This window comes from Ranitomeya variabilis, chromosome 5 (genome assembly GCF_051348905.1).
Source record: "Ranitomeya variabilis isolate aRanVar5 chromosome 5, aRanVar5.hap1, whole genome shotgun sequence".
NCBI lineage: Eukaryota > Metazoa > Chordata > Amphibia > Anura > Dendrobatidae > Ranitomeya > Ranitomeya variabilis.
This window is the reverse complement of record NC_135236.1, coordinates 167,660,928-167,805,106: the sequence shown is the minus strand read 5'-3', so window position 1 is coordinate 167,805,106 and position 144,179 is coordinate 167,660,928. Positions and strand designations below refer to the sequence as shown.

The 144,179-nt window shown below is 44.5% G+C and overlaps 2 long non-coding RNA genes across 2 annotated transcripts in view; both read left to right on the top strand.

Moving 5' to 3' along the window:
- Positions 1 to 7,798, top strand: part of LOC143773502 (uncharacterized) — an 8,567-nt gene extending 769 nt beyond the window's left edge. Inside the window, exons 2-3 of the long non-coding RNA XR_013215204.1 lie at positions 531 to 631; positions 7,628 to 7,798. This is a non-coding gene — a long non-coding RNA (uncharacterized LOC143773502). The remainder of the gene's footprint in view (positions 1 to 530; positions 632 to 7,627) is intronic.
- A 17,520-nt stretch (positions 7,799 to 25,318) lies between these two features.
- Positions 25,319 to 98,855, top strand: LOC143773501 (uncharacterized). The gene is made up of 4 exons (XR_013215203.1): positions 25,319 to 25,447; positions 25,625 to 25,689; positions 33,380 to 33,531; positions 98,471 to 98,855. It is a non-coding gene; the product is annotated as an uncharacterized LOC143773501 (long non-coding RNA).
- The last annotated feature ends 45,324 nt before the right edge of the window (positions 98,856 to 144,179 follow it).

Below are 144,179 nucleotides of genomic sequence, written 5' to 3'. Positions count from 1 at the left end.
GTGACTGCTTAGCGGTCATGTGGGCGGAAGTGCCTGATGACGCTGTGGATGACTCGGGCTCTGGGATGGCGGTCGGAGCATGCGCCGCAACAAGGCGGTGACTTGATGACGTGCAGCGTTTTTAGCAAAACCTAATTGGACAGACACGGTATTTAAACTAGTCAGTGATATGATGATGCCACTCCCCCGGAAGAAGGCTGTTGTAGCCGAAACGTGCGTAGAGGCTCTGGCACCGATCGGACTTGAGGTAACTTGAATATGTCTATATGCTCTTTTTAAGCGTATGCCATGTAGGTGTGATCACTTTTTGGGAATAGTACTAGTGGACCTTTGGGTGGAATAGATAATTATACCTTGGTGGCACACTATATGGTAATAAGGACAATGTATGTATATACCTCAGGCTGATGGTGTTTTTTGTATTGGTACACATCATCTATTGTGTCTTCGGTCTTCCTTTTTAAATTTTGTCAATAAAGTTGTGTATTTTTGGTACAATTATGGTCTGAAGTCGTACTTTTTGTTTATAGGTTTATAGTACTGAATCCCTTAAACCTGTGGACCCTCCATCACCTGAATCCCCTCTGCTGTATGGTATTTTAGAAGTTACAATAGATATCACTCATGAAATGTAAGTGAAATCTTTGACATTGTAATATACCTATATTTCTCTGCTGTATTTGTCACTCATGAATTGTGGTATGTGTTAAAGGTGTCCACTGAGACTCTTTCTCCTGAAGCCCACAAAGGTCTGTCTGTGCATGTGTGTGTATGTTTATACATGTGTGTATATGCATGTGTGTTTATGCATTTCTATGTAGGTATATGTGTATGTTTATCTATGTGTGTGTGTGTGTGTGTGTATCTACGTGCATATCAGTGTAGAGTTGAGCGACTTTTACTTTTTTCGGATCGAGTCAGGTTTCGCGAAACCCGACTTTGTCAAAAGTCGGGTCAGATGAAATCTGACGATTATTACGTAAAGTCGGGGGCCGACTGAAACACGAAACCCAATGCAAGTCAATGGGGAATCAAAGTCAGCAGAGAGTGGAGGACAGGAAAACACCTTCAGTGCCCATTTTAATGCCAAAAACATCAATTCTTATTACTGAAGCTTGTCAATCTTAATTTACTTTATAATAATAGTTATAGGCATTGAAAACTGGGGGTCATTTGGCTAAAGTTGTGGGGGGGTAGGGCTGGCTCAAGTTTTTCGTGGGCCCAGGAAATGCGGAATACGTCACGGCGGTGGAGCAGAGAGAGGTAAGTATTTCAACTTTGGAAGTGCTGTGATCCTGAGCAGCAAGCAGTGGGGGCCCACTCATTGGCATTGGCACTGGCACAGGGCCCCTCATAGTACGGCGGTGTGTTTGACGGCGGGTGGCGCCTCCCACCGGCAGAGACACTTTTGCGTACTATGAGGGGTCCTGTGCCAGTGACGTCCCCAACGAGTATGCCCCCCCACCTGATGAAGGAACCTGCAGTTTCATCTGCACCTTCCTCTTTGTCCCCGTGTAAGGAGGTATAGTATGCGGGAAGGGGAACCTGACTTTCAGCAGGGTCAGATTCTGGCTGTGTAGAGTGCAAGGAAAATGTAGTGGTCTGGGTCAATGTACCAGCAGACTCATCTAGCAGTGGCTGGGCAATGGGCAGGATGAGGAGGAAACACAGATATAGGCCCAAATAATAAAGTGGGCTAAATGCAGTTCAAAATTGGTAACAGGACTAAACTGGCGGCGTTGCTTTGTTCAGCGGAGGACAATTGTAAGGAGTGGCTGACACAGTGAGTAGGCCCAAATAAGTAAGTAGGCTAAAAGCAGTTCAAAATTGGTAACAGGACTAACCAGGCGGCATTGCTTTGTTCAGCGGAGGACAACTGTAATGAGAGGCTGACACAGTGAGTAGGCCCAAATAAGTAAGTAGGCTTAATGCAGTTCAAAATTGGCAACAGGACTAAACTGGCGGCGTTGCTTTGTTCAGCGTGGGACAATTGTAAGGAGTGGCTGACACAGTGAGTAGGCCCAAATAAGTAAGTAGGCTAAATGCAGTTCAAAATTGGTAACAGGACTAAACTGGCGGCTTTGCTTTGTTCAGCGGAGGACAATTGTAAGGAGTGGCTGACACAGAGAATAGGCCCAAATAAGTAAGTAGGCTAAAAGTAGTTCAAATGTGGTAACAGGACTAACCAGGTGGCATTTCTTTGTTCAGCGGAGGACAACTGTAATGAGAGGCTGACACAGTGAGTAAGCCCAAATAAGTGAGTAGGCTTAATGCAGTTCAAAATTGGTAACACGACTAAACTGGCGGCGTTGCTTTGTTCAGCGGAGGACAATTGTAAGGAGTGGCTGACACAGTGAGTAGGCCCAAATAAGTAAGTAGGCTAAAAGCAGTTCAAATATGGTAACAGAACTAACCAGGCGGCATTGCTTTGTTCAGCGGAGGACAACTGTAATGAGAGGCTGACACAGTGAGTAGGCCCAAATAAGTAATTAGGCTAAAAGCAGTTCAAAATTGGTAAGAGGACTAAACTGGCGGCGTTGCTTTGTTCAGCGGAAGACAATTGTAAGGAGTGGCTGACACAGTGAGTAGGCCCAAATAAGCAAGTAGGCTAAAAGCAGTTCAAAATTGGCAACAGGACTAAACTGGCGGCGTTGCTTTGTTCAGCGTGGGACAATTGTAAGGAGTGGCTGACACAGTGAGTAGGCCCAAATAAGTAAGTAGGCTAAATGCAGTTCAAAATTGGTAACAGGACTAAACTGGCGGCTTTGCTTTGTTCAGCGGAGGACAATTGTAAGGAGTGGCTGACACAGTGAGTAGGCCCAAATAAGTAAGTAGGCTAAATGCAGTTCAAAATTGGTAACAGGACTAAACTGGCGGCTTTGCTTTGTTCAGCGGAGGACAATTGTAAGGAGTGGCTGACACAGAGAGTAGGCCCAAATAAGTAAGTGGGCTAAAAGTAGTTAAAATGTGGTAACAGGACTAACCAGGTGGCATTTCTTTGTTCAGCAGAGGACAACTGTAATGAGAGGCTGACACAGTGAGTAAGCCCAAATAAGTGAGTAGGCTTAATGCAGTTCAAAATTGGTAACACGACTAAACTGGCGGCGTTGCTTTGTTCAGCGGAGGACAATTGTAAGGAGTGGCTGACACAGTGAGTAGGCCCAAATAAGTAAGTAGGCTAAAAGCAGTTCAAATATGGTAACAGAACTAACCAGGCGGCATTGCTTTGTTCAGCGGAGGACAACTGTAATGAGAGGCTGACACAGTGAGTAGGCCCAAATAAGTAATTAGGCTAAAAGCAGTTCAAAATTGGTAAGAGGACTAAACTGGCGGCGTTGCTTTGTTCAGCGGAAGACAATTGTAAGGAGTGGCTGACACAGTGAGTAGGCCCAAATAAGCAAGTAGGCTAAAAGCAGTTCAAAATTGGTAGGAGGACTAAACTGGCGGCATTGCTTTGTTCAGCGGAGGACAATTGTAAGGAGTGGCTGACACAGTGAGTAGGCCCTAATAATAAAGTAAGCTAAATGTCTGCCAAAATTTATTTCAGAAATAACCAGGTGGCATAGCTAGGTACAGGGGTGGGCTCCTCTGCTGAGTAGCAGACAGTGGTAGTAGGCGCAACGTATTAACTGGTCTAAATGGAGGCCAGGGCCCCTGTTTATTTTAACTATCATCTATCATTTCAACAAATTTGTATTGGCAGTGCCATTGAAGGATTTAACAGCACAGACTACATAGTGGTGGAGCAGGGAGAGGTAAGTATTGCAAGTGGTAGAGCACTGTTCGAGCTGGGGGGAACACTCTCTCGTGGGCTGCGGTACTGGCACAGGGCCCCTCATATTACGACAGTGTGTCTGACATTGGTTGTGCATCACCACCGTCAGAGACACTTCATTGTACTATGAGGGACCCTGTGCCAGTGCCGTCACCCAAGAGTGGGCACATCCACCTGTCCATGCAAACGGCACTCGCACGGGTGCTTGCACCAGGTGGTGACCGCGGCCCTGTGGGGGGAGTCAGCCCATTTAGGGAGGTATATAAATGGCCTATGGTGGACATTCAGCAGCTGCAAATGGAGGAATTGGAGAAGTCAGTAAGAGGAGGCCAAAAGCAAGACATTTTTCAGGCAAGTTACTTGTCAGCAGGGGAAGGTGGGGCCAAATAATTTGAAATCCATGATTGGTTCATTTTAATGAAGATTAGATCATCAACATTTCGGGTAGCCAGACGTGTCCTTTTTTTGGTCAGTATTGAACCAGCAGCACTGAATACTCTTTCTGATAGCACACTAGCAGCAGGGCATGCGAGCTCCTGTAATGCATATTCTGCCAATTCAAGCCAGGTGTCTATTTTAGATGCCCAGTAATCAAAGGGGAATGACGTGTGAGGGAGAATATCGATAAGGGCGGAAAAGTAGTTCGTAACCATACTGGAAAAATGCTGTCTCCTGTCACTTTGAATCGATGCAGCAGTACCTGTCGTGTCAGCGGTAGTTGCGAAATCACTCCACAACCTGGTCATAAAACCCCTCTGTCCAATGCCACTTCAGATTTGTACACCTCTAACACCTCTGCCATGTTGCCCCCTATGGCTCGTGTGAGAACCATTACCGCCGCTGTGTGCTGGGAATGCCTGAATCAAACGGTCTACAAGAGTTGCTTGTTTGGTAGCCAATATTTGCTCAAGGTTCTCATGTGGCATGATATTTTGTAATTTTCCTTTATATCGTGGATCCAGGAGGCAGGCCAACCAGTAATCGTCATCGGTCATCATTTTGATAATGCGGGGGTCCCTGTTTAGGATACACAAGGCATACTCAGCCATGTGGGCCAATGTTCCAGGTGTCAATTCACTGCTTGTGCTTGGTTGAGGAGCACTTTCTTGAAAATCAACATCACTTGTGTCCCGCAAAAACCCTGTACCTGACCTTGCAAAGCCACCAGTTTCTATTGCCCACTGAGAAGCATCCTCCTCCCATAAATATTCATCCCCATCATCCTCTTCCTCCTCCTCTTCGTCCGCCACCTCGTCCAGGAGAGTTCACTGAGCCGACAATGGCTGACTGTCATCAAGGCTTCCCTCCTCCTCGGCTGCAGATGCCTGCTCCTTAATGTGCATCAAATTTTGCATCAGCAGACGCATTAGTGGGATGCTCATGCTTATGATGGCGTCGTCTGCACTTACCAGCTGTGTGCATTCCTCAAAACACTGAAGGACTTGACAGAGGTCTTGTAGCTTCGACCACTGCACACCAGTCAACTCCATGTCTGCCATTCAAGTGCCTGCCCGTGTATGTGTATCCTCCCACAAATAAATTACAGCACGCCTCTGTTCGCACACCCTCTGAAGCATGTGCAGTGTGGAGTTCCACCTTGTTGCAACGTCGTTTATTAGGCGGTGCTGGGGAAGATTCAGCGATCGCTGATGGTTCAGCATACGGCTGGAGTGTACAGGCGACTGGCGGATGTGCGAGCAAAGTCTTCGCACCTTCAGGAGAAGGGCTGGTAACCCCGGATAATTTTTCAGGAAGCACTGCACCACCAGGTTCAAGGTGTGAGCCAGGCAAGGTATGTGTTTCAGTTCTGAAAGGGCTATGGCAGCCATAAAATTCCTTCCGTTATCACTGAAGACCTTGCCTGCCTCAAGATGTACACTGCCCAGCCATGACTGAGTTTGTTGCTGCAAGTACTCAGCCAGTACGTCCGCGGTGTGTCTGTTGTCGCCCAAACACTTCATTTGTAACACAGCCTGCTGACGCTTACCACTAGCTGTTCGATAATGGGACACCTCATGTGCAACACTGGCAGCTGCGGATGGAGTGGTTGTGCGACTGCGCTCTGTGGACGAGCTTTCGCTTATGGAGGAGGAGGAGGAGGGGTGTCGAACACCTACAGCCAATAGTTTCCTAGACCGTGGGCTAAGCAGAACTGTACCACTATGGCTGTCCCCAGTGGACCCTGCATCCACCACATTAAGCCAGTGCGCCGTAATGGACACGTAACGTCCCTGGCCATGCCTACTGGTCCATGCATCTGTTGTGAGGTGCACCTTTCCACTGACTGATTGCCTCAGTGCATGGATAATGCGGTCTTTGACATGCTGGTGGAGGGCTTGGATGGCTTTTCTCGCAAAGAAGTACCGACTAGGTAGGTCATAGCGTGGTACCGACACAGGTGCCGGCAACCATTAGCTACTAAGTAAGTGCACTTACTGTTATATATACCTGACATGATCAGAAGGTTCTTACTTCCCCTGACGAAGCTATCGAGAGTAGCGATACGCGTTGGGAGCCAGTGGGCTCAGCTATTCTCAGTGAGTATAACTATTCATCTCATTTTATGTGCTATGTGTGAAATTGAATAACATTTATGTGCATGACCCGGTTGGGGGGCACCCTCCGCAGTGATACCTAGTTTCTATAGCATTACCTAGCATTCTATTCTCATTACTATTGTTATATTGCTACTAGTCTATACCAGATAGTAAAGTATATTCTACATTGGTAGGCGGGGGAGAACCACACCTGGGTCGTGCAAATAGTGGCACAATAATATCAATGCACAAGTTTTATCAGTAAGTCATTATAACTCACTAGAATATTCTAAGGGATTATTGTACCCCTTATGTTTTGAGCCTGCTTTCTCTATGTCTTCATATACAGAGGATATTGATCATGCATGTCTGGGTGTTTTTTCCACATGCTTTTAAATGTTTTTATATCTTGTTTTCTGCACACTTGTTAGTCTCAATAAAGCATTATATATTTATATAAATGGGTCATGAGTGCACTTTTCTTGCGCCGCTTTCTTCTTCTCATGCCTGGATATGCTTTTGGCGCATTGGTAGCACCGATCCTTTATTCATGATTACACAGTAGTGGTGCCCGTTTAATTTGCATGTGTTCTTACAAGTCTGTCTTTTCCCAGGGTCTGGGTTCTGAGCGGTGGCACACTCAATATTTATTGCTATATGGTCTTATTATATTGGTATTATAATCATTCTTTTTATTTAGTTTAGTATACAATGGCTTTTGACCTTAATGCTCGTGAGGCTATGTGGAACAGCCGGAGTGGAGACACATTTTTTGAAACAGGGAAGGAAAATTCGGATTTTGATATACTTACCAGAGAGCTCACAGATACACATAAATCCATCACTAAGGTTTGGTGGAATGTGCGATGTTTGGAACAATATTTAAAGTTGTCTATTTTTCCTAGGGGGCTTAGAGTGCAAATTTTCCCAGCCTGGAAAGTAACTCCATCCTTTAAAAATACATGGGAAGCAGGACTAGCGCAGTGCTCTAGAATTATTATCAATCTTTTATTACAGCATGATAATGAACTATTGTTGACACTCAAATCTAAAATTAAAAGTCTAGAGGCACAACTGGTGAGCTATGACCCTATGACACAGGTGCAGCCCTTCCAGCAGAAACTTAAGGATACTATAACTAAATTTGAGCAGGAGATTGCGGAGGGCAAAAAGAAAAAACTCCAACGTGACAAACAGGATTATGAGAGAGGAATGGCTTTCAGGTGGAAACACTCCGGCAATAGGAGACTTGCCCCGATCCCAAATTCAGTCAGTAGTGGAGCACAAGCAGAACATAGTTTGAGTGATTTTTTAGCGTCGGATACAAGCGACACGGACGGAGGACAAGGAGAGGGAAGCGAAAAACGAAATACCAGACAATAACGCCACTATCCAACACAGGGACAGAGGAAGGGCGGCAGGCGCCAGAAATAGTGGACAATCGGCTGCAGATCATCAATTTATCTATGCACATACTCACAGAATCGGAAAGGTCAGTGCTTCAAAGGGGTCTTACTTTTTCCCCAATGCTGATAACAGATAAATTGACCTTTATCAAAGATCTGTACCTTTTTTGCAGAAAAATCATTCTAAGGGCACTTCATCATAAACCTGGACTCCTACCAGATTCGGTAGACACTGTGGATAGGTGTGTGTTTTCTGATCTCTTGGACCTTCTCAATGAAAATGATACGCCTACAGGTAGGATGAAATTTCCTTATAGATTGCCCTCTACTACAACTCCGCCCTTGTCATTAGTACCCTCTGTTAAAACCTTTTTTGAGGTGGTAAAATCGGGGATACAAAAACTGTCCCTGAATAAATTTAAAGATTAAAATGTATCTAAAAGTGAAAGGAGGGCCCTTACTGACTTAAAGATCAATAAAGATTTTTTAATAAAAGAAGCAGATAAGGGGGGCAATGTGGTCTTATGGCCAACGGATATGTATCTCAGAGAAGTGCGAAGACAATTGGGAGACACCAGAAATTATGTCAAATTGCCATCTGACCCTACACTCATTTTTAATAAAAAATTGGAACAATTATTGGAAGTGGCTTTTTCAGAGGGAATAATACGGAAACAAGAAAAGGACTACATATTCATCAAGAAACCAGTGGTCCCTACTTTTTATCTTGTACCGAAAGTACATAAGGACTTAATTTGCCCCCAGGGTAGACCCATAGTGTCGGGTATTGGCGGCCTTGGTGAGAGGGCCTGTGTCTACATAGATTTCTATTTGCAACCATTGGTACAGAATTTGACATCCTATATTAGAGATTCAGCTCAGCTAATTGAAAAACTGGAAGGCATTCAACTACCGGATGAAGCCCTGCTGGTAACAGCAGATGTGTCTTCATTGTATACCAGCATAGCACATGCAGATGGCCTAAGGGCGGTGGAGTATTTTCTGGGACAAAAGCAGCCTGTGGATCTTCCTCACAATGCCTTCCTCCTGGTCCTTCTTAATTTTGTATTAACACATAATTATTTTGTTTTTGATTTTTCATATTATCGGCAGGTATCAGGTACCGCGATGGGTGCCCGCTGTGCTCCTTCATTCGCCAACCTATTTATGGGTTGGTGGGAGGAGCCCAGTGTGTACCCGTCGCGGGCCTTCAGGGAAAATGTTTTGCATTGGTTTCGATTTATTGATGACATTTTTTTCATTTGGACGGGCACAGAGGAGGGGTGTGAGAAATTTCTACAGATGCTAAATGATAATCCATTCAATATCCGCCTGACTCACCAATTGTCTTTGTCTACAGTTGAATTCCTGGACCTTAAGCTTTCTCGCCAGGAAGACACTATCTACACAGATCTTTTCCGCAAGGAAACGGCTGCAAATGGACTTCTAGATTTTCACAGTTTCCACCCATTTTATCTGAAAAGGAACCTACCTGTGGGACAATTTTATAGGATCTGACGGAACTGTACTCGGTCTAGTGATTTCCGGTGTCAGGCTAATTCTCTTTCCAAAAGTTTGCAAGCCAGAGGATATCCAAGATCCATAGTCTCGGGAGCTTATCAATGTACCAAATCAATTCCGAGAGAAAACCTATTAAAATCTAATATCAAGAGACAGGATGATAATTTAAGATTCATCACTACATATCATAACCATTGGAACTCTGTTGCAGCTTTATTTCATCAGCATTGGGACGTATTAAAAACTGACCTGAAAGTGTCAGATCTTTTACCTGAAAAACCTTTGTTGAAGGCCAGACGAGCACCGAATCTTCAGGACTCTTTATCTAGGAGTCACTTTGTAAGGCCAACTGTGAGGGTGGGTAGGGGACTCACCCTAAAGGGCATGCACCCGTGTGGAGACTGCAACATATGCCCCTTTGTAAGTAAAGGTACCTCTTTCACTAATCCAGGAGACCAAGTTGTGTATATGTTAAAGGATTATATGAACTGTAGATCGGTGAATCTAGTCTATGCCATTACATGCTCTTGCCCGATGATATATGTGGGACAGACCTCACAAGAGCTGCGCAGACGGATCCAGCAACATATTTCTAATATAAGGTTGGCAAGGCAGGATTTGGCTAAAGGCAAAAATATCTCCACGGTGGCAATGCATTTTTTAAAGATTCATTCCAGTAATACTCGTGGTTTACAGGTATTAGGTCTACAGAAGGTCCCCAATAATTTACGGAAATCTGATCGACAGGGTGAACTGCTTAGATTAGAGTCACGTTGGATATATCAGCTTGGTTCAGTGTCACCGGGCGGCCTTAATGAGGACTTACTCTATACGGGTTTTCTTTTACCTTAGAGTCTAGAGTGGCAATGGCATCAGAGGTTTGGAAAACATGTGACCGCTCATGGCTGGGAAGGATACCAGCAGCTTGTGGTCTTTATATTCAGGGATAGAGTAGTTGGGTTCTTGATGGTGTCGAGATTAGGAGTAATAGCCGATTGTCCATATATGTTGGAAAAATTTTAGCCAAACTATTCGGAGAATTTAGGATTGATATCTGCAGCTTATTGCCTTTGTATCCAGTGAGATACTAGTTTAAATATTGGTGATGGGGGGTCCATTTGGTTCACATTGAGATGGAGTAGCCTGGATAGGGATACAATCTGTAGTTCCTGGACGGGGAAATTTTGGTTTATATATGGATTGCTAGGCCTATAGGATTCCTGATTGGAATTAGTCCCCTAGCAGAATAAACAGTAATCGGACAATAGGAATAGGATACAACATTGTTCCCACTATGGGTGTTCAGGCTTTGGTTTTATATAGAGCATTCGGCATTTGGATAGCCACGCAGCAATAATTAAACACAAGGTGTACTCACATTAGAATACCAGGGTTCGGTGTGAGCGTGGTACCTTATAGTAACAGAAAGCTTTACGTGGTCCTCTCAGTCACTATGTATAAATTTCTGCTGGGCTCAGCAGCGGGAGGATTGAGCCGCTGCAATATTAGGGCGGCAGACTAGATGTCGCTATGGAGTGGATTTGTATATTGGAGCTCAGCGCATGCGCCGTTGCTTATCGGTAGCAGCCAGGAACTTTAGTGCCCGGATAGAGGTATTTTATACATAGCGCATGTGCCAGAGTATCTGGATAGGCGCGCATATAGAACAGGCAGCATGGGGGCACAGCGCAGATGCAGACAGTGATGCAACAGCCTAGGCGGGACGGACCAAGGGGGACGGTACTAGAGGGCGTATTCAGCTCTCAGGGAGTGCTCTCAAGGATATGACTGATGGGGCCACATAGACCGGCGCAAGCGCTGTTACTTCTTCCGACAGAGACCAGAGTCAGTGATGCAACAGCCTAGGTGGGACGGACCAAGGGGGACGGTACTAGAGGGCGTATCCAGCTCTCAGGGTGTGCTCTCTTGGATATGACTGACAGGGTCATATAGACTGGCGCAAGCGCTCTTACCTCTTCCAACAGAGACCAGAGTTCTTTGGGATGCATTGCGGTGCTTGGCAAACTGCGGTACTGGAGTCCTACAATTTCCCTACTCTTAATGTGTATTTACAGTGATACAAACATGTAGTTCCACAGCTTATGGTTTGCCGGACACAGGTGCCAGCAACCATTAGCTACTAAGTAAGTGCACTTACTGTTATATATACCTGACATGATCAGAAGGTTCTTACTTCCCCTGACGAAGCTACCGAGAGTAGCGATACGCGTTGGGAGCCAGTGGGCTCAGCTATTCTCAGTGAGTATAACTATTCATCTCATTTTATGTGCTATGTGTGAAATTGAATAACATTTATGTGCATGACCCGGTTGGGGGGCACCCTCCGCAGTGATACCTAGTTTCTATAGCATTACCTAGCATTCTATTCTCATTACTATTGTTATATTGCTACTAGTCTATACCAGATAGTAAAGTATATTCTACATTGGTAGGCGGAGGAGAACCACACATGGGTCATGCAAATAGTGGCACAATAATATCAATGCACAAGTTTTATCAGTAAGTCATTATAACTCACTAGAATATTCTAAGGGATTATTGTACCCCTTATGTTTTGAGCCTGCTTTCTCTATTTCTTCATATACAGAGGATATTGATCATGCATGTCTGGGTGTTTTTTTCCACATGCTTTTAAATGTTTTTATATATTGTTTTCTGCACACTTGTTAGTCTCAATAAAGCATTATATATTTATATAAATGGGTCATGAGTAGTGTTGAGCGATACCTTCCGATACTCAAAGGTATCGGATGGTATCGGCCGATGTCCAAAAAATATCAGATATCGCCGATACCGATACCCGATACCAATGCAAGTCAATGGGACACAAGTATCGGAAGGTATCCTGGATGGTTCCCAGGGTCTGAAGGAGAGGAAACTCTCCTTCAGGCCCCGGGATCCATATTCATGTAAAAAATAAAGAATTAAAATAAAAAATATGGATATACTCACCCGTCCGGCGGCCCCTGGACCTTACCGATGTAACCGGCAGCCTCCGTTCCTAAGAATGAGGAGTTTAGGACCTTCGATGACGTCGCGGCTTGTGACTGGTCGCATGACCGCTCATGTGACCGCTCACACGACCAATCACAAGCCGCGACGTCATCGCAGGTCCTAAACTCCTGGGAACCATACACTGGGAACTTCCGATTCTGATTTCCGATATCACAAAAATATCAGAACTCGGTATCGGAATTCCAATACAGCAAATATTGCGGTATCGGAATGCTCAACACTAGTCATGAGTGCACTTTTCTTGCGCTGCTCTCTTCTTCTCTTGTGTGGTACTGCGTAGGCCATCAGGTCTTTGAAACGCCCCGCCCTTCACCATGCTGTGATTTTAATTACATCCAAACACAGTTGGTTCTAACCTCCTCTATAAATACAGGCTTTACCATTTCATTAGCCATAGGTAAGTGTTCACACTAGGCAGACAGGTTAGTTACCCATTCGATCTGAGATTACTTTGACGTTTGGTGAATGGGCTCACAACATTTGGCCAAATTTTGTGCTAAAAATCTCATGTGTTTTTTCATAAATTTCACAAGCCATTATGCTGTTCACATTTCATGTATTGCACATTTCCTTGCTTTAGCACAATAAACTTGAGTGCAGCCATTATCTATTTGCTATGTAAGACTTTTTGGTTATGCACCAGTTCAGACTAGATGGCTGTTCAGTCAGTTTTTCTATATTTACTATGAACCCAAACTCAGGCCCAGTGTATTTTACAATGCAATGTGAGTGGAGGCAAGTGGCTGGCTGATATACGACAAACTAAGAGGACTGAGGTATATCCACTTTGTGCGAATTTGAATCTCACTTTTTTTGGGGGGAGACTGAACCAAAACTCAGGCACAGTGTATAAAACAACACAATGTGAGTGGCAGCAAGTGGCTGGCTGATATACGACAAACTAAGAGGACTGAGGTATATCCACTTTGTGAGAATTTGAATCTCACTTTTTTTGAGGGGAGACTGAACCCAAACTCAGGCCCAGTGTATTTTACAACGCAATGTGAGTGGAGGCAAGTGGCTGGCTGATATACGACAAACTAAGAGGACTGAGGTATATCCACTTTGTGAGAATTTGAATCTCACTTTTTTTGGGGGGAGACTGAACCAAAACTCAGGCACAGTGTATAAAACAACACAATGTGAGTGGCAGCAAGTGGCTGGCTGATATACGACAAACTAAGAGGACTGAGGTATATCCACTTTGTGAGAATTTGAATCTCACTTTTTTTGGGGGAAGACTGAACCCAAACTCAGGCCCAGTGTATTTTACAACGCAATGTGAGTGGCAGCAAGTGGCTGGCTGATACAACACAAACTAAGAGGACTGAGGTATATCCACTTTGTGAGAATTTGAATCTCACTTTTTTTGGGGGGAGACTGAACCCAAACTCAAATAGATAATGGCTGCACTCAAGTTTATTGTGCTAAAGCAAGGAAATGTGCAATACATGAAATGTGAACAGCATAATGGCTTGTGAAATTTATGAAAAAACACATGAGATTTTTAGCACAAAATTTGGCCAAATGTTGTGAGCCCATTCACCAAACGTCAAGGTAATCTCAGATCGAATGGGTAACTAACCTGTCTGCCTAGTGTGAACACTTACCTATGGCTAATAAAATGGTAAAGCCTGTATTTATAGAGGAGGTTAGAACCAACTGTGTTTGGATGTAATTAAAATCACAGCATGGTGAAGGGCGGGGCGTTCAAGTCAGAAAAAGCAATACATAGTAAATATAGAAAAACTGACTGAACAGCCATCTAGTCTGAACTGGTGCATAACCAAAAAGTCTTACACAGCAAATAGATAATGGCTGCACTCAAGTTTATTGTGCTAAAGCAAGGAAATGTGCAATACATGAAATGTGAACAGCATAATGGCTTGTGAAATTTATGAAAAAACACATGAGATTTTTAGCACAAAATTTGGCCAAATGTTGTGAGCCCATTCACCAAACATCAAGGTAATCTCAGATCGAATGGGTAACTAACCTGTCTGCCTAGTGTGAACACTTACATATGGCTAATAAAATGGTAAAGCCTGTATTTATAGAGGAGGTTAGAACCAACTGTGTTTGGATGTAGTTAAAATCACAGCATGGTGAAGGGCGGGGCGTTCAAGTCAGAAAAAGCAATACATAGTAAATATAGAAAAACTGACTGAACAGCCATCTAGTCTGAACTGGTGCATAACCAAAAAGTCTTACATAGCAAATAGATAATGGCTGCACTCAAGTTTATTGTGCTAAAGCAAGGAAATGTGCAATACATGAAATGTGAACAGCATAATGGCTTGTGAAATTTATGAAAAAACACATGAGATTTTTAGCACAAAATTTGGCCAAATGTTGTGAGCCCATTCACCAAACGTCAAGGTAATCTCAGATCGAATGGGTAACTAACCTGTCTGCCTAGTGTGAACACTTACCTATGGCTAATAAAATGGTAAAGCCTGTATTTATAGAGGAGGTTAGAACCAACTGTGTTTGGATGTAATTGGGCTCACAACATTTGGCCAAATTTTGTGCTAAAAATCTCATGTGTTTTTTCATAAATTTCACAAGCCATTATGCTGTTCACATTTCATGTATTGCACATTTCCTTGCTTTAGCACAATAAACTTGAGTGCAGCCATTATCTATTTGCTATGTAAGACTTTTTGGTTATGCACCAGTTCAGACTAGATGGCTGTTCAGTCAGTTTTTCTATATTTACTATGAACCCAAACTCAGGCCCAGTGTATTTTACAATGCAATGTGAGTGGCAGCAAGAGGCTGGCTGATACACGACAAACTAAGAGGACTGAGGTATATCCACTTTGTGAGAATTTGAATCTCACTTTTTTTGGGGGGAGACTGAACCCAAACTCAGGCCATGTGTATTTTACAACGCAATGTGAGTGGCAGCAAGTGGCTGGCTGATATACGACAAACTAAGAGGACTGAGGTATATCCACTTTGTGAGAATTTGAATCTCACTTTTTTTGGGGGGGAGACTGAACCCAAAGTCAGGCCCAGTGTATTTTACAACGCAATGTGAGTGGCAGCAAGTGGCTGGCTGATACACGACAAAGTAACAGGACTGAAATATATCCACTTTGTGAGAATTTGAATCTCACTTTTTTTTGGGGGGAGACTGAACCCAAACTCAGGCCCAGTATATTTTACAACGCAATGTGAGTGCCATCAAGTGGCTGGAAGATATATGAAAAAATACAAGGACTGTAGTACAATTTCAATCTCCCTACAATGATCTCAGGACAAGTATGGCAGCAATGAAAAGGACTGCTGCACACAAAAGTGTGGACAAATAAACAAGATAACTGTGCAGAAAGGAGCAACAGGATTTTTGCTTTTAAAAAAGCAGTTGGTTTGCACAGCAGCGTGCAAACAGCAATGCAGCTATCAGGGAGCCTTATAAGGCAGCCTAATAAGCTACAGAGCTGATGCACAAAGATATAGACTCCACTGTCCCTGCAAAAAAAGGTGGTGTTGGACAGTGGAAATCGCTACAGCACAAGCAGTTTGGGGGTTAATCTTCCCTCCCTAACTATGTCCCTTCTTCTGACGAAGCTGCAGCAACCTCTCCCTATGCTAAGATCGGCAGAAGTAAGATGGCGGTCGGCGTGCACGCCCCTTTATAGCCCCTGTGATGCCGCAGAAAGCAAGCCAATCACTGTCATGCCCTTCTCTAAGATGGTGGGGACCGAGACCTATGTCATCACACGGCCCACACTCTGCGTCCTCCTTCATTAGCTGAGAAATGGCGCTGAATGCGTCATACGAAACGCGACTTTGGCGCGATGATCGCCGACCTCATGGCCGATCCCACACTAGGATCGTGACGGGTTTCATGAAGCCCGACTTTGCCGAAAGTCGGTGATTTTTGAATTTGTCCGATCCATTTCGCTCAACCCTACTGCTGAGTGCTGCGCTCAGCTGTTTCCATCAGTTCCATAGACACTGAATAGAGCAGAAGTCAAGCATGCGCCCCTACAATCCATTTATGGCTGAGCTGCAGAGTCCTGTTCTCAGTCCCCCAAAAGTCAGTAAGTTATCCCTTATCAATGGGATTGGGGATAACTTGATTTATTAAGGGAATAATCCTTTCATCAGATACCAGATGGTATAGATACCAGACATATTTAATATAATATATACATAGTTGGGCTCAGCAGATCCGAATTCTAATGGAGATACATATCTCTAGCTGAGTAAAAGAATATAAATCTATATAGTTTCAGAGCCCAAATAAAACTTTTGCTGTGGTGCCTCTATATACTCCCCTGCTCAAGGGGTCTCATGGCCCTCATTGTAAGCGGCATGCCGGGCAGGGATAGGGGCCCAGACATATTTCTTGCCCAGGGGCCACAAGCTGTCAGTGTCCACCCCTGGATAAAGTTACTGGTATGCAACAAATGCTAGTGAAATGCACCAAATTGTGGTGGAACTGTTTGTTCCTGGAAAAATATATTTCCAGAAAATTGCTACACAGAGAATTGTGTGTTCAAGTGATTCCGTACTTTCCAGTTGATAACGAGAAACTTATAACCAAATGTAAGGAGGCGTGTAACTGTTCTCACACACTGATGCAATTACTTATAGATCTTAACTCGAAAACGAATCTGGACAAAGAACTAGATGAAACTAGATGAATCGCAGACTAATCATTAAACAGAGTGTCCAGCGAATAAAATACACTCGTTTGAAATTCAGATGGAAAAAATGTGATACATGTGTCAAAAAAATTAATTAAATAAAATCGGTTAAACTTAAAAGGGAGCAAAGAGACTTTCAAGAAAAATCAGTCATTGGAGGAAATCTGCTTCTCATCCTCCTTCATTTCATCGGACACCATCTAGCACTTCTATTACATCCTTGAGTGACCAGTCCGGCATCTCTTCAGCTACTATGACTACTCAATCAATTTTCTTATTTTTCTCCTTTTTTTAATTTTTTTCTTGATTTTATAATTCATTTCATATTGTATTCTTATTTGTTCACCCATTCCCTTTGTTAGCCCAAAACATACAATAAGTTATCACATTTTTTCCATCCTTTGCTTCCCTATAATTCCCTTTATTAATGTTCTTCTTTCTCTTTTCCAACTGAGAAATTCATGCCGTTTGGATTGCTTCTCTTCTTTGGCCCATTCATATACTTACTCCATAGGCTGCGCTACTATAGGTTGCACTTCCGGTGACGGACCAAGACTTGCGTTCCAGCACTGCATTCCACCATCGCTTCACTTCCGGTTTCCGGCTTCCGGTTCCACGCACCGACATACACACTATTTTCTTTATAAAGTGCGCCTTATGACAGTTCACACAGCGCTTTCCAGCAGGGAATTTTCCCATTTTCATTGCGTGACACACGGGCCATCTGTTCCTTATCTAGCAACTGTCTTCTTAAAGTTTCTCCTAATACATTATACTGTACTACATTGGGGCTGCCCACCTCTTATATACATCATGGTAAGCACATTCCTTCTCTCTCTTTATTTATATTACCATTCATGGCCACTACCACTTTATTCATTTATTAATTTTTTTTTTTGGGGGGGCAGCACGGTGGCGCAGTGGTTAGCACTGCAGCCTTGCAGCGCTGGAGTCCTAGGTTCCAATCCCACCCAGGACAACATCTGCAAAGAGTTTGTATGTTCTCTCCGTGTTTGTGTGGGTTTCCTCTGGGTACTCCGGTTTCCTCCCACATTCCAAAGACATACTGATAGGGAATTTAGATTGTGAGCCCCATCGGGGACAGCGATGATAATGTGTGCAAACTGTAAAGTGCTGCAGAATATGTTAGCTGTCATGAATCCCCAATGGCTAGGGATAGCACAGGACAAGCAAAGTACAAATAAATAACGGACGAGCTCTAGGGTGATGGAACCTGGGCTGACCGCTGCCCTACGCCTGACAAACGCAACTAGAGATAGCCAGGGAGCGTGCCTACGTTGGTTCTAGATGCCACGCACCAGCCTAAGAGCTAACTAGTACTGCAGAGAAAATAAGACCTCACTTGCCTCCAGAGGAATGAACCCCAAAAGATATAGTTGCCCCCTCACATGTATTGACGGTGAAATGAGAGGAAGGCACACACATAGAGATGATATATATAGCTTTAGCAAATTGAGGCCCGCTGTAAACTAGAAAGCAGAAAGATACAAAAGGGGACTGAGCGGTCAGCAAAAAACCCTAATCAAAAAAACCATCCTGAGATTACAAGAACCCATGTGCCAACTCATGGCACATGGGGAGAACCTCAGTCCACTAGAGCTACCAGCTAGCATAGAGACATAATAAGCAAGCTGGACAAAAAACCAAACAACTGAAAATCAGCACTTAGCTTATCCTGAAAGATCTGGGAGCAGGTAGGCAGGAACCAAACAGAGCACATCTGAATACATTGATAGCCGGCAAGGGAATGACAGAAAGGCCAGGTAAAATAGGAAACACCCAGCCTCTGATGGACAGGTGGAAACCAAAGGCCGCAACCCACCAAAGTCACCCAGTACCAGCAGCAACCACCAGAGGGAGCTCACAAACAGAATCCACAACAGTACCCCCCCCTTGAGGAGGGGTCACCGAACCCTCACGAGAACCCCCAGGGCGATCAGGGTGAGCTCTATGGAAGGCGCGGACCAAATCAGTCGCATGAACATCGGAGGCGACCACCCAGGAATTATCCTCCTGACCATAACCCTTCCACTTAACCAAATACTGGAGTTTGCGTCTGGAAACACGAGAATCCAAGATCTTCTCAACAACATACTTCAATTCTCCCTCCACCAGCACCGGAGCAGGAGGCTCAACCGAAGGAACAACGGGCACCTCATACCTCCGCAACAACGACCGATGGAACACATTATGAATAGCAAACGATGCTGGGAGATCCAAACGAAAAGATACAGGGTTAAGAATCTCCGAGATCCTATAAGGACCGATGAACCGAGGCTTGAACTTAGGAGAAGAGACCTTCATAGGGACAAAACGAGAAGACAACCACACCAAATCCCCAACAAGAAGTCGGGGACCCACGCGGCGACGGCGATTAGCAAACTGCTGAGTCTTCTCCTGAGATAACTTCAAATTGTCCACCACCTGATTCCAAATCTGATGTAGCCTGTCCACCACCACGTCCACTCCAGGACAATCCGAAGACTCCACCTGACCAGAGGAAAAACGAGGATGAAACCCCAAATTACAAAAAAAGGAGAGACCAACGTGGCAGAACTAGCCCGATTATTAAGAGCAAATTCGGCCAGTGGCAAAAAAGCAACCCAGTCATCTTGATCAGCAGAAACAAAACACCTCAAATAAGTTTCCAAGGTCTGATTAGTTCGCTCCGTCTGGCCATTCGTCTGAGGATGGAATGCAGACGAAAAAGACAAATCAATGCCCATCTTGGCACAAAACGTCCGCCAAAATCTAGACACAAACTGGGATCCCCTGTCAGAAACGATATTCTCCGGAATCCCATGCAAACGAACCACGTTCTGAAAAAATAAAGGGACCAACTCAGAGGAGGAGGGCAACTTAGGCAAGGGCACCAAATGAACCATCTTAGAAAAGCGGTCACACACAACCCAGATAACGGACATTTTCTGTGAAACCGGGAGATCAGAAATAAAATCCATGGAAATGTGCGTCCAAGGCCTCTTCGGGATGGGCAAGGATAACAACAACCCACTGGCCCGAGAACAGCAAGGCTTAGCTCGAGCACACACTTCACAAGACTGCACAAAGGTACGCACATCCCTAGACAAGGAAGGCCACCAAAAAGACCTGGCCACCAAGTCTCTAGTACCAAATATTCCAGGATGACCAGCCAACACAGAAGAATGGACCTCGGAGATGACTCTACTGGTCCAATCTTCCGGGACAAACAGTCTTTCTGGTGGACAACGATCCGGTTTATCCACCTGAAACTCCTGCAATGCACGTCGCAAGTCTGGGGATACGGCGGACAATATTACCCCATCCCTAAGGATACCAGTAGGCCCAGAGTCTCCAGGAGAGTCAGGCACAAAACTCCTGGAAAGAGCATCTGCCTTCACATTCTTTGAACCTGGCAGGTATGAAACCACAAAATTGAAACGAGAAAAAAACAACGACCAACGAGCCTGTCTAGGATTCAAACGCCTGGCAGACTCAAGGTAAATGAGATTCTTGTGATCAGTCAAGACCACCACACGATGTTTAGCACCCTCAAGCCAATGACGCCACTCCTCAAATGCCCACTTCATGGCCAAAAGCTCCCGATTACCCACATCATAATTGCGCTCGGCGGGCGAGAATTTTCTAGAGAAGAATGCACATGGCTTCATCACCGAGCCATTAGAACTTCTCTGTGACAAAACCGCCCCCGCTCCAATCTCGGAAGCATCAACCTCAACCTGAAAAGGAAGTGAAACATCTGGTTGACACAACACAGGAGCAGAAGAAAACCGGCGCTTAAGTTCCTGAAAGGCCTCCACAGCCGCAGGAGACCAATCAGCAACATCAGCACCCTTTTTAGTCAAATCAGTCAAAGGTTTAACAATACTGGAAAAATTAGCAATGAACCGACGATAAAAATTAGCAAACCCCAAGAACTTCTGAAGGCTCTTAACAGATGTAGGTTGTGTCCAGTCACAAATAGCCTGAACCTTGACGGGATCCATCTCAATAGTAGAAGGAGAAAAAATGTACCCCAAAAAAGAAATCTTCTGGACTCCAAAGAGACACTTTGAGCCCTTCACAAACAGAGAATTGGCCCGCAGAACCTGAAACACCTTCCTGACCTGTAGAACATGAGACTCCCAGTCATCAGAAAACACCAAAATATCATCCAAATACACAATCATAAACTTATCCAGATATTCACGGAAAATATTGTGCATAAAGGACTGAAAGACTGACGGAGCATTGGAGAGTCCAAAAGGCATTACCAAATACTCAAAATGGCCCTCAGGCGTATTAAATGCGGTTTTCCACTCATCACCCTGTTTTATCCGCACCAGATTATACGCACCGCGAAGATCTATCTTAGTGAACCACCTAGCCCCCTTAATGCGAGCAAACAAATCAGTTAATAATGGCAATGGATACTGATATTTGACTGTAATCTTATTCAGAAGGCGATAATCTATACAAGGCCTCAGGGAACCATCTTTTTTTGCCACGAAAAAAAAACCTGCTCCCAGAGGGGACGAAGATGGACGAATATGTCCCTTTTCCAAGGACTCCTTAATATAATTCCGCATAGCAGTATGCTCTGGCAGTGACAGATTAAATAAACGACCCTTAGGGAACTTACTGCCAGGAATCAATTCTATAGCACAGTCACACTCTCTATGAGGAGGGAGCGAATTGAGCTTAGGCTCCTCAAAAACATCCCTATAGTCAGACAAAAACGCAGGGATCTCAGAAGGAGTAGATGAAGCGATTGAAATCGGAGGTGCATCACCATGAACCCCCTGACATCCCCAGCTTAACACAGACATTGTTTTCCAGTCCAGGACAGGATTATGAGTTTGTAACCATGGCAGACCAAGCACTAGTACATCATGTAAATTATACAGTACAAGGAAGCGAATCACCTCCTGATGAACGGGAGTCATGCGCATGGTCACTTGTGTCCAGTACTGCGGTTTATTCATAGCCAATGGTGTAGAGTCAATTCCCTTCAGAGGAATAGGAACTTCCAGAGGCTCCAGACTAAAACCGCAGCGTTTAGCAAATGACCAATCCATAAGACTCAGGGCAGCGCTCGAATCCACATAGGCATCGACGGAAATGGAAGACAGTGAAAAAATCAGAGTCACAGACAAAATGAACTTAGGCTGCAGAGTACCAATGGCAAAAGATTTATCAACCCTTTTTGTGCGTTTAGAGCATGCTGATATAACATGAGCTGAATCACCACAATAAAAACACAATCCATTTTTCCGCCTATAATTTTGCCGTTCACTTCTGGACTGAATTCTATCACATTGCATAGTCTCAGGTGCCTGTTCAGAAGACACCGCCAACTGGTGCACGGGTTTGCGCTCCCGTAAACGCCGATCAATCTGAATGGCCATAGCCATAGACTCATTCAGACCTGTAGGCGTAGGGAACCCCACCATAATATCCTTAATGGCCTCAGAAAGACCATTTCTGAAGTTTGCAGCCAGGGCGCACTCATTCCACTGAGTAAGCACCGACCATTTCCGAAATTTTTGACAATATATTTCCGCTTCATCATGCCCCTGAGAGAGGGCTAATAAAGCTTTTTCAGCCTGAATCTCCAGGTTAGGTTCCTCATAGAGCAATCCCAATGCCAGAAAAAATGCATCCACACTGAGCAATGCAGGATCCCCTGGTGCCAATGCAAATGCCCAATTCTGAGGGTCGCCCCGCAGGAAAGATATTACAATCTTGACCTGTTGAGCAGGGTCTCCAGAGGAGCGAGATTTTAAAGAAAGAAACAATTTACAATTGTTCCTGAAATTCAGGAAGGTAGATCTATCTCCAGAAAAGAACTCTGGAATAGGAATTCTAGGTTCAGACATGGGAGTGTGAACAACAAAATCCTGTATGTTTTGAACTTTTGCCGCGAGATTACTCAGGCTGGAAGCCAAACTCTGGACATCCATGTTAAACAGCTAAGATCAGAGCCATTCAAGGGTTAAGAGGAGGTAAGAAGCAGCTAGACAGCAATTAAGGGCTAGGCAGCAAAACTCTGAAGGGAAAAAAAAAAAAAAAAAAATTTCCCTTAAACACTTCTATTTCTCCTGCTTCAGCCCAAAATATTAACACTTTGTGGGCCGGCTATACTGTCATGAATCCCCAATGGCTAGGGATAGCACAGGACAAGCAAAGTACAAATAAATAACGGACGAGCTCTAGGGTGATGGAACCTGGGCTGACCGCTGCCCTACGCCTGACAAACGCAACTAGAGATAGCCAGGGAGCGTGCCTACGTTGGTTCTAGACGCCACGCACCAGCCTAAGAGCTAACTAGTACTGCAGAGAAAATAAGACCTCACTTGCCTCCAGAGGAATGAACCCCAAAAGATATAGTTGCCCCCTCACATGTATTGACGGTGAAATGAGAGGAAGGCACACACATAGAGATGATATATATAGCTTTAGCAAATTGAGGCCCGCTGTAAACTAGAAAGCAGAAAGATACAAAAGGGGACTGAGCGGTCAGCAAAAAACCCTAATCAAAAAAACCATCCTGAGATTACAAGAACCCATGTGCCAACTCATGGCACATGGGGAGAACCTCAGTCCACTAGAGCTACCAGCTAGCATAGAGACATAATAAGCAAGCTGGACAAAAAACCAAACAACTGAAAATCAGCACTTAGCTTATCCTGAAAGATCTGGGAGCAGGTAGGCAGGAACCAAACAGAGCACATCTGAATACATTGATAGCCGGCAAGGGAATGACAGAAAGGCCAGGTAAAATAGGAAACACCCAGCCTCTGATGGACAGGTGGAAACCAAAGGCCGCAACCCACCAAAGTCACCCAGTACCAGCAGCAACCACCAGAGGGAGCCCACAAACAGAATCCACAACAGTTAGCGCTATATAAAAATAAAGATTATTTATTTTCATATTTTTTCTTATTTATTTTATTTTTTATTATTTTTTTATTATTCTTTTTTTCATTTTTTTTTATTTTTTCTTATATAGTCTCCAAAAATGTACACTTACAGTTGTACTAATCTATTCTGGTTATTACTTATATTAGTATACTTCCATACCTCTAGGTGCTCTATTCATGAATTTATATAAACTGATTTGTATTGTTTTATATTGTTCTATATTGTTTTTGTCCAAATCACTTTGACATTTTTTATATGTACATTTCTTGTGAATGTGACCCAATCTACATCGCTGCTTCTGTGATTTTCAATTTTTCGCAATCATTTTGACCAATTGGGTTTAATTATATTTATATATTGTTTTGTCTCTTTGCTTAAGGGTACCGTCTCACTATACGATTTACCAACGATCACGACCTGCGATACGACCTGGCCGTGATCATTGGTAAGTCGTTGTGTGGTCGCTGGGGAGCTGTCACACAGACCGCTCTCCAGCGACCAACGATGCCGAGGTTCGCTGGTAACCAGGGTAAACATCGGGTTACTAAGCGCAGGGCCGCGCTTAGTAACCCGATGTTTACCGTGGTTACCAGCGTAAAAGTAAAAAAAAACAAACAGTACATACTGACCATCTGATGTCCGTCAGGTCCCTTGCCGTCTGCTTCCTGCTCTGACTGAGTGCAGCCGTACAGTGAGAGCAGAGCGCAGCAGTGACGTCACCGCTGTGATCTGCTCTCACTTTCCGGCCGGCAGACAGACAGAGCGGGAAGCAGACGGCAAGGGACCTGACGGACATCAGATGGTGAGTATGTACGGTTTGGTTTTTTTTACTTTTACGCTGGTAACCAGGGTAAACATCGGGTTACTAAGCGCAGCCCTGCGCTTAGTAACCCGATGTTTACCCTGGTTACCAGCGAACGCATCACTGGATCGCTCTCACACACAACGATCCAGCGATGACAGCGGGAGATCCAGCGACGAAAGAAAGTTTCAAACGATGTGCTACGACGTACGATTCTCAGCAGGGTGTCTGATCGCAGTAGCGTGTCAGACACTGCGAGATCGTAACGATATCGCTAGAACGTCACGAATCGTGCCGTCATAGCGATAAAAATGCCACTGTGTGACGGTACCCTAATCCTAGTCTGAGGAAGGTCTGATTGTAAGACCCAATTGTTACCATCCACCTCTTGTGTCTCCCCTTTTCCTCATAGATTGTAAGCTTGCGAGCAGCAGGGCCCTCATTCCTCCTGGTATCTGTTTTGAACTGTGATTTCTGTTATGCTGTAATGTCTGTTGTCTGTATAAGTCCCCTCTATAAGTTGTAAAGCGCTGCGGAATATGTTGGCGCTATATAAATAAAATTATTATTATTAATTATTATTAACGTCACACAAGATATTGGGATTACCTATGTGTAATAAATTTTTCTGCAATAATCTTTTAAGAGTGACAGATTTTTTATATTCTTGTGACTACTCAGTCAGGGGCAATATTTAAAAGGAAAAGGGATTATAATTATCTAATTATCACCCCTGCAAACGTCGACAATACAGATCACCTGAACAGAAAAGAAACGACAATAAGGTAATTAACTTAAGTACACACATTTTATCCCTTATAGATATGGCCCTACTGGTGAAAGGATTGTCATTTTCCTCAGTATCTAAATTTGACACTTCTACCACCAATAAAGATATTCACAATTTCTGATTTTCAAAAAACAGTTTTTTGCAGACAATTTACATGCTCTATTCCCCACAGAGGAAGAACAACTGGTTTACAGATATTAGAAGATCTTTCCATCAAACACAATACATCCGAAGCAGGTAAGATACCAAGTTACATTTGGTCATGCTCCAAGAAATCCCCCTTCTTCCCTTCCTGCTCAAATGTAGATTTATTTGTCCAAATTGACGCCAAAGACTTCCTACAGATTCCCCAACACATGCATGGTAAGTTATCTACAGGGGAACATGTACTTCTCCTTTTATTTACAAAATTTATCTGAGGTAGTGCTGAAGCCAGCAGACAAGGGGGTGATATCGTCATTTGGACAAAGCCAATGTACAAAAAAGAAGCATTATGCCAATTCAGAAACAAAATATGCAATAGAAAACTTACATTCAACCCCTTGCCTGCATTTGTATCACAATTACAGATTATTCTCCAATCGGGAAATAATGTTATTACAAAGCAACTGGTTTCCGCACTGTAGATCATTGAGCCTACTATTCCTACTCTGAATCTCCTCCCAAAGATCCATAAGAACATCAGTACACCACCGTGGACACTAATCATTACAGAGAGGGGTAATGGAGCATATAAATCATTAGACTTATTCTAAACTTCAACCTTTAGTTGAATGCCTTCCATCTTTCATCACATACATGGGGAAGTCCTGAAAAAGTTAAGGGTCTCCATTTGGCAATGATACCTTAATCGGGGACATCGAGTCCCTGTACGACAACATGAAATAAACTGATGGTTTGTAGGCTGCTAAATTGTTTTTAGACATGTCCATTCTACCATTTAATAATAATTCCCTCATTTCCAAATTTTCTGAGTTTCTAAAATGGTGTCACTTGTGGGGGGTTTCCACTGTTTAGGCACATCAGGGTCTCTCCAAACGCGACTTTCCAAGTCCTCCTATGCACCCAAACAGTTGTGTTCCTCCACATATTGGGTATCTGAGCACTGAGGAGAAATTGCACAACAAATGGTATGGAGCAATTTCTCCTGTTACCCTTATGAAAATGCAAAATTTGGAGCTAAAAAAGATTTATCTGGCAAAAATTTGTTGTTTTTTTTTCACGGCTTAACGTCATGAACTTCTGTGAAGCACCTGTGGGTTCAAGGTGCTCAATACACATCTAGATAATTTCCCTAAGGGGTCTAGTTTCAAAAATGTTGTCACTTGTTGGGGGTTTCCACTGTTTAGGCACATCAGGGGCTCTCCAAACGCAACATGGCATCCGCTAATTATTCCAGTAAATTATACATTCAAAAAGTGAAATGGAGCTTCTTCCCTTGCGAGCCCTGCCACGTGCCCAAACAGTACATTTCCCCCACATATGGGGTATCGGCATGCTCAGGAGAAATTGCACAACAGATTGTATGGTCCATTTTCTACTGTTACCCTTGTGAAAGTAAAAACAAAATAGGTGTAAAGGAAAATGTTTGTGAAAGAAAAGTAAATGTTTAATTTTTCCTTCCACATTCCAAAAATTCCTGTGAAGCACCTGAAGGATTAATAAACTTCTTGAATGTGGTTTTGAGTACCTTGAGGGGTGCAGTTTTTAGAATGGTGTCACTTTTGGGTATTTTCTGACATATAGGCCCCTCAAAGTCACTTCAAATGTGAGGTGGTCCCAAAAAAAATGGTTTTGCAAATTTTGTTGTAAAAATGAGAAGTCGCTGGTCAAGTTTTAACCCTTATAACTTCCTAACTAAAAAAAATTTTGTTTCAAAAATTGTGCTGATGTACAGTAGACATGTGGGAATTGTTATTTATTAACTATTTTGTGCAATATGACTCTCTGATTTAAGGGCATAAAAATTAAAAGTTTGAAAATTGTGAAATTTTCTCCGAATTTCCATGTTTTTCACAAATAATCGCAAGTCATATTAAAGAAATGTTACCACTATCATGAAGTACAATATGTCAAGAGAAAACAATCTCAGAATCACTGGGATCTCTTGAAGTGTTCTAGAGTTATCAGCACATAAATAAAAAAACGGCTTAAAAAGCCATAGCCAGCTCACCAAACCAGACCTGCAGGTACGGAGCACGGGAGTTCGTCCTGACCCAGATGTCCTAGCAGCAGTAAATCCAATAGAAAGTAGATACTCCAGCTCCGATAAAATTGAAGTCTTTATTAATCCAAAATGGTTAAAACATAGTCCTTACAGTTGGTGGACCAAACAGGTGTATGTTAATTATGGCAACGCGTTTCGACCTAGATCGGTCTTACTCATGCCTCTATCACAATACATATGAGAGCTAAATATATATAGTGTTTGTGAATAAAGTTCCGCCCTCTTTACATCACATGATTTCAAACATAAGGTCCTGCAAACATATATATACATTCAATATACAAATTAAAAAAAATAACACTAAACAATTAGCAATAGTGATACAATATTTTGTTTCGTTTGTTTAAGCCTTTGGGAAAGCGAGTATTTAAATTATAAATCCAAAATGCCTCCCTTGTGAGTAGGCGTCTCTTAATATCTCCTCCTCGACTCGGCGGATAGATTTTTTCAATGCCATGCACTTTGAGAGATGAAATATCCCCATTATGTATCGTAAAAAAATGTTTAGCAGCCATTGATACATTTCTATTAGTAGTATTGCACATATTGACATCTCTAAGGTGCTCCGTTATGCGTGTTTTTAATTTACGCGATGTGCAGCCCACATAGGGAATCTGACATATGGTGCAGTCTATTTTATAAACTACATTTTTCGTATGACAATTGGTAAAGCTATTAATGTTATAACTTTTAGTTTTATCAGAATTCCAAAATTCATTTCCCAGTTGCGCATGGGCAGATGTGCTACATGCTGCGGTACCGCATCTATAAAAACCCTTACAGTCTAGCCAGGTATTAGACCTAGATCTAGTATGGGTCTGTGGTGAATTCGGGGCAATTATGTCACCAATTATTTGTGTCCTCCTTGCAACTATATTTACTCCATCCTGTAGTAGATGGAGCAATGTATCGTCTTCATAAAGGATAGGTAATCTTTTATTAATAATTTTTCTAATCAACTTAAATTGGGGGGAAAATTGTAAACACAGATGTAAATTATTTGCATATTTTTTATTTTCATTCTTATTATTTGCGCAAATGTTGATTCTGCTCGGGACTAATAAGTCTTCTCTTTGTTTTTTCCCCACTATATTGATGGCTCAATTTATTGTCCAGTTCGGATAGTTTCTGGCTTTAAATTTATTTTTCATTTCATGAAATTCTTTCAATTTATCCTCTTCTTTGCTACAGTTTCTTTTTAACCTAGTAAACTCTCCTACTGGTATAGATTTTATTGTATGGGCTGGGTGACTACTATCAGCATGTAAAATTGTATTGCCACTAATTGGTTTTATATGAGTTCGACTAGTGATTTTTTCACCAACGGTACCACTCAGTTCTAAGTCTAAAAAGGAAATAGATTTTTTATCCTGAACATATGTAAATTTTATGCCAAATCTATTGGAATTAATGTATTCCACAAATCCCGGTATGGCAGACACATCACCCCCCCAAATAATGAGGGTATCATCTATGTATCTGCCATACCAGGAGATGTGGTCAACATATGGATTTTCAACAGAGTAAATAAATTCTTGTTCCCAATACGCCATTGTCAAATTAGCCAGAGACGGCGAGTACTTCGCCCCCATTGGTACTCCCGACTTCTGAGCATATACTTCACCATCAAATGAAAAAATGTTGTGTTTCATTAGAAAAAATGTTACTTTTAATAAGAAGTCTATTAGATCTTGAGAATATTGACCATAGTCTTTTAAATGAAATTCTAGCGCTTTCATGGCTATGTCATGAGGTATGCTTGTGTATAATGAGACTACGTCACAACTCAACCAAATATGGTTTTTTTCCCATTTTCGATTTTTAAAAATTCTCAGAATTTCTCTAGAGTCTTTAACATATCCTGGCATTTTTCTTACCATAGGTTGTAATAATGAGTCTACCCATTCACATAGGTGTTCTGACATAGAACCTATACCTGATATTATCGGTCGCATAGCTGGTAAACCTGTACTTTTGTGCACCTTGGGGAGACCGTACATAATGGGCATTTTTGGGGCTTCTACATATAGGTATTCAGCTTGTTTTTTATTAATGGTTGCTAAAAATACACCCTCTTCAATCACTTTCATAATTTTCTCATTATATTCTTTAGTTGGATTCTTTTTCAATTTTTCATAGGTAGCACTATCAGATAAGAGTTCATACATTTTATCCTTATAATCACTTTCATTCAGAATGACTATTAAACCACCCTTATCACTCCTCTTAATAATAATATTCTTTAGAGATTTTAATTCATTAAGTGATTTCCAATGCCGATGTGATAAATTTTTTCTTTTTTTATTTTTGTTTAGACTACATTCCAAATCCTTTAGATCCTTCTCAACAAGTTCTTGAAATTTGTCCATACAATTTACTCTGGTTTGTATGGGATAGAAGTATGGATTTTTGGTCTTCAGATTTTTTGATATATTTGTGGACCCTTCCGTTATTTCTGTTTGATTTTCCTTAGATAGTTTCATTAGACAGTTCAAAGTGACCTGTTCTTTGAAACCTAGATTTTCAAATTCATTTATTTCCATATCATAATCTTGATTTGCTGTTGTTTCATCTGAAAAAAAATGTTTTTTTTAAGTCAGATTTCTTACAAATTTGTTGATATCAAGAATGGTCATAAACAAATTAAAATCAGCATCTGGCACAAAATTAAGTCCCAAAGCCAATACTTCTAGTTGGTCCTGTGTCAAACTTTGAGAGGATAAATTAACCACATTGCTTTTTTTTACTGCTTGTATTTCTTTTTGTTGCGAGTCGTTACTCCCGGGGGATTTCTTATGTTTTCTCCCGGCTCGTCTCTTACGTTTTTTGACGTCTTTCCAAGTTTTTTCTATTTTCCAGTGTATAATTTGGTATAGATGTATCCGAAGTACTAGCATTTGTATCAGATGAATCAAGTTCTGTAGACGGGAAATTCACCTGAGGTCTGGTATTGGATTTGTAACGAGCATGGCTATTTTTTAAGATGGATTTGGGAGATTTGCGATTCCTTTCCCATCAACTCCAATCATACACACTGTCTGTGGAATAATCATTGAAATCTCTCTCAAATTTACGTCTTTTGCGGTTCATTATGTCATCTTCCAATGTGCAGACATTGCCTCTCACTTTCTCCAAAGATGACTCATAATGTGGTAATAATTTATATTCTTCCAAAGTGTTTTTTATTTTCTCCACATTTTCTTGAGCTTTCTTTAGCTTAATTTCCTCACTTTTTATTATAAGTCTCATTAGGTTCAGGGAGCAATTAGTTAGGATCTGATTCCACTCTTTTTTTAAATCATCTGAATAGAATGTAGTGGAGATTTTTTTGATCCTAAGACCTCTTGGAACCATTTCTTTAGCCACATAGTTTTGTAAAGTGGTAAGGTTCCACCATACTCTCATTTCAGTTTTCATAAGTCTTTCAGATTCATTCAGGTGTGAGGTGAAATCACCACTCCCTGCTGGGAAATGAATTTTGGAATTCTGATAAAACTAAAAGTTATAACATTAATAGCTTTATCAATTGTCATACGAAAAATGTAGTTTATAAAATAGACTGCACCATATGTCAGATTTCCTATGTGGGCTGCACATCGCGTAAATTAAAAACACGCATAACGGAGCACCTTAGAGATGTCAATATGTGCAATACTACTAATAGAAATGTATCAATGGCTGCTAAACATTTTTTTACGATACATAATGGGGATATTTCATCTCTCAAAGTGCATGGCATTAAAAAAATCTATCCGCCGAGTCGAGGAGGAGATATTAAGAGACGCCTACTCACAAGGGAGGCGTTTTGGATTTATAATTTAAATACTCGCTTTCCCAAAGGCTTAAACAAACGAAACAAAATATTGTATCACTATTGCTAATTGTTTAGTGTTATTTTTTTAATTTGTATATTGAATGTATATACACTCACTGGCCACTTTATTAGGTACACCTGTCCAACTTCTTGTTAACACTTAATTTCTAATCAGCCAATCACATGGCGGCAACTCAGTGCATTTAGGCATGTAGACATGGTCAAGACAATCTCCTGCAGTTCAAACCGAGCATCAGTATGGGGAAGAAAGGTGATTTGAGTGCCTTTGAACGTGGCATGGTTGTTGGTGCCAGAAGGGCTGGTCTGAGTATTTCAGAAACTGCTGATCTACTGGGATTTTCACGCACAACCATCTCTAGGGTTTACAGAGAATGGCCCGAAAAAGAAAAAAAATCCAGTGAGCGGCAGTTCTGTGGGCGGAAATGCCTTGTTGATGCCAGAGGTCAGAGGAGAATAGGCAGACTGGTTCGAGCTGATAGAAAGGCAACAGTGACTCAAATCGCCACCCGTTACAACCAAGGTAGGCCTAAGAGCATCTCTGAACGCACAGTGCGTCGAACTTTGAGGCAGATGGGCTACAGCAGCAGAAGACCACACCGGGTACCACTCCTTTCAGCTAAGAACAGGAAACTGAGGCTACAATTTGCACAAGCTCATCGAAATTGGACAGTAGAAGATTGGAAAAACGTTGCTTGGTCTGATGAGTCTCGATTTCTGCTGCGACATTCGGATGGTAGGGTCAGAATTTGGCGTAAACAACATGAAAGCATGGATCCATCCTGCCTTGTATGGAGCATCTTTGGGATGTGCAGCCGACAAATCTGCGGCAACTGTGTGATGCCATCATGTCAATATGGACCAAAATCTCTGAGGAATGCTTCCAGCACCTTGTTGAATCTATGCCACGAAGAATTGAGGCAGTTCTGAAGGCAAAAGGGGTCCAACCCGTTACTAGCATGGTGTACCTAATAAAGTGGCCGGTGAGTGTATATGTTTGCAGGACCTTATGTTTGAAATCATGTGATGTAAAGAGGGCGGAACTTTATTCACAAACACTATATATATATAGCTCTCATATGTATTGTGATAGAGGCATGAGTAAGACCGATCTAGGTCGAAACGCGTTGCCATAATTAACATACACCTGTTTGGTCCACCAACTGTAAGGACTATGTTTTAACCATTTTGGATTAATAAAGACTTCAATTTTATCGGAGCTGGAGTATCTACTTTCTATTGGATTTGCTGTTCTAGAGTTATGACCTCATAAATTGACAGTGGTCAGAATTGTAAAAATTTGCCTGGTCAGGAAGGTGACAACAGGCTTCGGGGCGAATGTGTTAAGCTCTAAAGAAAAGGTATAGATGCTTCTTTGACCCCGTCAACGCCAACCTGTTCCTTGTGCTGTGGGAGAGGAACCTCTTCTTGTCAGATCAACAGGCATCGATGAACCACATTCTACTTTTGGCACGGTACATCGATAATATTTTTTTATCTTGCACGGATCTCAATAATCCCTATATGAATTTATGACGTTGTAACAACAATGATCCCAATATCCTTATCACATATCAGTGTGACCAAGCTAACATTGAATGCCTTGATGTCACTTTAGAAAGAGATTGCAATAATATGGTACATTTTTAGAAAATCTACTTCAAGGAAAATGTTTTACATGCCTCCTCCTCATGCTATAGATTCATGATACAATCTCTCTCGACAGGACAATTCCTCTGTCTTTGCAGAATTTGTTCTACGGAGTCTGATTTTGAGAAGCAAGCATGCGATCTAAAACAAAGGTTCTATGAATGCTGATATACACTGATGAGCAAAATGATAAAAATGTTTTGACTTTTGACTTTCAGGCTCCATATTTCATCATCCACTATTGCTTTGACCATGAGACTACCATCATTTTAGAGACAATCATCTTTGGGAACATGTAGAAGAGACCTGGAATCAGATTTCTGTCAACACATGCTTAAATCTGATCGAGAACATGTCCAGAAGGATTCAGGTAGTGTTGAAAAACAACGTTTGTGTGGAAACATGGGGGAGTCACCAAACATGTCTAGGTTATTTTTTATCGAATTGGTAAAACAAAATTCCAAACTATGCTACAAAAAAAATTGCGCAATTTTCCGATACCCGTAGCGTCTCCATTTTTCTTGATCTGGGGTTGGGTGAGGGCTTATTTTTTGTGTGCTGAGCTGACGTTTTTAATGATACCATTTTGGTGCAGATAAGTTCTTTTGATTGCCTGTTATAGCATTTTAATGCAATGTCACGGCGACCAAAAAAACGTAATTCTGGCATTTTGATTTATTTTCTCACTACACCATTTAGCAATCAGGTTAATCCTTTTTTTATTGATAGATTGGGCGATTATGAACACGGTGATACCAAATATGTGTATATTTGAATTTTTTTTGTTTTATTTTGAATGGGGCAAAAGGGGGTGATTTAAACTTTTATATTTTTTTTATTTGTTTCATATTTTTTAAAACTTTTTTTTTACTTTTGCCATGCTTCAATAGCCTCCATGGGAGGCTAGAAGTTGGCACAACTCAATCGGCTCTGCTACATAGGAGTGATGCCCAGATTGCTCCTATGTAGCTGAATTACTGCATTGCTTGAGTGCCCACCACAGGGTGGCGCTCACAGCAATGCAGCATCAAAAACCATAGAGGTCTTCAATAGACCTCTGATTGTCATGCCGACTCATTGCTGATCCCCGATCACGTGATGGGGGTCAGCGATGTGCTCATTTCCGGCCTGATGGACAGAAGCGCTAGTTAAATGCCGCTGTCAGCGATTAACAGAGGCATACTGTATAACTAGTTAATAGTGGCGGGTGGATTGTGAATTTACCTGCCACTATTGCGGGCACATGTCAGCTGTTCAAAACAGCTGACATGTCCCGGCTTTGATGCGGACTCACCGTCGGAGCCCGCATCAAAGCGGGAGTTCTGACCTCGGACGTACTATCCCGTCCGAGGTCAGAAAGGGGTTAATGCTGTGTTGTTGCATTGCTCCACAATTTTAATTATTCAGAGGTGATAGTCTTCCCAATCATCCTTCTCCACTTATCGGGACAGTCCATCAGCATGCCTTTAAGCACAAAGACGAATATCAGAGGTCTCACCTTCATTTGAACAAAACTATGTGTATCATCCAGTTTCCTCAGAGCATATTACATGTCTTTCTTAGAAATAATTCCACACATAATTGACGATAACTGACTCATATCCATTGCATCCACAAACGGAATCCTCCACATCTTGAGGAACCTGGATTAAATCCGATCAAATGTCAGTGGCCTGATATTCAATCTGTTGAAGCTGGCACAGCACCTGTAGTTGCCGTTTTTTGTTGTGGTTATACATCCACTCTGGTCCTCTTCCTAAGGAAGAGTTAGTGTGGTTGGACATAGTGCCATCTGAAACCAGCTGTGTATGCCTCACCTATGATTTGCTGAGTCTGTCTATAGGCCTACTTGATTGTGGAGCCCTTGGACGATGTCTACGAACCAGCTCTCCCTGATCCACTGAGCTGAGTACTATCCCACTACTGACACCAAATGTGGTCAGTGGGTGCTCTAGTCCGCTGGCTCAAGACTGCATGGGCCAGGGCTCATTCCACTGAACGCCCGCTCTCCTTATCACGTGGGCATAATACTACTCAGATAACACAGTGAGGGTAAAGCAGAGTGGCAATACTTTATTGAACACCCAATCAGACAATAACATATAGAACAGTCCCAGCAAAATACCCAAGATGGAGCAAAATTATAGTCTCAACCTTCCGCTGACTTGTCGGGATTACAGCAGCTGCAACTTTGGCAGTTCCAGGGCCGACTACCCCCGCCAGTGACACCCTGATTTTGGCCAGCACCCACAAAGAGAAGGTAACGACAAGCATAGGAAACTGACAGTCCATTGAGGTACATGGCCAGTTGGCCAGAGGGTCACAACCTGGCTTCTCTAAACATCTCCATGGAGCCAGGTGACTGGTCAGTCCCAATCCTAGCTTCCCAAAATATATCCATGTGGCTTAGGTGACCGCTGGGTCAAAATCTTGGCTTCCCAAATGTATCCATGGGTTCAGTGTTGGTCAATGGAGCAGATATGCATTCTTCCATCCAGGACCAGGGTCCCCTAAGCTAACATCCTGTGGAATGTCAAATCTGAGTCCCTCTTGATGAAGCCATGTTGCCCTGGTAGAATGTTCCTTTAAGGAGTCATAGTGTCATGGCTTTGGTTCTCTTGATTCCTCTTGCAGAATGATAGAGATCCCTTTATATACCCACATCTGTGCCTCAGGTCATCATCCACAGGTTAGAGGGGAGGTGGGATGAGTTTAACCCCTTTACCCACCCAAGGCTGTTTGCACCTTCATTAGAGATGAACTTGTTCGGAAAATGTTCACCAATCTCAAGTTCAACACGAACATTACACATTCGGATTCGTGTTCAGATTCCCGAGAATTTATTCTCAAAATTAGCCAAAGGTCAATAAATCATCGAGTTTTCACCAATGCTTTTGTTAGGACTTTGGCTAGGATAGTGGTGCTGTATGATGAGCCAGGCATGTGTGTAATGAGTTTGGGAGATGTCAGAGTAGTGGTGAACTTTATTTTTTTTCTTAACTTTTTGTGTGGAGATTCCAGCAGCCAATCAAGGCGCAGAAACCATCCTCAACATCCAGACACAAGGGCTTCTGTCATTGGCTGCCAAAGTCACATGTCCCTCTCCATATAAAAAGTGGACATGTTGTTTTTCTGCAATTTTGTCACTGTAACAGGTCAGATAGGCTGCTCCTGCTGCTGCAAGTAGTCAAATAATTAGCTAGGCGGTTTATTGTCAGCTAGTTCCGCTAGATAGGATTTTGTGTCAGATCGACCTTCCAGCATCTAAATCACTTGTGCTAATAGTGTGGTGTAGCCAGAAGTCGACATTTGAGAATCTAAATAGCTTGTGCTAATAGTGTGGTACAGCCAAGAGTCCACATTTCAGAATCTAAATCGTTTGTGCTAATAGTGTGGTGCAGCAAGGAGTCCACATTTCAGAATTTTAATCCTTAATCCTTTCTGCTAATAGTGTGGTGCAGTCCACATCTCAGAATCTAAATTGTTTGTACTAATAGTGTGGTGCAGCCAGGAGTCCACATTTCAGAATCTAAATAGTTTGTGCTAATAGTGTGATCCAGCCAGGCGTACACATTTCAGAATCTAAATTGTGTCTGCTAATAGTGTTTTTCCAGACACTGTACTTGCTGTGTACTTCCAGTAGGAAGCTCTAATGAAGAACACTGGCTTGTCCCTACCAAAGACAACTGACAACTTCAGTTATTGGGCAGTCTACTCGACTCCCTTTCTTTGGCAGCTGCACCGGGGTATGCCTTGGAAATGAGGGTCAGAAAGAGCATGTGCTCCAGTGGATGGCAAGCACTGCATAAAGTGGCCTTTCCATCTCTTCCTCCACCTTAACATCACACACAGTACAGTCGTCAGAGGTGGCAACCAAATTACACTTGCTTACCCCCAGCGTCACAACTTTCCAACCGCCCAACTGACTCAGAGTACAAATAGTATAATATGTGCAGCATGGATGCATGGAACAGGGTCTGGGACAGGGTTTGAACCAGCATTTGTACCTTAAACATTGATCAGTAATAGGTGGATGAGTGACAGTTGTAGGCCTGGTGCTCTTTGAGCCCTGCCAAATTCAGGCAACACATATGAAGGTAACCCAACTTGAAGTCCAAACATTTTGAAAAATTAGGGGAAGACACCAGGAAATTTGAATATTTCCCAGAGGAGCACTGCAGCTTAAAAGTCTCCTTATCTCGGCATGCTTGAAATGCCACTCTCTAAAAAGAGAAACCTTACCCAGGGGATTCAGGTATCTCAGTCTCATTACTATCACCTCTACTCCTGGGGGTTAATATCTGGTCATGAGGGACTGGATTCTGCTTGGACCCTACCTCGTCTTAATTTAAACTTAAATTAAAAATTATAAATGCTGGCCCAGACCCTGATAACTCATGTATGGTCCATGGCTGACTACTGCTGCACCATTATCAAATTTCTACTGTGGGTGAATTGATCATCAGTCAACTACCTTTTTTAACTATCCTTAAGTTTTTCTAACATTTGTGGTCGATCAAGCTGATACTTGTGCATTTTGTGCTGCGCCCTTATCCACCAGGTCTTAATTTAAACTTAAATTAAAAGCTCTAACTGTTGGCCCAGACCCTGATACCTCATGCATGGCCCATGGCTGACTGCTGCCATTATCAAATTTCTGTGGGTCAATTAATGTAACTTTTCCTGTTGTCTGCCCCTAATTTCCTAATTTTTGGAGATATTTGGACTCCATGTTGGGTCTCCTTCATGTGTGTTGCCTGAATTTGGCAGGTCTCTAAGAGCACCAGGCCTACACCAGTTACTAATCAATGTTTCAGCTAGAAATGCTGGTCCAAGCCTTGTCCCGGGCCCTGTTTCATGCATAGACTATTTGTACTCTGGGTCAATTGATGCCACTTTTGCTGGTGCCTGCCTCTAATTTGAGGTGCTTGGGAAGCTTTTTGGTCACCCTTAAGGTGTTGTTATTGCATTTGATTTTGCCTCCCATTGAATTCAATTGACTTTGGGTATGTTAGGCGAACCGCTCGACAAACATGTTTGGAAAACATCAGGACGTTCTCTGAACCATACTAAACCTTGAATAGTTTGTTCATCTCTAGTGTCTACAACCCGCAGAAGTTGCTCAGGTAGTGCAGCTCATCCAGGATGGCACATCAGTATGAGCTGTGGCAAGAAGGGTAGCTGTGTCTTTCAGCACAGTGTCCAGAGCATGGAGAAGATACCAGGAGACAGGCCAGGACACCACAAAACGTGAAGGCGGTCATAGGAGGGCAGTAACCTAGCAGCAGGACTGCTACTTCCTCCTTTGTTCAAGGAGGAGCAGGAGGAGCAGTGCAAGAGCCCTGCAAAATGACCTCCAGCATGCCATTAACATCAATGTGTCTGCTCAAACTGTCAGAAACAGACTCCATGAGGATATGAGGGCCCGACGTACACAAGTGGGTGTTGTGCTTACAGCCAAACACCATGCAGAGCGATTGGCATTTTCCAGAGAATGCCAAGATTCAACATTGACGTCTTGTTCTCTTCACAGATGAGAGCAGGTTCACATTGAGCACATCTGACAGATGTGACAGACATGACAGAGTCTGGAGACGCCATGGAGAACATTCTGCATCCTGCAACATCCTTCAGCATGACTGGTTTGGCAGTGGCACAGTAATGGTTTGGGGAGGCATTTCTTTGAAGGGCCACACAGCCATCCATGTGCTAGCCAGAGGTACCATGACTGTCATTAAGCACGGGAATGAGATCCTCAGACCCATTGAGAGATCATATGCAGATACACTGGGCCAAGGGTTCCTTCTGATGTATGAAAATGCTAGATCTCATGTGTTTGAAGTGTGTCAGCTGCTCCTGCACAATTAAGGCATTGATGATATGGACTGGAATGCCCGTTCCCCAGACCTAAACCCAATCGAGCACATCTGCCGGACTAGATATTACCACCACATAGTAACAGAATAATACTACATACAAGGGACAAATGCCACCACACTGTGACCAGACCACATATTACCACCACATAGTGACCAAATAATACCACATACAAGGAACAAATACCGCCATAATATGATCAGACCATATATCACCATATTACCACCACATAGTGACCAAATAATACCACATACAAAGAACAAATACCACAACACCATGGCCAGACCACATATTACTACCACAAACTTACCCAATAATACCACATACAAGACACAAATACCACCCCACCATGACCAGACCACATATTACCACAACATAGTGACCGGATAATAACATACAAGGAAAAAATACCACCACACCATGACCAGACCACATATTACCACCATATAGTGACCTAATAATACCACATGCAAGGGACAAATACCACCACACCATGACAGTATTTGTGTAGTGTACAGGTAATACAGTGATCACCAGTGACATTATACACAGGATCGTTGTCTATAGTGTCAGTGTACAGGTAATACAGGGATCACCAGTGATATTATACAGTACACAGGAGCTCTGTATATAGTGTCAGTGTACAGGTAATGCAATGATCAACAGTGACATTATATACAGCAGATCAGTATATAGTGTAAATGCACAAATAATAGAGTGATCACCGTTGATATTATACACAGAAGCTCCATATTTAGTGTCACTGCACAGATAATACAGTGATCACGGGTGACATTATACAAAGGAGGTCTGTATAAAGTGTCAGTGTACAGGTAATACAGTGATCACTGGTGACATTATACACAGGAGCTCTGTATATACTGTCAGTGTACAGGTAATACAGTGATCAACAGTGACATTATACATTGAACCTCTGTATATAGCAGGGGCGGACACTGACAGCTTGGGGCCCTTGTGCAAGAAATGTCTGGGCCCCCATTCTTTTATGGCGACAAAGCTACATATATATAGTAGGGAAAAAAGTATTTAGTCAGCCACCTATTGTGCAAGTTTTCCCACTTAAAAAGATGAGAGAGGCATGTAATTGACATCATAGGTAGACCACAACTATGAGAGTCAAAATGACAAAACAAACCCAGAAAATCACCTTGTCTGATTTGGGAAGATTTATTTTACAAATTATAGTGGAGTATAAGTATTTATTGGTCATTAACAAAAGTTCATCTCAATATTTTGTTATATATCTTTTGTTTTCAATGACAGAGGTCAAATGCTTTCTGTAAGTCTTCACAAGGTTGGCACACACTGTTGGTGGTATGTTGGCCTATTCCTCCATGCAGATCTGCTCTACATCAGTGATGTTTTGGGCCTGTCGCTGGGCAACATGGACTTTCAACTCCCTCCAAATGTTTTCTATGGGGTTGAGATCTGGAGACTGGCTAGGACACTCCAGGACCTTCATATGCTTCTTATGAAGCGACTCCTTCATTGCCCTGGTGGTGTGCTTGGGATCATTATCATGCTGAAAGACACATCCACGTTTCATCTTCAATGCCCTTGGTAATGGAAGGAGGTTTGCGCTCAAAATTTGACGATACATGGCTCCATTCATTCTTTCAAGTATAGGGATCAGTCATCCTAGTCCCTTTGCAGAGAAACAGCCCCAAAGCATGATGTTTCCACCCCAGGGCCGGCATCAGCACCCATCACACCCAGGCAAGTGCCAGGGCCCTGGTGAGATGGGGGGCCCATTCACGGTATGGTACACTGAGGCTCCAAGGGGGCCCCTGCAGGCAGGGCTGGCTTTAGGGGCAGGCAGCTGCCTAGGGCCCCCGCTCCCCCAGGGGCCCTCAGCTAGAGGCACATCATGCAGCCGCTATAGGGCCCCTGTGAGGCAGAGGGGCCGGCCTGCCACCAGCGCCGTCTCCCCTGCAGCCGCAATGAACTATACCGGCATCTGCCAGTACAGTTTAAAGCAATGATGGAGGAGAGAACATCAGCTGACGCTCCCTCTCCCATCATTCCCCACTCTGCCTCTGACACTGCGGGTGTGCGATGACATCATCGCGCACACACTGTGTGCCAGGCAGTGCAGCCGCTGAGACAGGAGCAGGGAGCAGCACGGGCACGAGGAGAGGTGAGGAGTGTGTTTTTTTTTGTTTTTACTATAACATTGAGTACTGGACTGTGAGGCCATTCTGGGGGGGATGCGGGCTGTGCTATATACTATATGGCTGTGCTATATGCTATGTGGGCTGTGTTATATACTACGTGGCTGTGTTATATACTACATGGCTGTGCTATATCCCACGTGGGCTGTGTTATATACTATGTGGCTATGCTATATACTACATGGCTGTGCTATATGCTACGTGGGCTGTGTTATATACTACGTGGCTGTGTTATATACTACGTGGCTCTCAGGAGCAGAAGGACTGACTCCAGGTTTTTGAGGGCCCCATGCGAAAGAGTCTCAGTGGGCCCCCCTTTAACTGTGATGCACAGATACAGCAGAGAAATATAGGTATAGTGCAATGCCTGATTTCACTTCTTACATGAGTGATAGCTATTGTAAATTCTACAATACTATACAGCAGAGGGGCTTTATATAAGTCAACCCCTTATATAGCAATTTTTGTGACCTACTCCCTCTTCCTCAGTTACCAGTAGGCATTTTATTGTTAGCTGAACTTGCTGCAAAGAAAAAACTGCATACATTGAATTGAATGACAATTTTTTAATGGAAAACTTTTTAAAGTAAACGTTAGAAAGTATTAACGTAGAAAATTTGTAAAAGTGCAAAATGGATAGCATATAGCACAGCCACGTAGTATATAACACAGCCACGTAGTATATAACACAGCCACGTAGTATATAACACAGCCACGTAGTAAATAACACAGCCATGTAGTATATAACACAGCCCACATAGCATGTAGCCCAGCCATGTAGTATATAGCACAGCCACGTAGTATATAACACAGCCCATGTAGAATATAGCATAGCCATGTAGTATATAGCACGGCCACATAGTATATAACACAGCCATGAAGTATATAACACAGCCCACATAGCATGTAGCCCAGCCATGTAGTATATAGCACAGCCAGGTAGTATATAACCCAGCCCATGTAGCATATAGCACAGCCATGTAGTATATAGCACAGCCACGTAGTATATAACACAGCCACATAGTATATAACACAGCCCACGTAGCATATAGCACAGCCACGTAGTATATAGCACAGCCACATAATATATAGCACAGCCCATGTAGCATATAGCACAGCCATGGAGTACATAGCACAGCCACGTAGTGTATAACACAGGCCATGTAGAATATAGCATAGCCATGTAGTATATAACACAGCCACGTAGTATATAACACAGCCCACGTAGCATATAGCACAGTCATGTAGTATATAGCACAGCCACGTAGTATATAACACAGCCACATAGTATATAACACAGTCCACATAGCATATAGCACAGCCACGTAGTATATAGCACAGCAACGTAATATATAGCACAGCCCATGTAGCATATAGCACAGCCATGGAGTATATAGCACAGCCACATTGTGTATAACACAGGCCACGTAGAATATAGCATAGCCATGTAGTATATAACACAGCCACATAGTATATAACACAGCCCACGTAGGATATAGCACAGTCATGTAGTATATAGCACAGCCACGTAGTATATAACACAGCCACATAGTATATAACACAGCCCACATAGCATATAGCACAGCCACATAGTATATAGCACAGCCACGTAATATATAGCACAGCCCATGTAGCATATAGCACAGCCATGGAGTATATAGCACAGCCATGTAGTGTATAACACAGGCCACGTAGAATATAGCATAGCCATGTAGTATATAACACAGCCACGTAGCATATAACACAGCCCACATAGCATATAGCACAGCCATGTAATATATAACACAGCCACGTAGTATATAACACAGCCCACATAGCATATAGCACAGTCATGTAGTATATAGCACAGCCACGTAGTATATAACACAGCCCACATGGCATATAGCACAGCCACATAGTATATAACACAGCCACGTAGTATATAACACAGCCCACGTAGGATATAGCACAGCCATGTAGTATATAACAGCCACATAGTATATAACACCACCCACGAAGCATATAGCACAGCCATGCAGTATATAGCGCAACCCGCATCTCCCACCCAGAATAGCCTCACAGTCTAGTACCAGATGTTATAGTAACAAAAAAACACACTCCTCACCTCTCCTCCTGCCCGTGCTGCTCCCTGCTCCTGTCTCAGCGGTTGCACGGCCTAACACACAGTGAGTGCACGATGATGTTATCGCGCACCCACAGTGTCAGAGGCAGAGTGGGGAATGATGGGAGAGGGAGCATCAGCTGACGTTCTCATTGCTTTGAACTGTACTCGCAGACGCCGGTATAATTCAATGCGGTGGCGGCGGGGTAGTCGGCGCTGATGGCAGGCGGGCCCCCCTGCCTCACAGGGGCCCCATAGCGGCTTCGTGATGTGCCGCTAGCTGAGGGCGAGCGGGTGATGTGCCGCTAGTTAAGGGGAGCGGGGGCCCTAAGCAGCTGCCTGCCCATAAAGCCAGCCCTGCCTGCAAGATTTGCAAATGGAATATTTCATTCAGAGATATCTAGGATGCGGTATTTTAGTGTTCACTTTTCTTTTTTGAGCAGTGTATAATATTTTGGGAAGAGAAATCATTTTTATTAGATTGATTCTGCAAAACCTGCTACAAACCTGTTTCGGGAATGCTGAGCTTTACTTTCTTCCTCTGATTCTGCTGCCCTTTGTTTTGCTCTGTGTCAGGTTCTGCAAGTTGCCCGTCCAGGGTCACTGATATTATGTTTGGTGTGTTCCACCTTCTGTGCATACTGTGCTTTAACTCCTTCATTACCTTGGGATTTTCCGTTTTTCCGTGTTCGTTTTTCACTCCCCTCCTTCCCAGAGCTATAACTTTTTATTTTTCCGTCAATATGGCCATGTTAGGGCTTATTTTTTGCAAAACAAGTTGTACTTTTGAACAACATCATTGGTAGTATGTCGTGTACTAGAAAACGGGAAAAAAATTCCAAGTGCGGTGAAACTGCAAAAAAAGTGCAATCTCACACTGATTGATTGGTTTGTTTGCTAGGTTCACTAGATGCTAAAACTGACCAGCCATTATGATTCTCCCAATCATTACGAGTTCATAGACACCTAACATGACTAGGTTATTTTTTATCTAAGTGGTGAAAAAAAATTCCAAAGTTTGCTAAAAAACAAACAAAAAACAATTGCACCATTTTCCGATACCCATAGCATCTCCATTTTTCATGATCTGGGGTCGGTTGAGGGCTCATTTTTTGCATGCCGAACTGGCGTTTTTAATGATACCATTTCTGTGAAAATACGTTCTTTTGATCGCCAGTTATTGCATTTTAATGCAATGTCACGGCGACCACAAAAAACGTAATTCTGGTGTTTCAAATTTTTTCCCCGCTACGCTGTTTAACGATCATGTTAACGCTTTTTTTGATTGATAGATCGAGCGATTCTGAACGTGGCGATACCAAATATGTGTAGGTTTGATTTTTTTAATTGATTTATTTTCAATGGGTGAAAGGGGGGTGATTTAAACTTTTATATTTTTTTTATTTTTTTCATATTTTTAAAAACATTTTTTTTAACTTGTGCCATGCTTTTGTTTGTTTTTTTCAGCAAAGTTTTGAATTTTTTTCTTCACTTAGATAAAAAATAACCTACACATGTTTGGTGTCTATGAACTCGTAATGACGTGGAGAATCATAATATCAGGTCAGTTTTAGCATTTAGTGAAGATAGAAAAAATGCCAAACAAAAAACAAGTGTGGGATTGCACTTTTTTTGCAATTTCACCACACTTGGAATTTTTTTCCCGCTTTCTAGTACAAGACATGGTAAAACCAATGGTGTCGGTCAAAAGCACAACTTTTCCCGCAAAAAATAAGCCCTCACATCACCATATTGACAGAAAAATAAAAAAGTTATGGCTCTGGGAAGGAGGGGAGCGAAAAATGAAAACGCAAAAACGAAAAAGGGCCGCGTCCTGAAGGGGTTAATGAAAGTAAGTTGAGAGCTGCTGGTATAGGAAAGCTACTGCTATAGGCAACACATGAAAGAAACCCAACGTGGAGTGCAAACATTTCCAAAAGTTACAGGCAGACACCCCTAAATTTTGTTAGAGTAGAAATAGCATAATGTGGCTCTTACATCCCTTCCACTACAGGCAACCAACCAGATGGAGACACATCTAGGAGTCTCCACTTTTCAAAAAACTGTTAGCAACATCAGCAGCAGTAGCAACAGCAGGCACAGAAGCCATGACAAAAGTGTCACAGACTGCAATAATGCGAGATCAATGCAGCATGCTAAAAACTACACCATCACATAGTCTGCCCGGTCTGCAAAAGTCATTGGAGATCCATGATTTGTTCATCTTGATGAAAGTCAGGTGGTCTATACTTAAAGGAGAAGCCAGATCTGCTTATCCATCAGGACACCACCAGCAGCACTGAAGACACGTTGTGAGAGAACACTTGCTATTGTGCATGACAAATCCTCAAAGGTGTGACAGGTGAGTTCAGACCATTCTTCCATTTTTGAAGACCAAAATGCAAAAGGGTCCAAGCCCACCAGATGGCATTGATATTGAGCTGGAGATGCCCCTGCACTGTGATGGAAATATACTGTATATATTTCATATAGATCTCACTTGCATATATACTCATATATACTCACAGCTAATATATACACTATAATCAATTGCTTAAAATGGCTGACATAAACTGATATATGCCAGACTGTTTGGGGCTTTCCAGGCAAAAGCGGAACAACACCAGATATACTAAGTGATGAATAAATGTCTCAACTTTGTCCTAGATGCAGAAAAAGGGTGACAGTTACACTTTAGTTGCTTAATCAGCATTCATATGTGCATTAATAACAATATTCCATATACATTTAGATAACCAATAATAGAGGAGCTTGACAATATGGCAATTAACTAACCACCCCTAACCACCCCTTTCTATATGCAAATATAAAACCATGTATGTACAATAAACCATCAGTATTGGTGGAATGTTATTCTGTCGCCACAGTGTACAATGTCATTCTTAATGAGCACTCAAAATACTCAGTCTAATGGAGAATGTCCGCAGCACACACCGATAGATTTATCCAAAACAAATTTCCATAACATCTGGCACCCAAGGTGGGGCAAAGGATGAAATGCACGAAGACTCTGCTGACCGGAGAGATGGAGGTGTTGGCCATGGCCACGGCTCACAGGAAGGAGACTGCACAGCTCCATAAGTAAGGTAAGAAAATGTTGTCATCTTACGTGAAAGTTTCCTGTGCCCAGTCTGGGTCTATACCTCTTGCCAGTCAGGTGTGGTCACCACCGCATTCCCAAGTAGTGTAAAAAGTCCACACCTTAGCCAAACCCTGGGATATAAGCCAAGGTGTCTGCTGTGTGCCGTGTATGTGTTTTATGTCTGTGTAGATCCGGGAGATAGTTGGAACAGTGACTTATTTGCTTGTGGTTGCTGAGAAACAGATAACAGGAAGTCAAATTGCACAATAAGTTATCACAGATTCCTGGGCATAGGAGGGACAGGAGGTCTCAGAAGTCCAGGCTCGGATGGTGATAACTTAGAGGGATACCACAGATTCCCGTAACTGGCAAGCCAGGCAGGAGGACCGGAGCAGAGGGTAGTAGAATTCCCACCTGCCACGCAGGCAGCCTGAGCATTTGAGTGCTCTGTGCGATTGGCAGTGGCTTGTACATGTCACAAAATAATAAATTGGGCATTGATTTCTCCCGGACGTCTGTTTATCTGTTCTTATTTATGTCACGTACTGTCACTTTGAATGTAAAGTTACAATAGAAAGTGTTTTTTCTCTTCTTCACACTTCTCCTTTTGCTGTTAGCAGGGAAATAGCCCTTGTGAATCACACAGTCACATTTGTTTTTGCTCTGTTTCCTGTCTTTGCATTCTGAGATAAGTGCTAGCTACAGCATAGAAGTTTTGAGGAAGTGAACCTGAGCGGTGTCTGTGACTGCTGTGAGATACCTGTTTTTAGATACATGACTTTAGTGACTTTGGATACACCAGCATAAAAAATGGGAAGTGTTATGACCCCAGTGGACAAGGTCTCAGAGGAACGTGTAAGTCTGCAAGATACAAAAATCCAGCTCATAGGGCTGTGGTAACTGGGTTGACCAAATAGCTACTCCTAACGCCAACACTAGAAGTAGCCGGGGATCATGCCTACGGTGATCGCTAGATGACTCGCGCCAGCCGGAGAATCTAACTACCCCTAGGAGAAGAAAACAAAGACCTCTCTTGCCTCCAGAGAAAGGGACCCCAAAGCAAGATACAAGCCCCCCACAAATAATAACGGTGAGGTAAGAGGAAATGACAAACACAGAAATGAACCAGGTTCAGCAAAGAGAGGCCAGCTTACTAATAGCAGAATATAGCAAGATAACTTATCTGGTCAACAAAAACCCTATAAAAATCCACGCTGGAGATTCAAGAACCCCCGAACCGTCTAACGGTCCGGGGGGAGAACACCAGCCCCCTAGAGCTTCCAGCAAAGGTCAGGATACAGATAGGAACAAGCTGGACAAAAATACCAAACAAAACAAAAGCAAAAAGCAAAGAAGCAGACTTAGCTTGAAAAACAGGAACCAGGATCAGAGGACAAGAGCACAACAGATTAGCTCTGATTTCAACGATGCCAGGCATTGAACTGAAGGTCCAGGGAGCTTATATAGCAACGCCCCTGAACTAACGGCCCATGTGAGGATATAGGAAAAGACAGACGCTCCAGAGTCAAATCACTAATGACCACTAGAGGGAGCAAAAAGCAAAATCACAACAGTACCCCCCCCCTTAGTGAGGGGTCACCGAACCCTCACCACGACCACCAGGGCGATCAGGATGAGCGGCGTGAAAGGCACGAACTAAATCGGCCGCATGAACATCAGAGGCGACCACCCAGGAATTATCTTCTTGACCATAGCCCTTCCATTTGACCAGGTACTGAAGCCTCCGCCTGGAGAGACGAGAATCCAAGATCTTCTCCACCACGTACTCCAACTCGCCCTCAACCAACACCAGAGCAGGAGGCTCAGCAGAAGGAACCACAGGCACAACGTACCGCCGCAACAAGGACCTATGAAACACGTTGTGGATAGCAAACGACACAGGAAGATCCAGGCGAAAGGATACAGGATTAAGAATTTCCAATATCTTGTAAGGACCAATAAAACGAGGTTTAAATTTGGGAGAGGAAACCTTCATAGGAACAAAGCGGGAAGAAAGCCACACCAAATCCCCAACACGTAGTCGGGGACCCACACCGCGGCGGCGGTTGGCAAAGCGCTGAGCCCTCTCCTGTGACAACTTCAAGTTGTCCACCACAAGATTCCAGATCCGCTGCAACCTATCCACCACAGAATCCACCCCAGGGCAGTCAGAAGGTTCCACATGACCCGAAGAAAAACGAGGGTGGAAACCAGAGTTGCAGAAAAACGGCGAAACCAAGGTGGCGGAACTAGCCCGATTATTAAGGGCAAACTCAGCTAACGGCAAGAAGGTCACCCAATCGTCCTGATCAGCAGAGACAAAACACCTCAAATAAGCCTCCAAAGTCTGATTAGTTCGCTCCGTCTGTCCATTAGTCTGAGGATGGAAAGCAGACGAAAACGACAAGTCAATGCCCATCCTACTACAAAAGGATCGCCAGAATCTGGAAACGAACTGGGATCCTCTGTCTGACACAATATTCTCAGGGATGCCGTGCAAACGAACCACGTTCTGGAAAAACACAGGAACCAGATCGGAAGAGGAAGGCAGTTTAGGCAAAGGAACCAAATGGACCATCTTGGAGAAGCGATCACATATCACCCAGATAACAGACATGCCCTGAGACACCGGAAGATCAGAAATGAAATCCATGGAGATATGTGTCCAAGGTCTCTTAGGGACAGGCAAGGGCAAGAGCAACCCGCTGGCATGAGAACAGCAAGGCTTAGCTCGAGCACAAGTCCCACAGGACTGTACAAATGACCGCACATCCTTAGACAAGGAAGGCCACCAAAAGGATCTGGCCACCAGATCTCTGGTGCCAAAAATTCCTGGGTGACCTGCCAACACCGAGGAATGAACCTCGGAAATGACTCTGCTGGTCCACTTATCAGGCACAAACAGTCTGTCAGGTGGACAAGAATCAGGCCTATCAGCCTGAAATCTCTGCAACACACGTCGCAGATCTGGAGAAATAGCTGACAAGATAATACCATCCTTAAGAATACCAACAGGTTCAGCGACTCCAGGAGCATCAGGCACAAAGCTCCTGGAAAGAGCATCGGCCTTCACATTCTTTGAACCTGGTAAATACGAGACAACAAAGTCAAAACGGGAGAAAAACAATGACCAGCGGGCCTGTCTAGGATTCAGGCGTTTAGCAGACTCGAGATACATCAGATTTTTGTGATCAGTCAAGACCACCACACGATGCTTAGCACCCTCGAGCCAATGACGCCACTCCTCAAATGCCCATTTCATGGCTAACAACTCCCGATTGCCCACATCATAATTTCGCTCCGCAGGCGAAAACTTCCTAGAGAAAAAGGCGCAAGGTCTCATAACAGAGCAACCAGGGCCTCTCTGCGACAAAACGGCCCCTGCTCCAATCTCTGAAGCATCCACCTCAACTTGAAAGGGAAGCGAGACATCAGGCTGGCACAAAACAGGCGCCGAAGTAAACCGACGTTTCAACTCCTGGAAAGCCTCCACGGCAGCAGGAGCCCAATTAACCACATCGGAGCCCTTCTTGGTCATATCCGTCAAAGGTTTCACAATGCTAGAAAAGTTAGCGATAAAACGACGGTAGAAGTTAGCGAAACCCAAGAACTTCTGAAGACTCTTAACTGACGAGGGCTGAGTCCAATCAAGAATAGCTCGGACCTTGACTGGGTCCATCTCCACAGCAGAAGGGGAAAAAATGAACCCCAAAAAGGGAACCTTCTGTACACCAAAAAGACACTTTGAGCCCTTGACAAACAAAGAATTTTCACGCAAAATTTTAAAGACCATCCTGACCTGCTCCACATGCGAGTCCCAATTATCAGAAAAAAACAGAATATCATCCAGATAAACGATCAGAAATTTATCCAGATAGTTCCGGAAAATGTCATGCATAAAGGACTGAAAAACTGAAGGGGCATTAGAGAGCCCAAAAGGCATCACCAAGTACTCAAAATGACCTTCGGGCGTATTGAATGCGGTTTTCCATTCATCCCCTTGCTTAATGCGCACAAGGTTGTACGCACCACGAAGGTCTATCTTGGTAAACCACTTGGCACCTTTAATCCGGGCAAACAAGTCAGACAACAGCGGCAAAGGATACTGAAATTTGACAGTGATCTTATTTAAAAGCCGATAGTCAATACAAGGCCTCAAAGATCCGTCCTTTTTAGCCACAAAAAAGAATCCCGCACCAAGAGGGGAAGAAGACGGACGGATGTGTCCTTTCTCCAGAGACTCCTTGATATATGAACGCATAGCGGTATGTTCAGGTATCGACAGATTAAACAGTCTTCCCTTAGGAAATTTACTGCCTGGAATCAAATCTATTGCACAGTCACATTCCCTATGAGGAGGCAATGCACTGGACCTGGACTCGCTAAAGACATCCTGATAATCAGACAAGTACTCCGGAACTTCCGAAGGCGTAGAAGAAGCAATAGACACAGGCAGGGAATCCTCATGAATACCACGACAGCCCCAACTAGACACTGACATAGCCTTCCAGTCAAGGACTGGATTATGGGTCTGTAACCATGGCAGCCCCAAAACAACCAAATCATGCATTTTATGTAGAACGAGAAAACGTATCACCTCGCGGTGTTCAGGAGTCATGCACATGGTAACCTGTGTCCAATACTGCGGCTTATTTTCTGCCAATGGCGTAGCATCAATACCCCTAAGAGGGATAGGATTTTCTAATGGTTCAAGAATAAAACCACAGCGCTTAGCAAATGAGAGATCCATAAGACTCAGGGCAGCACCTGAATCTACAAACGCCATGACAGGATAAGATGACAGTGAGCAAATCAAAGTTACAGACAGAATAAACTTAGGATGCAAATTACCAACGGTGACAGGACTAACAACCTTAGATATACGTTTAGAGCATGCTGAGATAACATGTGTAGAATCACCACAGTAGTAGCACAAGCCATTCCGGCGTCTATGAATTTTCCTCTCATTTCTAGTCAGGATTCTATCACATTGCATCAAATCAGGTGTCCGTTCAGACAACACCATGAGGGAATTTGCGGTTTTTCTATCACATTGCATCACATCAGGTGTCTGTTCAGACAACAACATGAGGGAATTTGCGGTTTTGCGCTCCCGCAACCGCCGGTCAATTTGAATAGCCAGGGACATGGTATCATTCAGACCTGTGGGAATGGGAAAACCCACCATAACATTCTTAATGGCCTCAGAAAGGCCATTTCTAAAATTAGCGGCCAGTGCACACTCGTTCCAATGTGTCAGCACGGACCATTTCCGAAATTTTTGGCAATACACCTCAGCCTCGTCCTGGCCCTGAGACATAGCCAGCAAGGCTTTCTCTGCCTGAATCTCAAGATTGGGTTCCTCATAAAGTAAACCGAGCGCCAGAAAAAACGCATCAATATCAGCCAATGCCGGATCTCCTGGCGCCAACGAAAAAGCCCAATCCTGAGGGTCACCCCGTAAGAATGAAATAACAATTTTTACTTGTTGAGCAGAGTCTCCAGACGAACAAGGTTTCAGGGACAAAAATAATTTACAATTATTCCTGAAATTCCTAAACTTAAATCGGTCTCCTGAAAACAGTTCAGGAATCGGAATCTTGGGTTCAGACCTAGGATTTCTGGTAACATAATCTTGTATACCCTGCACACGAGCGGCAAGCTGGTCCACACTTGTAATCAAGGTCTGGACATTCATGTCTGCAGCAAGCTTAAGCCCCTCTGAGGTAAAGGGGAAAAGAAAAAAAAAAAAAAATGAGAGAGGGAAAAAAAAACCTCAAAATTTTCTTTCTTATAATCCCACTTCTGCAATGCATTAAACATTTAATACTGGCCTGGCATACTGTTATGACCCCAGTGGACAAGGTCTCAGAGGAACGTGTAAGTCTGCAAGATACAAAAATCCAGCTCATAGGGCTGTGGTAACTGGGTTGACCAAATAGCTACTCCTAACGCCAACACTAGAAGTAGCCGGGGATCATGCCTACGGTGATCGCTAGATGACTCGCGCCAGCCGGAGAATCTAACTACCCCTAGGAGAAGAAAACAAAGACCTCTCTTGCCTCCAGAGAAAGGGACCCCAAAGCAAGATACAAGCCCCCCACAAATAATAACGGTGAGGTAAGAGGAAATGACAAACACAGAAATGAACCAGGTTCAGCAAAGAGAGGCCAGCTTACTAATAGCAGAATATAGCAAGATAACTTATCTGGTCAACAAAAACCCTATAAAAATCCACGCTGGAGATTCAAGAACCCCCGAACCGTCTAACGGTCCGGGGGGAGAACACCAGCCCCCTAGAGCTTCCAGCAAAGGTCAGGATACAGATAGGAACAAGCTGGACAAAAATACCAAACAAAACAAAAGCAAAAAGCAAAGAAGCAGACTTAGCTTGAAAAACAGGAACCAGGATCAGAGGACAAGAGCACAACAGATTAGCTCTGATTTCAACGATGCCAGGCATTGAACTGAAGGTCCAGGGAGCTTATATAGCAATGCCCCTGAACTAACGGCCCATGTGAGGATATAGGAAAAGACAGACGCTCCAGAGTCAAATCACTAATGACCACTAGAGGGAGCAAAAAGCAAAATCACAACAGGGAAGTGTGTGTCTGACTGCCTCTGAGCACAGACAGAAGTGTTAGAAGCTGTTTCAACTTTTTACTTTTTGAAGTTTTTTTAAGTAAGAATAAGATGGGCATACAGGAGTGTTTTTTTTTACTTCCTGGAGAGAAAACTGCCCTCCAGATAGTGGCAGATCAAGAAGGTGTTAAGAATGTGAAAAATTTTAGGAGGCTCATGACGGTATGTGGGATTCATAAGAATGGCAGACTTCATGCTGCGGAATGGCATGACGTATTGAGAAAAGGAAAAAAGGTTAGTTGATGTTACATTGCTGAATGATGCTAATACATGGTATAAAGTAGCAGCAAACTTACATCATTTAGGAGGTACAGAAAGATATGTAAACAATCCAGGAAATTATTTTTATGTGGATAAGATGGGAATAGGTGTTAAGCCATCAGCGCCTCCCTCATATGGGGACAGGAGATATTGGGCATGTACAGTCTGCTCTCAACAGAACCTATTGTATAGGGAGACCTGCGCAGTATGTGACACGCCACGCCCATCCCTACAGGGAGAAGGCATCATTGTTCCAACCATGCCTCTCAGGTTGAACAGAAAGGGGAGGAACTCTCTCCTCCTCCTCCTCTGTCACTCCCCTCTCCTCCTCCTTCATTTCTATCTTCTCCTTCTCTCTCTCCTCCACTCCTCCTCTTTCTCTGCCACACCTCTCTCCTCCTCTTTCTCCTTTTTCTCCACACCTCTTTCCTCCTTCTTCACTCGCCCTCTTTCTCTCCTCCATCTTCACTCCCCCACCACACCTCTTTCCTCCTTCTCCACACCCCTCTTCTCCTCCTCTCTTCTCTCTTCACATCCCTCCTCTCCTCCTCCTTTTCCTTCACATCTTTCATCCTTCTTCACACCCCTCTTCTCCTCCCCTCCTTTTCTTTCACACCTCCCTCCTCTTTCCACTTCTTCCTCCTCTTCATTCTCCTCTTTCCTTACTAGCTGGGTCAATGCTCAATCCAAACAGCATGGTGTCCCTGTATCCAGTGCTTACAGCACAAGGCACTTTTTTATGTCCCAAGTACAGCACAGCCATTGCCAGTTATGATATCGGAAGAAGAGGGTGAGAACCTCCCTGCCCACAATACAGCAGGCAGCCCGCAGACACATCAGGCAGCAGACAGCTCAGCCCGGGGTGCAGAGGGGGAGGACAGACATCACCATCTGCTGATAATGTACAACTTCAACACCGGTCAGAGCTGCCAACATTCACACCAACATGGAACTATAATCCTGATCCACCGCAGCCTCAGGGGCGGAGACGTCCTCACACAAAAAGGCAAATTCTAAGTCTAAATATGAGCCAGTGGAGCGCCCCCACACCGCCGCAGGGCCGAGGGGTACCCGGAGCCGGGCATCTGGGTCTCAGTCCTGGGGTTGTCACGGTGGCTAGACCCGGTCCGTGGCCCTGTCTGTCAGTGGGGGACGTCCGGTGCAATAAGTGGTGTTGTACGGTGCAGTTGTGGGGTGCAGGTCGCGGTAAATAACGAGGACACCAGGTTGCAGTCTCTTTACCTCTTTACTGGAGATCTCTGAGTCCTCAGTCCAGAATACGGTTCACCAGGCTGCGCAAGTCCGGCCGGTCCAATGGCACCTCCAGAGTTCACTTCACAGGTGGAAATCGGTGCCTTCCTTCTTAGCGCTATGTGTTGTAGTCCTCCCCTGCTGTGCTTACGGAAAGTACCCCACAACCGTTGTGTCTGTTTCTTAAGTTCCCTCACAACTCGATTAAATGATGTTCTTCTAATCTTCCGTCCCTTCCTGATGTTACAGTTAGAACGGCACCCGTTTGTCGGATAGGCCTGGAGTTCTTCCGGGACCCTAGAGACGCCCCTCTCCCGCAATTGCCTCCCAAGACTTCATAGGTGATATGTGTTAGACAGCCCGCCTTAAACTGACTGTCCTGCCGCTGTTTAGAGTATTGCTTGAAGCTGAATGTTATAATACTCCCTCGGCGTTCCGGCCACCGGTAGTGCGCCTCAGTAGGGTGTTGCTTCGGTCTTACAGCACGACCCCTACTGGAATTCTCCTATTGCTTGATCTCGTTTCTCACTCAGCACAATCTATCTCGCTTCTAGTCCTTCCTTGGATCCCGCCGCTTCCCGGAGCTGGCGCGGACCCGTTACGTTCTTTTCAATGCCAAGCCTCTGTCAGGATCCCACCCCTGACAGAGACCCTACTGTCTCTTACTCCACAACACCCTCTGCCACTAGGTGTTGCTTCGTCCAATCCAGTCAGCTTTCTGATCTAACTTCCTGCCTGACCCCCAGTTTACCCACTATGGTGGGGAGTGGCCTAATGAATAGAACCCTTAGCTCCCCCCGGAGGCCCGGCTGTGAAATGTATTGGTGTCTGTGATACCTGGTCAGATGAACACCTTCAGTGCCATCGGACGCACCATGGCTCCCCATAGTGGCGGAGCCACAGTACTGCAACGACCAGGACTCTGGGGCGCTGCACTCCCCCCTGGTTAAACACAGTACTCCGGGACTGGGAAGAAAACAACAATACAAGTTAGCAAAAAGACATACAATTTTGTTGAGTGCAATGACAATAAGTATACTTGAACAGGCTTCCCTTTATGGGAGGTGAGGACACTTGAACGTTACAAACATGGCAAAAATATCATAGCAACATGCTATAATTAACTTTTCTTACCCAACCGGGTATTCTACTAAGTGCAAACATTATTGAACAATAATTTAACTTTGCCTTTAAGGACATACACTCTTTATCCACTAAAGACCTTCCTATAATCACATTATAAGGCATTTTAACTTTCTCATTCTCCTACTTTGGATCCGCAGGACCGCCTGTCCTATTGGCACCAGACCTACTGCCTCTCCATTCTGTTACAGGACCGCCCCGTTCAGCCAGGGCCTACTGCCTTTTCAACTACTATACACAGTATAGAACATAACATACTTTCAGTTTAAGAGCACTGAGCCATCTCTACATGACTCCTATGAGGACTCAGGGTTTACCTTCTATCCTAACTTTCTATCAGCATTATCAAAACATTTTCTATCGAACATGAAGCCTTCTCATTATCATTCTTCCTTTCTTGCATGCTGGACACCCCATCTATCTCTACGGGCCCACTGCATCCTTCTTCTATCTTTCACCTTTCACTTCTCAGAGCACATTATCAATATTTCTTCACATGTAACCAGTTAAACACATATAACTTTTCTCATATAAACATTATCATCATTTCCTTTGGTCAAGACATTATTGCTACTCATCTTAAGCAATATTACTATCGAAGCGTGACAAATGAACATCCCCTTTAAGAGGGGACCAAGTCTCTGTGAGGTAGCGTATCTTCTCAAGCTACCAGTCCATACTCATCAAAGGTTCCAGTGCGGTATCTTCGCAAAGAGTCCTTGTTTAAGTAAAACCAGTAGGAAAGGTATCTTCACAAAGAGTCTTTAAGTAAAACCAGTAGGAAACACCCTTAAGAAGGTGTAAACTATATACAAAAGAGTTCGGATCATGCACTGTTCATGATTCAGCAGTTTTTAAAACTTGTGCAAAACTTTTGGTAACAAAAACAAACAATAGGGATCCCGGGTCAACAAAGGGATCCCTTTAAAAGTTAACCCTAGACGGGTTCAGCAGCAAAACAGGAACAAACAGTTAAACGAAGAACTATATACATTTTTAAAGCAGTCATGCTTACTCATTCTTCGGGGAGGAAGGTGGTTTCCTCCCGGGCCTCACCAGACCAACGGGTCGTCCGGCTGGTTCAAGGGTCGGGTCCCGCCCCAACAGCGACAGGATTCCCCGCTGGGATGTTCTTTTTACCGAGGATCCGGCACGCCCCCACGGTGCATGGTAGGTCCGGGTCCCTCGCTGCTCCCCAGGACCAGGTTCTGTTGTCTTATCGGTGGGAGGTTTCTCTTCGGAAGTGGCAGCGGCGGCCTGAAGCGCAACGCACCGCTGGACGCCCCGCGCCATCCAGCCCGCTTCGCTGGTTGCCCTCCTCCACCTGGTATAAGTGACGGCATCACCCGGCTCCAGGTCACGATCAAATCTTCCACTGCAAGGCTCCACCTCTCCTCGGTCCACGTGGACTTGTAGCGGCTCCCCGATCTCCTGGATAACCCCGCGTCCGTATCGGGGGTTGAAGGAGACCACTACACCCCAGTGGGACAAGGGGGGCTCCGCAACAGTGAGTAAGTCTACCTGGGGTACCGGTTGTGGCCGGGCTCGCCATGCAGCCATCATGTGTCGCAGGTGTTCGGCTTCAGGCATGAGCTTCAAGCCTGGTGTCAGCGGCGCACTTCCAGCCGCGACCGGGTTGAGAGGATCAAGGAACATTGGAGACAAGCAGACCTCCGTGGGCTGGCCCAGCCGAGCAGTCACTCGAGCATCGGCCTCCAGGCGAGCAGCGATCCGCCGGGCCTCGGCTGCGGCCGTGCACTCTTCCGACGGCGGCCTGGGGGGTCGGCCCATCGTTGGCTCCGTAAGGGTCAGCTCCCGCAGCGGCGGCGTATCCCGAGCCACACCGGGCTGTCCAGCCTCTCTCGGAGTTCGACCATCCCCAAGCGGTGCTTCTGGTGTCGCCATCTTTATCTCCTCTCCAATGTCTTCTTCCCGCGGTCTCTTTCGTGGGCGGCCCCGTCTCCATGGTCTCCACCCTCCAAACAGGATCAGGAGGCGGACCTCAGCTGTTGACGGACACGTCCGCAGGACACAGAAATACTTAGACTGGGCGGCCATTATCTTTCGCGCTCTCCAGCTTGTCTACGCCTATTCCACGCCCCTTCTCTTCTCCTCAGCGCTGCAATGGCGGCGGTTTTGGCGCGAACTTTTGGCGGCAAGTGACAATCCACAGTCTTTGCAATAAAGTACAGTCCAAGCACAATAAATCACAGTTCCAAGGCACACATGACCTGATTCTTCAGGCTTAAGTAAATCCTGTTCGTGACGCCAAGTTTGGAGCGCCCCCACACCGCCGCAGGGCCGAGGGGTACCCGGAGCCAGGCCTCTGGGTCTCAGTCCTGGGGTTGTCACGGTGGCTAGACCCGGTCCGTGGCCCTGTCTGTCAGTGGGGGACGTCCGGTGCAATAAGTGGTGTTGTACGGTGCAGTTGTGGGGTGCAGGTCGCGGTAAATAACGAGGACACCAGGTTGCAGTCTCTTTACCTCTTTACTGGAGATCTCTGAGTCCTCAGTCCAGAATACGGTTCACCAGGCTGCGCAAGTCCGGCCGGTCCAATGGCACCTCCAGAGTTCACTTCACAGGTGGAAATCGGTGCCTTCCTTCTTAGCGCTATGTGTTGTAGTCCTCCCCTGCTGTGCTTACGGAAAGTACCCCACAACCGTTGTGTCTGTTTCTTAAGTTCCCTCACAACTCGATTAAATGATGTTCTTCTAATCTTCCGTCCCTTCCTGATGTTACAGTTAGAACGGCACCCGTTTGTCGGATAGGCCTGGAGTTCTTCCGGGACCCTAGAGACGCCCCTCTCCCGCAATTGCCTCCCAGGACTTCATAGGTGATATGTGTTAGACAGCCCGCCTTAAACTGACTGTCCTGCCGCTGTTTAGAGTATTGCTTGAAGCTGAATGTTATAATACTCCCTCGGCGTTCCGGCCACCGGTAGTGCGCCTCAGTAGGGTGTTGCTTCGGTCTTACAGCACGACCCCTACTGGAATTCTCCTATTGCTTGATCTCGTTTCTCACTCAGCACAATCTATCTCGCTTCTAGTCCTTCCTTGGATCCCGCTGCTTCCCGGAGCTGGCGCGGACCCGTTACGTTCTTTTCAATGCCAAGCCTCTGTCAGGATCCCACCCCTGACAGAGACCCTACTGTCTCTTCCTCCACAACACCCTCTTACACTAGGTGTTGCTTCGTCCAATCCAGTCAGCTTTCTGATCTAACTTCCTGCCTGACCCCCAGTTTACCCACTATGGTGGGGAGTGGCCTAATGAATAGAACCCTTAGCTCCCCCCGGAGGCCCGGCTGTGAAATGTATTGGTGTCTGTGATACCTGGTCAGATGAACTCCTTCAGTGCCATCGGATGCACCATGGCTCCCCATAGTGGCGGAGCCACAGTACTGCAACGACCAGGACCCTGGGGCGCTGCACCAGTGCATGACCCCAGTACACGCTATCACAACTATTCCTCTGATGAAGAGGGAACATCATACATGCTGCCTAGTACTAGGAAAAGAAACTCACAGGCACCAAGAATGCAGGGACAGATAGAGGCACCAAGCTTACACTATGTGCACTTCACCCCAAGTCAGGTGACCAGTATTCTGAATAATCTGCCAGACCCATAGATGCAACCCATGACATTTTACCGAAGAATGCAGCAGAACGAGCGAACATATGCAGCAACCTGGAATGATCTCTGGGCCGTAGTGGAAATAAAAGCAGGTTATGCATTCTGGCCAATCATGAAGGAACACTTCAAATGTCCAGCAGAACTAGATGTACACACTTGGGAGTCAGGGCCACAGCTAATTGAACAGCTCAGAGAGTGGGCCAAAGGTAGATTGGCACGAAAATCCCTCAGCTTACATGACATGAGCCAAGACAAGATAGAGTCTGCAGAGATGTTTCATGAAAAAAATCACAGAGAAAAAAGCAGAGATGATTACCTGCTGAAGCCTCCAAACAAATGCACCAGCAGGGCGCATCGGACCAGATTAATGATGGCAAAAACACAGGTGCAAAAAATACCGATGAAACAACCACTTTCAATCCAGTGTTGGCTGTTTGGCATTAGTGCACAAAAAGATAAGCGATAATAGTCTGTATGTGGCATTGTTCACACAGGCAATGCAGAGCATCTGGTTTACAGCCTATTACTAACGCACACACAGGCGGGCCACCCAGTGCTACAAAATGCATGCTGTGTGAACAGAGGCCTACAGTTTACAGAGCCATCTTGGTCCGACTGCGCCCTGCAAGATAACGTGCAAAAAAAAACCACCTATCAATGTATGTAAGGGTTGCCAGCTTACGTATTGAGGCCCCAATATAAACTAATACCTTACATACATTGATATGTGGGGTTTTTTGCACTTTATCTTGCAGGGCGCAGTCGGACCAAGATGGCTATGTAAACTGTAGGCCTCTGTTCACACAGCATGCATTTTGTAGCACTGGGCGGCCCGCCTGTATGTGCATTAGTAATAGGCTGTAAACCAGATGCTCTGCATTGCCTGTGTGAACAATGCCACATACAAACTATTATCGCTTTTTTTTTGTGCACTAATGCCAAACAGCCAACACTGAATTGAAAGTGGTTGTTTCATCGGTATTTTTTGCACCTGTGTTTTTGCCATCATTAATCGGGTCCGATGCGCCCTGCTGGTGCATTTGTTTGGAGGCTTCAGCAGGTAATCATCTCTGCTTTTTTCTCTGTGATTTTTTTCCAATTTTCTCGAGGATTTTTAAGTCCTCTTTTTGTGTCTGTGAGCTTTTAGAGATGTTTCATGGCAGAGTAATGCAAGTTTTCCAAGGCTTCGGCTTCACCATTTAAGACCAAATACATAGGCAAATATTGGCACAGACCTTTGTGCATGTACTAAGGGAGCCAATCAGGAAACCACTGCTGGTGGCCAGACCTCAGAACAGGTCAATAGCAAAGGACACCCTGCTCACAGTAGCCAAAGGGATTGAGTCCCAACCAGGAGTGTGGAAAACAGCCCCTCTTATGGTGACAACTGACCTGGAACCGCAACCACCCTACAAAGACAGAAGAAGAGTCAAGTGTTACAACTGTGGCAAATTTGGCCATTTCTGCAACCAGTGCAGAGCACTCACACAACCCAAGAGTTGTCCCAGAGGAACAGGTCAAGGAAAAAGCACAGAAAGCAGTGAAGAGCTCCACCCATAGGACAGGGGCAAGCCAGGTCCACAAGACACCATGCTCCTAATGTTTGGGCGAGCGGAATGCACCGGGTAAATATAGACGTTTATTATAATTGTAAAACCAAACAAATAGAGCAAAAAAGTCCACATGTACATAATTAAATGTAAAATTATCAACACTGTTTTTATTAAAGAATATACATAAGACAATGACACCATATATTAATACAAAAAGAGTGTGCAAGCATGTACCAAGCACACTATAAAACAGGAGGAAATACAATAGGGAGGAAGCATGACAGAAAAAATGCTGAGCGGAGGGGTACTATTAGTAATCTCTTATCATTTCAGAGTATGCCAAGCAAACACCTATTATTAGAGCAAAGGGCCCAAAGGTATCCTATGCAGTTTAACAGCACATGCTTAGGTGAAATGTAAAGTAGGCTTACCCATTGTTAGCAGTCACAGAGAGTACCCCCTCCTCCTCACCGCCCCCGAACGCACGTTTCGCTGAATAGCTTTCTCAACAGGGTTCAGTTTGCAGCTTGTCCCATGCTGTTTAAATAGCAACAAAGCCGGAAATAGCGCCGGACAAGCGGCGCATGCGCGGTGGTGTCCGGCGCGCGTCACCGCCGCCCCCTCTGCAGCTGAGCGTGTGTGTGGGCGGAAAACCACCAGGTGACGTCAGATAACACACGCTCAGCTAGTGGCGGCTGGAGCGGCCAGGAACGAGCAAGCCGGACCACAGCGGGCATGCGCACTGCCGGCAGCCATATTTGAGAAGACCATGGTGGCGGCCATCCATAAGGAGACCACTGGAAAGCCATCGACTCTCGTAAAGGTGATAGTGCTAGTGCAATTGCACATATGCAAATTAAGTGAATAAGATATACATCAGCATATTATGTAGATACATTTAAAAGAACAGCACAAAGAGATCATTATTAAGGAAACCCCTAACACTAAAGTGACACTGTGACATAATACGTTGTGATTAAAGTGACGAGTGCATTAATACAATATGTATAAGAAATCAGAATTGCAAAGAAGCAAAACAACAATGATGATTTCATTTTCATCCCATGAAGAGGTGATGTAAGAGAGTCCGCTGTAACTTATGTGGCATCCAGAACCAAGGTCACATATAAGAACACTAAAAATAAGAAATCAAAAAATAGAAAAAACACGAGACAATTAATAACACATATATGTTAAAAATGGTGACTAGACTCAATTTCAAAGAGAGAGCCAGAACGTACAAATGCCTTATATTTTCCAATATCACACAGGCGTAACGAGTGCGTAAGGTGTGGCACACCTAAAGGGCCAAGTCGATCAAAGGAATGGGGCGAAGCTCAGTTTTTCATTTAGGCCCTTCGGAGTCAGGGTGTCAAGGGTGAAGATCCACTTACACTCACGTTGTGCTAACAACTTGACCATATCACCACCCCTGACACCTCCATGTATCCTGTCAATGCCTCTAACCTTGAGGCCTCGAGGATCGGATCCATGGAAAGTCCGGAAATGTCTTGGTAGAGTCTTGACGGCTAGATATATCCTTCACTTCTTTAGCGGCAAGAATATCTCGTACATGTTCGCGCGTCCGAATTTTTAGTTCCCTAGATGTGAGACCAACATAAACTAGGGAGCAGGGACATGTAGCGTAGTATATTACAAATGATGTATTACACGAGATATACTCTCGTATTTTAAATTCCCTGCTCCCATCTGAAGTTTTGAAGGTCCCACATCTAAGGATATTCGGACACGCGACACATGAACCACAAGGGAAGCATCCCTGTCTTGGATTAGTCGCACCCAGGAAGTTTCTATTGTTAATTTTTGCCACATAGTGGCTCCTCACCAAGGCATCTTTCAGGTTCCTCCCCCTCCGTTGTGTCATCAGGGGAGACTCTGTTAGATGTGTTGCCAAAATTCCATCGGTCTGTAAAACAGACCAATGTTTGCTGAGGATCTCCCGAATGCGACTCCACTGACAGTTAGAGGTAGAAATGAACCTCACCCCAGACTCATTGTCCGACTTGGGCCTCTTTGTTTGTAACAATAATTCTTCCCTTCGCATAGATTTTGCCCTTCCATACCCTGCCCTGATACACCTCCGACTATACCCCCGTGCTCGGAAGCGCTCCGTGAGGATGGTGGACTGTCTCTCAAAACGGGTCTCGGTGGAGCACACCCGCCTGTTCCTCAAAAACTGTCCAACTGGGATGGCTTTAATAGTAGAATAATTATGTGCCGAGGAAGCATGTAACAATGAGTTGACAGATGATTCCTTCCGATAAAGGTCAGTCTCAATGTGGCCATCCTCGGCAACATATAACGTAATGTCCAAGAAATTGACTCTACTTGCATGCCAGGTATAGGTAAATTTTAAATTAAAATCGTTCTTATTGAGGTCCCGCATGAACTCGGATAGGCTGGCTTCGCCACCGCTCCAAACCATCAGAACGTCATCAATGTAGCGAAACCAGCCCACCACTGGGTCTGCAGCGTGTGCTCCATCTCCCTGGAATATGTGTCTCTCCCAGTACCCCAAAAAGAGGTTTGCATAAGACGGAGCACACGCCGCACCCATCGCGGTACCCTGTAATTGCAAGTAGAATCTATCCTTGAACACAAAATAATTGTGATACAAAATAAACTCAAGTAATTCCAAAATAAACTCAGAAAAATGTCCATCCCAGTTGGCAGTTTCAAGGAAGAAGCGGGCAGCCCTTAGACCATCTTCATGTCTAATTGAAGTATATAAAGATTCAATATCGATGGTAACAAGAATCATACCCGCCTCGAGAGACAGACCATCAACCCTCCTAAGCACATCAGTGGTGTCCCTGACATAGGAGGGTAGCGTCTCAACCAAAGGTTTTAAATAAAAATCTACAAATTTGCAGATATTTTCACATAGCCCCCCTATGCCAGAGACTATGGGGTGCCCCGGTGGGTTCACAGCATCTTTGTGAATCTTGGGCAGGGCATAGAAGGTGGCAATCTTAGGAAACTTGGGAAGGAGTCCCTCAAGTACCCTTTTAGGGACAGCACCCGACTCGCTCACCAACCCCAGGATACGCGCCAGTTTATCTGTAAAAATTTGGGTAGGGTCCTGAGGCAAAAGGCGATAGGTCTCCTTATTCTTAAGTTGTCTTAGAATCTCCTTCTCATATCTCTCAACTGGCCAGATCACCACATTCCCCCCCTTGTCCGCTGGTTTAATAACCACCGTATCTAGGGCTTGCAATTCGCCCAATGCTTTTCTCTGGTTGGTCGTTAGGTTATCATTATAGACCCCTCGTGGTAATCTCCCAAGGTCTTCAATGACCAGTTTACAAAAGATGTCTATCTGTGGGCAAAGGGACAAAGGGGGGAAAGTAGATGACCTGGGCATAAGAGAAGAAGGAAAAGTAAGAGATTTACCTATGGGTTCCGTCTGTTGCTCCCTGAGTAGATCTTCCAATGCCGATAAAGCAGTGGCCTCCACCTCATTCAAAGGGTTAATCCCAAGATCTTTCTGACCGTGCAGTTTTTTAAGGAGCAATTTACGGCAGAACAGGTGAGTATCTTTTACCGCTGCAAAGAGATTAAATGAGTTAGTTGGAACAAAATTTAGGCCAAGTTTCAAGACCTCAATTTGTGTCTCAGAGAGAGGGTGTGAAGACAAATTAATCACCTCTAAATTTGTACTTTTTGCTTTTCGATCATAGGGTACTGGGGAGGTAAATTTTCTTTTCTTATCATTGTATTTCCCTTTGGCAGCTCTACTCGGTTGAACTTTTCTCCCTCTATCTCCATTCGCTGTTTTAGACTGGTCAGAGGCTATACTTGACTCATCCACTGATGTAGCAGACGAAATGGATCCCGATCTCACGTGTGATGTTGTGCGGGTTCTACTTTTGCCCATCCTCCAGCGATAAACGCGATTTTCGCGGTAGTCTGTACTGTCCCTCTGTAGTTTTTTAGTTTTTGTAGTACAGATCTCCTGCTCCCATTTAAGGAAGTCAGTATCCAAATCACTATTCAATTTCTCCAATGCCTCAGTAGTTAGATCTTCTTTGATAGCAGTCTGAATATTATCAATTTCCTTCTCTAACTCACCCAATTTGGTTTCATCCAATTTCATAAGTAACTCAATAAAGCCTCTTGAGCATCTTGTAGCTATTCCCTCCCATTCTGATCTAAATAATTCGTCCTCAATGGGGAAGGACGGAAATATCTGGACGCGCAACCCTCTTGGGATCAGGTTACGAGTCAGGTACTGTCCCAGGGTCGCCTTATTCCACCACAACCTCGTACGCCTGTGTAGTAAGGATTTTAATTTAATAATTCTCTCTCTTGAGTCACCATCATTAGTACTGACATAACCGTCAGCACCCTCCTTGAAAACCTCCTGTATACGAGACAACCACGTCTGGTCTCGTGTCCGAAAATCCATCGGCTTTAGATTAGAAACTGTGGGAAACACAGATGAATACTGATTATTTATGCAATCATAAAGCACTGAAGTATATTGTAGCTGAGAGTGAAAAAAATCAACTCTCCCAGGATGCCCCCAAGGCATCCAATCAATAAAGTCACCAGGACCGCTCCGAATAGAAGTAAAACCAAACAAATAGAGCAAAAAAGTCCACATGTACATAATTAAATGTAAAATTATCAACACTGTTTTTATTAAAGAATATACATAAGACAATGACACCATATATTAATACAAAAAGAGTGTGCAAGCATGTACCAAGCACACTATAAAACAGGAGGAAATACAATAGGGAGGAAGCATGACAGAAAAAATGCTGAGCGGAGGGGTACTATTAGTAATCTCTTATCATTTCAGAGTATGCCAAGCAAACACCTATTATTAGAGCAAAGGGCCCAAAGGTATCCTATGCAGTTTAACAGCACATGCTTAGGTGAAATGTAAAGTAGGCTTACCCATTGTTAGCAGTCACAGAGAGTACCCCCTCCTCCTCACCGCCCCCGAACGCACGTTTCGCTGCATAGCTTTCTCAACAGGGTTCAGTTTGCAGCTTGTCCCATGCTGTTTAAATAGCAACAAAGCCGGAAATAGCGCCGGACAAGCGGCGCATGCGCGGTGGTGTCCGGCGCGCGTCACCGCCGCCCCCTCTGCAGCTGAGCGTGTGTGTGGGCGGAAAACCACCAGGTGACGTCAGATAACACACGCTCAGCTAGTGGCGGCTGGAGTGGCCAGGAACGAGCAAGCCGGACCACAGCGGGCATGCGCACTGCCGGCAGCCATATTTGAGAAGACCATGGTGGCGGCCATCCATAAGGAGACCACTGGAAAGCCATCGACTCTCGTAAAGGTGATAGTGCTAGTGCAATTGCACATATGCAAATTAAGTGAATAAGATATACATCAGCATATTATGTAGATACATTTAAAAGAACAGCACAAAGAGATCATTATTTATTATAATTGGTGCGTTCGCAGCCCAGGGTCCACCGCGCAGGAGCAACCAGTGGTGGCACTGTTTGGCGGTTTAGACTAGCTCTGTTACTTCACAGAGTAGCCGTGAAAGGAAAGCACTGCACCCTGTTAGCCTCACAGGAGCACAAGCTTACTGCCGAACTGATAGCAGTCAGTGGTTATGCATACACGCAATCTCCTCACCGGAGAAGCCGGTATTCTAGGGGCTTATTTTAGTCGGGTCACTGAATACATTCATACAATCTCCTCACCGGAGGTGCCAGTATTCTAGGGGCTTATGTCAGCCGGGTCCCTGAATACATTCACACATAACCACACTGGCGCAAAGCACATATTTGGATTGATACTAGCGCATGGCCGTGCGGCCATGCGAACCTTTTATAGCTGCAGCAAGTACAGGGCCTTCCCAGAAGGACCAATGAGAAGCTGCCACAGAGCCTGGCAACTTCAGTACCTTACTGGAGAACCAATGGGTCTTGCTGCAGTATCTGAGCATGTGACCCTCGATCTCCAATGAGAGATCTTACCCTGGGCATGCTCAGAAGGGAAAAAGCAGGACTTAGTCCCAAAAGCATCTGCTCGCCACTGCCCAGCACTGGCTTCAATGGCAGAAGCTGGAAAAGCAGCAGTAACCCTTTGCACAGAGTCAGACTGAGCGAGATGCTGGGACTGACATCTCCGCTGAGCAGGCTCCACTGCGGCAGGAGAAGAATGGGAGACTGCAGCGGAGATGGCCCGAGATTCCCCCTGTGAAGAGGCGGGAACTCGACCCCTAACACCTAACATGCAAAACGCCACCGATGGGACAAATACCTCAAATTACCCTGAAAGTGTATGGGGTTGTAAGATCTTATGTTGTGGACACTGGTGCAGCCAGAAGTGTGATGAGACATGTGCCTATCAGAATCCTCTGTGTCTTGTGTGGGGATTGATGGTCAAGTCAGACATTCCAAGCTTACAAAGCCCCTGAGCGTGTGGACTCAGTCAGGACACTCTATTCTGTCCCAATTCGTGGTGTCAAGGACCTGTCCACTCAACCTGCTGGGAGCGGACCTACTGCAGAAGCTAAAGGCAATCATAGTGTTCCAGGAAGATGGGACTGTGACACTTTCTTCACCCCTGACCCAACAAGAATCAATCATGCTGGCGGCCCTACAACAACCTCAAACAACCAATGCAGGCCTACCCAAGGATGTACTGGACATAGTACCAGAGAGTCTATGGTCTAAGGGACCCGAAACCGTGGGAAAACTTCAAGTTGCTCCAGTAGGGGTGTCACTCAAGCAAGGTACCCCATATCCTCATAAGGCCCAGTATCTCCTGTCCATCACCCAGAGTCAAGCTGTCTCTGACCAACTGAAGGTTTACCTGGAAATAGGAATCATTATTCCTTGCATATCGCCTTGCAATACCCCACTTTTCCTGGTCAAGAAGAAGACTGTAAAAGAGCCAGCCAAGTTCAGAATGGTCCATGACCTGAGGACCGTGAACAAGGCTACGATATTTGAAACCCCAATTGTGCCAAATCCGCACACTCTGCTCTCAAATGTGCAAGCCACAGCAACAGTGTTCACAGTGATCGACCTGGCCAATGCTTTCTTCAGTGTTCCCCTTCATCCAGACGACCAGTACCTGTTTACCTTCAGGCGTCAAGGGGCACATTACACATGGACAGTTATACCTCAGGGGGCCCAGAACAGCCCTTCACAGTTCACCAAAGTAATGTCCTCCATTCTCGCCAACTGGATTACAGAGCATGCGGAAGTCACCCTTCTACAATATGTGGACGATCTTCTCCTTTGTGCACTTGACCTTGATACATGCACAGCCCATTCCATGTCTCTCCTACTCTACCTGGCGGAGCAGCACTGCAACGTCTCAAAAAATAAAGTCCAGTGGTGTCAGAAGCGAGTTATGTTCTTGGCACACTCTATTGCTCACCAGACAAAACAGCAAAACACCTGACGGATGACCGGAAGACCACAGTGTAGAAGATGGCTCCCCCAACAACTCCAAAGATGCTACAGGCCTTCCTTAGTCTAGTTTTGTATTGCAGAACTTGGATCCTTGATGCCTTGGTCTTAATGCAGCCTCTGTACGATTGCATCAATGCAACGCCGTTCCTTCTGTCAGATGCAGCCTTCAACTCGTTCAAAAAGCTGAAAGACTCTGCAGTCTCAGCGCCAGCACTAGGCCTACCTGACTACGAGAAGCCATTCTGTCTCTACCTGATGGAAAAAGAAGGTCATGCTACTGGAGTCCTGACACAGATTCACGGAGGAAAACAGAGACCTTTAGACTACTTCTCAGCCCACCTGGATCCAGTTGCAAGGGGAGCCCCCTCCTGCATGAGGGCAGTATTAGCAGCACACACCCTCCTAGGTAAGACTGCTGATATCATTCATGGACATCCACTGGAGATCCTGGCTCCGCACGACACCTCAACCAAACCCAGCCAAAACATCTCTCCACCACCAGGCATCTTCGCCTCCAGTGCTTTCTGCTCTTGTCTCACAATGTCACCATCTCCAGATGCACAGTCCTCAACCCGGCCACTCTACTCCCACTCCCAATGGGGATGTGGATATGGACTCTTCAGATAAAAATCTCCCAAGGGGAATGCGGATATGGACTCTTCAGATCAAAATCTGCATGATAACTTTTACAAAGATCTGGATTTGCTCCGGACTGATGACCAGCAGGATTACCCAATGTGGCGGATGAGCCACTGACCAACCCAGAGTTGATCCACTACGTAGATGGCTCCAGATTTGCAGATGATGAAGGAAGATTTCACACGGGACAAGCAATCAAAAAATCCTATGGTCCAGAAGTATACTGCTTAGCCTGTCAGCCCAGGAAGCAGAACTGATAGCGCTGATGAAGGCCTGCCAGATTGCGAAAAGGCAAAACTGCGCACATATATACTGATTCAAGGTACTCATATGGCATAGCACACGACTTTGGACCAATCTGGGCTGCAAGGGACTTCATCACAGCAAGCGGAACAACCGTGAAGCATCAGGGACCTGCTGGATGCACTCCAACTTCCAAAAATGGTGGCAATATTAAAAGTCAAAGCACATGGAAAACTGAACACAGTAGAGGCACGGGACAATAACATGGCAGATATGGCAGCCAAAGGAAGACAATATGGAGAAGTGGGAGAGGTCGTAGAGCCGGACGGCTACTACATGACGACTGAAGACAAGGAACCTGACAAAATGACGTCCTGGGATCTGTTCAAGAAGTTGCAGGACCAGGCTCCGAAGGAGTAGAAGGAAAGCTGGATGGGAAAGGGAGCAACACATGAAGAAGGAAGGGTATACGCAATGGACTACAAACCCTGTTTGCCCCGAAGCATGTACCCTATTGTGGTTCAATGGGCACATGGGCCCACACACAGATCAAAGAAACAGATGAATGATCTGATCGGCGCTTACTGGTTCGCTACGGGGATTTCCACCATAACAGCCAAATTCACTAGCAGCTGTTTGACCTGCGGCAAATGCAACCCTGGATGAGTGGAGAAAGATCCCACACATCATCTATTCAGACCACTGTACCCCTTCCAGAGGATCTAGATAGACCACATCCAGGTGCCGCCAAGTGGAGGATTTGAATATGCCCTCGTCATCGTGGACGTGTTCTCAGGATGGCCAAAAGCTTTCCCAGTGAGAAACCAGTCAGCGAAGACTACTGCAAAGAAGCTACTTTCAGAAACAGTGTGCAGATACGGGGTTCCAGAAGTGATAGTGTGATCAGGGACCCGCATTCACAGCAAACCTGTGATCTGGTCAGCAGTAGGGTTAGATTTAGGCCTACACACTCCCTACTATCCCCAAAGTAGAGGAAAAGTACAAAGACTAAACAGAACACTTAAGGACAGAATGTTGAAAGTTGCCAAAGAGACAAACAAACCATGGCATGAGACATTATTTAGTGTAAGGCACACTCCCAGAGGCCCAGAAAAGCTGTCACCATATGCAATTTTATTTGGGTCTAGTCCCAGGTTAGGGATATTCTTCCCTCAGCAGCTGACTATGCAGTATGATACTTTGTCTGCTTATGTAATTGAACTCACCAAGAAACTTACTAATATCCATTCTTGAGTTTTTTCTTCATTGCCAGATCCAGATTCGGTATCCGGTACGCACTCCTTGAAGCCAGGAGATTGGATGTTGGTGAAAAAGTTTGTAAGGAGAACACCACTCGATCCCAGATTTGATGGTCCTTTCCAAGTGCTGCTGATGACACCAACTTCTGTCAAACTGGAGGGAGACCCACTTGGATCCACGCATCGCATTGCAAGAAAGCTCCCATACCGGAAGATACATCCAAGCCAGAATGATCTTGTGGATGCTCTGCCTGACTGGATAGATGACCTACCTGATAAAGAATACACACCGCTGACTACACATGCTATTGACTAAGAGACTATGATTGCAATGATCCCCCGTTAGGGACAGATCTCCAGACCGCCCATTTGCGAAAGTCTGTATGGAGGAGGGTGTATGCACTAGGCATGCATCAGCTCACCGGCAGCACAAAAGATTTCCAGCACTTTGGGACAGGAGGTTAGGATTAGGGCAAGTGATATCTGAGGGGGTATTGTGATATAAATATATATATTATATAGATCTCACTTGCATATATACTCATATATACTCACTGCTAATATATAAACTATAATCAATTGCTTAAAATGGCTGACATTAACTGATATAAGCCAGACTGTTTGGGGCTTTCCAGGCAAAAGCGGAAGAACACCAGATGTACTAAGTGATGAATAGACGTCTCAACTTTGTCCTAGATGCAGAAAAAGGCGACAGTTACACTTTAGTTGCTTAATCAGCATTCATATATGCATTAATCACAATATTCCTTATACATTTAGATAACCAATAACAGAGGAGCTTGACAATATGGTAATTAACTAACCACTCCTAACCACCCCCTTTCTATATGCAATTATAAAACCATCTATGTATAATAAACAAATCAGTATTGGTGGAATGTTATTCTGTCACCACGGTGTACAGTCTCATTCTTAATGAGCGCTCAAAATACTCAGTCTAATGGGCAGCACACACAGGGATAGATTTATTCAAACCAAATTTCCATAACAGCACGATCCTCTTCTTTCGTTAACTATGTGTCAGACTTGTACTCTGTTCTGCTGGTGCACAGGCTGGTTTAAAAATGTATGAAATGACTCACAGAAATTGCTTCAGCCACTTACCCTGCTGCTGTTGCTAATGTTTTTGCATTGATGACTCGACACTCCCAGGGTTGGAAGTCTAGAACTGCAATGCACACTGTGTACCTCAATGATGTCTTGGGGAAAACCACTCGTAAGATTGTCTACAAGCGTGCTTCAATACTACAGCATGTGCACATCCCTTTCCAGGGAGGGAAGCATGTGGCAAAATTTACTCTTGTACCATGGATCTAACAGAGTGGCAACCCGGTGGTCATCACTATTTCTTATCCTAACAATAAGGGAGTCATGTTACATATAGTGCAACAAGAAGGCGCTCATGTGTCGGACACTTCCCTGAAGTCCAAGTCCATGGTATGTTGGTGGCGTGGTAACACTCAATCTTGGTTCCTCCATCCCATCCCGCCAACCAAGGAAAACAGAGAGGGGATCATTATCATCATTATCCTCTTCATCTCCTGACTGTTGTGTGCACATCACCTCCTCTTCGATTTGTTCTCCAGCTCCTGCATCTTCAACAGGTTGTCTGGTACCATGAGCCCCCATCAATCGCTCCCCTGTGTGATGACAGTCCGGAACTTGCCCATTATTTCCACCTGAGACCAGATGCTGGTAAGAACAGAATTCAACATTATTTTTGCAGCTTTTGTTTCCCTTAAAGCGGTATACACCTCATTATCTAATTAGTGATGTATGTCTATCTGAGTTATATATTAAATAAATGGTTTATGAACTTGCATCTTTTGTTACTTGGGATCAATGACTGCATGAGCACTAGCACTTTATGAGATTTGCTGCTATTTTTTGTTCTCCCCCATCCATTACAATTACTGGGGCCCATGTGCTTTACAGCTGTGTAAATCAACTATCCACTTTGTCTTTCTATGTAAATTATGTTATTTGTTTTCTATTATATTTTTTAAATAAACTTTATATATATTTTTTATGGGATAAATTTTGCTCTTTTTTCTTGAGTTTTCATTAAATATGGGAGTTTCCCGGGCTAATATAGCCCCCTTCACCACTTGGTATAGGGTTTGACTCATTATTGTTTTTATGTATTTTGATTCAGTGATTCTGATTATATTCAAATTGTGCTCCAAGAAGGAAGATAACCAGAATAGTGTTGCTGATGATGGCATCATCAGCGCTAACCGTCTTAGTAGCCATTTCAAAACTGTGCAGAAGGGTGCAGAGGTTCTTTATCTGTGCCCTCTCTGCAAGAGATTTGCTACATGTCTGGACTGCATTGGCGCAGGCTATGCAAAATTATATATGCACCAGGGCTCATCGCTGCTGCCACAGTTGCTGCAACACATCCAGAGTGGAATTCCACCGTGTCAGCATATCGCATATCAACCAATTAACCGATAGACTGAAAGGCACCAGTAGTGATTCAATTCGATGACCTGCGGGGTGCAAAAGGCGTAAGTGAGCGCACAGCAACCGTGCTTTATGCAGCAGCACATCCGGGCTGGGATAGTGGCGGAGAGTAAGCTGTACCACCAGGTTGAGGAAATGAACCATGCAAGGCATGTGTGTAAGGTTGCCCCCGCACCAGGTTTGCACCGTTATTGCACATGGCCTTCCCTGGCTCAAGATGCAGTGGAGACAGCCATTGCTCAAACTTGGCTTGGATAGCTGTCCACAACTCTTGAACTGTGTGACTGTGATGTCCAAGGCATATTAATTTAAGCACTGTCTGATTGCGGTGAGCCCTGGCTGCGCAGTACAAAGGTGGGGGGGATTGTCTACACTGGTGGAACATGTGTCTCATTAAGAGAGAGATTAAGTGTGCAGGTGGAGGCCTTAGAGGAGGTAGAGGAGGCAGAAGTAGTGGAGAAAGTGTTAGATACAGAGGTTTGTCACGCAAAACTTGGGGATTTCAAGACTTGTGGAACAGCCCCTTCCCCACCCTTCCCTGCAGCCACCACAGTCACCCAGGGCCCAGACACCAAGATATAATGCCCCCTGGCCATGCTTGCTCGACCAGGTGTCAGTGGTGCACCCTGGCAGACATAGATTTTTTTCAAGGAACGGGTGATGTTGCCTGCAACATGCTAGTGTAGCGCATGTACAGCTTTCTTAGAGAAGCAATGGTGACTGGGCAACTGATACTGGGGGACTGCGATAGCCTTCAGCTTTTGGAAACCGTCTGTATGCACCAGGACAGCATTTCCATGGTCAACAGATTAGAAATGGTGAATTTTGACATCTGAGCTTTGGCATGTGTAGGAGAAAAAAATCTTTTATGTGACCTTAACTGCGGGACTGAGGGCTGGCTGCTGTGCTGAGAGAGGGTGCAGTGGAGTGTACATGATAAACTGCTAGACTATGAGTGAGGTACAGGCCGAGATGTTATGGTGGATTAAGAAAGATGTGGTGTCTGAGATCAGTCAAAAACAACAGGCATGTCCATATCTGGTGAGCTACAGAGCTGCGTGCTTCTGGGTTCACACCAAGTGGGATCTACAACCTCTTCGTCATCCTCTGTTCCCCCACTCCTCGGCCTGAGAGACACCCTCCTCCTTGAGATTGGCAAACGTTATTTGAACAAGTTCGCTCATCTCTAATAATATCAAAACTTTATATGATTTTATAGAATAAACAAAAAAACACCTTTCTGTATAAAAAATTGAAAATAGAACTAAATACTTGCTTTACACTAGATGTAATAAAAACCATATTAAAAAACACACTCACATTCAATATTAATAAAATAGTCAATAATCAAGAGCTCAATTATAAAATCATTTCTTGATGGCGCAAAACCCCAGATATCTTTTTACAAAATTGACAATTCTTACTCTTAAAAATGTTGAAGATGTAACCAAGACCTAGGAAAACCCTTGACACATTTGTTTCTCTTGTCCCCAAAGTCAAGCCATTATGGAATAATATTAATCATTACATAAGAATTATCTTCCAACTCAAAATAGACCTATCTTTAGTTTAACCTTACTTAACCTAGATACTCAACAGCAACTCGTACGTAAAAGCTCTATAATTCCACAATTTATAAAGGCCACTGAAATCAGTATTAGGGTATGTGCACACGCTGCGGATTTTGCTGCGGATCCGCAGCGGTTTCCCATGCATTTACAGTACCATGTAAAGCTATGGGAAATGAAATCCGCAGTGCACATGCTGCGGAAAAAAATGCGCGGAAACGCAGCGGTTTATTTTCCGCAGCATGTCAATTCTTTGTGCGGATTCCGCTGCGGGTTTACACCTGCTCCAATAGAAATCAGTGGAAACCGCAATAGAAACCGCAATAAATCCGCAGTAAAAACCGCAGCGGTTTTGCACTGCGGATTTATCAAATCCACTGCGGAAAATTCCGCAATGGAATCCGCAGCGTGTGCACAAGCCCTTACAAGACACTGGAACGATACAGATCCCCCTTCTTTACTAGAGTGGACCAATGAGCTGAACCATTTATACACATTAGAAAAGATTTGATTGTCTTGCACCAGAAATTAAAAAAAAAACTGTTGAACACTGTAACAAATAGTTCATATATCAAAGCTCAACCTCTTTTGAATCAATATTATAATTTAATATTGTAAATGCTTACATTTTAAATCCCAATGAATAAGGAAAATAACACATTTATACCTACAGCTCTGGCAAAAATTAAGAGACCACCACATCAAAACCCTGTCATGGACAGCCCAATCTCCAGACCTGGACCCCATTGAAAACCTCTGGAATGTAATCAAAAGGATGATGGATAGTCACAAGCCATCAAACAAAGAAGAACTTCTTTCATTTTTGCACCAGAAGCAGTGTGAAAGACTGGTGGAAAGCATGTCAAGACGCATGAAAGCTGTGATTAAAAATCATGGTTATTCCACAAAATATTGATTTCTGAACTCTTCCTGAGTTAAAACATTAGTATTGTTGTTTCTAAATTATTATGAACGTGTTTTCTTTGCATTATTTGAGGTCTGAAAGCACTTGTTTTTTTTTAATTTTGACCATTTTTCTTTATCGGAAAAAATACAAAATTTATTGCTTGGAAATTCAGAGACGTTGTCACAAGTTTATAGAATAAATGAACAATTTACACTTTACTCAAAATTATTCCTATAAAGAGAAAAATTAGACAAATTGAACATTTTGCAGTGGTCTCTTAATTTTTGCCAGAGCTGTATATATCTGTAAATTACATCCTTAACCACTTCACCCCCAAGGTGGTTTGCACGTTAATGACCAGGCAATTTTTACAAATCTAACCAGTGTCAATTTATGAGGCAATAACTCTGGAACGCATCAATGGATCCCACTGATTCTGAGACTTTTTTCGTAACATATCATACTTCATGATAGTGGTAAAATTTATTTGATAAAACTTGCGTTTATTTGTGAAAAAGGAAATTTGGTGAAAATTTGGAGAAGTTTAGCAAATTTCAAATTTTGAATTCTTATGCCCTTAAATCAAAATTGGTAAAGAAATGACATTTCCCACATGTCTACTTTACATCAATACAATGTTTGAAACAACAATTTTTGTTTTTTGTTATAAGAGTTAAAATTTGACCAGCGATTTCTCCTTTTTCCAACAAAATTTACAAAACCATTTTTTTAGGGACCACCTCACATTTAAAGTGATTTTGAGGGGTTTATATTATAGAAAATACCCCAAAGTGACACCATTATAAAAACTGCACCCTTGAATGTGTTCAAAACAACATTCAAGAAGTTTATTAACCCTTTAAGTGTATCAACCACAAACAACAATACACAAACAACAAAAACACACAACCGTGCAATCTAGATAGTCCCTACCACAACAACCTAATAAGTCCTACCTGTCAGCGGAGGTTGGCACCCTATATATATATACGAGATTGGCGCCCCCGCTCAACGTATATTATAAAAGCCGATATTGACTGAATATTAGATTGTGGCAGGGTGAAAAACACGAACAGAAACAAAGTGCAAAAAGTGCTCGTGGAGGCGCATTAATCAGCATATTCGATGAGTATCAATCCTCACTCTCTGTTATCATTTATATATATGTAATATCAGCCATTAATTAGGGCTGAATATTCCTTTTGATTTTTTCTGCCTTACATTTATGATATGGCTACCAGATGTGAGCTTATTATTTAAACATTTTTTGGTAAATAAATATCTATAGGGTCTCCAAGGGTCAGCCGCCGTGGAGTGGGGGCGCCACATCCGCTGACAAGTAGGGTGCCAACTCCCACAGTTAGGCAGGTCTTGATATCAGCAGGGAACAGAGATAGTGAGGTTGTTTTTATTCACGAGCACTTTTTGCACTTTGTTTCTGTCCGTGTTTTTCACCATGCCACAATCTAATTTTCAGTCAATATCAGCTTTTATAATTCCCTATCTAACTTTCCGGTCATGCATATTTGATGGTCCAAATGAGACACTAAATTAGGGCGCATGCAGGAGATATAGGGTCAGCCGACGTTGAGCGGGGGCTCCAATCTCGTATATATATATATATATATATATATATATAGGGTGCCAACCTCCGCTGACAGGTAGGACTTATTAGGTTGTTGTGGTAGGGACTATCTAGATTGCATGGTTGTGTGTTTTTGTTGTTTGTGTATTGTTGTTTGTGGTTGTTAAATGGTTTTAAAGTAATGATTAAAGGTTGATTTTAATCAGGGTTATCAATGGTCTACAAGGTCTACTTTTTTTGATTGATTTTCTGACCTTGAATTTAGTTATCAGATTTTTTGCATTTCTTTAACCCTTTAAGTGCTTCACAGGAATTTTTGAAATGTGAAAAAAATGAACATTTAACTTTTTTCACAAAAAAATTAATTTAGACCCAATTTTTGTTATTTTCACAAGGGAAACAGACAAAAATGGACAACAAAATTTGTTGTGTAAATTTCTCCTTAGCATACCGATACCCTTTATATGGGGGAAAACCACTGTTTGGGTGAACAGTAGAGCTCTTAAGGGAATGAGTGCCATATCACTTTTTGAATGCAAAATTTGCTACAACAATTAGTGGACACCATGTCACGTTTGGAGAGCCCGTGATGTGCCTAAACAGTGGTAACCCCCCACAAGTGACACCATTTTGGAAACTAGACCCCTCGCAGGACTGAAATAGATATGTGGTGAGCACATTGAACCCTCTTGTGCTTCACAGAACTTTATACCATTGAGCCATGAAAATAAAAAAAAAATCACATTTTACTCATAAAAATGTTTTTTAGACCAATATTTTACATTTTAAGGGTAATTAGAAAAATTGAACCATACAATTTGTAGTGCAATTTCTCCTGAGAACTCCTATTCTTCATATGTTGGCGAAAACTACTGTTTGGGCGCATAACACAGCTTTTCCCCACAAAAGTTATTTTAGCCCGAATTTTTTTATTTTCACAAGGTTAACAGGAAAAATTGCATGATACAATTTGTTGTGCAATTTCTCCTGAGTATGTCGATATCCCATATATGGGTGAATACTACTTTTGAGGTACAGTGCAAAGCTCAGAAGGGAAGAGGTGCCATATTGGAGTTCTGATTTTACTGGAATGGATTGAGGTTGCCATGTCACATTGGAAGAGCAGTGAGGTGCCAGAACAACAGAAACCCCCCATATGTGAATTAATTTTAAAAACTACACTCCCCAATGAATTAATATAGGCATGCAGTGATCATATTGACACCACATGTGCCTCACAGAATTTTATACCATTCAGCAGTGAAGAAAAAATAAATTACATTTTTACAACTAAAATGTTGTTTTAGCCCAAAGTTTTACATTTTTCTAAGGGCTAATAGGATTTTTTTTTTTACAAAAAACAGAAGTCTACTTTTTCCTGAGTGCACCAATAGCCTACATGTAAATGAGAAATATTTTTCAAGCACAGTGCAAAGGTCCAAAGGGAAGTAGCGCCATGCTATAGTACAGATTTTACTGTTATGGTTTACAGGTGCCATGATCCACTGAGATAGCCTCTGAGTTGCCAGAACAGCAGAATCCCCCATAAGTGACCACATTTCACAAACTACACCTCTCAACGAATTCATCTAGGGGTGCAGTTATTATTTGGACACCAAAGGTTGTCACAGAATTTTACACCTTTGGGCAGTGAAAAAAAACCTAAATTTTTACCACCAAAATTTAGTTTTAGCCCCAGATTTTACATTTTCACACAAGAAGTGAGTAAAAATTGCACCATAATTTGTTCAACAATTTCCACTGATGTGGCAATACCCCATATGTGGCACTACAGTACTGCTTATCCTATCAGAGTGATTCAGGAGGGACGGAGCGCTATTTGCCTCCTGGAGCGCAGATTTTCCTAGAAAAGTTTGCAAACTCCATATGCAGAGCTCCTAATTACTAGAAGAGCAGAATTCCACCTCAATTGACCCCATTTTGGAAATTATACACCTTTGTTAATTTATCTACAAGTGTAGTGACGGTTTTGACTCCATGGATGTTTTCCAGAAACTAGCAGCAATGAATGTTGCTGACAATGCTGAGTGAAAATTGCAAACTGCTGTTGTACTGACCAGTACTTTGCAGTATTGCAGTAACCAGTATGTTATGCCCAACTCATGCTTCCAGAGACAAACACCCATAAGTTATGTGGGCTTTCATCACTACAAAAATGCCAAACATGTGGATGCTATATGTGGTTTAGATACACTGTGGGGCTCAGAAGGGAGGGGTCATTTGGATTTGGAAGCTCAGAATTAGCTGAATTTATTTTGAGGGACGAGGAGCCGTTCAGCTTTTCCAGAGACTTTGTATTACTAGTAACATGGAAGCCCCCTATATCTCCGTTAACAGATGACAGACCAGAGTAAGGACTTGCTTTCCTTGCGGATTGAGTTGAAGATTTTTTGGGGGAACATTTTACATAACGTTTGAGATCACATTTATCCGGCGCTCTACACTAAGCGCTTACGGTACTTTGGGGTTTCCATCTAAATCTCTGAGTGATGTGTGATTCAGATGAAACCCCCAAGAAATCCATTCACTATAATGAGGAAGCAGAGTTACTCTGGACTCCATCTGTCCTTCCTTTCAGAAGTGCACAAAACTGTGGCCAACGGCACATTTATGCATGCCTAAAAAGACCACCGGATATCAGCTCCTATGACTTCCACAGTGCCTCCATCTGCCTCATTATAGGGAATCTTCTGCCGGGGGTTCTGTCTGATCACTTATTTCAGAGATTTACACGGAAACCCCGATGTAAGCCCTCAGTTCAGAGAGCATGATAAAGGTGCGCCGAGCCTTACTGCGATCGTTGGGAGGCAGAATTATCAAAACAGCTTTATTTTTTTTACGCAGTTCCTCATGCGATATAAATGATTAGGTGACTTTATTCTTCTGGTCTCTGCGATTACAATGATAAAGATTTATAGCAGGTTTTTATGTTTGGCTGCTGTCACACACTAAATTATGCTTTTTTTTTGCAAAAACTAGTTTTTTCATCACCATATTTTTCCATATTTCTGCCCACAGAGTCTTGTGACAGCTTGCGAGCCGATTTGACATATTTATTGGTACCATTTTCAGACACATTAAATTTTGTGATCGCTTTCTATTTCGAATTTTGGGAGGCAGAATAAACAAAAATCAGCAATTCAGGATTTTTTTTTAAAATGTCGCTATACATGTGCAAAATTGATAAAGCAGCTTTATTCTACAGGTCAGTACGATTACAGTGATACCCCATTTAAATAGTGTTTTTTGTTTTGGTGCTTTTACACAATAAAAACTATTTTATACAAAAAATAATAATTTTTCATAGCTTTATTCTGAAAGCTAGAAATTTTTTATTTTGATGGAACTGTATGATGGCTTGTTTTTTTGCGGGACAAGATGTTGTTTTCAGTGGTACCATGTTTATTTATATTCAACTTTTTGATCGCGTTTTCTTCCACTTTTTGTTCGGCAGTATGATGATAAAGCATTGTTTTTTAAATTTTTTTATGGTGTTCACTAGAGACGAGCAATTTTTTTTCGTCTCCCTCTTTATTCAGCAAGCTATAGCACTTATCAAATAAGCTGCTGATGAAACCTGGCTTCCTGGATCGCTCTCGCTGATCAGCTGTTCGGCTCATCTGTCCCGGCTGTGTGACCAGTTGTGAATTCCGTTCTCGGGCTCCCTCCTGTGGTCGTGAATGGTACCTTGGTGAGTTCTGTCCTTGGACACCCTCTGGTGGCTTTGAGTGGAACTGCTGATCTTTGAGGTTGGCTTTCTCAGCTGCCCTCGTTTATTGCTGCTACTGGCTTCCCTATTTAACTCTGCCCAGGTCGTTAGTTCATGCCAGCTGTCAATGTCTCAGTACTGGTTCAGATCTCTCTTGGATTTCTCTGATGACCTGTCTACTCCAGCAGAAGCTAAGTCCTTGCTAGTCCATTTGCTGTTCATTGGTTTTTTGAATATATTTCTCAGTACATGCTATGTTTTTGTCCAGCTTGCTATTATGATATTTCCTTGCTAGCTGGAAGCTCTGGGGGTGCAGAGCTGCACCTCCACACCGTGAGTCGGTGTGGAGGTCTTTTTGCACACTCTGCGTGGTTTTTGTAGTTTTTAATACTGACCGCATAGTTCCCTTTCCTATCCTCTGTCTTTCTAGAGAAGATTCGGCATTCCTTTGCTAAAATCTGTTTCATTCCTGTGTTTGTCACTTCCCTCTTAACTCACAGTCAATATTTGTGGGGGACTACCTTTACTTTGGGGAATTTCTCTGAGGCAAGGTAGGCTGCTCTTTCTATCTTTAGGGCTAGTTAGCTCTTAGGCTGTGAAGAGGCGTCTAGGGAGAGTTAGGTATGCTCCACGGCTATTTCTAGTGTGTGTGATAGGATTATGGATTGCGGTCAGTAGAGTTACCACTTCCTCAGAGCTTGTCCCAGGTTTTCTATTTTAACCATCAGGTCATTTTGGGTGCTCCTAACCACCAGGTCCATAACAGTACAGCTGGCCTACAAAGTGTTAATGCATCTCAAAAGAGGGAAAAGAGAAGTTCTGAGTCAATTTTTTTTCTTTGCAGCTTGTTTTGTCTTTCTTTTCCCCTTAACCTCTGGGTGGTTCAGGACTCAGGTGTAGATATGGATATTCAAGGTTTGTCCTCTTGTGTGGATCAACTTGCTGCTAGGGTACAGAGTATTCAAGATTATGTAGTTCAGAATCCGATGTTAGAGCCTAGAATTCCAATTCCTGATTTGTTTTCTGGGGATAGATCTAAATTTTTGAATTTCAAAAATAATTGCAGACTGTTTCTTGCTCTGAAACCCCGCTCCTCTGGTGATCCCATTCAGCAAGTAAAGATTATTATTTCTTTGTTGCGTGGTGACCCGCAAGACTGGGCATTCTCTCTTGAGCCAGGAAATCCTGCATTGCTTAATGTGGATGCATTTTTTCTAGCGCTTGGATTGCTTTATGACAAACCTAATTCTGTGGATCAGGCAGAAAAGATCTTGCTGACTCTATGTCAGGGTCAGGATGAAGCAGAAGTGTATTGCCAGAAGTTTAGAAAGTGGTCTGTGCTTACCCAATGGAATGAGTGTGCCCTGGCAGCAATTTTCAGAAAGGGTCTTTCTGAAGCACTTAAGGATGTTATGGTGGGGTTCCCCACGCCTGCTGGTCTGAATGAGTCAATGTCTGTGGCCATTCAGATTGATCGGCGTTTGCGCGAGCGCAAAGTTGTGCACCATTTGGCGGTGTCCTCTGAGCGGAGGCCTGAGCCTATGCAATGTGATAGGACTTTGACCAGAGCTGAACGGCAAGAACACAGACGTCGGAATGGGCTGTGTTTTTACTGTGGTGACTCCTCTCATGCTATCTCTGATTGTCCTAAGCGCACTAAGAGGTTCGCTAGGTCTGTCACCATTTGTACTTTGCAGCCTAAATTTCTCTTATCTGTTACTCTGATTTGCTCAATGTCGTCCTACTCTGTTATGGCATTTGTGGATTCGGGCGCTGCCCTGAACTTGATGGACTTGGAGTTTGCCAGGCATTGTGGTTTTTCCTTGGAGCCTTTGCAGAGTCCTATTCCCTTAAGGGGGATTGATGCTACGCCATTGGCCAAGAATAAACCTCAGTACTGGACTCAGCTGACCATGTACATGGCTCCCGCACATCAGGAAAATATTCGCTTTTTGGTGTTGCATAATTTGCATGATGTTGTCGTGTTGGGTTTGCCATGGTTACAGGTTCATAATCCAGTACTGGATTGGAAATCAATGTCTGTGTCTAGTTGGGGTTGTCAAGGGATACATGGTGATGTTCCTTTGATGTCAATTTCTTCTTCCACTCCTTCTGAAGTCCCTGAGTTTTTGTCGGATTACCAGGATGTATTTGATGAGCCCAAGTCCAGTGCCCTACCTCCTCATAGGGACTGTGATTGCGCTATTAATTTGATTCCTGGTAGTAAGTTCCCTAAGGGCCGACTGTTCAATTTGTCTGTGCCAGAACATGCCGCTATGCGGAGTTATGTAAAGGAGTCCTTGGAGAAAGGGCATATTCGCCCGTCTTCGTCGCCGTTGGGAGCAGGGTTCTTTTTTGTGGCCAAGAAGGATGGCTCTCTGAGACCCTGTATAGATTACCGCCTTCTCAATAAAATCACGGTCAAATTTCAGTACCCTTTGCCTCTGTTGTCTGATTTGTTTGCTCGGATTAAGGGGGCTAGTTGGTTTACCAAGATTGACCTTCGAGGGGCGTATAATCTTGTGCGTATTAAACAGGGCGATGAATGGAAAACAGCATTTAATACGCCCGAGGGCCATTTTGAGTACTTGGTGATGCCATTCGGGCTTTCTAATGCTCCATCTGTGTTTCAGTCCTTTATGCACGACATCTTCCGGAAGTATCTGGATAGGTTCATGATCGTATATTTGGATGATATTTTGGTCTTTTCGGATGATTGGGAGTCTCATGTAAGGCAGGTCAGGATGGTGTTCCAGGTCCTTCGTGCTAATGCGTTGTTTGTGAAGGGGTCTAAATGCCTCTTTGGAGTTCACAAGGTTTCCTTTTTTGGACTTCATTTTTTCCCCTTCTACTATCGAGATGGATCCTGTTAAAGATCAGGCCATTTATGATTGGACTCAACCTACATCTGTGAAGAGTCTTCAGAAGTTCCTGGGCTTTGCTAATTTTTACCGTCGCTTCATCGCTAATTTTTCTAGTGTGGTTAAGCCTTTGACTGATTTGACGAAGAAAGGCGCTGATGTGGTGAATTGGTCCCCTGCAGCCGTTGAGGCTTTTCAGGAGCTTAAACGTCGTTTTACTTCAGCCCCTGTGTTGCATCAGCCAGATGTTTTGCTCCCTTTTCAGGTCGAGGTTGATGCTTCTGAGATTGGGGCAGGGGCTGTTTTGTCTCAGAGAAGTTCTGATGGCTCCTTGATGAAGCCGTGTGCTTTCTTTTCTAGAAAGTTTTCGCCTGCTGAGCGTAATTATGATGTTGGCAATCGGGAGTTGTTGGCTATGAAGTGGGCATTCGAGGAGTGGCGACATTGGCTTGAGGGAGCCAAACATCGCGTGGTGGTCCTGACTGATCACAAGAATCTGACTTACCTCGAGTCCGCCAAGCGGTTGAACCCTAGACAGGCTCGATGGTCACTGTTTTTCTCCCGTTTCGATTTTGTGGTCTCATACCTTCCGGGATCTAAGAATGTGAAGGCTGATGCCCTTTCTAGGAGTTTTTTGCCTGATTCTCCGGGAGTCCCTGAGCCGGCTGGTATTCTTAAAGAGTGGGTGATTCTGTCTGCCATCTCCCCTGATTTGCGGTGGGTGCTGCAGGAGTTTCAGGCTGATAGACCTGACCGCTGTCCAGTGGAGAAACTGTTTGTCCCTGATAGATGGACTAGTAGGGTTATTTCTGAGGTTCATTGTTCGGTGTTGGCTGGTCATCCTGGGATTTTTGGTACCAGAGATTTGGTTGCTAGGTCCTTTTGGTGGCCTTCCTTGTCACGGGATGTGCGTTCTTTTGTGCAGTCCTGTGGGACTTGTGTTCGGGCCAAACCTTGCTGTTCTCGTGCCAGTGGGTTGCTTTTGCCTTTGCCTGTCCCGAAGAGGCCCTGGACGCATATTTCCATGGATTTTATTTCTGATCTTCCTGTCTCTCAAAGGATGTCTGTCATCTGGGCGGTTTGTGATCGGTTTTCTAAGATGGTCCATTTGGTACCCTTGCCTAAATTGCCTTCCTCCTCTGATTTGGTTCCATTATTTTTTCAGCATGTGGTTCGTTTGCATGGCATTCCGGAGAACATTGTGTCGGACAGAGGTTCCCAGTTTGTTTCTAGGTTTTGGCGGTCCTTTTGTGCTAAGATGGGCATTGATTTGTCTTTTTCTTCAGCGTTCCATCCTCAGACAAATGGCCAAACCGAACGAACCAATCAGACCTTGGAGACCTATCTGACATGATTTGTTTCTGCTGATCAGGATGATTGGGTGACCTTCTTGCCATTGGCCGAGTTCGCCCTTAATAATCGGGCTAGTTCTGCTACTTTGGTTTCGCCTTATTTTTGTAATTCTGGTTTTCATCCTCGTTTTTCTTCAGGGCAGGTTGAGCCTTCTGACTGTCCTGGTGTGGATTCTGTGGTGGATAGGTTGCAGCAAATTTGGACTCACGTGGTGGACAATTTGACGTTGTCTCAGGAGAAGGCGCAACGTTTTGCTAACCGCCGTCGCTGTGTTGGTCCCCGACTTCGTGTTGGGGATTTGTTTTGGTTGTCTTCTCGTTATGTTCCTATGAAGGTTTCTTCTCCTAAGTTCAAGCCTCGTTTCATTGGTCCTTATAAGATTTCTGAAATTATCAATCCTGTGTCGTTCCGTTTGGCCCTTCCAGCTTCTTTTGCCATCCATAATGTGTTCCATAGGTCGTTGTTGCGGAGATATGTGGCGCCTATGGTTCCTTCCGTTGATCCTCCTGCTCCGGTGTTGGTTGAGGGGGAGTTGGAGTATGTGGTGGAGAAGATTTTAGATTCTCGTATTTCGAGACGGAAGCTTCAGTACCTGGTTAAATGGAAGGGCTATGGTCAGGAGGATAATTCCTGGGTTGTTGCCTCCGATGTCCATGCTGCCGATTTGGTTCGTGCCTTTCATTTGGCTCGTCCTGATCGGCCTGGGGGCTCTGGTGAGGGTTCGGTGACCCCTCCTCAAGGGGGGGTACTGTTGTGAATTCCGTTCTCGGGCTCCCTCCTGTGGTCGTGAATGGTACTTTGGTGAGTTCTGTCCTTGGACACCCTCTGGTGGCTTTGAGTGGAACTGCTGATCTTTGAGGTTGGCTTTCTCAGCTGCCCTCATTTACTGCTGCTGCTGGCTTCCCTATTTAACTCTGCCCAGGTCGTTAGTTCATGCCAGTTGTCAATGTCTCAGTACTGGTTCAGATCTCTCTTGGATTTCTCTGATGACCTGTCTACTCCAGCAGAAGCTAAGTCCTTGCTAGTCCATTTGCTGTTCATTGGTTTTTTGAATATATTTCTCAGTACATGCTATGTTTTTGTCCAGCTTGCTATTATGATATTTCCTTGCTAGCTGGAAGCTCTGGGGGTGCAGAGCTGCACCTCCACACCGTGAGTCGGTGTGGAGGTCTTTTTGCACACTCTGCGTGGTTTTTGTAGTTTTTAATACTGACCGCATAGTTCCCTTTCCTATCCTCTGTCTTTCTAGAGAAGATTCGGCCTCCTTTGCTAAAATCTGTTTCATTCCTGTTTTTGTCACTTCCCTCTTAACTCACAGTCAATATTTGTGGGGGACTACCTTTACTTTGGGGAATTTCTCTGAGGCAAGGTAGGCTGCTCTTTCTATCTTTCGGGCTAGTTAGCTCTTAGGCTGTGAAGAGGCGTCTAGGGAGAGTTAGGTACGCTCCACGGCTATTTCTAGTGTGTGTGATAGGATTAGGGATTGCGGTCAGTAGAGTTACCACTTCCTCAGAGCTTGTCCCAGGTTTTCCATTTTAACCATCAGGTCATTTCGGGTGCTCCTAACCACCAGGTCCATAACAGTGACCGTCACGACACATGCATGGAGAGCCTGTTTGTTGGGCTCTCCATGCATGTGTTGTGACTGTCACACAGTCGCAACACATGCAGCTGCTGAGCCGAACAGATGATTATCGAGAGCGATCCAGGAAGCTGGGTTCCCCCTGCAGCTTATTCGGTAAGCACTATAGCTTGCTGAATCAACAGGGACCCAGAAAAATTCGCTCATCTCTAGTGTTCACTAAAGGGGTTAACTAGTGAGATAGTTTCATAGGTTGGGTATTCCAGACATGGCGACATTATATATGTGTACTTTTAGTGTTTATATTTTTTTTCATAAATATATTTATTTATTGGTACAATATATTTAGATTTTTTTTTTCATATTTAAAAAATATATATATTTTTACTTTTTTAAACTTTTTTACTTCATCTTACTATAGGGCTTTCATTTTTTTCAGGCTGATCGCTTGTATACCACAGAGATGCAGGAGCATCCCTATGCTATGCAAACTGTCAGTGCTGCATGGTGAGACAAAGTTGCTGATCATGGTCTGAGCATGATCAAACACCTTAGCTAGCTCTGGTGATCCAGATGTCATCATGATGACGTCAGGTCATGATGGCAAAGATCGGGACCCTGCAACGACGTCGCGGGGTCTCTGATCTATGGGCAGAGAGGCTGTCTTCCCACTACTTGTCCCGAAAGTGAGGGACTGTTCCTGGCACTGAGTTCCGGGTTTCAGCTGTTAGAATCAGCTGACACCTGGCGGCATTCGCCTCTGTGCACGCAAAATCGCCAGGACATATCCATATGTCCCAGGTCAATAAGGCCCAGGTCACAGGGACGTATGGATACGTTTCAGGTGGGAAAGAGGTTAAAATACAAATATTACCTACATTAAAGAAAGCAGGACCCCCTAAGCTTATCTTTCTCTAATCTTCATATTTCCTCTAACAACCTATCCCTTTACTGCCCCCTTCCCTTCTAACCCCCTGCAATGTTTCTTTCTTTCAGAACTGTCATTACTCTCATAATTGTTATTACCTAACATTTTTTCTTATAGTTCTATGCTAAATTTTTACTCTTTACTTAAAAATGAAGAATATATACAAAATAAGGCTTGGTTTTAGGATTAACTAAATCTTTTAGATAAAGATGAATACATTTTCATATTAAAACAGAGAGTGCACAACCTGTGGGGTGGAAGCAACACACGGCCTACAATGCCATTTTGTGTGGCCCCCAACCATCTCAATACACAAATGCTGCCTGTGTGTGGCTGCTCACATGTACACTGCTCAAAAAAATAAAGGGAACACTTAAACAACAGAATATAACTCCAAGTAAATCAAACTTCTGTGAAATCAAACTATCCACTTAGGAAGCAACACTGTTTGACAATCAATTTCACATGCTGTTGTGCAAATGGAATAGACAACAGATGGAAATTATTGGCAATTATCAAGACATACTCAATAAAGGATTGGTTCTGCAGGTGGGGACCGCAGACTACATCTCAGTACCAATGCTTTCTGGCTGATGTTTTGGTCACTTTTGAATGTTGGTTGCGCTTTCACACTCGTGGTAGCATGAGACGGACTCTACAACCCACACAAGTGGCTCAGGTAGTGCAGCTCATCCAGGATGGCACATCAATGTGAGCTGTGGCAAGAAGGTTTGCTGTGTCTGTCAGCGTAGTGTCCAGAGGCTGGAGGCACTACCAGGAGACAGGCCAGTACACCAGGAGATGTGGAGAGGGCCGTAGGAGGGCAACAACCCAGCAACAGGAGCGCTACCTCAGCTTTTGTGCAAGGAGAAACAGGAGGAGCACTGCCAGAGCCCTGCAAAATGACCTCCAGCAGGCCACTAATGTGCAAAATACTATTATTTCATCATCTCACCCAACCAGATGTATTAGAATCCAATTCTCAATAGACATGTGCAGAGCACAGATCACCACCAAGTTCCTGCCGGCCGACTCCCAGGTAAAAATGGAAATCACTCACTTGTCCAGTTCATGCAAATATTGAATGGAGGAGATGAAAATAGAATAAAAATCTTGTCCTTTATTAGTGCATCATAAAAACAAGCTGATGCGTTTCAGGCAATACTGTCCTTAGTCATAGCATAATAAAAACACATTGCAACACAATATATAAAGGTACATAACAAAAGGCTACAACCAATCACAATACATGTCAATTAACCATATATCAAACACCTGAGTACCCATTGGACAAAGGCACCCACCCTGCCCAACCTGAGTGTTATACAAATGTTATAGCCACTAAAGGTACCGTCACATTAAGCGACGCTGCAGCGATATAGACAACAATGCCGATCGCTGCAGCGTCGCTGTTTCGTCGTTGTGTGGTCGCTGGAGAGCTGTCACACAGACAGCTCTCCAGCGACCAACGATGCCGAAGTCCCGGGGTAACCAGGGTAAACATCGGGTTACTAAGCGCAGGGCCGTGCTTAGTAACCCGATGATTACCCTGGTTACCAGTGTAAATGTAAAAAAAAACAAACACTACATACTTACATTCCGGTGTCTGTCGCGTTCCCCGGCGTCCGCTTCCCTGCACTGTGTAAGCGCCGGCCGTAAAGCAGAGCGGTGACGTCACCGCTGTGCTCTGCTTTACGGCCGGCCGGCGCTGACACAGTGCAGGGAAGCGGACGCCGGGGGACGCGACAGACACCGGAATGTAAGTATGTAGTGTTTTTTTTTTTTTCACATTTACAATGGTAACCAGGGTAAATATCGGGTTACTAAGCGCGGCCCTGCGCTTAGTAACCCGATGTTTACCCTGGTTATCAGTGAAGACATCGCTGAATCAGCATCACACACGCCAACTCAGTGATGTCAGCGGGTGATCCAGCGACGAAATAAGGTGCTGGCCTTCTAGCTCCGACCAACGATGTCACAGCAGGATCCTGATCGCTGCTGCGTGTCAAACACAACGATATCGCTATCCAGGACGCTGCAACGTCATGGATCGCTATCGTTATCGTTAAGTTGTTCAGTGTGAAGGTACCTTTAGTCTATATACAATATTGAAAATACAAACTGTAAGAGTACAATAATACCCTTCGTCAATATATATATAAATACATGGAAATACATAAAATTTCCTACATATATACTTAAACTGCATATCTTTATTATATTTATACATGAGAACATCACTTAATAAAAATACATCAGATCTGTTTTATAATTCATTCCTTTGGGGAAACAAGTATCTAATTTTAGATGCCTCTCTGGCTCATAGAGTAGATACTGTGTCCCCTCCTCTGACTGCCCTCTTTACTTGTCCAATGGCAGTTACTCTCATAGAAGTCGTGTCACCAGCATGAACCCCCTTGAAGTGTCTGGACACTCCTGACAAAGAGCATTTATCATTGCTATTACCTGTAGCAGCTTCTGATACATGTTCTTTAATTCTCTGCTTTAATTTACATGTGGTCGATCAAACATATTGCACATTACATGCCTGACAAGAAACCAAAGATCTGGAATTACAATTAGCAAAAAATGTGATAGTATAATCATGCTGTGCATCTTTTGCTCTAAATTTGGTGTTTTTTTTGCATATATTGACACACTCCTCATCTACTTATGCTGCATTTGTAGTTACCCGTACTTTCTAACCAGGAATAAGCTCTTTTTTCTAAATTATTTGATCCAAAGTTTTGGATTTTTTGGCTACAAATCGCACTCCATTATCTAAGATGGTGTTAGTTTTTTTTATCCTGCCCCAAAACTGGAAGATGCCGTTTTATTATATTGACTATTTGTGGATATTCAATGGAAAATGGTGTAGAAAAAACTACTTGTGATTGAGAATCCCGCATACTGAGATCCATTAAAGGGAGCCTGTCACCTGAATTTGGTGGGACCAGTTTTGGGTCATATGGGCGGGGTTTTCGGGTGTTTGATTCACCCTTTCCTTACCCAAGGAAAGGGTGAATCAAACACCCGAAAACCCCACCCATATGACCCAAAACTGGTCCTGCCAAATTGAGGTGACAGGTTCCCTTTAAACATTGTTCTCTGTTTCTACTGCATGCTATATTTCTGGCCCTGTTCACACATGCCTGTGAATAACCTCGCTGCTTGAATCTCCTTGCAATCACTTTGCACTCCTGATTGAATTGAACATCATTAGAACAAGAACGCCTCGCCCTAAAAAATTCTCCTATGGGCAGATTCTTTATAGTGTGAACAGGGTGTGCACTGGACGCATGCAAAACTCCATTACCCATAGTTGGCTTATGGTATAATCTGCTGCAGATTTTACCACTGTCCACTTGTCCTTCAACAAATACATCTAGAAAAGGGGAACTTTGATCCTTGTATTCTGAAACAAATTGCAAATTTTGATCATTACAATTCAAGAATTCAAAAAACACTTGATGATCTCCTGACATTTCTTTTTTGATAATAAAAATCAAATCATCAATGTAGTGTCCTGTCCATACAATCCTGTCATAATGTGGATTAGATTTTGAAAACATATAATCATATTCCCAGCATATCATGTAAATGTTTGCCAAAGAAGGGGAGCATTTGCCCCCCACATCGGGCAACCTTTAACCTGTTTATAGTATTTTTTTATTGAATAAAAAATAACTATGGGATAGCAAAAATGACACCACATTCACAATCTTGACTATGATCCACTCTGGCACCATAGTGTACAGGCCACAAATGTGCATGTGTCTGCGCAAATGGTTAGAAACCGACTCCATGAGGATGGTCTGAGTGCCCGATGTCAACAGATGGGGGTTGTGCTCACAGCCCAACACCGTGCAGGATGCTTGGCATTTGCCACAGAACACCAGGATTGGCAAATTCGCCACTGGTGCTCTGTGCTCTTCACAGATGAAAGCAGGTTCACACTGAGCACATGTGACAGACGTGACAGAGTCTGGAGACGCTGTGGAGAGCGATCTGCTGCCTGCAACATCCTTCAGCATGACTGGTTTGGCAGTGGGTCAGTAATGGTGTGGGGTGGCATTTCTTTGGGGGGCCGCACAGCCCTCCATGTGCTCGCCAGTGGTAGCCTGACTGCCATTAGGTACTGACATGAGATTCTCAGACCCCTTGTGACACCATATGCTGGTGCGGTTGGCCCTGGGTTCCTCCTAATGCAGGACAATGCCAGACCTCATGTGGCTGGAGTGTGTCAGCAGTTCCTGCAAGATGAAGGCATTGAAGCTATGGACTGGCCCACCCATTCCCCAGACCTGAATACGATTGAACACATCTGGGACATCATGTCTCGCACCATCCACCAAAGTCACGTTGCACCACATACTGTCCAGGAGTTGGCGGATGCTTTAGTCCAGGTCTGGGAGGAGATCCCTCAAGAGACCATTTGCTGCCTCATCAGGAGCATGCCCAGGTGTTATAGGGAGGTCATACAGGCATGTGGAGGCCACACATACTACTGAGCATTATTTCCTTGTCTTGAGGCATTTCCATTGAAGTTGGATCAGCCTGTAACTTAATTTTCCACTTTAATTTTAGCATTATTCCAACTCCAGACCTCTGTGGGATATTAGTTGTGGTTTACGTTGATCATTTTTATGTTTTATTGTTCTCAACCCATTCCACTATGTAATGAATAAAGATTTACAACTGGAATATTTCATTCAGTGATATCAAGGATGTGGGATTTTAGTGTTCCCTTTATTTTTTTGAGCAGTGTAGTTTTCCTGTCATGGAAAAGTGGCACATACCTCAAGAAAAAGAAAGTTTAACTTATAATGCGGCACTGTATAATGATGTTTTATGCAGCAGAGACTGCCATTGCTGTCAATCAAGAAATTAAAGTGGCAGCAGTGGTGAGAAGCAAGGAGAAGCCATAGACTCCAAGCGCACTGCTTTGCTCAAGGGTTCACTTACAAACCTAAATGAAAAAGTTAAATCTTGAGTCTTCAAAAGGTTTGTTTGTTTCATGCATTTGTAATTGTCTCATTGCTCACACATTCCATCTGTCAGGTGTTTTACATTTAGAGCATGCTGGAATGGCTCTTGCGTTGTATGCCTACATTTTTTCATGCTTGAAAATCCCTGATGACATATATGGATTACTTTTGAAAAGTAGGAATGTACTTTACTATTTATATAACGAACTTCTTTGTTCATAAACGCAATCAGTTAAAACAAAGATTGGTAAACATATACTCCTCAACATTGAAAAGCACCAAGAAGGAAAAGTCATGGAATTATGGCAATTACAGAACCAATAGACATAGAATGATATGTCAACATGAAATCACCAAGCCGCATGCTGCTTGTGTTAATGTGAGCTGCATTGCCTAAATGTGCTACCATGGGTGTTAGGTTTCTGGACTTGTGTCCCATTTAGAAGATATGGGTTGTCATTTAATAGCCATTGCAAAGGGAAATGCCAGCAGTGGATCTTGATGATTTACGTGCCCAAGGGCATTCAGCATGGCAGAACATTCCTCAGACAACCAATAATAGCCTCACTGATAGCATGCCAAGTTGTATATCTGCGATAAGTCTGCGCATTGGACTCAACTCAGTGCTGAATAAATCGAAATGTTTAGAATAATTAGTTTCCTTTTTCTTCATCATTTAAATATCATAAACATGTCTATTAATCCAGTGATTTCCATAATTCCTTGACCTTGACTTTTCCTACTTCATGTTGCAATTTCAATATTGAGGAGTGTATCATGTAATATACCGTATTTTCCGGCATATAAGACGACTGGGCGTATAAGACGACCCCCCAACTTTTCCAGTTAAAATATAAAATCTTCTTAAAAGTCGGGGGTCTTCTTATATGCCATGTGTCGTCTTATAGGTCCGGTGAATAATGTGCCTTTTGGGGGGGAGTGGTCCCGATGACGAAGAGAGGGGGTGTCTCACAGGAAAGTGTGAGTGGAGTATCCCCCTATTACCTCATTGTAGCAGCTTGGGGTCTCTGTGCTGGGGAGCGGCTGCGGCTGCTCCTCTTTGTTCCGCGTGGGTGCTGTGCTGTGGGACGGAATATCTTCGTGCAGCATCGGGCCTCTGTGCTGTGGGGCGGCATATCTTAGTGCAGAGTCGGGGCTCCTCTGGCATCTCCTCAAAGCCCGGGAGACAAGATCTGAATCTGAATCTGAATCTGAGCATGCGCCGTCCCCAGCGGCCATTTTCCCGGAGGCCACCGCATCGAAGCAATGGAGCTGCCTGTGCTTCCGGGCTTTGAGGAGATGCCGGAGGAGCCCCGACTCTGCACTAAGATACGCCGCCGCCGCCGCCCCACAGCACAGAGCCCTGACGCTGCACAAAGAGGAGTCGCCGCCGCCACTCACCAGCACAGAAACCCCACGCTGCCACAATGAGGTAATAGGGGATACTCCACTCACACTTTCCTGTGAGATGCCCCCTCTCTTCGTCATCGGGACCACTCCCCCCCACCCACCATGCACACATTGGTCTGCACCCGGCGTACAAGATGACACCCGGTGTATAAGACAGCCCCCGACTTTTAAGAAGATTTTCAGGGGTTAAAAAGACGTCTTATACGCCTGAAAATACGGTACCTGCATTGTTACTTGTCCTAGCACCAGCGCCACTCTCAGGCGCCACATCGGGTTTTCCAAGAAACCCAATTATACCCTTTGACACAATCACCAAAAGCTTTTAAGGCTGACTCAGATGGCAGTGCGCTGTCTAAGTATTTAGTGAGCTTTGCATTTGCTTCTATTACTCCATGTATTTCTAAAGTTTGCCTTACCATCTATTTCTCCCAGCTGCTGCCTGTTTATTTTCTGCCAGCGTATAACCATTTGATTGCCTGTTCCATTGCTCTCTGTTCCCAGATAGCATGCAGCTTTGCATTAACCATTTACTTGCTGCAAGTCCTGTACTGCATATTCTTCAGTTCCTTTGGCTATTCAGACTCTTATCTCTGTCTCTCCTGGTGTATCCTGCTCCACTTGTCTGCATGCTATCCCACCTTTAATCCATGTTGTTCACGCTGACCAATGACTTAAAAAATCCACCTCACCAGGTAAGCCTATAACATATATACAGTGTGTCCATAAAGTTATGGTGCACGTTTCACCAGTCACAGGATCTATTTATAGTTTACATTTTGGCACCCTTTCTCTGGCCCAATCATATCAGACGTGTTCATGAGGAGAGATAACAAGAACCAATCAAACAACACAAACTCATTTAAGCTGTTGCTGAGCCCCCAGTGAGATTAACCCCTGATAAACTGAACTCTTATTAATACACTGCCAGGTCTGTGACATCGTGCAACCACAAGCTTATGCCAGCTGTGTGGTTTTCCATGCCAGTCGAGATGTGGACCGTACAGAGGAAAGTTCAGTGTTCTGTTGCTCACTAAATTTGAATCCGTGACCAAGTGCTATGTGAATATCAGTACATTTATAACGAAGCACCACTATATAGGAATAACATTATTCAGTGGGATAAACAGTTGAAGGAAACTGGCAGTTGGTGGAGAAACCCCATTCTGGTAGGCCATCGGTCAGTGACGAGTCTGTAGAGGCTATACGCAGGGTCGGACTGGCCCACCGGGAGATCGGAGAATCCTCTGGTGGGCCCACCCCCCAGAGGGCCTTCCCCCTCACCAGACTCCTGCTCTGTCCTGTATTTTAGTGTATTATGATTGCATGCACCCAGCAATGAGTGGGTTATTCCATACCCGATGCTGGTCGCCTGCACTGCTCAGTAACAAGTGAGGTGAGAGCTTTCTATCACCTGCTGTGGCTTCTACTGATGTCGTGGAGCTGCTCTCTCAGCTGCACAGTGCTCATGAGATCAATAGAAGCGGCAGCAGCAGGTGATAGAAAGCTCTCACATCACTTGGTGCTGAGCAGTGCAGACGGCCAGCACCGGGTATAGAATAATGTACCACGCACAGCACAGAGCCACAGGGTGTGAGACACTGCACACAGCATCTAGAACAGAGTTGATTTTTTGAGGGCATGATGTCACCGGAAGGGGCGGGGCCTCCATCAGACCAGTGACCTGATAGCAGGAAACAGCGCTGTGCTGACTGAGGCTGCTGGAGCCCTGTGAGTAGAGGACTGAGGGGGCTGCACTATGCAACTGTGTGAGGAGAGGAATGAGGGTCTGCACAATGGACCCTTGTACAGATAGGAATGAAGATCCAGGATTCAGTGTGAGTGGTCAGAGGATGTATTTATTTGATGTAACTTGAAAGGGGCTGTGTGGAGAAGGAGGGATGATGAGGGGCTGTATGGAGAAGGAGGGATGATGAGAGGCATTGTGGAGAAGGAGGGATGATGAGGGGCATTGTGGAGAAGGAGAGATGATGAGGGGGCTGTTTGGAGAAGGAGGGATGATGAGGGGGCTGTGGAGAAGGAGGGATGATGAGGGGGCTGTGTGGATAAGGAGGGATGATGAGGGGGCTGTGTGGAGAAGGAGGGATGATGAGGGGGCTGTGTGGAGAAGGAGGGATGATGAGGGGGCTGTGTGGAGAAGGAGAGATGATGAGGGGGCTGTGTGGAGAAGGAGGGATGATGAGGGGGCTGTGTGGAGAAGGAGGGATGATGAGGGGGCTGTGTGGAGAAGGAGGGATGATGAGGGGGCTGTGTGGAGAAGGAGGGATGATGAGGGGGCTGTGTGGAGAAGGAGAGATGATGAGGGGGCTGTGTGGAGAAGGAGGGATGATGAGGGGGCTGTGTGGAGAAGGAGGGATGATGAGGGGGCTGTGTGGAGAAGGAGGGATGATGAGGGGCTGTGTAGAGAAGAAGAGATGAAGAGGGGCTGTGTGATGAAGGAGAGATGATGAGGGGGTTGTGTGGAGAAGGAGAGATGATGAGGGGCTGTGTGGAGAAGGAGGGATGATGAGGGGGCTGTGTGGAGAAGGAGGGATGATGAGGGGGCTGTGTGGAGAAGGAGGGATGATGAGGGGTCTGTGTGGAGAAGGAGGGATGATGAGGGGGCTGTGTGGAGAAGGAGGGATGATGAGGGGGCTGTGTGGAGAAGGAGGGATAATGAGGGGCTGTGTAGAGAAGGAGGGATGATGAGCTTTGTGGAAAAGGGGGGGTGATGAGGGGGCTGTGTGGAAAAGGGGGGATGATGAGCTTTGTGGAAAAAGCGGGTGGTCAGGGGCTGTGTGGAGAAGAGGGAGGAGTGAGAAAAAAGCCCATTTGTGAGTTCACCGCCTCTGCACCATGGAACTTTCTCACTGTGCTAGTGGGGATCTCACCAAGGTCACCGCAGTTTAGGGGCCTGGCTGGGAACACAGCCTCAGTGACTTGCCGTAACCTTGATAAGGTTAGCCGACGCCAGTGACCGGAGGTAAACTTTATACCTCCAATCACAGCTGCGGGCATCATTTGACAGCGTGTGAACATCAGCTGTCTGACTGGCGGTAATGATTTTACCGCCGATCAGAAGCAGTGTTTGCCGGTCTGTCTTGCATCTGACAGAGTGGTAAACACTGGATGTATGGTGCCCCCCACTCAAATGAATGGGGTACAGGTACTGTTTTGGTACCCGAACATGGACTCATTTTTAACTGTTCGGCTGGACCCGAACATCTAGGGGTTCGCTCATCTCTAATCCTGTGTCTAGTGTGTGGCTGGTGTTTGTATGGCGTGTGAGTGTGTCATGTGGCTACTATGTGACTGGTGTGTGATGTCCCTTCCGGTGACATGATGCCCTCAAAAAATCAACTCCGTTCTAGACGCTGTGTTCAGTGTCTCACAGCCTGTGGCTCTGTGCTGTGCGTGGTGCGTTATTCTATACCTGGTGCGTTATTCAATACACTCAGAAAATTAGAATAATTACCAAAAAAAAACCTGCAAAGGCTACATAAGCATTTAAAAAGGTCCCTTAGTCTACTTCAGTAGGCTCCACAAATATGGGGAAGACTGCTGACTTGACAGATGTCCAGAAGGCTGTCATTGACACACTCCACAAGGAGAGTAAGCCACAAGGAGTGGACTGCTGCTGGAGTCATTGTTTCAAAAGCCACCACACACAGATGTATCCAGGACATGGGCTAAAAGTGTTGCATTCCTTGGGTCAAGCCACTCATGACCAATAGACAACGCCAGAAGCATCTTAACGCCAAGGTCCAAGGTGTTGTTTTCAGATGAAAGTAAATTTTGCATATAATTTCAAAATCAAGAACAGAGTCTGGAGAAAGAGTGGAGAGGCACACAATGCAAGCTGTTTGAGGTCTAGTGTGAAGTTTCCACAATCAGTGATGGTTTGGGGAGCCATTTCATCTGCTGCTGTAGGTCCACTGTGTTTTATGAAGACCAAAGTCAGCGCAGCCATCTACAAGGAAATTTTAGAGCACTTTATGCTTCGCTCTGCCGACAAGCTTTTTGGAGATCTAAATTTCAATCTCCAGCAGGACTTAGCACCTGTCCACACTGCCTAAAGTACCAATGACAAGTTTAAAAACAACAATATCAATGTGCTTGATTGGCCAGCAAACTCGCCTGTTCTTAACCTCATAGAGAATCTATCAGGTATTGTCAAGAGGAAGATGAGAGACACCAGATACAGCCATGCGGATGAGGTGAAGGCTGTTATCAAAGGAACCTGGGTTTCCATAACACCTCAGCAGTGCCACAGGCTGATCACCTCCATGCCACACCACATTGATGCAGTAATTGATGCAAAAGGACTAAGTATTGAGTGCATTTATTGAACATACATTTCAGTAGACCAACTTTTCGGATTTTAAAATAATTTTTCAAGCTGATGTTATAAAGTATTCTAATTTACTGAGATAATGACTTTGGGGTTCTCATTGGCTGTAAGTCATAATCATCAATATTAACAGAAATAAACACTTGAAATAGATCACTCTGTTTGCAATGACTCTATATAATATATGAGTTTCACTTTTTGTATTGAAGAACTGAAATAAATTAACTTTTTGATGATATCTTAATTTAGTGAGAAGCACTTGAAGACTACATAAGTACCCAGGGATGTCACCACAAGGCTTCATTTTTTCCAAACAAAGGATCAACTCTTGGAATATTTAAGGAAATATAAGAACTTATCCTCTCCTTTTCTAAAGAGACATATCGTGCCAGGAAACCATTCGTTGACACTACTTCTATCCTCAGACTTAATAATATCCCCTATAAATGGGGTATTCCAACAAAATTAATCATTTTTTTTAATGGAAAAATGTCTATCCAGAGCAACCTCCAAACTTTCCAAACTTGCACAACATCTCCGAGAATGGAAACCATTATTCACGACAAAGAAGAGAAGTATCCCCGGAGGAAGATTATAGATATTCTGTTTTTCTCTTTTTTTCAGTTGCTTCCAGATTCTGCTATTGTGGTCTTCTAATGTTTGTCTATGCATAATTAAAGCTTTTAAGCTCATTTCAGGACTTTAATAGTCAGAGCCTGCCTAACTTTCTTTTATCACCTACTCTTAGGATGAGAAAATTGCTCTCCTCTGTTCTCAACCTCTATCCTCAGTTCATCTGAGAGGTATCAGACCCTGCATTATTATTGTTTTTTGCTTTGTTGTATAATAGTTTTTCTATTAGGTTTGTATATTATGATATTATATATATTTTATTATAATTTTCCATCAAATCTACATCCTAGGGATATAACAATAGACTATGGAGATGTAGTTCCTTCTTACTTCACCACCCAGCTTATAAAAAAGAAATTGATAATGCCATAAAATTATATTTCCAAGAAAATTTCTAAATTTTTAGTTTGGAATGCCCATAAGGCCGTAATTAGAGGGGTTTTCATTTAGCTAAATGCACAAAATGAAAAGAAATATAAGAAAAGTATCAAATCCATTGTTCAAAAAATTAATGATGAGGAGATAAAACAGCAAATGAAAGTTATATCACAATTATTAGATAGAGAGCTGAACTAAAATCGTTGCACATGGATGACTATGACAAATTAATGAATTCAGTTAAAGCACACATCGGCCAAGTAAATAGCCCACAAGCTATTTGCCATGTTTTCTCACCTTGGGCTACCAAAGGAGATCCTTACAGATCAGAGGACTCCTTTTATGTCCAAGGTGACCAGGAAGCTATGTAAGCTGCTCCAGATTAAAAAGCTACGCACATTGGAGTACCACCCACAAGCTGACGGGTTGGTGGAGAGATTTAATAAGACCCTTAAGTACATGCTAAAAAAGGTGGTCACCAAGGACAGGAGGGATTGGGACATGTTACTGCCCTACCTAATGTTTGCTATCCGCGAGGTACCGCAGGCATCAACGGGGTTCTCTCCATTTGAGCTATTGTATGGTAGGCATCAGAGGGGACTACTGGACGTAGCTAAGGAAACATGGGAACACGAGCCAACTCCGCATCTGAGCATAATTGAGCACGTGGCGAGCATGCAGGACTGGATTAGGGCAGTACTGCCCATAGTAAAAGAGCATCTAATGGATGCCCAGGCCTTGCAGAGCCGCACGTACAATAAGGGAGCCATGGTCAGGACCTTTAAAGAAGGGGACTGGGTGTTGGTACTAGTGCCCACCCCAGAGAGTAAGCTCATGGCCAAGTGGCAAGGGCCTTATGAAATATGGGGGATGGTAGGAGAGGTGGATTATAGAGTGTACCAACCCGGAAAAAGGAAACCAGAGCAACTATACCACGCTAACCTGCCAAAAACCTGGAAGGACTGGGAATTTTTGGTTGCGATGGCGACTCCTGTTGTTTTAACGGGGATCCCTCTGACACCAGCCAAGGACCTGAAGGAAGTCAGGTTGAAATAAATGATGCCCTCACCAAACAGCAGTGGTGGAGGTTCGGGCTCTGGTGCAGCGGACTACGGACATATTCTCAGAACTGCCGGGATGGACTTCTGTGATACAGCATGACATCGTCATCGATCCCCGGGTAAGGGTATGGATAAAACCATACTGAGTGTCAGAATCCCGAAGGCAGGCCATTGCAAATGCTTCAGTTAGGGGTCATTGAGAAGTCCCTGAGTGAGCGCGCTAGCTCCATTGTGCTGATCTCAAAGCCAGACGGGTCGTTACATTTTTTTAATGACTTCAGGAAATTAAATGAGGTATCTACGTTTGACCTCTATCCAACGCCCTGGGTGGATGAGCTATTTGAGAGACTGGGGGAAGCCCAGTACTTCACCACACTCGATCCCACCAAAGGTTACTGGCAGTGGCAAGTCCTGTTAATGGCAATGATATCAGGAGAAAAGAGGGAGCATGCGGATGTTTTTCATTAAAACAAAGCTTTATTGATAGGTATATGGTGAACATGCTTAATAGCAAAATACAAAAAGGGATACACAAAGCACGTATAAATACATAGTGGATGCAAGGATGTTTTTAAAAGAGAAGTGGATAACCCTCCGGTGTATTACATGCCAAAGAACCTATTCGTGCATAAAATATGCTACACACAGGTAGCTGCTGCATAAACCCATATTAGAAAAGTGATAGGACATATGCCATGTGGCGTATAATTCAGAGCTGCAGTGCTTACCCGTGAAAGGCACCAGGCTGGATACACCGGTAGGGGTCCACAGAACGCGACCCCCGACGCGCGTTTCGCCCGCAACACACAGGGCTTTATCAAGGGAAGGTAACGCTGAGAGCCGCGGCAACCCTTATATAGCACCAGTAGTAAGGTAAATGGTTAAACGCCGACATGGTATCAGCAGCTGGTACCGGATTAGCCGGCGCATGCGCGCGCGATAGGCCGGGCCCGACGTCACGGACCGCGTCACGCCGGGCGCGCGCGCCAGGGGAGGACCCAGGGCGCACGCGCCAGGCATGGAGGACGCGCCGGGACAGCGGGCCGGGCGAACCGCGCAGCGCAGGCGCACCACCGTGTGCCAGGTGAGTATCAGTCAGTAGCTGCTGGGGACCAGGGCGCATGCGTGCGCCACCAGCCGGGCAGAACGTCACAGCCGGCGTCACGCATCGCGGGGGCGCCCAGGAGGTGAGTCCAGGGCGCACGCGCGAAGCGAGGTAAGACACCGCTGGGACGGACGGCCGGGCAAAGTGTGCAGCGCACGCGCCCCACCGCAGCTGATCTGCCATACCATGCTGCAAAGCTGCGAGTCACTGAAAGAGGTGTTACAATGAACCCAACGCTGTTGGGCTCATGGTCAGTACGGCATAACTGGAAATACCTCCTACAAGAGAAAAAATATAGACAAAAAGCCCAATTAACTTAACAGGAACTACGGCATGCCATGCAAATATATAATAAACATAAATAATAACTGGGGCAGCCGAAAATACAATGTATCAACTGTCAATTCAATCTAAATACAAAGGCATGAAATACAAAAGATAAACAGGTCCAGTGATGTTTTGATTGTGACCGACATATGATCATTGGAGGCGATGGATACAGCTTAAGCAGAAAAGAAGTGGTGCCAAATAAGGATGACGAGGCCTCAGACATCATGATGTAGCTGGAGGGTATATAAGACAAATACTACAGATTAAAAACAAATTAAAAGAAAAGAGGAAAGAGGACCCCAGATGGGTATCCACTGCAAGGGGGAGATGTTAATATTAGAGAGAACAGAGGAAAAGACAAAGGACCAATACATACTGGCAAAATACAAGAGGGCTCTTAAAAGCATAGACACGATGCAATTGTTCATGAAAAAAAAAAAAAAAAAAAAATGAATGGCCCACCCAGTAAAAGACATCTAACATTAACAGGTGCAAAAAGTGCTCCAATAATGTATCAGAACAAGAAAACACCAGATCATTTTTAGAGGAAAGGGGAAAAGCTCAAATATTCGTTAAGTCCCTTGGGCGCCATAGAGTCCACACGGACGATCCAGCCAGCTTCACGCTGGGCAAGTGCCTTCTTGTAATTGCCACCTCGTGTCCCAAGATGGATACTCTCGATGCCCCTGACCTGAAGAGTCCCCGCGTCACAGTTGTGAAACATTTTAAAGTGACGCGGGATAGTCTTCAGGTCAGAGGCATCTTCTATGGTTTTAGCGGCACCTATGTCCCTGACATGTTCACGAACACGTACACGCAATTCTCTGGATGTCAGCCCGATATAAATTAGGGAGCATCCACATGTGGCGTAATAAACGACATTAGATGTGCCACACGTGATGCGCTGTCTGATAGAGAATTCCTTGGTGCCATCAGAAGACTTGAAGGTAGTAGCCCGTATCATATTGTCACAGGCCAAACAATGGCCACATTGGAACGAACCTAAAATAGGGCCCCTGGTACTGAAGGGATTAATAATAGATGGTACGTCATGGCTATGGACAAGGAGGCTATTCAAATTAGGGGATCGTTTGGCTGTCATAGATGGAAATTCTCCCAGGGCTTGAGCTAATGAGGGCTCTGTCATCAGTACTGGCCAATGTTTTTTCAGTATATCCCTCATATGGGACCATTCGTGGTTATAGGTCGTAATAAACCTAACCTTCTCCCCGTCAGCCCTCCTCCTTTGATCCCTATTACCGGAATGTAGTAGCTCTCTACGGGGTGTTCTCCTAGCTCGGTCAAAACCCCGCCTGATACTTCTCCTGCTGTATCCACGATCTCTGAAGCGCCCCTCAAGGTCAGCCGCCTGTGCAAAAAATTTTTCATTAGTAGAGCAGATCCGCCTCATCCTTAGAAACTGTCCGACCGGGACAGCCCCAATAGTGGAGGGGTTATGGGCAGATTTGGCATGCAGTAAAGCATTGACAGACGTAGACTTTCTAAAGACGTCAGTCTGGACGCGGCGCATAATGGCATCAGCAAAAGAAAAGACCGCTTTTATCACACCAGAGGGTCTCTACAGGAAGTTCTCCCATAACTCCAATCCAACACAGTTTTTCTCCACAACCATAATCCAAACACACAGAAGCTCGCTGTATATATTTGCGGGCACCCCCCCCACCAGGACAATGGGAATTCCCGGACCCTGGAGAATTGCCTCGGGTCAAACCACACGGGGGTCAGCGATAGTCAGGAATGCCACCGTGTCTGACAATCCTGACACTTTGTATCCATCAATTAAGACATCCTACAGGTGGCATTGCGGTTTCTCTGGGTAGTTAAAGGACAAAGGCTGAAGTCCGTACACTCCAGGAGGGGTATCTATGGTGCCGTGGTTGGTGGTCCACTAAGGTGGGGGTGGTGGTAGCTCTTTCTCAGGCAGGATGGAGTGCACAAGATGCACTGGACGAGGTGGGGCTGCATGGGGCTCCCTCCAAATCCTTGAGGGACAGCCAGACTGCAAATGTCCAGGTTGCCCACACCCATAACATCTCCTCTCTGTGATACCCCCAGGTCGTGGTCAGAACTGTTGGGGACCAGGATTGTGAGGCGTGATTGTCATCAGCTTGCCACTAGATGGAAGGGCAGATATAATCGGAGGGGGACAGGGCGCGGGAGCAGGCCATGGTTCATTGCCCAGAAGCCTCCATTGCGGTCGGATAGTAAGGACTTCATCTGCCAGGGCTGCAGCTCTATCCACGGTACATGGCGTGCACTCCCGGACTCATTCCCATACCTCTGCGGGGCACTTGGCAAGAAATTGCTCTATAAGGAACACTTGTATAACATCTTCTACAGTAAAGGCATTTTCTGCTTTCAGCCATCTCCGACATGCCTGGGACATCTTATGTTACATAGTTACATAGTTACATAGTTATTAAGGTTGAAGGAAGACTGTAAGTCCATCTAGTTCAACCCATAGCCTAACCTAACATGCCCTAACATGTTGATCCAGGGGAAGGCAAAAAAAACCCATGTGGCAAAGAGTAACTCCACTATGGGGAAAAAAATTCCTTCCCGACTCCACATACGGCAATCAGACTAGTTCCCTGGATCAACGCCTTATCAAGGAATCTAATATATATACCCTGTAATATTATACTTTTCCAGAAAGGTATCCAGTCCCCTCTTAAATTGAAGCAATGAGTCACTCATTACAACATCATACGGCAGAGAGTTCCATAGTCTCACTGCTCTTACAGTAAAGAATCCGCGTCTGTTATTATGCTTAAACCTTCTTTCCTCCAGACGTAGAGGATGCCCCCTTGTCACTGTCTCAGGTCTATGATTAAAAAGATCATCAGAAAGGTCTTTGTACTGTCCCCTCATATATTTATACATTAAAATAAGATCACCCCTTAGTCTTCGTTTTTCCAAACTAAATAGCCCCAAGTGTAATAACCTATCTTGGTATGGCAGACCCCCCAGTCCTCTAATTACCTTGGTCGCTCTTCTCTGCACCCGCTCCAGTTCAGCTATGTCTTTCTTATACACCGGAGACCAGAACTGTGCACAGTATTCTAAGTGTGGTCGAACTAGTGACTTGTATAGAGGTAAAATTGTGTTCTCCTCATGAGCATCTATGCCTCTTTTAATACATCCCATTATTTTATTTGCCTTTGTAGCAGCTGCCTGACACTGGCCACTGAATATGAGTTTGTCATCCACCCATACACCCAGGTCTTTTTCATTGACGGTTTTGCCCAGAGTTTTAGAATTAAGCACATAGTTATACATCTTATTACTTCTACCCAAGTGCATGACCTTACATTTATCCCCATTAAAGCTCATTTGCCATTTATCAGCCCACGCTTCTAGTTTACATAAATCATCCTGTAATATAAAATTGTCCTCCCCTGCATTGATTACCCTGCAGAGTTTAGTGTCATCTGCAAATATTGAAATTCTACTCTGAATGCCCCCTACAAGGTCATTAATAAATATGTTAAAAAGAAGAGGGCCCAATACTGACCCCTGTGGTACCCCACTGCTAACCGTGACCCAGTCCGAGTGTGCTCCATTAATAACCACCCTTTGTTTCCTATCCCTGAGCCAGCTCTCAACCCACTTACACATATTTTCCCCTATCCCCATTACTCTCATTTTATGTAACAACCTTTTGTGTGGCACCGTATCAAAAGCTTTGGAAAAGTCCATATATACTACGTCCACTGGGTTCCCTTGGTCCAGTCCGGAACTTACCTCTTCATAGAAGCTGATCAAATTAGTCTGACATGAACGGTCCCTAGTAAACCCGTGCTGATACTGGGTCATGAGGTTATTCCTCTTCAGATACTCCAGTATAGCATCCCTTAGAATGCCCTCCAGGATTTTACCCACAGTAGAGGTTAAGCTTACTGGCCTATAATTACCGAGTTCAGTTTTTGCCCCTTTTTTGAATATTGGCACCACATTTGCTATACGCCAGTCCTGTGGTACAGACCCTGTTATTATGGAGTCTTTAAAGATTAAAAATAATGGTCTATCAATGACTGTACTTAGTTCCTGCAGTACTCGGGGATGTATCCCATCCAGGCCCGGAGATTTGTCAATTTTAGTTATTTTTAGCCGCCGCTGTACTTCCTGCTGGGTTAAGCAGGTGACATTTAATGGGGAATTTTTATCACTAGTCATATTGGCTGCCATGGGATTTTCTTTTGTAAATACTGATGAAAAAAAGTCATTTAGCATATTGGCTTTTTCCTCATCCTCATCCACCATTTCACCCAGACTATTTTTAAGGGGGCCAACACTGTCATTTTTTAGTTTCTTACTATTTATATAGTTAAAGAATATTTTGGGATTATTTTTACTCTCTCTGGCAATGAGTCTCTCTGTCTCAATCTTTGCTGCCTTGATTTGCTTTTTACAGAATTTATTTAATTTTCTGTATTTATTTAATGCCTCCTCACTACCTACTTCTAAATGCTTTCCTTTTGTCCCTTATTGCGCCCCTTACAGCTCTATTTAGCCATATTGGTTTCCTCCTATTTCTAGTATGTTTATTCCCATACGGTATATACTGTGCACAGGTCCTATCCAGGATGCTAATAAATGTCTCCCATTTTCTTTGTGTATTTTTGTGTCTCAGGATATCGTCCCAGTTAATTGCACCAAGATCCTCTCTCATCCGTTGGAAATTTGCCCTCCTGAAGTTTAGTGTCCTTGTCACCCCCCTACTACCCATCTTATTAAAGGTTACATGAAAACTTATTATTTTGTGATCACTATTCCCCAAGTGACCCCCAACCCTTATATTTGATATGCGGTCTGGCCTGTTGGTTAATATTAGGTCTAGCAGTGCCCCCCTCCTTGTTGGGTCCTGAACCAGTTGTGAAAGGTAATTGTCTCTCATAGTTGTCAAAAATCGATTACCTTTACTGGAACTGCAGGTTTCTGTTCCCCAATCTATTTCAGGGTAGTTGAAGTCCCCCATAATAATGACTTCTCCTTGAGTCGCAGCTTCATCTATTTGCTTTACGAGGATATTCTCCATTGCTTCCATTAGTTTTGGAGATTTATAACAAACCCCTATCAGTAATTTATTATTTTTTCCCCCTCCCCTTATCTCCACCCACAGGGACTCTACATTTTCATTAAATTCACCTATATTATCACGCAGGATGGGTTTTAAGGAAGATTTTACATATAGACACACCCCACCCCCTCGCTTATCTGTACGGTCATTTCTGAACAGGCTATAGCCCTGCAAGTTAACAGCCCAGTCATGGCTCTCATCCAGCCACGTCTCAGATATCCCCACCATGTCATAATTATGCTCCAACAACATTAGCTCTAATTCGTCCATTTTGTTGGCGAGGCTTCTGGCATTAGTATACATGCACTTGATGTTACTCTCTGTACCTCTATTCTTTCTTAAATTATTAACTGTTCTAACCCCACCCCCCATGCCACCGCCACCCCCAACTTCCTTATTTGTGCCCAGGTCTCTATCTGCACTATCTTCCCCTCCTATAAAATGAATACCCTCCCCCCCAATCCCTAGTTTAAACACTCCTCCAACCTTCTAACCATTTTCTCCCCCAGCACAGCTGCACCTTCCTCATTGAGGTGCAGCCCGTCCCTAGCGTAGAGCCTGTAGCCAACTGAGAAGTCGGCCCAGTTCTGCAGGAACCCAAACCCCTCCTTCCTACACCAATTCTTCAGCCACTTATTAACCTCCCTAATCTCCCGTTGCCTCTCTGGCGTGGCACGTGGTACAGGCAGTATTTCGGAAAATACCACGTTGGAGGTCCTTGCTTTCAGCTTGCAGCCTAATTCCCTGAAATCATCTTTAAGGACCTTCCACCTACCTCTAACTTTGTCATTTGTGCCAATGTGCACCATGACCGCTGGGTCCTCACCAGCCCCTCCCAGTAATCTGTCCACCCGATCAGCGATGTGTCGGACTCGAGCGCCAGGTAGGCAGCACACCGTCCGACGATCCCTGTCTTTGTGACAGATTGCCCTATCTGTTCCCCTAATAATTGAGTCCCCCACTACCAGCACCTGTCTGGCCTGCCCTGCTCTCCTTTTTCCCTCCTTACTGGAGCAGTCACTCCTCCGGCTTTCAGAGGACATGCCTGGCTGCAGCAGTGCTACCCCTGTACTGGCACCCCCCTCATCTGCCAACTTAGCAAACTTATTGGGGTGTGCCAGATCAGGACTAGCCTCCCTGGCACTCTTCCCTCTACCCCGCCTTCTATCTGTCACCCAGCTAACTGCCACACTGTCCTGCAGCTCCATCCTACCATCCCCCTCCTCATCTATCCCATTGAGTGTCTGCTCTGTGAGCAGAAGACTCCTCTCCATATTGTCTATGGATCTCAGTGTTGCCAGCTGCACATTTAGATCCAGTATCTGGGTTTCCAAATGCACAATGTGCTCACATCTCGCACAGCAGTATGTACCCTCGACCGGCTGGTCAAGGACTGCATACATGTGGCAAGATGTACACTGGATGGCATTAACAATTGTGGAGCACATTTCCTAATGGGGATTGCACCACACAGAAACGTTAATTAAAAATAAATACAAAGTATTAATTAAACCAAAAAAAAAAAAAAAAAACAGAAGCAATTCCTCCCTTGGAAACTCCCTGATTCCAAAGTCACTGAATCACAAGTCACACACTTACCGCCGTTCACACTTACGCTCAGGTCACACTCAGCTCGCTCACACTCGCTGTGCTGAAGATTTATAGATTTATTTATTTTTTCTCTCTATCTCCCCTCAACAGCAATCCACCTTGCTGTTCAGATGCACTTCCAAAAAAGTGCATACATCCTAAACGATCTCCCTGTGGTGCATGGGAGGTCTCGGAACTTGGCCCTATATGTGTCTGGGGTGAGAGCATGGTAATCCAGGATAGTCCACTTTACAATGTTATAATCCCAATTCCGCTGTGAGTCAATGGTTCAGTAAGCCTCCGCCATGCTTCCGTTCTGGAATCCCACTAACAAATGCATCCAGCCAGAGTGGGGCACCTCCATCACAGCACACTGCTGCTCAAAGTCCTTGAAGAACCCCTCCACATCTCCGGAAGCCTCATCAAATGGCTTAAACTCTGTCCGGGTGATCTGTACAAGCTCCCGGATCATTAGGTTTACACTCCACATTGCATTACTCCCTCTTTCAAGCTCCATTGTTTCTTGTCTCCGCTGTGCCTGGCTGGCAGCCTCCTCCTTATACTCCTGAGAGACGCCTGGGCCCAGAACCGCCATCTCTTCTTCGTACCACACCAACCACTGGCTTTTGGGGTGGGGATCCCTGTCTCCAGTGCTTGTCCTTCAGACAACTGGGAGGAGGTAGCCGGGCTAGCACCCACCAGTAGGTCAATTAAGGCTTCTTTAGTCAGTACCTGGTAGTTCAGGCCCAGGTTTCTGGCTCTCTCCTGTAAACTAGATACAGTCCAATTTCTGTACTCACTCTGTGGGTGGTTCTCCATTGGTTACACTCTGTTGATCCCACCGCTGCCACCAGTTGTCATGGGGTCCTTCTCCGATACCACACAATCAACAGAGCGAGGGAAGTGTGAACAATCCCAAATCCTTTTTTATAGGCAAAACTAAAAGGTTCATAAACAATCCACCACACTGACTATACAATAGTCCAGAACACGAATGCAGTTCAGTAACAGGATAAAATGTCCAAGGAGATGATAGTCCAATAATCCAGCAGAGAGGATAAAAAATCCATATGCTTCCCTTTCTCTCTGACATGCTGTGTTCACACCATCCTCACCACACAAGAACTGACTTCCGAGCTCTTGTCCTCCCCAGCCCCCTTCATATATCCAGGGGTAGTTAGACAGGTTGGGGTGGTTTTCAGGCCTCCCAGACGTGACAAAGGTGCCTCGGGGATTAAGGCACTACAGGGGGTCATCAAGAGGCATAGATACAGTCAGGCTACAGACAGTAAGTGAGCTAATTTAATTATCAGCCTTTTGGAAGGTAATTGAGACTCTAGACAATATGGGGAATACACAGAATGATATACGGCAACAAGAGAACACTATAAAAATCAGTAAAATATAAATATACACAAAATGATACCACATAACATATCACGCCATCACAGGGCTTATAATGAGGGGCTGTGTAGGGGGTTATAAAATAAGGGGCTGTGTGTTGTGGGCATAAAATGAGGGGCTGTGTGGGTGGGCATATAAGGAGCTGTACAGTTGTCATGCACAGTGTGGGAAAGACTAAGTACAACATGAAGGGATGAGGGGAAGGAAGCCCAATCACTAGGGTATGAGGGAGTAGAGATCCCTACGCAGATCTTATAACACCCTGTCTACCCAACCATCTCTAAATTGTTTCCACACTAATCGCCAAACAGCAAACTTAAGCCCTGTATATCCCTAGAGCTAGGCCCTGCATAGGGAGGGGGGTGAGCACTGGTCAGTCCCGACTGATAACTAAAGACAACAAGGGAGATAAACAAGGAGAGAGGAACTTAGCTTGAGAAGGCTCCAAAGAGATCACACCAAACGTCCTCCAAGAGCAACAGAGAGGAAGTAAGCCGACAGTTACAGCTCCAAGCCTTCACAAGGGAAAAAGTGAATATCACCAGCGACTCCCTGAAGCAGGCTTGGAGATTATAAACACCAAGGTCTAGGTGTGTGAATTAGAGCCAGAGGGAGGTTGCCGCTTGGTCTAACAGTCAGAATGATTAAAAAGGAGTCTTCAATGCTAAACGCAGAGACCTTCTGCAGCCTGATGTAGAGCGAATGTCTGTTGCATCTGACACACCCATGACAGTTCCCCCTATACAAGTGGCCTCTGGACACTCAGGATCAGGATTCCCAGGATAAGAGGTGTGGAATGAACAAGCCAGCCTGGCGGCATTCACCACTGATGCAGAGACCCACATCCTTTCCTCTGGACTGTAACCCTTCCAGTGCACCAAGTATTGTGGGGAAAGACATTGGAGGCAAGAATCTACAATCCTTGAAATCTGAAACTCTAGATTACCATCAACCATTATTGGGGTGGCAGTAGGGATGAGGACTAAAGAGGTTCCACATATTTCTTGAGTAAAGACCTGTGAGAGACATTGTGGATCTTAAGGGCCTGAGGTAGCCCAAGACGAAACTCTGCTGGGTTAATGACTGTGGTTAATTTATAGGGACCAATAAATCTAGATCCCAACTTCCAGGAAGAAACCTTCAACCTGATATTCCTAGTAGACAACCACACAAAGTAATTCACATTCAGATCCGGACAAGCACTTTCTATCAGCCATACGTTTGTACCTGTCTCCCATAATTTTCAAATTACTCAGAATCCCCCGCCATACCAAAGAGAGCAACGAGGTAAGACGTACCTCCCCCAGAACTCCCAAAGCCCCTCCCATGCTAAAAGTACCAAACTGTGGATGGTAACCGTATGCACCAAAGAATGGTGACCTGCCGGAGGATTCTTGACGGTGATTATTAATAGCAAATTCTGCCAACGGTAAGTAGGATGCCCAATCCTCCTGATTTTCGGCGACAAAACACCTGAGGTAAGTCTCCAAATTTGGATTAATGCTCTTATTATTTCCATTCGACTGGGGATGGAAGGCAGAGGAAAAGGATAGCTGCACCCCCAGTCAAAAACAGAACGCCCTCCAGAACGTGGAAACAAACTGGGTCCCCCGATGTGACACCACATCGGAGAGAACCCCGTGAAGCTTCACAATCTCATTTACAGTATAAACACCTGAGCAAGAGTCTTGACATTCGAAAGTGCCGGTAATGCGACAACGTGAAGTCTTGCCTGCAGATACCAGTTGGTCAGTAATAAAAATCCATGGACAAGTGTATCCATTGTCTGCTAGGAATAGCTAGAAGAAGAAGAGTACCAGATGGACGGGTAGGTGATACTGTAGAACGCGGGAAGATATTACAAGCAGATTCGTGTGCAACCACATCCCGATGCAACCCCGGCCACCAAAAACGACGAGAAAGGAGGTCCACAGTTGCTTTACCATCAGGATGACCAGCAAGCACAGTTGTGATATTCCTTAATTACTTTGCAGGACAGATTAGATGGTACAAATAACCTTCCTGAAGGGCAGGAGGAAGGGGCATCCCCCTGGGCCTTCAACACCTCACCCTTCAGCTGAGGGTACAATGCCGAAATGACTACCACTTTCTGCAAAATCGTGGCATGATTCTCATGGTCACCACCACCAGGTAAGACAAAGCATCAGCCTTGACATTTTTGACCCCTGGACGGAAAGTAACAACAAAATTCAACTTAGTAAAAAACAGGGACCAACTAGCTTGCCTAGGGTTGAGACATTTAAGCCAAGTGAAGATATGACAAGTTCTTATGGTCAGTAATAACAGTAATAGGATTGACAGTCCCCTTCAACCCATGCTGACATTCTTCAAATGATAATTTAATTGGCAAAAGTACCCTATTACCCACGCCATAATTTTTGTCAGCTGAAGATAATTTCTTAGAAAACAAAGAGCATGGATGCCATTTAAGAGAGGATGGACCCTGGGACAACACAGCCCCAACCCCCTCCTCCGACGCATCAACCTCCACAATAAAGAGTTTGGAAAGATCGGGTTGACTAAGTATAGGAGCCGAGGCAAAACAGCTCTTTAGGGAGGAAAAAGCCTGCAGGGCGGCATCCTTGCCATGTCAGTAAGGGGTTTAGCAATTACTGAATACACACGTGGTCAAAATTGTTGGTACCCCTCGTTTAATGACAGAAAAACCCACAATGGTCACAGAAATAACTTGAATCTGGCAAAAGTAACAATAGTAAAAAATCTATGAAAATGAACAAATGAAAATCAGACATTGCTTTTCAACCATGCTTCCACAGAATTTAAAAAAAAATAATACTCATGAAATAGGCCTGGACAGAAATGATGGTACCCTTAACTTAATATTTTGTTACATAACCTTTTGAGGCAATCACTGCAATCAAACGATTTCTGTAACTGTCAATGAGACTTCTGCACCTCTCGACAGGTATTTTGGCCCACTCCTCAAGAGCAAACTGCTCCAGTTGTCTCTTGTTTGAAGGTTTCCTTTTCCAGACAGCATATTTCAGCCCTTTCCAAAGAAGCTCAATAGGATTTAGGTCAGGGCTCAGAAAAGGCCACTTCAGAATAGTCCAATGTTTTCCTCTTAGCCATTCTTGGGTGTTTTTAGCTGTGTGTTTTGAGTCATTATCCTGTTGCAAGACCCATGACCTGCGACTGAGACCAAGCTTTCTGACACTGGGCAGCACATTTCTCTCTAGAATCCCTTGATAGTCTTAAGATTTCATTGTACCCTGCACAGATTCTAGACACCCTGTGCCACATGCAGCAAAGCAGCCCCAGAACATAACTGAGCCTCCTCCATGTTTCACAGTAGGAACAGTGTTCTTTTCTTGATATGCTTAATTTTTCCATCTGTGAACATAAAGCTGATGTGCCTTGCCAAAAAATCAATTTTTCTCTCATCTGTCCATAGGACATTCTCCCAGAAGCTTTGTGGCTTGTCAACATGTAGTTTGGGAAATTCCAGTCTGGCTTTTTTATGATTTTTTTTTTTAAATAATGGTGTCCTCCTTGGTCATCTCCCATGAAGTCCACTTTGGCTCATACAACGACGGATGGTGAGATCTGACACTGATGTTCCTTGAGCTTGAAGGTCACCTTTAATCTGTTTTGAAGTGTTTCTGGGCTCTTTTGTTACCATTCGTATTATCCGTCTCTTTGATTTGTCATCAATTTTCCTCCTGTGGCTACATCCAGAGAGGTTGGCTACAGTCCCATGGATCTTAAATTTCTGAATAATATGTGCAACTGTAGTCACAGGAACATCAAGCTGCTTGGAGATGGTCTTATCACTTTTACCTTTAACATGTTTGTCTATATTTTTCTTTGTAATCTCCTGACACAACTCTTTCCTTCGCTTCCTTTGGTCCATGTTGAGTGTGATACACACCATGTCAATAAACAGCACAGTGAGTATCTGTAGCCCTACATACAGAAATTTGTTAGGCAGTCAGCAATGCCATCAATCAGCATGTATAGACAGCAATTCTGAGCGGGTAATAGTCATCGTGCACTGTCACTTACTTCCGTATTGAATTGGCATGTAGACTTAGCTCATTATACTGGAACCGCACACTGCCTTACTGAATTCCACATGCAGATTCAGCGTGTGGTTATATAATTTAACAGCAGGCAGTGTGTGCACTGGACACGGCGGTATCAGCAATTGCACATAAATTCAGCGTGCGAGCCGCCGTGCTGATGCCAGTGGACACGGCGACGGTGCTGCGTGGGGTGAATACCGCACCATGTGCTTCAACAAACTGATTGATTGCTGTAGATAGTGTATGAGCATATATGAGGCACTTGCTACACGTTAGGAGAGTGGTATGTAATTGACATAACTATGTTCAAGAGGTGAATTTTTTCCTGAATGGTGCCATAAATATAGTATAATAATTTATGGAGACAATGATCTGAACCCCTTTATATTACTTAAGAAAAAACTTTTATATTTTGCCTATTGAAACTAGTGGGTCACGTAGGAAACAAGTGACCCAATATACATCTAGTGATGTATGTAAATGATTTTTTAAAAATTAAATTATTTTTTTTAAATTTATATAATAAAGGTTAAATTTTAGTCACAGATTGCCATAGCTTCTCTTTTTCTATCTTTGTAATACCAAATATATGGGTGATGTACACCTATGTGTGACTTTGTTCTGCGAGGATGGACTAATCCTTTAAAAACAGAAAAATACATGAACAACCACACCACACTAACATAAAGAAATAAATAAAATTTGTGCTAACCTAAAAAAGGGTTTCAAAACTCACATATTCATTTAAGCCCTTAGAGGCGACAGTATCCAGAACTAAACTGTACCCTGTCAATCCCACGCACCTTGAAAACATTAGGGTTACTATTATGATAAGTTCTAAAATTTCTAGGAATTGATTTCAGAGTCTCAATATCCTGTACCAATGATCCATTTCTTATATCTTGGACATGTTCAAGAACTCTTACACGCAATTAGCGGGTGGTCTTGCCAATATAAATAAGATTACAAGAACAGCATGCATAGTATACAACATTCTCTGTTTTACAATTTATATGATGGGTGATGGAGAAGGATTTATTAGAACTGCTATTATCAAAAGTGAATGTTCTCTCCATAAATTTACATGCAGAACAATCTCCACATTGAAAAGATCCCCATCTTGGGCCCATCCTTTCTGTAAAGATAGGCTTTTGAGGTGCTACATAGTGACTTCTTGTTAGTAAAGGTACCTTCACACGAAGCGACGCTGCAGCGATAGCGACAACGATGCCGATCGCTGCAGCGTCGCTGTTTGGTCGCTGGAGAGCTGTCACACAGACCGCTCTCCAGCGACCAACGATGCCGAGGTCCCCGGGTAACCAGGGTAAACATCGGGTTACTAAGCGCAGGGCCGCGCTTAGTAACCTGATGTTTACCCTGGTTACCAGCGTAAAAGTAAAAAAAACAAACACTACATACTCACCTGCGCGTCCCCCAGCGTCTGCTTCCTGACACTGACTGAGCTCCGGCCCTAACAGCACAGCGGTGACGTCACCGCTGTGCTTTCACTTTCACTTTAGGGCCAGCGCTCAGTAAGTGTCAGGAAGCAGACGCCGGGGGACGCGCAGGTGAGTATGTACTGTTTGTTTTTTTTACTTTTACGCTGGTAACCAGGGTAAACATCGGGTTACTAAGCGCGGCCCTGCGCTTGGTAACCCGATGTTTACCCTGGTTACCAGTGGAAAACATCGCTGGTATCGTTGCTTTTGCTGTCAAACACAACGATACACGGTGATCGGACGACCAAATAAAGTTCTGGACTTTATTCAGCGACCAGCGACATCACAGCAGGATCCTGATCGCTGCTGCGTGTCAAACTAAACGATATCGCTAGCCAGGACGCTGCAACGTCACGGATCGCTAGCGATATCGTTACAAAGTCGTTTTGTGTGAAGGTACCTTAAGTCTTTAAGGTTTTTTGATCTTCTCCATGTCATTGACGGATGACTAGGAATATGTGGTTCCAAATCATCATGTGCCAGTAACACGGTCCAATGTCTCCTCAAGATTGTCATTATGTCTCTCCGTTCTGAATTGAAAGTAGTAATAAACCTCACTGGATGTTTTTGCAAATGTCTATCAACTTGGACTCTATGTCCAGATTGAGATAATAGTATTTCTCGCGATGTAAATTTAGCCCTCCTGTATCCTGATCTGATGACTCTATAACTGTAACCTCTCTGTCGCAGGTTGTCTTTTAAAATCTTTGCTTGTTGTTCAAACATAGCGTCATTAGAGCAGATACGTTTCATACATAAGAATTGACTAACAGGTACTACTGATTTAAAAATTTGGGGATAATGTGATGAAGTAGCATGCAACAATATATTTGTGGCTGTGGACTTACGAAAAACATTAGTTGCAATGTATCCCCTTGTATCCTTTTCCAAGCTCACATCCAAAAAATCAACTTTATCCTTGCTATAATTCCACGTCAAATGGATATTCAACTGATTCTTGTTGCATCTATTAAGAAAGGAATTAAGAGAAACCTCAGACCCTGCCAATTAAAAAGTATATTGTCTATATGCCTTTACCATGAGACCACAGCATCAATGCCCTCCAAATTCTGGACATTCTCCCTTTCCCACAGCCCCAGGAAAAGATTAGCATTCGAGGGCGCACAAGTCGCCCCCATAGCTGTGCCCTGGAGCTGTAGGAAATACCGATCTTTAAAAACAAAAAAATTATGAGTGAGGGTGAAATGTAAAAGGTCCAAAATAAACTGAATTAAATTAATATCCAAATTAGTCATCTCAAGGAAGAACATCGATGCCGCGATACCATGGTCATGCCGTATCGACGTATACAGTGACTCAACTTCACAGGTTACCAAAAACATATTATGTTCCATCTGAATGCCATTTAGTAGATTGAGGATATCTGTAGTATCCTTGATAAAGGATGGCAGAGTCTCCACAAATTGTTGGAGATAAAAATCAATGAATATGCAGATACCCTCAGATAAACCACCAATACCTAACACAATAGGGTGTCCTGATAGATTACTGGCATTTTTATGAATTTTTGGTGTCAAATAAAATGTAGGGATCGCAGGATAATCAGTAACAAGAACCTCTAATATTTTCACTGAAATTATGCTATTGTCTCTAGCTAGATATAAAATAGAGTCAAGTTCAATCTTGAAACGATCCAGAGGATTGCTATCCAACCTTTTATAGCATTGTATCATGTTAAGCTGTCGAAATGCTTCACGCTCATACATCTCTACAGGCCATTACACAACATTTCCCCCCTTGTCTGCTGGTTTTATATCCACACTTTTCATACTTTTGACTTCTTTGCCTTATTTTGCAATGATGTGAAATTATGCTTTGATATCCTTTCCGAAATTTCAGCCATGTCTCTTTTTCCCAATTTAACAAATATATCAACATTGAGACAAAGGCCTGCAGGGGGGAAATGTTGTGTACGACCATGTAGATATGTAGGAACACCCTCCTGATCAAATGCCCTCTGTTCAGCCAGAAGATCTTCTAAATCAGCCAACGCCCTTCACTCTATATTACTTGAAAATATGTTCTTGGATTGATTAACAAAATATTTTTTAAAAGTCAATTTTCTGGCAAATAATTCAAGACCTTTAATAAATGTAAAAGTTATAAAAGGCAGCTGTTGGTGCAAACGTCAATAATCCCTTCTCTAACACCTGTGTTTGTATAGGTGTAAGTGCAGTGCCCCAGAGTCCTGGTGGTTGCAGTACTGACGCTCCGCCACTAAGGGGAGTGATGGTACGTCTGATGGCACTAAAGGAGTTCACCTGACCAGGTATCACAGTCACACATTACTCTTCACACTCCGGCCACCAGGGGGAGCAAAGGGTTCTATGTATTAGGCCACTCCTCACACTCTAGTACAACTGGGGGTTGTATAGGAAGTTAGAGAGAAGCTGACTGGGTTTTGCCCAGGTAACACCTAATGAGAGAAGAGGTTGCTTGGGAAGATTCAGGGGGGTCCCTGTCAGGGGTGGGATCCTGGCAGAGGCCTGTTATGATCTGGTGACCTTGGAGCCGCATGAAAACTTTCTCTGGAGTCGGTGGAACCTGTACTGACCGCAAATCCTTAACTAACACCGCAACTAGAAGTAGCCGTGGGGTGTGCCTAAAAAACCCTAGACACCTCGACACAGCCGGAGGACTAAATACCCCTATAGATGGAAATAGGAATGCTATCTTGCCTCAGAGCAGACCCCCAAAGGATAGGCAGCCCTCCACGAATAATGACTGTGAGTAGGAAAAGAATAGACACACGCAGGTAGAAAACAGGATTTAGCAAAAGAGGCCACTCTAGCTAAATAGGAAAGGATAGGACAGATTACTAGGTGGTCAGTATTAAAACCCTTCCAAAAATATCCACAACAGATAATACAAAAAGTTCCACAATCTAACTAAAGACATGGAATGTATATCTGCCACTCCAGAGAATCCAACAAGACTGAGAAAATACTGACACAATCTAAGCTGGACAAGAAAACACAAAGAATAGCACTGAATTGTGAAGCACACAGCATGTGTGCCACAGGAAAAAAAAAAAACAGACACTTATCTTTGATGATTTGGCAGAAAGGCAGGAGGAACCAGGCAGAGGTCCTAAACCTCCCAACAACAATTGACAACTGGCAAGGACTAATGAATCCTGCACACCTAAATACCCCAGTCAGAACTGCAATCAGCAGACACACCTGACCAGGACTGCAACCCAGGGACAACTGCATTACCACCTACTACCACCGGAGGGAACCCAAAAGCAGAATTCACAACAGTACCCTCCCCTTGAGGAGGAGTCACCGAATCCTCACCAGCGCCCCAGACCGATCAGGACGAGCCAGATGAAAGGCACGACCAGATCAACAGCATGGACATCAGAAGCAAAAACCCAAGAATTATCCTCCTGGCTATAACACTTCCATTTGACAAGGTACTGAAGCCTCCGCCTCGAAAAACGAGAATCCAAAATCTTCTCAACCACATACTCCAACTCCCCATCAACCAAAACAGGGGCCGGAGGATCAACAGAGGGAACAACGGGCACCACATATTTCCGCAATAAAGATCTATGGAAGACATTATGGATAGCAAAAGAGGCCGGAAGCGCCAATCGAAAAGACACCGGATTAATAATCTCAGAAATCCTATAAACTTAGGGGAAGAGACCTTCATAGGAACAAGACGGGAAGACAACCAAACCAAATCCCCAACCCGAAGCCGGGAACCAACACACCGACGACGGTTAGCAAAACGTTGAGCCTCCTCCTGAGACAACACCAAATTGTCCACCACATGAGCCCAAATCTGCTGCAACCTGTCAACCACAGAATCCACACCAGGACAGTCAGAAGGCTCAACCTGCCCAGAAGAAAAACGAGGATGAAAACTAAAATTACAAAAAAAAGGTGAAACCAAAGTAGCCGAACTAGCCCGATTATTAAGGGCAAACTCGGCCAATGGCAAAAAGGCCACCCAATCATCCTGATCGACAGACACAAAGCATCTCAAATAAGTCTCCAAAGTCTGATTAGTTCGCTCGGTCTGGCCATTTGTCTGAGGATGAAATGCAGAAGAAAAAGACAAATCAATGCCCAGCCTAGCGCAAAAGGCCCGCCAAAACCTAGAAACAAACTGGGAACCTCTGTCGGACACAATATTCTCTGGAATACCATGCAAACGAAACACATGCTGAAAAAACAATGGAACCAACTCTGAAGAGGAAGGCAATTTAGGCAAAGGCACCAAATGAACCATCTTAGAAAACCGGTCACAAACAACCCAGATAACCGACATCCTCTGGGAAACCGGAAGATCAGAAATAAAATCCATAGAAAAATGCGTCCAGGGCCTCTCAGGGACCGGCAATGGCAAAAGTAACCCACTAGCACGGGAACAACAAGGCTTGGCCCGCGCACAAGTCCCACAGGACTGCACAAAAGAACGCACATCACGTGACAACGAAGGCCACCAAAAGGACCTACCAACCAAATCTCTGGTACCAAAAATACCAGGATGACCAGCCAACACAGAACAGTGAACCTCAGAAATCACTCTACTAGTCCATCTGTCAGGAACAAACAATTTCCCCACAGGACAGCGATCAGGTCTATCAGCCTGAAATTCCTGAAGAACCCGCCGTAAATCAGGGGAAATGGCAGAAAGGACCACCCCTTCTTTCAGAATGCCGACCGGTTCAAGGACCTCAGGAGAATCAGGCAAAAAACTCCTAGAAAGGGCATCAGCCTTAATATTCTTAGAACCCGGAAGATAGGAAACCACGAAATCAAAACGGGAAAAAAACAAGGACCATCGAGCCTGTCTAGGACTCAGCCGTTTGGCAGACTCGAGGTAAATCAAATTCTTATGATCGGTCAGGACCACAATACGGTGCTTAGCTCCCTCAAGCCAATGTCGCCACTCCTCAAACGCCCACTTTATAGCCAACAACTCCCGATTGCCGACATCATAATTGCGTTCAGCAGGCGAAAACTTGCGGGAGAAGAAGGCACACGGTTTCATCAAAGAACCAACAGAATCCCTCTGAGACAAAACGGCCCCTGCCCCAATCTCAGAAGCATCAATCTCAACCTGAAACGGAAGAGAAACATCTGGTTGGCGCAACACCGGAGCAGAAGTAAATCGGCGTTTAAGCTCCTGAAAGGCAGACCAGCCGCAGAGGACCAATTCGCCACATCAGCGCCTTTTTTCGTCAAATCAGTCAAGGGTTTAACCACACTGGAGAAGTTAGCAATGAACCAGCGATAAAAATTTGCAAAACCCAAAAATTTCTGAAGGCTCTTCACGGATGTGGGTTGAATCCAATCATGAATGGCCTGAACCTTAACCGGATCCATCTCCATAGATGAGGGAGAAAAAATAAAGCCCAAAAAAGAAACCTTCTGCACCCCAAAGAGACACTTAGACCCCTTCACAAACAAAGCATTGTCACGAAGGATCTGAAATACCATCCTGACCTGTTCCACATGAGACTTCCAATCATTGGAAAAAATCAAAATATCGTCCAAATATACAATCAAAAATGTATCAATATAAGTCTGGAAGATATCATGCATGAAGGATTGAAAAACAGATGGAGCGTTAGTGAGCCCGAATGGCATCACAAGGTATTCAAAATGGCATTCGGGCGTATTAAACGCAGTTTTCCATTCATCACCCTGCTTAATACGAACAAGATTATATGTGCCCCGAAGGTCAATCTTCGTAAACCAAATAGCCCCCTTAATCCTAGCAAACAAATCGGAAAGCAAAGGTAAAGCGTATTGAAACTTGACAGTGATCTTATTCAAGAGGCGATAATCAATACAAGGTCTCAAGGAGCCATCCTTCTTAGCAACAACAAAAAAAACCTGCTCCCAACGGTGAAGAAGATGGCCGAATATGCCCTTTCTCCAAAGACTCCTTAACATAACTCCGCATGGCGGTATGTTCAGGCACAGACAGGTTGAAAAGTCGGCCTTTAGGAAACTTACTGCCTGGAATCAAGTCAATCGCACAATCACAGTCCCTGTGCGGTGGAAGGGAACTGGACTTGGGCTCATCGAATACATCCTGAAAATCAGACAAAAACTCTGGAATTTCAGAAGAGGAAGAAGAGGAGATTGACATCAAAGGAACATCATTATGAACCCCCTGACAACCCCAACTAGTCAAAGACATAGATTTCCAATCCAACACAGGATTATGTACCTGCAACCACGGGAAACCCAGCACGATAACATCATGCAAATTATGCAACACCAGAAATCGACAATCTTCCTGATGGGCTGGCGCCATGTGCATGGTCACCTGTGTCCAAAACTGGGGCTTATTTTTAGCCAAAGGTGTAGCATCAATCCCCCTTAAAGGAATAGGGTTCTGCAAAGGCTGCAAGGGAAAACCACAACGCCTGGCAAACTCAAAATCCATTAAGTTCAAGGCGGCGCCTGAATCCACAAACGCCATGACAGAAAATGATGACAATGAGCAGATCAAGGACACCGATAACAGAAATTTAGGTTGTACAGTACTGATAGTAAATGAACTAGCGATCCTTTTTGTCCGCTTAGGGCAGACTGAAATGACATGAGAAGCGTCGCCACAATAATAACACAACCTATTCTGACGTCTGAATCCTTGTCGTTCCGTTCTAGACAAAATCCTATCACACTGCATTGGCTCAGGACTTTGCGCTAAGTGCGATGCCACAGCACGCACAGTTTGACGCTCCCGCAAGCGCCGATCAATCTGAATGGCCAGAGACATAGAATCACTCAGACCGGAAGGCGTGGGAAACCCCACCATAACATCTTTAACGGATTCAGAAAGACCCTTTCTGAAAATTGCCGCCAAAGCATCATCATTCCATTTAGTCAACACAGACCATTTTCTAAATTTCTGACAATACAATTCTGCCGCCTCTTGACCCTGAGACAGGGCCAACAAGGTTTTCTCCGCTTGATCCACAGAATTAGGTTCATCATATAATAATCCTAAAGCCTGAAAAAAGGAATCTACATTAAGCAAGGCCGGATTCCCAGATTCCAGGGAGATGACAATTTTAACCTGCTGAATGGAATCACCGGAGGATCGCGGTCTCAGAGCAAAAAACAGTTTACAATTGCTTTTAAAACCCAAAAATTTGGACCTATCACCAAGAAACAAATCAGGGGTAGGAATCTTCGGCTCTAAAGCAGGAGTCTGAGCAATATAATCAGAAATACCCTGTACCCTAGCAGCAAGTTGGTCTACACGAGAAGCTAATTCCTGAACATCCATGCTGGCACAAGACTCCTCAGCCACCCATAAACAAAGAGGGAAGAAAAGACAGAACAGACTGCAGAAAAAAAAATGGCTCAACACCTTTCTTCCCTTCTTCTGAGATGCATTTAACTCATTATGGGCCAGTTGTACTGTTATGATCTGGTGACCTTGGAGCCGCATGAAAACTTTCCCTGGAGTTGGTGGAACCTGTACTGACCGCAAATCCTGAACTAACACCGCAACTAGAAGTAGCCGTGGGGTGTGCCTAACAAACCCTAGACACCTCGACACAGCCGGAGGACTAAATACCCCTATAGATGGAAATAGGAATGCTATCTTGCCTCAGAGCAGACCCCCAAAGGATAGGCAGCCCCCCTGAATAATAATTACTGTGAGTAGGAGAAGAATAGACACACGCAGGTAGAAAACAGGATTTAGCAAAAGAGGCCACTCTAGCTAAATAGGAAAGGATAGGACAGATTACTAGGCGGTCAGTATTAAAACCCTTCCAAAAATATCCACAACAGATAATACAAAAAGTTCCACAATCTAACTAAAGACATGGAATGTATATCTGCCACTCCAGAGAATCCAACAAGACTGAGAAAATACTGACACAATCTAAGCTGGACAAGAAAACACAAAGAATAGCACTGAATTGTGAAGCACACAGCATGTGTGCCACAGGAAAAAAAAAACAGACACTTATCTTTGATGATTTGGCAGAAAGGCAGGAGGAACCAGGCAGAGGTCCTAAACCTCCCAACAACAATTGACAACTGGCAAGGACTAATGAATCCTGCACACCAAAATACCCCAGTCAGAACTGCAATCAGCAGACACACCTGGCCAGGACTGCAACCCAGGGACAACTACTTTACCACCTACTACCACCGGAGGGAACCCAAAAGCAGAATTCACAACAGAGGCCTAGCGAAAAGGACAGATCGTTACGAAGCCGCGCCTGCACTTCATTGCGGCGGCATCTTAAGACAGGACACGAAGCGAAGTATATTGTGGAGAAGTGAGAAAGGAGATCACAGGACAAAGGCGATAGAACCAGTAGGAGTCGTGCCCCGAGATCGGCAACATCCTACTGAGGCGCGTAGCCGGTGGCCGGAACGCCGAGGAAGTATTGGGCTCCACGCATTGCTTCAAACCAATGGCAGGGCAGTTAATTTTAGGTTGGCTGCCTCACCTTAATCACCTAATGAAGACAACGGAGGCAATTGTGGGAGAGGGGCGTCTCTAGGGTCCCTATAAAATAACTCCAGGCCTACCCCGTCATACAGGTGCGTCCTATCCAAATACATCTGGGAGACGGAGAGAAAGAACAGAAACATACACGACGTTGTGAGGACTATCCCGTGGTGCTCAGCAGGGAAGTACTACAACACCCAGGCGTTAGTAGGTAGGCACTGATTTCCACCTGCAAAGGGAACTCTGGATGTGTCTTCGGACCGGCCGGTTTCAGCCAGCCCTGTTAACAGTGCTCTGGATTGCGGATGCCGAAGCCTTCAGTAAAGAGGTAAAGAGACTGCAACCCTGTGTCCTCATTATTTACTGCGACCTACACCACCACCTACACCTTTTATTGGGCGCCCCTTAGCAGGACCACGGACCGGGTCGGGCCACCGTGACATCCTCAGAACCGAGAGACCCGTATCCGAGTACCCCGCTGTCCTGCGTTTGGGGGCCGCTCCATAAAGGGTACATCTGAGAGATTAATTACCTTTAAACACGACGTTGTCATCTGTCTCTCACAAAATTGCGTGTGCGTATGGGAGGAAATGGAGTGGCGGATTTGTGGGGTTGCTGATCTAACATTCTTTCCTCTCCTGACCCACTCTGATTTCCTAAAAAATGTTCTCCACATAATTCCCCAGACTGGATAGAGGCAATTCCTGATGACCGTGAAGTCGATTTACGATTAATCTTATTATATTGCCACTTATAAACTTTCTTTTGTTCAAAATTCTGCAAATCATGTTGAAGTTTGCGGATTTTTAAATTTTGTACTTCTTGTTTCCACTTAATTAGCTCAGTCTCTATCTCTTTGTCAAATTTATTACACTCTTCTTCAGTAAGAGTGGACTGTATTTTTGTTCTTAGCAAGTCAATTTCACCTTCAATGTTTTCGAGTTGTTTTCTACCTGAACCAATAAGCAGTTCCCAAAGTGTACGCAAGCACTTAGACAAAGTATCTTCCCACTTGCTTGTAAATGCAGTGTCGCAATTATCAACAGTTGGATAGATCTGGATTCGTAACCCCCTCGGGATGATATCTTTTTGGAGATAATTCTTCAATGCCACCTTATTCCACCAAAGTTTTGTTCATTTCTTTAGAAGATCCTTAACATTGAGTTTCAAATCCTTAATGTCACCAGCTACTGTATCGGTCCCCGATTTCTCACCAAAAAGAACCCCTAATTGGGTAATCCAAGTTTTGTCACGTTTACGGTAATATATATATTCAATTTTAGAGGCATCTGTAAACACAGATAAACATATATAAATAACCAATAAAATTCCTCACAAAACGTAAATATGATACCTTCAAAAACAGACACTACACAACAATGGAGAAAAATGAAGGAGTGGAATTAAAATTATAAAAATAGAAAAAATATTTTATTACAGTAATTCATACAACATTTAACAAGATAATATTAAATGGGATACCAAATTATTGGGAAACAAAAGACAATGAAGCTGTCAGCAGTGTAGGGATTGGCTCGGGTGAGTAGAGGTAGGGCCGCAGTAATGAGGCAACACACAGGCTTACAGTCCAAACTTCAGTGGTTTATTGGCACTTTAAACAGTCCATGACAGAAAGTAAGAGAAAAAAACCAAACATACCCCAGCTTGGAGAACCACTGGTCTCAGACTCACCCTTACACGGGACGGGCTTAACTAAGCGGCTGCCAAGTCAGCAGCTTCTGCCAGGTGCCATTCTCAGGGTTGCTACCAGTCATGTCACCGTCCTTTGCGGCATATGTGGCAGAGAAAACCAGTTCAGGCTCATTCTAGCCCAGCTCCATACCCAGAATAACGTGCCAAACAAAAGAAACTCCAATACATAGTCTATAGCCACACCCACATGTGATGTACCCATCACATGGGCTGATCACGTGATCGTGACATCACTGCAGGTCCTCAAACTTTGGAAAATAACAGGCCAAAACTTATCCTGCTGGGAGAAATATATCTTCCATCCAGCACTACACCTTTTACTGCACCACATACCTCCCTCCTTTGTTCAACACTATGGGGGTGGACACATGACATACATTGGACTCTGGACAGGGCATCTGCATTCCCCTGTAGTCTGCCTGCCCTATGTTCTACTGAAAATTAAAAATTTTGTAGGGACAGAAACCATCTGGTTACTCATGCATTTCTTTCCTTAGCTTGACTCATCCATGTAAGAGGGGAGTGGGCTGTCACCAAGCAAAATTTTCTCCCCAGCAAATAATAGCGAAGAGACTCAAGTGCCCATTTAATGGCCAGGCACTCTCTTTCCACAGTACTGTACCTGCTTTCGGCTGGGGTAAGCTTCCGGCTCAGGAAACTAACGGGATGCTCTTCTCCGTTAATTTCTTGAGACAACACGGCACCAAGACCTATCTCAGAGGCATCGGTTTGCACGATGAACTCTCTTTTGAAATCAGGTGTAATTAGAACGGGTGTACCACACAGTACTGATTTTAGCTTTACAAAAGCCTCTTCTAACTGATCATTCCATTGGACCATCACAGACTTCCTCCCTTTCAAGCAGTCTGTTAGAGGCGCGGACAATGTTGCAAAGTTGGGAACAAATCGCCTGTAATATCCCACTAAGCGTAAAAAGGCTTTTACCTGCTTGGTTGTGAGGGGATGGGGCCAGTTCTGAATTGCCTCCACTTTGTTTATTTGAGGCTTAAGGACCTCTCTCCCGATGACATAACCCAAGTACCGAGCTTCCTCCAACCCTATGGAACACTTCTTGGGATTGGCGGTTAGCCCTGCTTGTCGGAGGGAATCTATCACTGCCTGTACCTTGGGTAAGTGACTTTCCCAGTCTGCACTGTACACAATAATATCATCCAGATAGGCTGAGGCATAACGGTGATGGGGACGGAGAACAATATCCATTAGCCCTTGGAACGTCGCCGGCGCGCCATGCAAACCAAAGGGTAATACCTTATACTGAAACAGCCCTTCGGGCGTTACAAAGGCCGTTTTTTACTTAGCTGCCTTTTTTAGGGGCACCTGCCAATACCCTTTTGTAAGGTCAAGGGTTGAAAAATACTGTGCCTGCCCAAACCGCCCTAAAAACTCATCCACCAGGGGCATGGGGTAAGCATCAAATTTTGAAACTTCATTAAGTTTTCTGAAGTCATTACAGAATATTAGCGTCCCATCAGGCTTAGGTATTAGGGCTATTGGACTGGCCCAGTCACTCTGCAACTCTTCTATGACCCCTAATTGTAACATATTTTCCACCTCCCGTGATATGGCTTGTCGCCTGGCCTCAGGCACCCGATATGGCTTTAATCGAACTTTGACCTGTGGCTCCGTAACAATGTCATGTTGGACTATGGAGGTACGTCCAGGGAGCTCAGAGAAAACGTCCGTATTTCGGCTAACAAACTCCCGGACCTCCTGAACCTGTTTAGGAGACAAAGTATCTGGTATTTTGACTGCAGACAAGGCTTCTCCTGACTCACTCAGCGGTAATGGAGCCTTCTCTACAGGAAATGCAGGCAGCGGACTATCCCCGCCAAGGGGGTCTCTGTCTTTCCACAATTTAAGCAAATTAATATGATAAACCTGCTCTGGCTTCCTCCGACCTGGTTGATATACCTTATAGTCTACCGGTCCCACCTTCTCCATAATCTCATAGGGCCCCTGCCACCTTGCCAGAAATTTGCTGTCCACTGTGGGCACAAGTACCAATACCCGATCCCCAGGACTAAAGGTTCTTACCCGAGCCTCCCGGTTATAGACTCGACTCTGAGACCGTTGTGCTGCTTCCATATGTTCCCGGACCAATGGTAGGACTGTCTCCATCCTTTCCTGCATTTTTGCAACATGCTCTATTACACTCTTGTGGGGGGGTTGGTTGGTTCTCCCAAGCCTCTTTGGCTATATCAAGTAAACCCCAGGGATGTTGGCCATATAATAATTCAAAGGGCGAGAACCCCGTAGATGCCTGCAGCACCTCCCGTACTGCAAACAACAAATATGGGAGTAAAACATCTCAATCCTTCCCGTCTTTAGAAATTTTTTTTTTAGCATGCTCTTTAGCATCTTATTGAATCTTTCTACCAGCCCATCTGTCTGTGGATGATAAACTGAGGTGCGCAATTGTTTGACATTTAACAAGCGGCAGAGCGCTTTCATAATTTTTGACATAAAGGGATTTCTTGTTCTGTTAAAATCTCTTGCGGAATCCCCACTCTAGAAAACATACCCATGAGTTCCTTTGCTATGAGCTTAGCTGACGTGTGGCGCAGCGGAACAGCCTCAAGATACCGGGTGGCATAATCTAGAACTACTAGGATGTGTTGGTGCCCCCTTGCTGACTTATTGACAGGACCAACCAGATCCATTGCCACTCTTTCGAAAGGCACCTCTATAATAGGTAAAGGCACTAAAGGACTCCGAAAGTGTCGCTGGGGACTGGTCACCTGGCACACAGGACAGGAATTACAATACCGTTTAACTTCTTCATGGACCCCTAGCCAGTAAAACCGCTGCAAAATTTGGTCTAGGGTTTTCTTTTGGCCCAAATGCCCACCGAGTACATGCGCATGCGCTAGGTCCATTACCAGCCTACGATAGGCCTGAGGTACCAATAACTGCTCTACCATTTCTCCACGTACTTTCTCAACTCGATACAACAGGTCTCGGTTTAGCTCAAAGTGTGGCACCTTGGTGGCTTCCCCAGGTTGTTGGGGTTCCCCGTTAGCAAACAGTACATTTTCCCTGGCCCGAGTCAAAGTAGGGTCTCGGAGTTGCCCTGTACCAAAATTATTGCACGATACATTTAAGTCTAACAATTCAGGTCCTGGCGGCAAGTCTTCCACATCCCCAGCCAACACTTCTATGGGAGAATTTTCCCCCTCCTCCACTGAAGGGGAGGCCAACCCTACCGCCAACACTTCTTCCTCTGGGCTACCAGGTTCATGCCCCACTTCTGGAGAATGTATCCTGGTTGTCACCGGTGTCGGCAGTTGTCCACTGGGTGAGACCACTGTTGGCCAAAGTACAGAAAATAAAGGAAAATCTCTACCAAGTATCAATTCATAATGTAGGTTAACCACAATCCCCACCTCGTGGCACCGCCTCTCCGCTGGCATGTTTATCACCACTAGTGCGGTAGATTAGTCTTTTAAGTCCCCATGTATACATAACACCCCAATTTTCCGACCAGTGTACTCACTGGACTGAACTAGACTGGCTCGTACCAGAGTCATGAGACTCCCTGAGTCCAGTAGGGTCACAGCTGGGGTACCCTCTACATCTACCTTACATAAATGTCCCATATTGGATCCCTCCTGGATGCCTGACCAAGAGTCATCTCTGCTTCTGAGGATAAGTTTATCCGAGTCACCAGCCTCAGAAATCGCAGGTTAACAGCAGCTCAGATTAGAGACCAGGCCAATGCCACACAGAGCTCTAGCAGCAGACACATCTCTACAACAACTGTTAAGAGGAGACTGTGTGCAGCAGGCCTTCATCGTAAAATAGCTGCTAGAAAACCACTGCTAAGGACAGGCAACAAGCAGAAGAGACTTGTTTGGGCTAAAGAACACTGTTGGGGATTTATTCAAAATTGAAGGCATACTGAACCAGCATGGCTACCACAGCATCTTGCAGCGGCATACTATTCCATCCGGTTTGCTTGTAGTTGGACCATCATTTATTTTTCAACAGGACAATGACTCCAAACACACCTCCAGGCTGTGTAAGGGCTATTTGACCAAGAAGGAGAGTGATGGGGTGCCACGCCAGATGACCTGGCCTCCACAGTCACCAGACCTGAACCCAATAAAGATGGTTTGGGGTGAGCTGGACCACAGAGTGAAGGCAAAAGGGCCAACAAGTACTAAACATCTCTGGGAACTCCTTCAAGATTGTAGGAAGACCATTTCTGGTGACTATCTCTTGAAGGTCATCAAGAGAATGCCAAGAGTGTGCAAAGCAGTCATCAAAGCAAAAGGTGGCTACTTTGAAGAACCTAGAATATAAGACATATTTTCAGTTGTTTCACACTTTTTTGCTAAGTATATAATTCCACATGTGTTAATCCATAGTTTTGATGCCTTCAGTGTGAATTTACAATTTTCATAGTCATGAAAAATCTTTAAATGAGAAGGTGTGTCCAAACTTTTGCTCTGTACTGTATATATATATATTATTATTATTTATTGTTATAGCGCCATTTATTCCATGGCGCTTTACATGTGAGGAGGGCTATACATAATAAAGACAAGTACAATAATCTTAAACAATACAAGTCATAACTGGTACAGGAGGAGAGAGGACCCTTGCTCGCGAAGACTCACAATCTACAAGGGATGGGTGAGAATACACTAGGCGAGGATAGAGCTGGTCATGCAGCGGTTTGGTCGATCGGTGATTACTGCAGGTTGTAGGCTTGTCGGAAGAGGTGGGTCTTCAGGCTCTTTTTGAAGGTTTCGATGGTAGGCGAGAGTCTGATGTGTTGTGGTAGAGGGTTCCAGAGTAGGGGTGATACACGAGAGAAATCTTGTATACGATTGTGGGAAGAGGAGATAAGAGGGGAGTAGAGAATGAGATCTTGTGAGGATCGGAGGTTGCGTGTAGGTAAGTACCGGGAGACGAGGTCACAGATGTATGGAGGAGACAGGTTGTGGATGGCTTTGTACGTCTTGTTTAGGGTTTTGTAGTGGAGTCTCTGGGCAATGGGGAGCCAGTGAAGGGATTGACAGAGGGGAGAGGCCGGGGAGTAGCGGGGGGACAGGTGGATTAGTCAGGCAGCAGAGTTTAGAATAGATTGGAGGGGTGCGAGAGTGTTAGAGGGGAGGCCACACAGCAGGAGGTTGCAGTAGTCAAGGCGAGAGATGATGAGGGCATGGACTAGGGTTTTTGCAGATTCTTGGTTGAAGAATGTACGGATTTGTGAAATATTTTTGAGTTGAAGTCGGCAGGAAGTGGAAACGGTTTTCACTGATCGTCTTTCTGGCTCTGCTATATTAGTCTGGCCTTTTCCCTAATTCAATGCCAGTTGTCAATTGTTAAGCTTGGAGTCATGGCTCTCTAAGGATTTCCCTGTCACTCTGACCATTTCAGCAAAGCTAAGTCCTTGCTTGTCTTTTTGCAGTTCACTTGTTGTGGACTTTGTTGTTTAGCACTTTCTATGTTTTGCTCATTTGTCCAGCTTATCAGTATGTATCTAGTCAGGTAAGCTGGAAGCTCTGGGCAGCAGAGTTTGCCCTCCACACCTTTAGTCAGGTGTGGAGATTTTTGCATTTCTCTGCGGTGGACTTTTTCTAGTTTTTATTACTGACCGCACAGTGTTCTGTCCTGTACTAATTCTTTCTAGCTAGTAGTGGCCTCCTTTGCTAAATCTTGTTTCATACTACGTATGTCATTTCCTTCTCATCTCACAGTCATTATTTGTGGGGGGCTGTCCTATCCTTTGGGGATTTTCTCTGAGGCAAGATAGCTTTCCTGCTTCTACCTTTAGGGTTAGCTAGATCTCCGGCTGTCACGAGGTGTCCAGGGAGTGACAGGAACATCCCACGGCTACTGCTAGTGTCTGTGTTAAGATCAGGAACTGCGGTTGGTATAGTTACCACCTGCTCAGAGCTAGTCGCATGTCGCTCCTTAATCACCAGACCATAACAGATGAGAGGGTCTGTAGTAATAGGGAATGGTCCACTCTGTCAAAGGCAGCCGACAGGTCTTGGAGGAGGAGGACAGAGTAGTGTCGCTTGGTCTTGGCGGTTAAGAGGTCATTGGTGACCTTAGTTAGGGCAGTTTCAGTGGAATGGTGTGACCGGAAGCCAGATTGTAAGCGGTCAAAGAGGGAGCAAGAAGAGAGATGGGAGGACAGTTCAAGGTAGACGTGTTGTTCCAGTAGTTTGGAGACATAAGGGAGAAGGGAGATAAGGCGATAACTAGATACAGAGGATGGGTCAAGAGAGGGCTTTTTGAGGATAGGTGTGATGGAGGCATGTTTAAAGCTTGAGGGGAAAACACCAGTTGTTAGTGATAGGTTGAAGAGATGGGTTAGGGTTGGCATGAAGACTGTGGTGAGGTTTGGGATGAAGTGGGATGGGAGCGGGTCAGGTGCACAGGTGGTGAGATGCGATCTTGAGAGTAGAGTGGAGAGTTGATTTTCTGTAATGGTGGAGAAGTTGGTTTTGGAGGTGGAGGGCTGGGAAGTCCGGAGGAAGGGCTGTGGGGGTTGTTGACCAAAACTGTCTCTGATGTTATCAATCTTCTGCTTGAAAAATGAGGCAAAGTCTTCAGCTGAGATAAGTGGGGAGGGAGGAGGTGCTGGGGGATGGAGGAGAGAATTGAAGGTGTTGAATAACTGTTTAGGGTTGTGAGACAGGGAGGATATGAGAGATGAGAAGTAGGTTTGTTTAGCTGTGGTGAGTGTGGTCTTGAAAGTAGTGAGGGACTGTTTGAATGCGATGAAGTGCTCGTTGGAGTGGGATCTTTTCCATCTGCGCTCAGCAGCCCTGGAAGCTCGCCTCAGTTCTTTGGTCAGGCTGGTGTGCCAGGGCTGTCTGTTGATTTTGCAAGCTTTGGTATGTGTAAGTGGGGCAGCAGATTCCAAAGCTACAGCTATTGTGGTGTTATATAGAGCGGCAGCGTCATCCGCATTGTGTAAGGAACTTATGTCTGTGCGAGGGAGGAGGGATTCAGGGAATGAATGTAGGTCAAGATGTTTAAGATTTCTGCGAGGGTGTGAAAGTTTGTGGGGTGGGTATTGTAGACATGGAGTGGAGAGGGAAGAGAATGTGAGAAGGTTGTGGTCAGAGAGAGGAAGAGGTGAGATAGAGAGGTTAGATAGGGAGCAGAGGCGGGTGAAGATGAGGTCCAGTGAGTGACCATCTTTGTGAGTGGCTGCAGAAGACCATTGAGTGAGGCCGAAGGAGGAAGTGAGAGATAGATGTTTAGTGGCAGCTATATATATAGATATATATATATATATATATATATACATATTTATATGTCTCAATTACTAGTACCTAACCATAATAGGAAGGAGTAGAGATAAAAAAATGTCCAAAACAAAAAGAGCAAAAATATATCACTTAGAATAACAGAATATATATCATGCTCAAATGGATATAATAGTAATACAATGTTAACTAGAGTCAATCCTTAGACATCTCACATCAGAAGACCGCAATAAATGCTTATCAAAAATTACCTGCCGTCATGATGAATGGGGGGACTAACCTGCTGAAACACACCTCGATGTGCGTTTCACCACAGTTTCTTCTTTTTACCTTCAGTAAATTCACTACGGTTCTTCAATACAGCTTTATTGTATCTTTTGTTCCCCAATAATTTGTTATCCCATTTAATATTATCTTGTTAAATGTTGTATTAATTACTGTAATAAAATATATTTTCTATTTTTATGAAATTTAAAATACAGTCTGCAAGCCTCCTTGAGCACAAAAACATTGTCTCCACCTCCGAAAAACCTGTCCAGGAGGGCAACCTTGCGTCCAAGCGTGACCAGCCTAACTGCAGAGACCCCAGCATTTGTGACCTGCGGCCTCTGTTGCTGCTTCTGAACCTCATAGTGAAGGTCAGTTACCTCCAGACACAGACAGCGCAGCTGCTCTGCCACCCCTGCAACCAGATCCACAACCAAGGGAGAGAGGAAAAAAACCACGCCCGACAAAAAAAAACACAAATATAATAACGTGTCATTTTTTTTTCTAAATATGCATGGCCAATGATAATGTCACGCACAGTGTAGGAAAGACTAAGTGCCACACAAAGGGATGAGGGTAAGGAAGCCCAAACATTAGGGAATGGGAGAGTGGAGACTCCTACGCAGATCTTAAAAAACACCCTGCCTACCTCACCATCCCTAAATTGGTTCCACACCAATTGTTGAGCAGGAAACCTAAGCCCTGTATATCCATGGAGCTGAGCCCTACATGGGAAGGGGGGGATGACACTGGTCAGTCCCCACTGATAACTAAAGGGAGACAAACAAGGAGAGAGGAACTCTCCAGAAAGATCACTCTAAACATCCACCAAGAACAATAGAGAGGAAGTAAGCCAACAGCTACAGCTCCAAGCCTTCACAATGAAAAAAGTGAATATCACTGGCAACTCCATGAAGCAGGCTGGGAGATTATAAACACCAAGGTGCAGGTGTTTCAATTAGAGTCGGAGGGAGATTGCCGCTGGGTCCAACAGTCAGAAGGATTAAGAAGGCATCTGCAATGCCAAATGCAGAGACCTTCTGCAGCCTGATGTAGAGTGACTGCTGCATATGACACACCCGTGACAGCAGTGGGGGAATAAAAGTTGGGGCATATGTCATGATCCAGTTCGGGGTTTGTTTTCTGCTATGCTCTCTCTGGATTGGACATGCGAAGGTTAATCCCCTTAGCGTTGTTTTGGAGCTGGCATGACTTTTTAAGTCATCTGCAGTCTGCTGGCCAGCGTCAGTGTTAGTTTATGCTTTCAGGCTAGAGCAGCTGACCCATATACCCTGGTGATCCTTCTGCCTCTGACTTCCTGTATTTGCATTATACCCATTCCCTATCCCTGATTTAGTGTTTGTCTGTTATTTCCCTACAGTGTATGACTCAGTCTGATCTCTGAACCCTGCCTCATATTTTCAGTCTCTGATACCACGTTCCCCGACTGGCTTTGGCTCTCTGGCTTGTACCCTGACTTCGTCTTACGTCTCACATTTTGGATACCATGCTCCCATTTGGCTCTGACTTCTTGCTTGTCTCTGACTACGTGCGTTGCTGTTACTTCTGGTACTTCTGCTCCTGACAGGTTCTGACCCATCTCGTCTGAACAATCTTTCGTTACCTATGACACCTGTGCAGATGCTCAGTGTTGCTGCACTGTGAGTGTGCTGTCTCTTTTCCGTCGCCAGCAACCCGCTGGTGGAGGTTGCACTACCCTGCACTGCAGCCACATCACATTATCACTGACCACAAATTTAAAGGGGATTTTGCATTTTTTTTTTCTCTGGTCATGGATCCGCTATGGAACTTGGTGGCTCAAGTGTCCAGTCTGACACAGATAATGCAGAATTTTTCGGTGGAACATCAGACCCTTGCCACGTCTCATACTCACTTAAAAAAAAAGTTGATGGAGACTGTTAAGACCGTGCAGTGAACCACCCTTCATGCTGTTAGTCGACCTGTGATTCAGTAGATGTTGTTTTGCATTCTCCCGAACCCTCGGTTAAGCTTCATGACACCTTTTCCGGTGAAAAAGATACATTTTGTACGTTTAGGGAGGGTTGTAAAGTATTGTTTTCTCTTAGACCCCGATCGTCTGGGAATGAGACTCAGTCGGTAGGGATTATTAGCTCCTTACTTAGGAAGGGTCCCCAATCTTAGGCTTTCTTGCTGCCCCCTACTGCCCCTGAATGGATGTCGGTAGATAGGTCCTTTGCGGCCCTAGGACTTATCCATGATGAACTGGACCGTGTCAGGTTGGCAGAGGACACTATTATGATCGGGCCACTATGAAGGAGTATATCTCTGAAAGCCTCCGTAAAGGGCACATTTGGCCATCTGTCTCTCCTGTAGCGACAGGGTTCTTTTTCGTGAAGAAAAAGGATGGTGGTTTACGCCCATGCCTCGATTTTTGAGAACTGAATAAAATCACTATAAGAAACACATCCGCTCCCACATATACCCAATTTTCACAATCAATTGTCGGGGGCCAGGTGGTTCTCTAACTTGGACCTGAGGGGGGCATACAATCTCATCCGTATGTGTGAGGGGGATGAGTGGAAAACTGCATTTTTTCACCTCTGAGGGTTTGTTTGAGAATTTGGTTATGCCCTTTGGCCTGACTAAGGCACCTGTGTTCCAGAATTTCATGAATCATGTTTTCTCAGATTTTATTGGGTGTTTCATGGTAGTTTATTTGGATGACATCCTCATATATTCTTCTGACAAACAGAGTCACATGAGCCACCTCCGGGCGGTTCTTCTGAGGCTTAAAGAGAACTCACTATTTGTATGAGGTGTTCATTTTTTGCTCAAGAATTGTCCTTCCTTGGGGTCATTTTGTCTGCTGCGGGGTTTCGCAAGGACCCTAGGAAGGAACTGGCTATTGGGGATTGGGTGCAACCCAGAGATCTCAAGGGTTTTCATTGTTTTCTGGGTATCGCTAATTATTATAAAAAATTCATTAAGGGGTTTTCTCAGGTGGTCAAACCCCTCACTGATTTAACTCACAAGGGGGGCTGATCTCAAGAACTGATCAGCTCCAGCTGTGGCGGCGTTTTCTTCCTTGAAGAATTGTTTTATGACTGCCCCTGTATTGGTTCAACCTGATTTGTCTAAACCATTTATCGTAGAGGTGGACACCTCAGAGGAGAGAGTGGGGGCTGTGTTGTCTCGGGGGCCCACCACGTTGACTAACTTAAGACCCTGTGTCTTCTTTTTGAGAAAATTTTCCTCTGCTGAGAGGAATTATGATGTGGGTAATCGGAAGCTATTGGCCATTATATTGGCTGTTGAAGAATGGAGGCAGCATTTTTTGGAGGGGGCTGTCCATTGTATCACTGTCATTACTGATCACAAGAACTTGTCCTACATCGAGTCTGCCAAATGTTTAACTCCAGGAAAGGCAAGGTGGTTACTTTTTTTCCCCAATTTCAGTTTTCTATTACTTTCAGACCGGGGTCCAAGAATGTGAAGGCTGATGCTTTGTCTTATAGCTGAACCTCCTTCCTCCATTCTTCAGCATGGAGTGGTGGTGGCGGTGGTGTCCTCGGCATTGGAACTGAGATTTGTGAGGCCCAATCTCTTGCTCCTTCGTCCATACCTGATGATAAACTCTTTGTGCCTGTTCAGTATTGATTAAGGGTGCTTCAGGTGTTCCATGACTCGACTCTGAGTGGGCATCCTGGAATCTCGGCCACTCGTAAAGCCATCACTAGGCTGTTTTGGTGGTCCTCGTTGACTTCTGACACCACTGGGTTTGTGTCCTCCTGTGAAACTTGTGCCCGCGCAAAAAAAACCCTTAACCGGTGGGCTGGGGAATTGGTGCCACTGCCAATTCCAGATAGACCATGGACTTATCTGTCCATGGATTTTATCACCGATCGCCCCCTCTAATGGCAAAACCGTGATCTGGGTAGTTATTGATAGGTTCAGTAAACAGGCGCATTTCGTACCATTGGCAGGCCTCCCTAATGCTGAGACTCTATCAAAACTATTCATTGAGCATGTGGTCTGATTGCATGGTGTGCATGTCAATGCGGTGTCTGATAGAGGGGTGCAATTTGTGGCAAAATTCTGGAGGGCTTTTTGTAAAAGGCTGGGTATAAGTCAGACCTTTTCATCGGCCTACCATCCTGAGACCAACGGTCAGACTGAAAAGATCAATCAGTATTTGGAGCAGATATTACAGTCTCTTGCCACATCTAGACAGGATGATTGGTGCTCTGTGGTACCCATGGCGGAATTCTCTTTCAATAATCATGTCAATCAGTCCACTGGTACTTCCCCATTCTTCTGCAACTATGGGTTTCACCCTCACTTTAGTGAGTTTTCCCGGCTGGATTTGGGGTGTCCAGGGGCTGATTCATTTTTCTGCAATTGGAGGAGTTCTGGAGGGAGGTTCAGAGGAACATTGGGGAGGCTCAGGGCAAATATAAATATTTTGCTGCTCAACGACATTCAGTGGGGCCGGCTTACTAGGTGGGACATAAGGTATGGTTATCCACCAAGAATATAAAATTGAGGATTCCTCTGCTAAGTTGGGTCCCAAGTTTATTGGCCCTTATAAAATTTTAGAGGTGGTTAATCCTGTGATCTTTTGCCTGCGCTTGCCTCCGTCGTTGAGGATCCCCAATGTGTTCCATAAAGTGCTTTTGAAGCTGTCACTGCCTTCCTCAGGTGAGTCTCCCTTGCACCTGCCGCCTGTTGTGGTGGACAGCCAGACCGAGTATAAGGTGGAACGGGTGGTGGATTCTTGCATGCTCCGCCATTCACTTGACTACTTGGTCCATTGGAAAGGTTATGGTCCTGAGGACCGGTCGTGGGTGTCGGCATGTTCGGTCCATGCGGATTGGTTGGTCCGGGCCTTTCACGCTCATTGTCCAGGGAAGCCTGGAGGTCCTGTGGCCCCATGGAGAGGGAGGTACTGTCATGATCCATGGACTGGTCATGTGGGGGTTAATCCCCTCAGCCTTGTTTTGGAGCTGGCTTGGCTTTAATTCCTCTGCAGTCTACTGGCCAGCGTCAGTGATAATTCATGCTTCCATGCTAGAGCAGCTGACCTGTATACCCTGGTGATCCTTCTGCCTCTGATTTCCTGTATTTGTATTATATTCGTTCCCTATCCCTGATTTAATGTTTGTATGTTGTTTCCCTACAGTGTAAGACTCGGCCTCATCTCTGAACCCCGCCTCTTGTTTTCTGTCTCTGATACTATGTTCCCCGACTGGCTTTGACTCTCTGGCTTGTACCCCGACTTTGTCTTACGTCTCACGTTTTACATACTCTGACGTCTTGCTTGTCTCTGACTACGTGCTTTGCTGTTAATTCTGGTACTTCTACTCCTGACAGGTTCTGACCCAGCTCCTCAGACCACTCTTTAGTTACCTGTGACACCTGTGCGGCTGCTCAGTGTTGCTGCGCTGTGAGTGTGCGGTCTCTTTTCCCCTCACCAGTACCCCCTGGTGGAGGTTGCGCTACACTGCACTGCAGCCACATCACAACATAAAAAGAAAGTCTGCGCTAAGGGACATAAAATGAGGCTTTGCAGGGGGAACATAAAATGGGGTGCTGTGGGGGGGTATAATATGAGGGGCTGTGCAGTGGACATGAAATGAGGGGCAATGCAGAGGAACATGATATAAGGGCAGTGCAAGGGGACATGTAATGAGGGGCAGTGCAGGGAGGCCATGAAATGAGGGGCTGTGCAGGGGGCCAGCAAATGATGGGCTGTGCAGGGGAGCAGCAAATGAGGGACTATGCGGGGAACAGCAAATGAGGGGCTGTGCGGGGGGACAGCAAATGAGAGGCTGTGTGGTGAGACAGCAAATGAGAGGCTGTGCGGTGGGACAGCAAATGAGGGACTGTGCAGGGGGACATCAAATGAGGAACAGTGTGGGGACAGCAAAGAATATGAGGATACTATACTCTATATGGAGCTTTGGAGGTCATTACACTGGGGGCTTTGGTGACAACACTGGATGGGGGCTGTGATAAATATCACACTGTTTGGGGTGCTGTTGTTGGGCCATAATACTGTATGGGGAACTTTGAAGGCCATCATAGTATACATGGGGGCTGCTTTGGTCTTCATACTATTTATGGTGCTGTGTTGGACATCATACTACTTATGGGGGGCTGTGGTGGTGACCATAATATATATTGGTGACTTGTTTTGGATATCACACCATATGGGCAACTGTGGTCACCATCATACTGTATAGGATGACAGTGAGAGAAGTGGCTACAGTTTGAAGAGGGCAGCATGGAGGGCAATATGAGGGCATAGTGTGAAGAGAGGGCACAGAATGGATATGAAGCAGGTCATTTGTGAAATGGCTGCACAATATGGAGAGGGGTTAGCATGGCATGAAACAGTATGGAGATATAGAAATTGTAATGGATAATTAGAGAGAGTACAGCCATGGTTCATAAGGGAAGATTGTGTGGTAGTTATAGCTGATAATGGTAGACAGTGTGGATGTCATATACAGTACCATAGAAAGCTTATTGTATAGTATGGACAAATATTTTCATGCAGATGACATTTTAATAACTCTGTTATTTTTAAGAGCTGCGTATGGACATGTGAGGCAAAAGACCGGAGAAAAGAGAGGTCTGCAGAGACGGGCTATGGCTATGAAAAGTCATCATGGCATCTAGACAGGATGGAGATGAAAAGAAAGACGACTCCAGAAAAGATGCAATCTATAAAGTAACTGGTACATTTTTGTGATACTGACTTTGTCTAATCAATACTATGGTGCCTGTATGATCCGCAATCTGATGATGGCTATTAATAACAACTTTCAGTATTTCCTTACCATTGTTGAGAACAAACTGAATTGTTAGGTTGTAGGTTCATGCCATACAAGTGTTAATGTGGCTGACTTGTCATTACAATTGATCATTGTAGTAAACATGGTTCTTTTATTGAAGTAGTTTTGGTTCTGGTCATGTATTCAGCTACATATGATGGATCTGGTGACATATTCATGTACTGATGGTTCTTCTGGTGACATATTAATTTACTGATGGTGGTTCTAGTGATGTAGTCATGTACTGATGGTGGGTCTGTTGATGTATTCATGTACTGATGGTGGATCTGGTGACGCATTAATGTACTGATGGCGATTTTGATGACTTACTGTATTTATTTACTAATAATGTTTCTGGTGCCATATTCATGTACTATTGATGGTTCTAGTGCTCTACTTATGTAAGGATGATGATTTTAGGTTTACATTCTTGCACTAATGATGGTTCTGGTGATGAATGTATCACCCAAATCATCATCACTACATGATAACAGAACCAGAGCAACCATCACTACATGAATTTATCACCAGAATTAGAATATGTCACCAGAACCGTCATCAGTACATGAATACATCATCAGAAGCATCATCAGTTTTGTGCATGTCGTATTTGTCGAATGACAGACACAAAAACCATCAAACGAATCACTTTATCTATAATGGGATACCATGTAATGGGATGTTTATTTTCTGTTAGGGCACCTGCCAAATGCTGGACACATTAGTTGAACCCAAATGGCCCTCATTATAGTTATGCTATATTAGTTTCCATCACTATCCTTGGGTTTGACATTTAAAATATAGGACATTGGGGATTAATATTGCTATTTTTCCCTTGTATAAATGGTCCACAAAAAATGATTGATTCTGTATCTAACTTTGAAATTGCACTCCCTGTTATTTTTTCTTTTGCTGACTGTTTTGTGAAAAAGGTAACAATTCTAGTGGAAGTGGTCATCAGAGCTTGTTACCTGACCCACTGAAGGGTGAGGTGTATTGGGGATCATGTTAGCTTATTCTCTGACCCATTCCTTTGCTTTGGGGTGGGGAGGCACCATTGGCTTCATCTGCCTAGGGCAGGGGTGGGGAACCTTTTTCCAGCCGGAGGCCATTTGGAAATTTCTACCATCATTTGGGGGCCACACAAAAATGATCACCTTGAAAATGACCCCGGTATATTTAGTCAAACAATTAATTACGGTAACTCACCCTTAATGTGACGGCTGGATCTACTTCTCTTTGGTGCAGTTGTGATGTTAGGTGACACTGATCATGTTGCTTCTCACAGCTGCTTTTCCAGGTTTGTGTCGGCCTGGAAAGCAGTCACCTTTTTGTCATAATAAGTTTTGTAAATCATATACATCACATAGCAGACACTGAGACAGCTGTATATACTAATTAAATCAAGAGTGGCACACTCGTCAAATAGGTGGTGCTCAAAGGAAAATGAGAAATATCAAAGAAGATGACCTTTGGCACTCGATTGATCCACAATAGATACAGACAACAACAGACATTGACACTTCACCGCCTTGGGCCTCTGGACGTACGCCGATACACCATCTTTTTAGTGCTATCTTATTTATATGCCTTCTGGCATATGACACACTACGCACGCCAGCAACTTGATATAGACTTCCTTGAGAAAGGCATAGTTGGAGGGGACAGAGATCACCGGGGGCACAGAGATCACATGGGAGCACAAATATCACAGGGGGTACATAGCTGGGGGGCACAGAGATCACAGGGGGCATACAGCTGAGAGGGCACAGATCACAGGAGGGCATATAGCTGGAGGGCACAGAGATCACAGGTGAGCACAAAGCTGGAGTGCACAGAGGTCACAGGGGGCATATAGCTGGGGGGCACAGAAATCATAGGGTGCACATAGCTGGGGGAACAGAGATCACAGGGGGACATATAGCTATGGGGCACAGAGATCACGGGGGGCACATAGTTGGATCCGCAGAGATCACTGGGGGGCACAGATCACAGGGTGGCATATAGTTGGGGGGGCACAGATCATGGGGGGCAAAAACATCACATAGGAGCACATAGCTGGGGGGCACATAGATCACAGGAGGGCATATATCACAAGCAGAAAAGCACAGAGCTGCCAGCACAGAGATCCCTGGGGAGGCACAGAGCTGCCGGCACAGAGATCGCTCTGGACTCAGCAGCAGCTCCTCTTCTGGGACAGGAGGACGGAGAGCATTGGGTGCTAACCCCATCCACCCCAACGCTAACCCTCCCCACCCAGACGATGTCATCATTCATGTTCAGGGCAGGCAGCATTCTATAATGAACACTGCGCGCCGTGCACTTGGGGGTTAAAGGGCTGGCAGCCGGCAGGATACTGCTGCCGCCCGAGCATTGGGGACTCCGGGGAACTGCCTGCGGGCCCCTTGAAAAGTCACCATGGGCCACATGCAGCCCACGGGCCGGAGGTTCTCCACCCCTGGCCTAGGGCATCAAAATACTTGTCCCAGCCCTGAAGTAACTACACACACCCATCCAGGTACCCAGGAATTCAGTGTTTAGGGCCTCTGTAGTACACCTCGCCAGAGTCATCTCTTACTGCAGAAGCTCTAACCACTAGTATTACTGGCGGCAACCTTTCCAGCTGTAGTAGTACCAAACGCAAGTTACAGTTGGACTCCTTTGCAATCCCTGGAAAGTGTCTTAGTGTGGAGGAAGTGGAAGGTGTAATGGAGTATATGTCCCATCATTAATCTCCATCATAGCAGGATGATATAGCCTCAAACAGCAACACCATCATCTGGAATCACCGTTCTGCTCAGTCCACCACATCTGCCACCATAACAGTTAACGTTGTATAGAGAGGAAATGCCAATCCGTTAATGACATCTGTTTGTATTCTGCCCCAAAGTCCATTAACTGACAGAACCCTGTTGACTAAGAAACGTAGAATAATGGAAAAACATCTTCCAGTTTATATTTTAGAAGACATGAACAGTTAGCCTTTGTCTTCAGGAGACATGGTGCTTGAGGAGATGGACAACACGACTCTAATTCCAATCTGTTTTTCAGGCTCTGCAACCTGAGGTGGTAGTGACACTGTATTTGGTAGTAGCACTTTGAACAAGAAAAACTAATAGCAAAGCCAGAAAAGAGGACTAAAATCCTCCAAAAATTCAAAAATACAGCAGCAAAAAAGGGCAGCACTGCTTACCTGCCCAGGTCTTTGAACAAATGCACTACAGGATGCAGCCAACCAATATAGCAAAGATGTTGCAAAACACAGGTGCAAAATACTAAATAGACAGCCACTCAAATATCGACCAATACCTCACATATTTGTATGTATTTTTTGCACTTTATTTTTCAGGGTGCACAGTCTGAAGGAGACTCCAGGACAGTCTGAAGGAGAGATGAGCACTGGCGGGTGCAGCTGGCTTGGCTGCCATTGAGGTGAGCACTGGTGGGTGCAGCTGGCTCTGCTGCCGTTGAGGTGAGCACTGGAAGGTGCAGCTGGCTCTAGTGCCATTGAGGTGAGCACTGGAGGGTGCAGCTGGCTCTGCTGCCGTTGATGTGAGCACTGGCGGCTGCAGCTTTCTCTGCTGCCATTGAGTTGAGCACTTGTGGGTGCAGCTGGCTCTGCTGCCGTTGAGGTGAGCACTGGAGGGTGCAGCTGGCTCTAGTGCCATTGAGGTGAGCACTGGAGGGTGCAGCTGGCTCTGCTGCCGTTGAGGTGAGCACTGGAGGGTGCAGCTGGCTCTAGTGCCATTGAGGTGAGCACTGGAAGGTGCAGCTGGCACTGCTACTGTTGAGGTGAGCACTGGAGGGTGCAGCAGGCTCTGCTGCCGTTGAGATGAGCACTGGAGGGTGCAGCTGGCTCTTCTACTGTTGAGGTGAGCACTGGAGAGTGCAGCTGGCTCTAATGCCGTTGAGGTGAGCACTGGTGGGTGCAGCTGGCTCTGCTGCCATTGAGGTGAGCACTGGCGGGTGCAGCTGGCTCTGCTGCCATTGAGGTGAGCACTGACGGGTACAGCTGGCACTGCTGCTGTTGAGGTGCGCACTGGCGGGTGCAGCTGGCTGAGATGTGATGCTAGTACAGTTACCTGAGAACTGACAAGCATGTTAGGAACAAACTAACAACATTGCACAGGCACCTCCATGTTGGAGGAGGCGTTTCAAATCGAAAGAGACCTCCAGCTATTAGCTGGGGACACTTTAGAGGAACGCGCGCTGCCCCTTTAAGAAAGAAGAAGGGTGCGCGTTGCGCTCTATGCACAGTGCCTGGAGTCCT